This window comes from Kogia breviceps, chromosome 1, assembly GCF_026419965.1.
Source record: "Kogia breviceps isolate mKogBre1 chromosome 1, mKogBre1 haplotype 1, whole genome shotgun sequence".
Classification (NCBI taxonomy): Eukaryota; Metazoa; Chordata; class Mammalia; order Artiodactyla; family Physeteridae; genus Kogia; species Kogia breviceps.
Genome location: NC_081310.1, coordinates 17,837,596 through 17,959,491, shown reverse-complemented (window position 1 = coordinate 17,959,491; position 121,896 = coordinate 17,837,596). Strand labels below are relative to the sequence as shown.

The 121,896-nt window shown below is 39.9% G+C and overlaps 2 protein-coding genes, 1 non-coding gene and 1 pseudogene across 7 annotated transcripts; 3 read left to right on the top strand and 1 right to left on the bottom strand.

Annotated features, from left to right (window-relative positions):
- Positions 1–1,403: 1,403 nt before the first annotated feature.
- Positions 1,404–3,221, bottom strand: LOC131743237 (serpin B4 pseudogene; annotated as a pseudogene).
- Positions 3,222–8,471: 5,250 nt separating this feature from the next.
- On the top strand, positions 8,472–77,590 carry EPRS1 (glutamyl-prolyl-tRNA synthetase 1). 2 transcript variants are annotated; one of them, XM_067027800.1, is made up of 33 exons: positions 8,489–8,832; positions 12,567–12,651; positions 15,457–15,556; positions 16,415–16,571; positions 17,857–17,996; positions 19,281–19,375; positions 22,949–23,075; positions 23,776–23,968; positions 25,776–25,947; positions 27,359–27,592; positions 28,662–28,746; positions 29,373–29,432; positions 29,742–29,762; positions 33,670–33,780; positions 36,920–37,056; positions 38,855–39,062; positions 39,939–40,051; positions 44,007–44,124; positions 49,634–49,993; positions 56,675–56,908; positions 57,949–58,211; positions 60,140–60,191; positions 60,665–60,874; positions 61,240–61,312; positions 62,634–62,713; positions 62,960–63,061; positions 64,298–64,453; positions 64,920–65,117; positions 65,578–65,751; positions 70,040–70,200; positions 72,565–72,643; positions 77,063–77,127; positions 77,234–77,590. In XM_067027800.1, exons 1-33 carry the CDS (start codon positions 8,787–8,789, stop codon positions 77,382–77,384), a joined length of 4,560 nt encoding a protein of 1,519 aa, XP_066883901.1. In that variant the 5' UTR covers positions 8,489–8,786; the 3' UTR covers positions 77,385–77,590. The 2 variants fall into 2 exon arrangements, with proteins under 2 accessions (XP_058895668.1, XP_066883901.1); XM_059039685.2 differs by lacking the exon at positions 29,742–29,762 and having other exon boundaries at positions 8,472–8,832.
- Positions 77,591–89,787: 12,197 nt separating this feature from the next.
- On the top strand, positions 89,788–89,916 carry LOC131747116 (small nucleolar RNA SNORA18). The gene has a single exon (XR_009332762.1). It is a non-coding gene; the product is annotated as a small nucleolar RNA SNORA18 (small nucleolar RNA).
- A 1,627-nt stretch (positions 89,917–91,543) lies between these two features.
- Positions 91,544–117,277, top strand: SLC30A10 (solute carrier family 30 member 10). Of its 4 annotated transcripts, none has more exons than XM_059039836.2 (4): positions 91,544–91,994; positions 101,427–101,504; positions 107,463–107,702; positions 115,311–116,542. In XM_059039836.2, the coding sequence occupies exons 1-4, from the start codon at positions 91,544–91,546 to the stop codon at positions 115,808–115,810; spliced, it is 1,269 nt and encodes a 422-aa protein (XP_058895819.1). In that variant the 3' UTR covers positions 115,811–116,542. The 4 variants fall into 4 exon arrangements, with proteins under 4 accessions (XP_058895819.1, XP_058895814.1, XP_066883884.1 ...); XM_059039831.2 differs by lacking the exon at positions 91,544–91,994 and adding an exon at positions 98,311–100,685 and having other exon boundaries at positions 115,311–117,277; XM_067027786.1 differs by lacking the exon at positions 91,544–91,994 and adding an exon at positions 100,395–100,685 and having other exon boundaries at positions 101,389–101,504.
- Positions 117,278–121,896: the final 4,619 nt, after the last annotated feature.

The following is a 121,896-nucleotide window of genomic DNA, read 5'->3' as shown; positions in this document are numbered from 1 at the left end:
GACTAGCAGGAGTATGTTTGGAGGAGGACAGCTGGGATAGTTTACAACTATCACTTGAAGGAGACATCTATCCTGGAGAGCAACGGAATGGGAGCATCATGACAGCCTTCAGTATATGAGGGATTGTCACGTGGAGGATTCTAAGCCTGTCAGCCTCACAGGAGAGTGGATAGAGGTACAAAAAAGCAGATTTAGGTGCATCTAATAGTAATAGGTGTTTAGAAACAGAGGGAGCCGTCTTGGGCAGTATTAAGTTCCTCATCACTGAAGGTGTTCAAAAAGAGATTATTTGGTTATTCACTGAATAAATGATACCAGGATCCTCTGTATCCCTAGTGCATTATATGGTAGAAGACCATATAATGGTCAGTATGACCAATCCGTATGAAAAGAACCTTGAAAAGAGATCCAAGGAGTTCTCAGCAAATAAACAGAAGTATGTAACAAAAGATGATTTAAGACTACCCTGATTTCAAGTAGGACATTTTGTCTAATTTACTGACTGAAATATAACATCAACAGAGAATATGAGGCTGAACAGGTTATGGGACCAACTTTACAAGGCTTTTTGTGTTTGTATATATGTTTAAAAGACAATCTGTAAAGATGATGTTTGAAAGGTGATAGATAAGAAAATCCAAGATTAGCAAAAAAAAAACAAACAAAAAAAACCTAAAGACATCAAAAGAAGGTGAAGGTATATTCAGATCTCAGATTTGAATAAGAAGTTGGTCATGAAAACCTGGGCGAAAATTATTTCAGGCAAAGGGAATGTGCAAACAGATAAAAGGTGTGAAACAAGGGTACAGTCTGCAGGGAGCTTATAATACAAAAGACAAAATAGGCAATTACAGTGTAAAATGATAAGTCTGAAACAGTGATAAATATAAGATGTTAACAATACAATGATAATAAAAGGTATAAGTTGTGCTAGTATTTTCTGTTGTTTGTTTTGATTTGAGTCAGTCATTGTTTTACTGATAATTTACTTTATAAAATAAAAAATAGGCATTTAAGGTCCCCAGATATAACCTAAATGAAAAGAAATGTAGGTGTCCAAGTTAACAAGTTTGGAGAGCAGGTGTAATTTGGTTTGGTTCATTTAAAACAGGTCACATACAGAACAATATTTCGAATTTAGAAGATAACAGTATTGAAATATCCCCTTACCTTATCTTAAAGTTGAACATTTTGTCCAAAGGGAATTTTAATGGGACAAAAAGAGGGTTTCTCTTGTGTGTGGAGAGAGATTGCCTGACACTCTATTTCAACTATTAAATTCTTAGTGATGACTATGATATGGGAAAGGAAAATGAATCAAAGAGAACCTATTATTTCTAGCAATCAATTTACCGGAACAACTCTGTGATCTTTTCCCAAAAGTAGTGACGGGCTAATAGCATCTAAGGGAAAGAAGCTCTGCCAAAGATGATGCCATTGGTTTTACTGTGCTTGATAAAGAGAAAGGGTAATCACAATAGAAATGTTCATAAATTGGTAATGATGCTAGAACAGTCTCCACACCAGTGGCAGCTGCAGCCTCCATGCTCTCCTCAGTCACCTCCACATAGAACTTGTGCAGGATTTTAGACACCATGATGCCTGAGAAGTCGGTGTCCTACTGACTGAAGGTGTCCACCATCTCCATGGCTCCCAGCATGGCCTTGAGGTCCTAGCTCTCTTCCATTTTGATCTGAGGTAAGTACAAATCCACATCACTCTTGTTCATGTTCCATGAGCTTGCCCAGGCTCTTAATTTCTCAGTGGTGAGTTTATCCTCAAGCTCTGGCAGACCATTTACCTCATTTGGCAGCAGCAAAGTCATGCTGGGATCAGCAAAGTCATGCTTGCTTTGTACTGTATTTCCGGGATCTTGGCTTGCACATCCTTCAGGAAGGTGAAGTGAAGGGTCTGGCTTTGCTTCGTCATCTGCCTGGATTTGCTCACATCCCTGTTCAGCCAGGAGCCTCCTTCTTCAGTGTTTTCTTTATCGAGGTCCTGGTCCCACCACCCTTTGTAATAGACTGTGTCCACCGGAGCCAGGGTGGCAGAGCTGCTGCGAGAGCCCTTGGGAAATGGATCCTTGCTTTTTTGTTGTTCGTTTGGCTTTCCACCCAGGAATTAATCTTTTTGCTTTCTTCTACAGCATTTACAAAACCAGCATATTCCACACTGACTAGGTAAAATTTCTTAACATTATTCAAGTACTCTTAAAGAAACTGACACATCATTTCTCCTTGGAGTCTGGTGATGTTCAGTTCAATATGTACCAGTGGGTTCTTTAACTCAGAAGCTTTCAAAATCGGGGATGCACATTTCCTGACTTTTCAGCATGATCTCTCGTAGCTCTTAATTTTGTGTTCATTACAGTAAAGGACCTTAGTTTTGAATGTGGTGTTTTCTCAGGCTTCTACACAGAGCAGGCCTAAGGCTGATGAGATACTGACGGGAAAAGAAAATATTGTCCTCTTTTGACTTTTTGAACTTATGAAACAGATCAAATGCAAACTGGGTATTTGCTTCACTGAGTCACGTGCTAGTATTTTCAAACTAAAGACCTATTATGCTTTTAATTTTTTGATCTATATTTTCTTCACCTCAAGCTTTTCTTTTCCACAAATTACTGAACTGCAGAATTTTTGCCTATAAATATTTTTAAATAAAATATACCTTTTAAACTTAAAAACAATACATATTCACTAAGTGAATATTCACTGGCTTCACAGTACACGTAAACTTTTTCATAGTGCTTTCTTCAGCAGTTATGAAGAAAAATAAGTTATCCACAAACACCATTTTCTTTTTTAGTGTCTGCTAAATATGGCACATATCATGACAACATTTATAATTACAGTTCACTGCACTACCTTCTATAAGAAAGAGGCACAGCCAAGAGTAGAGAACTGTTATCAATGATACTATGATAAACATGATTTACTGTATTCAGTAAGACGCTGAAGAATTTTAAACTTTGTAGTAGCCTGTCTCCAAAGATTGACCATCTATTAGTTTCCCAGAGCAGCTGTCACAAATGACCACAAACTTGGTGGCTTAAAGCAACAGAAATTTATTCACTCACAGTTCTGAAGGTCAGAAGTCAGAAATCAAGGTGTTGGCAGGGTTGGTTCCATTGAAGGCTCTGAGGGAGACCATTCCATACCTCTCTCCTCCTTTCTGGTAGTTTGCAGTAATCCTTGGCATCCCTTAGCTTGGGGCTGCATCCCTCCAATGTCCGCCTCTGTCTTCACATCTCCTTTCCCCGCTGTTTGTCAAATCTCTTTCTCCTGTCTAGGATGATGTCATCACAAGATTCTTAACTTTATTACATATGCAAAGACTAACTATTTTCAAATGGTTAACATTTAGAGGTACTGGGGGCTAGGACTTGGACCTATCTTTTCCAGGGGACACAATTCACCCCACTACAGTCCCCAATGAAACACACCTCCTGGTATTCATGCCTTCGTATAGTGCCCTCTTTTGTATCTAGGTGGGTCCTGTGACTCATTGGTCACCAATCTAGTGCCAGAGAAGTGACGCTGTGTGACTCCCAAAGATAGATCAGGAGAAGTCTTGCAGTCTTCATCTTGGTCTTTTGGAACCTCCACTTTGGGGCAGCCAGCCACAACTTATAATGTCTTACTACCCTGCTTGTTGTATCATATGGAATGTTCCTGAGAAAATGTGGAGAGTAAGCAGCGTCCAGCTGAGCCTAAGCTTCCAGACTTCCTATCCTGAGCACCAGGTGAGTAAAATTTTTTGCAATTTCAACCACCCTAACCTCCAGTTAAATAGCACCAAAAGACCCCACTTGATGTTACTTGGGGCTTCTATTGGTTACTCAGCCAAGGACTGTCCAAGTTCTTAACCCACAAAAATATATGAGATCTAATAAAATGGTGGTGTTGCTTTAAGCCACTAAATTTTGTGTTGATTTGTTAATAGCAAGAGGTAAACAGAAAAACTTACATTGAATTTCTATTTTTCTATTGAAAATAAATAAATCACATATTAAAATAAGGGGACCAATAATAGTTATATAAATTTAATTGTAAGGAACCAATTTATAATTAAAGCATCAAGAATCCTGTTAGATAAGGAACTAAATTATTCCTCCTCCAGTGCTTACAAATCCATATATGCACTTTACATTTAACTCATGTCTTTAGTTTTTAAGTCTTCACATGTGTTATTAGGTGGGTTACTGAGCAAGCATAGTCTATTATAGATTGCTTTACATGCATTTATCCACTCATTCGTTCAACTCAACATTTATTGAGACCCTTCTATAAGTCAAGCACAGTGAATAATGTTGGAGACCCAAAGATGAATAATACATAGCCCTTGGCATTGGAGGGCCAATGCCCTCCAATGACAATAGTGGGCTGGTTTATATCAGAGATTTGCATCTGAAAGATTCTCCAAAGCAGGATCTACAAATCTTTCTTTAAGAAATAAGTCAGCTTTCCCTCCAGTGATGAAACATCAGATCTTTGAATACTTGGATCCTTCTCATTGGACTGGGCTCAGCGTACATGCCTTCTCAAAGAGGCCTTCTTTGACAACTGTATCCGAAGTTCCCCTTCTCTGATTTCATCCCTTTTAATCCCATCGTATCCCTTTGTTGTTTTTATTACACTTCTTATTTTATGAAATTAGCTGGTTTGTTTATTTTTTGCCTCATCCCACTATAATGTAACCTCCACGAATTTAGAGGCCTTATTTTTGTTCACTACATGTTCCTAGCACAAAGAACACTGCCTGGCACATAGTTAAAATGTTAACTTAAAAAATGTTGTTGAATGAACAATGTATCAAAATCACTGTAGTATGTGTTGAAACCTTTCATGGTGCCCTCTCTATAAGAAACCTTGAGAATGTCTCTGTATTTAATTTAATTCTGGTCTCTGTATTAGCACAGTTGTGCTTTCCTCAACACATAGTAAATCTTTTTCCTCTTGGCTTTGATTCCAATTTTTTAGCTCATCCCAAGAAGGTGAATAGGGTTTCATGCCATCTATTTAGTGTTCTAGCTTCTCTCTTGATGTCACCTTCCTTTTACATTCTTGTTGTCTGCTTTCCACAATTAAAATGATTTGTTTTACCACGTTTCTAAGTGAGGAATTGAAGGATTTACTCCTCAGAACAAGATAAGGCAATATAAGTAAATAAGTATTAAACTTGGTAAGATCCCGGGTGACTGTTTTCCATTTTGCAAGTCTCTCATAGACCTGTTTTCCTGATATCCCTCAAACTAGCTGGTCAAAGAGCAGGCCCACATTTCTGCATTTGCCCAAAAGTGGGATGAATAAAACCAATTCTAGTTTGGTAGTGAGTCACTAATAGGCAAAAACGTAAAGTTTTGTTCTTAAGCCCTTTCTAAGCACTTGTGGGCAGTGCTTTCCACAAGGACAGCTTTTAGGCTCCTGGCCCAAAGCTCTTGCCTCATTCCCTTTGCTCAGCAAAACTCAAACAATAAAAAGAAACATTCAATATCTAACTTATCCTTTGTTCTAAGATAAGAATTAACACATAGTTGCAAGAATACCTAAATTTTGTAAGATAAAAGATGCAAATTTAGGGACTTCCCTGGTGGTCCAGTGGCTAAGACTCCGTGCTCCCAATGCAGGGAGTCCCGGTTTGATCCCTGGTCAGGGAACTAGATCCCACATGCCACAGCTAAGACCCAGTGCAGCCAAATAAATTAAAAGAAAAAAAAAAAGATGCAAATTTATTTTATTTATTTTTAAAAATTTATTTATTTTTATTTTTGGCTGTGTTGGGTCTTCGTTGCTGCACACGGGCTTTCTTGAGCTGCGGCGAGCAGGGTCTACTCTTCATTGTGGTGCACGGGCTTCTCACTGTGGTTGCTTGTCTTGTTGCAGAGCTCGGGCTCTAGGCGTGCGGGCTTCAGTAGTTGTGGCTCGCGTGCTCTAGAGCGCAGGCTCAGTAGTTGTGGTGCACAGGCTTAATTGCTCCGCGGCATGTGGGATCCTCCCGGACCAGGGTTTGATCCTGTGTCCCCTGCATTGGCAGGCGGGTTCTTAACTATTGCGCCACCAGAGAAGTTCCGCAAATTTATTTTCATTGTTTCATAATTCTTAACTATATTTTTCAAAGTCAATTTTGTTTTGTTTTGTTTTTTAATTAATTAATTTATTTATTTTTGGCTGTGTTGGGTCTTCGTTGCTGTGCGTGGGCTTTCTCTAGTTGCGGTGTGCGGGCTTCTCATTGTCGTGGCTTGTCTTGTTACAGAGCTTGGGCTCTAGGCGCGTGGGCTTCAGTAGTTGTGGCACATAGGCTCAGTAGTTGTGGCTCACAGGCTCTAGAGCGTAGGCTCAGTAGTTTTGGTGCACAGGCTTAGTTGCTCCACGGCATGTGGGATCTTCCTGGACCAAGGCTTGAACCCATGTCCCCTGCATTGGCAGGCGGGTTCTTAACTACTGCGCCACCAGGGAAGTCCTGCAAATTATTTTCATTGTTTCATAATTCTTAATTATATTTTTCAAAGTCAATTAAAAAAAATTAATTTATTAATTAATTTAATTTTGGCTGTGTTGGGTCTTCGTTGCTGCACCCAGCCTTTCTCTAGTTGCAGTGAGCGGGGGCTACTCTTCGTTGCAGTGCGTGGGCTTCTCACTGTCATGGCTTCTCTTGTAGCGGAGCGTGGGCTCTAGGTGCGCAGGCTTCAGTAGTTGTGGCACGTGGGCTGAGTAGTTGTGCCTCGCGGGCTCTAGAGCGCAGGCTCAGTAGTTCTGCTGCATGGGCTTAGTTGCTCTGGGGCACGTGGGATCTTCCAGGGCCAGGGCTCTAACCCGTGTCCCTTGCATTGGCAGGCGGATTCTTAACCACTGTGCCACCAGGGAAGTCCTCAAAGTCAGTTTTGTATCACTCCCCATTGCCCCAGCAATCAATGACTTTTTGTCCTTTTCCCTGTACCAATTATGATAGGGTAGGAAGGACCCCTAGTATGTGCCGGGCATTGTGGGGAATCCAAGGATGTCTAAGATAAGGTTTCAGCAAACAAGAATGTGGAGAGCTAGCAGAGTGTGCAGAAGGGAAATCAATTTCAACAAAGAGGTAGAAAGGCATCGTGTGGTATACGTAGGATCACCTGGGGGACTTGATAAAATGAGATTATGGATCCCAGCCTTACAGATTCTAATAGGAAGGTAGGGGTAAGGGGACTGGTCCTGTTCTGATGCAGGTACCTTACCTACTCTGGAGGATGGCCATACATAAGACGGAGCCATCTCTGATAGTGGGTTAGGACTGGCACGGATAACGCCTCTATAGCTGTATTAAGCACTCAAGGCTCATATTTAATTTAAGCAACACTCACTCCCTAGTGATAATAGAGATGTCTTTGGGAACTTGAGATATTTTTGTAATCAGTCCTTGGTCCCTTGAGATCTAATACCAGCCCCTGGAGTATGCTTGCAGAACACTCGCCAGCACACACGTCACAAGGTTTAACAGGAGGGCAGACGACCCTCTAAAAGGCACGCTTGCACAGCCCAGGCAAACAGAGCCAAGAAAAACTGGGGCAATAGCTTTTAGCATTGCCTTTTATAAATAAACCCTTTATTATTCAAGTATGAAAATCACTTTTGAAAATACATTCTTCTTTTGAAAGAACTGAGGAAACATGAGAAAAACCTCCCCCATCCCTAGTGTTACCATGGCTCTTGGTCTACATGCTTCCAGGACTTTTTTTGTGTTTACATACAATGCCCCCCAACAGTATGATCTCGGGTGGCCTCGGCCTGCAGTGGCTTGAAGCAGGGTTTCAGTTCCCGGCCAGAGACTGACGCTGGGTCACAGAGCGCCAAATCCTAGCAATTAGACCTGTGGTCAGTGACAAAACCCTGGCCGTTCGGCTTAGCAGAAAAGAATTCCGACAAAGACAAAAAGTAGTGAAACAAGTAAAGTGCTTATTAGGAGGAAGAGTACAGTACATGTGGATAGACACATGGGAGGACTCTGAGAGAGAGAGTCGTGCCCTTGGCATAGTTTAAATCACTAATAAGGGGCATTTCTTCCGGGTTCCCTTTGGCCAATCATTTTGATTCTCCTGGTTCTGAGTCCATGTTTGGTTTATCTCACGGTCCTCCCATGTGCACACGCATCTCTCAGCCAAGATGGATTCCAGCGAAGAGGCCTATGGGTAGCCTGGCATCACTCCCCTTTTGACCTCCAAGGAGCTCTCTAGTCGGGAAGGTCTCCTCCAGTAATAGGTGGTCTCTTATCTTTTACCTGCGCAGGGCCCAGCCTCCTCTCTTGACTGCCCTGCTATCGGTATTTCGGAGTTTCTGTCCACAGGGAACGAACTACAATTGCTCACCCTGGGGCCGGGGCGCCCATCTACCTCCTGCCTCAAGTATACCACCCGTTTGTAGGTTTTGTTTTGGGCTTCCGGTGAACGCCCATCACACTGCAGAAACCGTATTACCACTTACTTTTCTCGCTTTACGAACTGTCGAAAAATGTCGTACGTTTCAGCGTCTCTCCCCCTTCAGCGGCTTGAAACTCCACGTTGGCCCTCGTGACCCTAGATGCCCGGGGCAGAGTGGAAGGTCCCCGGAGCAGCCGCCAGACGGCTGCGGCGGGCGGTAATGACGCACTGTGCTGTGCGCCAAGACGCTGGCTGCGGCGCGGGGGAGGGGCGAAGGCTTCCGCAGCGTCAGCCGTGTGCACACGTTGCACCTTCTCGCCTTGGGCGAGTCGGGGGTGCTTTCGGGTGGCAGGGCAGGCGCACTGGCAGGTAGACCGGCGGAGCAGTGCAGATGGCGACGCTGTGTCTGACTGTGAATTCGGGAGACCCTCCGCTGGGTAAGGGCCAGGGGCCGCCAACTTGTGTGGGTTGCATCAGCCCGGGAGGGTGCGGGGCGGGGAAAGTCGCCGCGCCCAGGCTTGGCGCAGTGATGGTCACGGTCTGGGAGGTTAGGCCTGCCTCTCACCTCCGAAGTGTACACGGGGTCGGTTCCGCGTCCCTCGCCATCTGTCCCTGGCAGGTGGGTCTGCTCCCGAAGACGTTTTTCTGGGGCGTGGAGGGGGGCCCGGTGTGAGCCGGGGCAGGGCTACCCGAGGCTCAGCTTCGGACCGTCTCTCCCAGAGGGATGGCTCCCAGCTTACTCTCCTCTCCCTTTTAGAAAGAATGTCTCCTGGAGACCGAGCAACCGGACGTAGAAACAACATTTTTAAAACTTGAAATCTCATTACTTCGCTCCCCCTCTTTTAGCATTTTCCCCTAAATCCACTTATCTTTACCTCCCTTCCTTCGTCCTCAGAAAAGATCTTCAGAAACCCCCTTGACTTAACTTTTCTTTGCGTTTCATTGGGTTCAAAGGGAACGAGGAAGATGGTCGTAGAAGCATTTAAAATTTTAACCGAGGTTACATTTATATTAATTAAAGGTGGAAGGGTGATTGCTGGAACACCCAAGTACACTGCGGACTGACGGGGTTGGTTTACTACACATCCGATGGAGGTAGTAAACGTCAGAGAAAAGGTCGGACTTGTCATCTTCCTGATACATCTTAAATTCGATTTGGAATTGCATTTACAACGTGGCCAAGGTTACTGTGGATAGATAGTTAGACTTTCTGTTGTTTTCTTCTATTGCTTTCAGACATTACACAAAATAATCAGTTTATTGAGCTCATATTAGTTAATGCATTTCTTAGCATATGCATGCAAGTACTTTTCTAATGTTTGAGAGGCCTAGACTTTTAGATACGGTTGCCCACATAGGGCTGATGATTACTCAGTACCTTCTTATTACAGGGTGTTTTGAGTCTGTTGGAACAAAAAACACAATTTAATAGCCATTTAAAATACTTTAAAAAATGATAATGTTTTAACATATTGGTTCCAGTAATTATGGGCTAACGTCACACAAATCAATGAGCTCTGAAAGAACTGAGTTTGATTCCGCAGTTGGAAAGCACTAGACAGCGTGACCTCATGGTTAAGGGCAACGACACTTGGTTGGTGGAGACCTGGTCCATCCTGACTGCCACTTACTAGTTGTGGAACCTTGGCAAGTTCCTTGTTTGGCATCTCCCACTGTTTCCTTGTTTGAGAAACATGGAATAATATCTCCCACATACAGTTGCTTGCCAGAATCAAATGAGACTGCAGGTCAAGTTCCTGACACACTGTAGATACTCAATAAATAGCTGTAGTTTTTACTGATGTAATTTAGAAAATCACCCTGAATATGATAGATTTGTTTCCTTAGTGAATTATAATACTGAGAATCACATCTGCCAGTATTCTGGAAGAGGGTCTTAAAGAAATTTGTTGTCATTATGAACTATAGACCAATTATAGAATATATGTTTCTATTTGCTTCTCTTCCTCTTTTTGTTTTTGATTTAATTGTTCCCAATTGTTTAATTCAAATACATTCTATTTTAAAATAATATAATTAGATGAAACATTCAGAAAAACAGATTGCATTGTGAGAATTTCCCTTATTTTATATGCATTCACCATTTTTTTTAATCTTAAAATAAGTTCACACTTAAAAAGGTATAAGAATAGAACACAGAACATTTTTTCTCCAGTGCTTTTGGAGAGCATACTGCAGTTAAAGATGCTTCAGCACCCCCAGAATACTCCAATATACATCTCTCTTAGGTAAGAAAACTCTATATGACCTCACAGGACCACTAAAATCAGGAAATACACATTGATAAAATTCATCCATCTCCGCAGTGCAAGGATCAAAATCTAGGATGATACCTTGCACCTACTCATCACGTCCTCCCAGTTTCTTTCAATCTGGGATGGTTTTTTTTTTTAGTCTTTCATAGGTTTAACCTCTCTGGAGATTACAGGCCACTTACTTAATGTCCCCTGATCAGGTGTTTCATGGTCGCTCATGACTAGATTCAGGCTACAGATCTTTGGCAGAAATAGCACAGAAACAATTCGTTGTTCTTCATTGCAGCCCAATAATTGGTCCGTGAATTCTTCTCATTACTGATGATCTAACCTTGAGTACTTAAGGTGGTGTCTGACAGCTTTGCCCACTGCAGAGTTTTCCGTTATGCAGTTAATGGGCATTTTGTGGGGAGATGCTCTGGGACCATGTAAACATTTCACTCCCCATCAAACCTTTACCCCCTGGTTTCAGCATCCGTTGGTGCTTCCTGCCCAACTTGATTATGATTAAGATGATGCCGGATGGTGACCTTCCATTCTGCTGTTCTTTCCACATGTATCAGTTGGCATTTTTTTGTGAGAAGGTCTTTTTCTCCTTTAAAAAAATTCATAGCAAAATATACTTAATAGGTTATACTCCGAATTATTTTTCATTTTCTGTTTTTAAAGTTAAAATTTTTTTATTTTAAAAATTAGTTTTATTGAGTTGTAACTTGCATGTAATAAAGTTGACCAGTTTTAAGTTGTAAATTGATTGACAGATGTGTACAGTGTGTAACCACCAAAATAATGAAATAAAATATTTCCCTCACTTCAGAAAGTTCCCTCATGCCGCTTTGCAGTCAGTCCCCTTCCCCCACCTCTGGCCCTTGATAGGCACTGGTCTGCTTTCCTGTCACTATTTTTTTGCTTTTCCTAGAACTCCATGTACATTGCATCATATCAAACTATTCTTTTGTACATAGGATAGTTCTTTGGGGTTCATCTGTCTTGTTGCCTGTAATAGGAATTCAGTTTCAAAATTTGCTGTATAGGATTCTTTGGTGTCGGTACTCTAAAACGTAGATTATTTACTTTAGTGGTTAAATTGGCCGTTTGCCAGTGGGAGCCCCTCCAAGCTGACATCTGTGTCCTTTTGGCATATCTCTTATCGTTGAGTACTTCTTGCTTTTCTAGCACGATGAAATTTTTCAGGTTTATCTTGTACCTTCCCTGCTGCAGCCGTGTCTCCAGTGGAGCATGGTATTTAGAAACCAGTGTCTGGTTACTAGTTGTCCATTTTAGATAAACTGAGGACAAAGGATTAATGAATATTTAGTAAACTTTATGATGTGTTGAGAGGCACATATCACTGTTTCAGAATATGAGTTCTGGACTGCCGTAGACCTGCGTTCAAATCCTGACTGGCACATATTAATCAAGGACTTTGGGCTGGTTATTTAACCCCTCCAAGCCTCAGTTTTCTCTTCTATAAAACAGAGATAAAGATGCCCACCTCTTAAGGTTACTACAAAGAGGAAAAATGATAATGAATGTAAGGCATTTAGCACAGTCCCTACCACATAGTAATCACTCTGATACTGTCAACAATAGGTTTGATACAAGGAACTATTCCAGTTTCATCTTTTCTCCTGATAGAGGGAGAGATTAATTTCCGTGTCCCTAACTGGACACAGAGCATATTCAAAGGCAGTTGGGTGATGCCAGGGAATGGTTTCTGGTTCGTTACTTCCCCGAGACCGGAAGGCCATACTTTGCGTCTGCAGACTCTAGGGAAAAATGTTTACTCCTTGCAGGTCTTAATACTGGTTTGTGGACTCATCCTCATGGCTTTATGGTTCAGCTTTTAAATACCACATTGTTTATAAAGAGAGATCTTTTCATCTCATTTTTAGGAGCTTTGTTGGCAGTAGAACATGTGAAAGACAACGTCAGCATTTCTATTGAAGAAAGGAAGGAGAATATTCTTCATGTATCTGAGTAAGTGCTTTTCTGTTTTGGTTTTCAGTACTGAACAGCATTTTAAAAATATTTAGGATTAAATGTTGTATGCTTGTTTTACTTGCTAACTGGTAAAAAGAAATACACTTTCTTCCTCATTCTAAAAGAACTATATCCAGAGACATATCTGTCAGCACACTATCTGATCACATATCTAATCTGTCAGAAGGAAACTAGAGATGTACAGAAAGATTTATATATATGGGTCTATTGTAATATATTCTGGTGGAAAATTGGAAGTTTTTAAAATCAGTAATAGGAAGTAAATTGGGTAAGTCCACAGCATGGAATATTAGGCATCTGTGAAAAAAAGGCTTATGAAGAATTTTTCATGATGGATATGTTCACAATCTAATGTTAGTAAAAAAGCAAGACATAAATGTAAAATTACATATCTACAAAGAAAAAACTGAGAAGTATACAGCACTTTTAATATTATTTCTTTCTGATTTTTGGAATTGTGGGGTTGTTTTTTTCTTTTTGCTTCTCTGTGTTTTCAAAATTTTCTGTAATGAGCATATGCTGTATGTTCTTGGTTAAGATGACATATTTGCATCCCAGGATATATAGGGAAGATTGCGTGCCCTCAGACTTCTCTCTTTCTTTTGGAACCCACTGAAAAGAATTTAAAAGAACTGGGAAGGGAAACATTCTCTTGTTTAACGAAACTAAGGAATAAACACAGCCTGGTTTCAGATCCTTTTAAGAATATTTTGCCCGATCGTGGAACTTGGATCCCGTTGAAAGAGGGTTTCAAGGGTATTCTCAAGCAGGATGCAGATTCTGAAATGGTTTAAACGGTCTATAATAAACTGACAGAAAGACTTGTATTGGGGAAGGGCAACGTACGCAAAACACTGACTCGCACACAGGCACCCTGCACTCCCCGTGTCCTCCTTCCGCCCGTTGCAGTTGCATCCGAATTTTGACTGCGTCACCATGTAGTGTCTGCACTGGGAGGGTCCTGTAAGGTGTATTCACCGTTGAGCCACACACTGCGATATTGCTCTTCATGTACAATTTTTACTTGTCCGTGGAATTACTGTTGTTTGCTTTTTCTCTTCTGAAGCCTTTCTGATTCCTGTCTTTTCTGTGTGACTTCAGGAAGTTTGTGGACATCTTCCCTTAGGATTCAGTACTGAGAAATTTCACAATAATACGCTTCAGTCCGGATCTATTTTTCATCTGTTCTTCTGGGTGCTTGATTGCTCCCTTTAATGTGGAAACTTAGAACTCCTCTTTTGGGGAATTAGAAAATTTTTTCTTTGATGACTTTCCATTTTCTGTTCTTTATGTGGATGCTGCGATTAGTCCTCTCAGTGTCACCTTCACTTCCCTTTTTTTTTCATTTTTCCTCACTTTCTGGAGAGTTCTTCAACTTTTTTATCCCATTTTTCTATTGAGTTTTCGTTTTTGCTGCTACATTTTTGGTATCCGAGCTTTCTGTTACTTATTATCTAGATACAGTATCCTGTTCTTATTTTATGATTGCACTATGTTTTTTCATTGCTCAGAGGAAATTTATTCACTTACTTTTAAAGTTTTCTGTTCCTTGATATTTTCAGTTTACGTCTGTGTGTTTGTTTCGGTTGCTGCCTTTTAAGTTAAAGGCTTTCTTCAGATATTTGGTAACTCCTTATGGTTTTCTTAGATTTTGACTGGGAGAGTAAAGCTATTTACAAGTTCTGAACTCCAAGGTGAGCCTGTCAGTTCTGAGCTTTACTCTGGGGCGATCTGACTGAGCTGCTCATTTGAAGGAACTTCTGGTGTTAGTATCCTTGGTTCTTTTCTTCCTGGGTGGATCAGATTATCTATCCAGAGAAGACTTTCAGTGTCCCGTTTGGAAGGTGAGGGAGAGCTGGTGCCAGAATATTTTGGGAGCTGAGGGTGGGGAGAAAGCTGAGGATCTCAGCATCCAGTATATGTGTATTCTTTTATTCTCTCTGTTACCTCTGTAGCCCAACTTGCACCTGTGCCAGATTTCCCCCCATTTGAGAGACCCTCTGTTTTAGTCTTCAGAGAATAAGGCTCCGGTTTTTGCCAGGATTGGGTAAGAGGAGTAGCCAAGCTCTGCAGCATAGGGTTTGGAGGTATCTGTGTTTCTGACTGATTTTTAAGTAGACTTTCAACCAGGCCTCCTTATTTTAGTCCCAATTCACTCTCACTTCCAAGGATACCTGGTTTCATTGATTCGTAAGTCTTTAGAGGATTCTGAAATTTAAATTGGGTTGGTTCTCAGCTTTGTCCACTGTCCCGTTAAGATTCAGTTTTTTCAGGCCTATCAACTGCATTTGCTTGCTAGCTTCTGAAATTTTACTGCTATTGTCTCTTCTCCTTAGTCTCTTTTTCCTTATAGGAGCAGTTTTGATGAGGTTTGATCCACCATGTTTACCTGCAAGTTGATAAAATCAGCTTCTTTTTGATGGTATATCCTTGGCTTCATTGCCTTGATTTATTTTAAATCACTTTATTCTCGATATCCCAATTTTCATATTTTCACCACTGAATAGACATGTAGAAACCAATAGTTAGAAAGATAAAATATCATATAGGTAGTCTACTCTGAAGTGAATTATTGGATTTAGCTGAACATCTCAAAACAAATTAGAATTTGATAGAACAGAGTAAAGAACAAATTAGATCTATTTTTTTACTATACTAGAAAATACATGGTATATATTTGTATCTTATTATAAGATTTCTATTTTTACATTTTTCATAAGTCTCATGACTTACTGATTTGCTAGAGCCACAGTAATATTTTATCTCATGCTTATATTCTAGAAATGTGGTATTCACGGATATAAATTCCATACTTCGCTACTTGGCTAGAATTGCAACTACATCTGGGCTGTATGGCTCTAACCTGTTGGAACATACTGAGGTAAGGAATGAACGTTTCCTTGGGTGTATTTTATTTTGTTTTGATTTAGGCTTTGGCTCTTTTGCGAACTTCATTTTATTGTTGGCTTATGGACTGTTACTCTATTTAAGGATATTAACAGTGTTAATCAGAGACCAAGTTAAGGAATTCTCATCTGTTTTTATTTTCAGAAAAAAAGTCTTAGCTCCTAAGTTTGCACTTTCAAACCCATACCAGCTGTTGAGTCATTTAGTGCTGTCTTCCTTTTCCTGAATTCCTAGAATTTCATAGCTGGATGTGACTGCAAAGGTCATCTTATGCTCTTATGCATCTTTCTTACCTGGCAGATGAGGCAGCAGTTCTTGAAAAGTTACAGGGGCCCAGGGTCACACACATTTTCCTTCTTAAGTATATACCTTATTAACTATAGCAGTAGTAGATTAACTTTCAATACGGCATTTTAGATGCCTTTTTTTCCCCTGTTTGTATTCAGCTCCAACTTTCCTAAATCTTACAAAATTCAGAATACAAAGAATAGTTTCCAAGTATTTACTTTTAAATTCCCCAAGTAGATGAATCTGTTTGGCTGGGTACTGTCTGTTGCACTCGGTCAGGCTCGTTATTCCTTCCTGCTTCCAGTTCTCATATTTTCCTTTTTCTTCCCTGAATTTCCTCTTCACACCCCTGCCAAAAAAAAAAAAGAAAAGAAAACATAGAAAAATAACCTATGTGTTTAAGTGCCAGTTTAGATCCCAGGCAATCACAGTTAAATCCACATAATGGTAAATTCTGTAATTGAGATGAGACAGGCATGGTTCTAGCTGAGGTTGTTCGTTTGCTTGTTTATATCTAAACCCTGGGGTGCATTTCTTTTCACAGATTGATCACTGGTTGGAGTTTAGTGCTGCAAAATTGTCTTCATGTGATTTGTTTACTTCTGCAGTCAACGAACTCAATCATTGCCTATCTCTGAGAACATACTTAGTTGGAAACTCCTTGAGCTTAGCAGATTTATGTGTTTGGGCCACCCTAAAAGGTATCAGTAATTCTTCTTGAAGAATTTCTATTTTAACTATTTAATATTTTGCTGGATAAGAGTTACATATATTTCTATGTATAGGAGGATCTGTCTACCTAATGGCAGTCACTTAGGACTTTCTCAAGAAGGAGTGACCTCCCTGGCTATTTTATTCCTCTCCAGTTACAGGAATTCCCCATCCTCTGCTGTCCCTGGAGGGTGGCCCCGTCTTACTGCTGCAGCTCCTCTCTTGCCTTTGGGGCTGGCCTTGTTCCTCATCCCATTTATGTCAGCACCTTTCCTGTCTCAGCCATCACTTAACTCCAGTTACTGTTGTTTCTGGTTGCTCAGTATGTGTGTGTGGGGTGGGGTGAGCTGGAGTTGTTTCTCTGGGAGGTCACTTTTTCCATCTTCTATGAGTACTCAGAATATGGGATCAATGAGAGACACAAAGGGGGCTTGAATTTTTGTTAGTTTATTTAACAAACAAACAAACCCTGCAGCAACTATGCCAAAATGTTTTATCATTCTTTAAATCTGGGTTATGTGAGCGTTTTTAAAACTTCGTTAAGATACTCTGTACCTTTTTTTTGGGCCACACCCCACGGCTTGCAGGATCTTAGTTCCCCGACCAGGGATACTGAACCTGCGCCTTTGGCCGTGAAAACATGGAGTCCTAACCACTGGGCCACCAGAGAACTCCCTCTCTGTACTTTTTTTTGTGGCTTAACCTTTCCTCTAAATTAAATTGTTATAATAATAACCAACGTAAAATGAAGGACTTTCCTAGTTAGAACTTTTCATCTGTAGGTTTATGACATTTTGGTCTTTTGATTTTTGAGTTCATGTTCATAAAAGAAAGATAATATCTTATGGAGGTAGCTTTGTGATGCTAAAGAATTACGTAAACTTTCCTTCAGTACCATTTTTGATATTACAACTGAAGAAAAGAGCTACTTCTTGATCTTGATTTTTATTTTGTTCTCTAGTTGATCCACTTAAAGCTTTTCCTCAATTATGAAATGTAGCATTGGCCTTCTAGTGGGTGTGTGGCTGTGGTGAGGGCAGGATTTAGGATTCACTCTAGTGAACTGAAATGAAAAAATATTTTAAATTAATTTTTGTGAATTCTTAAAATATGTTGAAGTATTAGAAATCACTTCTATGTGTACCAGATATTTTAAATTGCGTTATAGAAGCACAGCTTTTAAGCCATCTCATTTACTTAAATTAACTATGACTGGAACTTTGCTTTTGAATTTGCAGATATGTTGAATGGTTTTAAAATTATGTTTGCTAATAGGAAATGCTGCATGGCAGGAACAGTTGGAACAGAACAAAGCTCCAGTTCATGTAAAACGCTGGTTTGGTTTTCTTGAAGCCCAGCAGGCCTTCCGGTCAGTAGGTACCAAGTGGAATGTTTCAACAACCAAAGCTAAAGTGGTAAGCCTTTAAAATTTTTTTTAATGCTCACATCTTGTCTGCCTGAGATCTTAGATCTGAAAAGAAAATTATGTTCATAGTTTGGCTGTGTTTTTTTTTTTTCCCGATCAATTATAAAGGATCTTCTTGGAAGGATTTGTCATTGTTGAGTCTTGGCTTGCCTTTAACTGCTTGCCTACATTAAGCCTTAATCTTCATAATTATATTTCTAGATGATTATGATCAGTGTGTGTCCCTTAGGAAATCCAAAGCCCAAGTAACTAAAATTACATTATTTTATAACTATACCATCTTTTCTTTCTCCCAGATTTTCTTTTCTCTGGCTTTTGAACCATTGTGAGCTTGGAGTCCTGGGGCTCTGTAGAGCCTTTTTGTTGATTTTGTAGGAAGATGTGACATTGAAAACAGTAGAAAAAGGCCTTTCCCCCAATTAGAGTCTGTCTACTTTGATCTGTTTATATATTACAGAGAATATGTTTACATATTTACATATTACAAATTTTACTCCGATGCAGTACAATTTGAAAACTGTTGTCTGCTTGGGTAAAGACAGCACAGTCACCTCAGTTGTTCTGAGAAAGTGTTCACCACTTTCCACCTCTAACTGGTCAACAAGTTCCATTATTACTTCTTGTATCTATAGATTTGTTTTCTGTCTCCACTGCTGTTGATTTTTATTGAGGCCTCATTACCCCCAGCTTGTTTTAAGACCATAATGTCATCACTGAACTTCCTTTTTTTTTTTTTTGGTCTCTTCTTTTTTCTCGTTGAGACTTTGCACTATACTGGGTATAGTTTTAGAAAATACAGATAAGTAATTCCATACCCCTGAGGATTCCCCATTGCCAGAAACATAAAAGTCAACCTTAGAAGTCAGCCTTCATGTTTTGGACTTAATCGACTCTCAGCGTCTTGCCTGCCCACTCAACCTGCATTCCTAACATTGCACTGCTCTCCCCTGACTTTGAGTCTTACCTGTGCTGTTATTCCTTTTCTTAGAATGACTGCCCTTGTATACTCTCCATCTGATACATTTGCATTTATTTTTCAAGGTGCAGCTTGGTTCTTGCCTCCTTTTAAGCATTTTCCTGATGAGCCTAAATGCTGTTGGTTAACTTCAACTGATTTTGAATCTTCAAGTGCAGGGACAATATTCTAGCCAATTTTTTCTCATAACCGTGCTTGGTGCATAGTGGGTACTGAGTAAGTATTTGTTGAGTGAATTTATTCTTAAACATTTAACCATGTAACTATTTTTGTTGTTGTTGTTGTTCTGCTTTTCAGGTACCTGAGAAAAAGCAAGATGTTGGGAAATTTGTTGAGCTTCCAGGTGCTGAGATGGGAAAGGTTACCGTCAGATTTCCTCCAGAGGCTAGTGGGTAAGAAAATATAACTTATAATTGGATACATTTAGTGGAAAGGCTTTAAGACAGTTATCAAATACTTTAAAAATCAATAGGTTAATATATAGAAGGAAATAAGTAAGATTTTAATTGTGGGAGTTAAAATTCTAAACATCTTAATAGTTTTTAAATTATTGATAGTTAATTTATAAAAAGTTTGTAGTTTTCGCTTATTAAAGCAATAGGAAAAATAACATTTTAATTTTATTCCGGGCAGAATTTTAATTGTAAATAGAAAAACATCCATTAATAGAAAAGCTTAAGTTTTATTTACATTTTGAGATTTGGGGGGTGTCTTTTAATAAGGGTTTGTATTTGTATCCTGAGCAGTCCTTTCATTTAGCAGAAGAAGTTACGGTAGACGTATTTTAAGTTATTTTTTTTTCCCCAAGTAAAGTAAGTGGAGTCCTGAAAAGCCCATTCCTATTCATTTGTTTCCACTATTAGTAGGTTTCAAAACCCTTTTCACTCTTGGCAGCCGTAGAAAATAATAATATATGACTAGCTTGTTAGGGAGAAGGGCTGCTCTGGCCGGAGCCACTGGCCTGGGTCTGCCTGGGTCCTTGCCCAGCCTCCCCCAAGGCTGAGGGCAGTCTCCGCCTTTGCACATGTCACTCTCTGTGACTCACGCTGGACGAACTTCGTAAAAGAACCCTTCCAGTGATGCTAATGCAATAAAATGCCTTTTGTTAAAGCAGTTAGCCTCAGGAACTTAGCCATTGGGAAAGTATTGTGCTATATTTTACACATGAGATGGTTTTTTTTCCCCCAAATTTTGTTTAATTTCAGATTTTGTGTTCTGTAGCCAAATTCTTACCCATCTGTGATAAATGGAGTATGTAGACAGTAGGAAGTGGCAGATAAGGAAACAATTTTATTTTAGCTGTTCTTAATGTAGTTCTTCACAAGCTATTTTTATAAGTGCCGTTAACAGCAAGCCAGTTTTAGAATTCCACATCTTCTCTCTGCTTTTCTAAGTTTGCCGATTTAAGTGGTAAAATAAAGGACAGGTAGAAGGAGATGAGAGGGAAATAATGGCTCTGGGAAATACACAGACTGAATCATTAAATGACTGATTGATAGCTGACTAAGTGGAGTCAGTCATAAATAGGACTTACTCGACATAGTTTTATTCCCTCAGATACATCCTGGGCCCCTGTCACCCAGTATTCTGCCCTTGTGTTCTTGGTGTGAGAGGTCATGGTTGTTCCGTTGGGTAGTGACTTTAATGGTTTGAGAAAAGCTAGTTTTTTAGCCTTGGCTGTTTATAGCTATGCCATTTGAACATTTGTCCCTTTTGAATATTTTTCTATTTTCTGTCACTATCACTTCTTGGAGTAGTGATCTCATATTTATTTACTGTATAAAATATGTTTATTTGTTGCGAGTTATGTCAGTTTCAGTCCAACAGTTGAATACAGTTTTGGAATTTGGAATATAAGTCAGTGTTCAGGTTTAAAATCATTCATAATTTTGATCATATCTCCTTATACTGCAAAACAAGTCTTCTTTAAGTAGTTTTTTAATCATTTTTTTTCCTGTGTCTTTCATGAAGTCCAGAAGGCTTGAATTTTGCCTTTAATTCGTACTCATAGCTAACACGTAGATATAGCACCTGTTATGTGCAGGTACTTACCAAGCACTTTACATGTAGTAACTTGTTTAGTCCTGTCAGCCCTGTGAACAAGGCACTGTTGTTATCTCCAGTTTTCCAAATGGTTTCAGAAACTGATTCATACGATGTTTTAGCAACTTGCCAAATCCAAACCTACGCTGTCTGGCTCTAGAATCCATATGACTAAAAATTATATGCCTATGTCTGTTTTGTGTGGGAAAAGCCCAATATAGCATCAGTACTAACTAATGCAGCATGGAACATATTTTTCTTTAGCTCTTCTGATGTAGTTGTCTCTTGAGCCAATTATTTTACTTATCTTATGAATATTTTATAGTCCTGTTAGCTTTTCTGAGGTTTAGAATTGTGAGAATTGCACACATTATTTTAGATTCAGAGATAGTATCTTTAAGTGTAATAGTTTGATTTCATCCCACCTCTTAAGGGGAATTCCTGTAAAGCACATTAACTGTCAATTAGTCGGTAGTCAGTGATAATTAGTCTTCTTTTTTCTCTTCTTAACGTGTTATTGGTTGTAAGTAACACTTTCAGTGAAAACTGCACAAAGTATTTCTGTTTCGTTTTCAGAACTCACAGTCCTTTGTTTTACTTTTAATAAACTTTAAATTTTAGAGTAGTTTTAGATTTATAGGAATATTGCAGGGAAAAAAAAAAACCAAAAAGTTCCCTTGTACCTGTACCCAGTTTTCCTTAATAATCCTAAAGATATTAACTAATGTCTTACATTACTATGGTACCTTTGTCACAATTAATGAACCAATATTGATACATAGTTATTACCTAAACTCCATACTTTTTTGGATTGCATTAGCTCTTCCCTAATGTCCTTTTTCTCTTCCAGGATCTTATCTGGGATGCTATTTATGGTGCTTTATTTTATGCAGAAAGTTTTGAATAACCCTAAATGCATTGCATTGTACTTGTCTGCATTAAGCTATGCATATAAACTCTTTAAAAATGGAATCATTGACCTAGAGTGCTGTGTGACTGTCTCAAGAAACAGACTGATTTTAGAAATGATACAAAGACATATCATTGTACTTTTCCCTCCCCTCTTGATGTCACCTGAAATCAGAGGTGTGCGTGAAGCTGGGTGACTGCAGAGCAGTGCAACTGTGGCTGCTGTTATTGATGAAAAGTGTATTTTCAACAGTAGTGGTTTAGGATATTGCTTTTTACCCACTTCATTGATAGAGGAGGATGTTGATATGTAATTATGTTAACAGTGCCTCTGATTTATTTTACTCTCTGTAATGGTCAGCTGCCCATAGAACCGAATAGTGTTTTCATAGGTTGTGATCTCTGGAATATTGGTACTGGATGAGACCTTCAAGATCATTTAGTTAAAATCTTTTCATTTTGGCTTCTGAGAAAACAGAAGCCTAGAGAAGTAAAGTGCTTTCCTGTGGATTTCTGATTCTCACGTGCTCTTTTATTTAATTATCACAGTCACAGTGGCGTCCTCAGAGGTGCTTCTGTCTTGTTTGCAGTGGATGGGTTCCCAGTTCTCAGTAGCGTCTGGTCTTACTAAAGATCCACTATTGTGTAGCATCGCAGACAGTTTTGGAAGCAGTTTTCCTCTAACTAAATTACCTTTCATTCCTCAGTTAAAAAAAAAAAAAAAAGGAAAATAGAGAGTAGCCTTAAGGTTGTAATGTTTGTAAATAACTTATTCCTTTGTGAGATTTTACATATGAAATTGTTTCTTGTGATTATTTTATAAATGTTGTAGTCCTTTTTTTCTTCCTCAGGGGCAGATTTTCTATTACAGTACTTTTTGTTAGCAAATAAAATAAGACTGGAATACCAACTAGAAGGATTCTTGTTGAGTTCTCATCTCCTCAAAAAGGTTAAGTTTAAGTATTTAGTTAAAACATGTTAATGAGTTTCTTTGTAAAATGTTTTTGTTTTAGTTACTTACACATTGGGCATGCGAAAGCTGCTCTTCTGAACCAGCACTACCAGGTTAACTTTAAAGGGAAACTGATCATGAGATTTGATGACACAAATCCTGAAAAAGAAAAGGAAGATTTTGAGAAGGTAATTAAAGGTGTAGTGATGACCCTTTGTCAGTAAAGTTGATTAACATTAGAGGATGACCTGGTACCTTCATGGTATGAAAATAAAGTAAGTGTGTTCTCATAGCTGCTTCTTTTGCTCATCTGTATATTCTTTGCCTGCGACCTAAGCCAAGAATCGTTGAGCTCCCATACCAAAAAAACTTCAATTTATTTTTTTTCCTCCTCAACTGTTGTAGAATTTACTTAAGTGTTACATTTTCCTGCAAGTATCACTTTCTTAAATGAATTGGTCACTAGAGGCAGGTTTCCTTTTTGTCATATAATTTTATGAATGAAACGAACACCAAGTAGGTATTGGAAAATGTGAAGCCTCTTGTATCATCTGTTGAGAAGCACTGTAATATATTCAAAGAGAGGGCAAATAATTGTCAGCATGACCAATAATAATCAGCTTTTCCAGAATAAATGGAAAGCACCATGAGATCAGCTTTCTCAGCTGAAAATTTAGAGGCTAGTATAATGAATATCTCTCTCTCTCTCTTTTTTTTTTTTTTTTTTTTTCTTTTCTGATCTAATATCATACAACTTCCACAGCCGTTTCCAGGCTCTGTAAGACTGATGGTGTATTATTACATTTGCCCAAATGCAGTGTCAAGGATTGAAAATACACAAGAAAATGCAGAAGATAAACTGATGGTTATTTTGGATTCTTATTGCAGGTTATCCTGGAAGATGTTGCAATGTTGCATATCAAACCAGATCAATTTACTTACACCTCGGATCATTTTGAAACTATAATGAAATATGCAGAGAAGCTCATTCAGGAAGGGAAGGCTTATGTGGATGATACTCCTGCTGAGCAGATGAAAGCAGAACGTGAGCAGAGGATAGAATCCAAACGTAGAAAAAACTGTAAGGCACATTTAGTGTTTTATATTTTAATCGATATTCTTCTTGTATTCTGCTTCTTCAGTAGAAAAGGATCTCTGTGCAAGGTGCTGGTTTGAAACATATTTGGAAATAACGTTTCATATGTGAATTCATCTCTTAGAAATCTTTTCTCTTTCTCTAGCACCTTTACCTTGTTATTCCTTTGTTAGCGTGTGTGTGTGCCCTCAGCCTCTCGTTACCTGTGGTCTTTTGTGCTGCACTCACTCCATGTGATTCCTTCTGCAGCTTTTTTGTAATTCTCTCAATTTAAATACTTAGCTTTTCTAATTAGAATGTTTGATGATAGTGTTAGCCGCACCCAAATCTTCCTGTCAGCGTGTGAGTAAATGTGAATATAATATGTAAGCTTGATGCTACCCTATGTCTGAAATATCACTTAGCAAAAAAGCATACCTTTATTATTACTTGTTCCTGAGCTTCTGAATCTGGCTATTTTTATGCTGTAATTATGTTCCAGAACTTCCACACTACTATACTTAAATGTTTTTTTTTTAAGTTTTAAAAATCTTATTATCCAGTCTTTTTTTAGTATATATATATATTTTTTTTAATTAATTTATTTTTGGCTGTGTTGGGTCTTCGTTGCTGCGCGCGGGCTTTCTCTAGTTGCGGCGAGCGGGGGCTACTCTTCATTGCAGTGCGCAGGTGTCTCACTGCGGTGGCTTCTCTTGTTGCGGAGCACAGGCTCTAGGCGCGCAACTTCAGTAGCTGTGGCTCGTGAGCTCTGGAGTGCAGGCTCTGTAGCTGTGGCGCACAGGCTGAGTTGCTCCGTGGCACGTGGGATCTTCCTGGACCAGGGATGGAACCTGTGTCCCCTGCATTGGCAGGCGGATTCTTAACCACTGTGCCACCAGGGAAGCCCTATACTTAAATCTTGGGTGTCACATTTGGGAAGCGTAGTAAATTCAAAATGTTATGGAATTCTGTCTTTTTTTTTTTTTTTTTTTACCCCCTTTTAAATGTTTCTCTACATTTTCAGAGATAGTTAACAACTGGACTTTTAGATCTAACCTGACTCTTTGAGAACAGGTAAAGTGTCCATCGTATCTTCAGTAGATTCCACAGAGAATCATTGTTTAACAGTTCTTTCTTATTCATATGGGGCAGATACCTACCTGACATAGGTGGGACCTTAGTCAGTGGTGATATAGAGTTTTTTCCCTGGGATAAACTTGTATCACTGTTTCTATCATCTCTCATTTTTGGGGATCCAAGAGTATCCTGCTTCCTGCTGGAATGACTGAAGGTACTTTTGGGGAGCCGAGGGGCTCATGGCTCTCAGCCAGAGATGTGTTCTTTAGATGGGCATGTGCTGCAGCACCAATGCCTGGGCCAGGTCAAACCGGTCTGTCCCTTGGGTGTGAGGTGGCAAAGGAACAGAACACTTCTGCTTCCAACACCCAGTGGTAAATTGGCGGGGGCGACTGACTGGCCATTTGTGCCATGATGGGAACATGGAAAACACTGGCTGAGAGAAGCCTTCAGGCCTTAGACATCATCTCTTACCCTTCATCAGTGCTACCTCAGTGGAATGTATTGACTTCTAAAACATACAGAGTACGTTTCCTAGGTGTTTTGTGGAATTTCTTCATTAAAAAAACAATGCATTTCCTCTTGGTATCAGATATTGGAACTACTATGGTACTTTTAAACTAGTGGAGTGTGCTTACAAAATCAGAATGTGAAAATTTGTGTCAAATTATAAGGCTGTTATTCATCCAGGTTAGTAATACATTAGATAAACTATAGTGTAACTGTCATTTTATAGCTGTTGAGAAGAATCTACAAATGTGGGAAGAAATGAAAAAAGGAAGCCAGTTTGGTCAGTCCTGCTGTTTGCGAGCAAAAATTGACATGAGCAGTAACAATGGGTGCCTGAGGGACCCAACGCTTTATCGCTGCAAAATTCAGCCACACCCAAGAACTGGAAATAAATACAAGTAGGTGTATTTCATTCATTATGCTCCGTAGCGTACTAGGCTTTTGCTTTGATGCCTCTGTAAACATGGAGTAGGGAGTAGCTGCAGAATAGTCAAGAGATCTGGATCTTTGTTCCTTCATGGCCTTCGGTAAATCATGTAGCCTCTGGTTACTTACCTAGCAATTAAGGTTATATTAGGTTGTGTCTAAGATCATTTCCATCTATAAAAGTCCTTGAGTCTGCCTAAAGTTGCATTTTATGTATTGATCAGGTATACTGTGGTCTGTTTCTTTAGATGAAGATACTCCTTTTCCTATAATAAACCTTGATTCTGCTAGACAGAAGTTTATTCGTAAACATGTTAGAAGATTTAAAGAAATATGGACAAGAAAGTATTGTGTTTTTTCTAATTTTGGTTAGTTTTCTGTGTGGTTTTCAGGTTAATAGATTTTTTTTTTTCTTTAAATCTCCCCCACCTGGCCATTAATTTATAAAGTAACCATAGAATATATTTTCTTATACTTTGAAGAAGCCTACTACATACAGATGCTGAATTGTAACTTCTGAAGAGATTGGTGAATGTAAATGATTTCCTGAGTAGCTAATGTAACTTTCTTTAAACTTGTGGGTACAGGTATGTGTATCTGTATCTGGACAAACACTTCATGTGTGTATATATATGTCCTTCATTTTTAACAGGGCAATTGCTCCTTGTTTACTAAACAGATGCTTTGAATACATTTTGGAAAAGTGAATTTGGATACACGTTTTCAGTATCAAATAATTAATTGCAAAGAGTAGTGCAGTAGCATCTTAATGAAGTTGTATCTTAAAATTTAGAAGGCATAGTGCAGTAATATATTTTTAAAAATTCAAATGGAAACTGCGGATGTGTTGTGTACATTATTTTAGACAGAAATTGTTTTTAAGCCTATTCCATCTTAAATGGAATTTTAATCAACCTAATAATTTTCTTTTACTTGTCAGAGAAGGAAACGTTCTAATTTTGAATTCATTTACTTACGAAAGTATTAAACCTAGAGATTTACTTGAGTGTGGGATTATTTAAGATATTGAAAAGCTAAATTCCCTTGAAATTATTATTGCTTCTTACCATGATATACATTGGCCGTTACAGAAATATGATTATAGAATTCACTGCACCAGTATCCAATTGTCTGTTAAATTGCATATTTGCTTTTTTGTTTGAATATTGAGTGGTTAATTGATTCACTGTCCTCAAAGTCTGATTTAAAAAAATGTTTTGATGTACTTTGAGTATTATGAGTCATAACACCTGTTGGTTTTTAAGGCATTCTTACCTTGTAAAGAATTATGTTTTGAATTAGTACTGCTGCTTATAATGCCTAATCTAAGGTGAAATGGGTAAAATCCTTCATTGATTTTCAACATATTCACTTTTTTCCTAGTGTTTATCCGACATACGATTTTGCCTGCCCCATAGTTGACAGCATTGAAGGTGTTACACATGCCCTGAGAACAACAGAATACCATGACAGAGATGAACAGTTTTACTGGATTATTGAAGCTCTAGGCATAAGAAAACCATACATTTGGGAATATAGTCGGCTGAACCTCAACAACACAGTGCTATCCAAAAGAAAGCTCACGTGGTTTGTCAAGGAAGGACTAGTCGATGGATGGTATGTGTGCTGTTATCTGGTATGTGTGCTGTTATCTGGAATTTTGAGAGGAAGTCAGGACATGGTACATCACTAATTTTTAAACTGCTTGGAGGGGTGGGGAGGAGGAATGGGAGGGGTTGAAATGGATAGGGCTGTAGGGTTTCTGGTCCTTGTCTTTATTTTATCCAGGTTCTCAGGTACCGCTCTCTTTTGCTTTAATGCAGCAAACATGGAGTGCCCACGTTTGGGCACAAAGATGGAGTCCATGTTTGGGACTAGAAAACGTTTGAAAGTCTCTGTAGCACATTAATAACCTATATGGGATTTCCATGAGAACGATGAGTATAAAACTTAAAGTCATCTTAGAGGCATGTATCCATGTAAATGAAACCTGTTCAGTTGGGTTTCCACACTTATAAGCCTAAGAATTTTTTTTTTTTACCTGAATTAACAAGAATATGTATATTAGTTTTTATTAGCATCATGTAATAGTGACACATGTTAAGTATATACTGAATCATATGTAATTCTAGACTATTTTACTGTGGAGCTGAACTTGATAAAGGGGAAGTTTACCTTGGGCCACATACAAGGGGTGTTATTGCAAACTTGCTGAAGTTTGCAGATCTCTGCAGAATATTAGTGACCAACATGTATATTTTTTACAACCCAAAAGGCTTTATAAAGTGTATTTGTACATGAATGAGAGGCTAACCATCTCTTTTCTGTGTCTCATGGTCATATGTAGAAGAGGGATCTTGTATGTTTGTTAAATAAAAAGCAAATAAAAATGTGGTAATGCATATGTTTTCTGTATTTGAAAACATCACCTTTGTGTCTTTTTTCAAATGTCCTTTTACTGTTTCCAGTAGTGCATTTATTTTAGTAATTTTTGACTAGTAAGCAGCTTTCTTCTTCCATGGACTTGGACCCAGTGGTATTATGATCTGCCTAATTATTACAACCAGCTCTTAGTCCAGATGTTTAACAAACGGGTTATAATGTTATGCAGTAAGGTATATTGTACTCTCTGCACCTACACGTTAAAAATGTTTCCTTGGTTCTTAAAACTTGCCGTATTTCCCAGGGATGACCCACGATTTCCTACGGTTCGCGGTGTGCTGAGAAGAGGGATGACAGTTGAAGGACTGAAACAGTTTATTGCTGCTCAGGTGACTTATAGTTTCTTTTCCAGCTTCTCTGTTTGCATTTTTTTTTTTTTTTCTTCTGGTACACGGGCCTCTCACTGTCGTGGCCTCTCCCGTTGCGGAGCACAGGCTCCGGACGCGCAGGCTCAGCGGCCACGACTCACGGGCCCAGCCGCTCCGCGGCACGTGGGATCCTCCCGGACCGGGGCACGAACCCGCGTCCCCTGCATCGGCGGGCGGACTCTCAACCACCGCACCACCAGGGAAGCCCTGGATTTTTAAGTATCTAATAATATCCTTTTAGTCTTTATTATTCCTGTTGTTGCTTCTGTTCTTTGCTTGTTGCTTATAACGCAAGGGCAGAATGTTTTTGAAAAAAACACTGTTATAATAATGAAAAATTGAGAATGTCCTAAACTATGCTAGGGTTGGACAAAGGCAGCTGTGGTGTTTTTACCCAGTAAAATATATGACTGTTGACTCTAATTGTTCAGGGTAACGAGATTAGTGTGTACATACTAAGTTTTATATTCCAGTGGAAGTAAACTTGTAAGTGTTGATTGGGTTTATTTTCTGGCATGCTTAACTTAAAGAAAATATTCTGGTTAATACTTCTTGCCCTTTAAGCTGTTCTATTATTGTTTTTCTAGGGTTCTTCACGTTCAGTTGTGAACATGGAATGGGACAAAATTTGGGCGTTTAACAAAAAGGTACATGTTTTGGCTCCTGGTCGTTTTTGTGTGTGTGTGTGTGCGCCTAACTCCTAAGTAATAGATTACATGTAGAGTTCACTAGTGTGCCCATGGCAGGGAAAATTTTGTGAAGAATATTACAGTTTTGCAGATTTTTCAGGAAAATGGAATGTTTTACTTTTTTAAACATATAAAGTGCATTAAGCCTATATAAACTATACCAAACAAGAACAATGATTAAAACAAACTTGGAGTTATGGGGAATGGTAACAGTTTTTTCCTTAAATCTTTTTTGAACACTTTGCATTTCATTTTTCTGCTTTCAAGCTGCGAGCTCTCTGTAAGAAGGTATTACTTAATGCTTTTATTTGCCTTACTTAGCACATAGCTTTTAGCATATTACATGTTATAACCTGAGATGTTATACAGCTTTGAAGCACAATCACATTTATATGAGACTTGCTTATGCAGACCCACTGGAATGCATTATTCCTAGTTTTAAAAAAAGCATGTCCTCTAGTTTTCTTGGTGGCAAAGGGAAGATTTGGCTCAGTCCATTCTGCTGTTCCCTTGTTTACTGAGAGGACATAGAGTTTTACAGTTACAGATTCCATTGAATTGTATCGAAGGTTCGTTAATTATAATCCCTGTGTCTTATTGAATCTAGCTTAAAAAAAAAAAAAGCTGTGTCTTAAATAAAAGTCAAATGAGGAATACTGCATATTGACATTGTTAATTGGAAGCAGATGCTTAGCCACTATAATAAGGCAAATCATTGTTTTAAACCATGGCTTCTGTGATTGTGTTCTGTGAATTCTTTTTCTTTGTGTTGCTGCTTGATCGTGCTGATGCCTTGCCTCAAAAAATAGTTGCTTGTCTCGCATGTGTCTTGAATTTATTTTATTCAGTCTTTTGTGTTTAGTCAGTTTTGGGGTACATAATGGAATTATTAATTGGTTCGCTCTGTTGCTGCAGTTACTAATAAACACGTTCAAAACTTGTAGGCAGAGTTAACTTTGGAATACTTTTCATTAATAATCCATGTACGTTTAGTTCGAATAGAAGAAATGCATTTCACTACAGGCCAGTAATTCTACAGGGTCTGTTAAATGCACAGCATATTCCCCTGTCTTCTTTCCTTCCGTTTTTCTCTCCCTAGATAAATCACTTTCAGCTCTTTTAGATAATTTTTTTGGTATTTATTGCCCATATCTCTAAATGAGACGTGTGTGTGTTGCTTCTTCTTGATTTTTTTGTTTGTTTGTTTGCTTTAGGCATCATCAATTTACTTTTCACAGTGGAAGATGATGAGGGTTTGGGTCTCCTGTTTTTTCTCCTGACTTGTTGGCTTTCTTGTGGCTGATTGTTTTGTTTTGTTTCCCTCATTTGTTTAATTTTCTAATTCCATCTCAGACTCTGTGCAAGTTGTCTAAATCTCCTGCCAGAATGTCCGCATGCCTCAGGTATTTCAGTTTCACGTTAGAGACGTCTCTGCCGGGGCCTCCGTGCTGCTCACGTCTGATCTTGATGAGAGGCCTGTTAACTTCTGAAGCACGGCTGTCTGCCCAGGTCCATCTTCCTCGCCGCCCTGAGAAGTCCTTTGCTTTTCTTCTGTGACGGATCATCTGGCTCTTGGATCTTCCTTCTCCTTTTATTGTCTTTTCGCTTTGCTGCGCTGTGTCCTCTGGTAGCTCCCTGAGAAGGGGAGCACGGGATGAAGATTTTGGGGCCTTTTATGAGAACAGCTTCTTCACTTGGAGATTTCACAATGATGTGCCTTGGGGTGGGTCTGTTTTCATTCACATCCATTGGAGGAACATGTGGCTTCCAGACTGGAAACTCGTTCCGTCAGTTCTGGGGAATTTTCCTGAGTTCCTTCTGTTTCTTTGTTTTTTTTTTTTCTCTACTGTGTTGTCTTTCTCCTCTGTGGAACGTTTCTTGAGCACGTGTTGGGTTTCCTGGACTGTTGCTCTAATTTTGTTTTCTCTCTCGTGTTCCATCTCATCTTTTGGCTTTACTTTCTGGTAGATGTACGCGGCCCTATATGTTCTCAGCTTTTGTTGAGTTTTTCACTTCTGCTGTCATATTTCCAAGATTTCTCGTTTGTGCTTTGAGTTTTCAGAGTAGCTTCCTGTTCCTATTTTATGGTCATAATAGGATAAGTGGTATTTTTTTCTTATGTCTTTCCTCCAGCTTGTTTAGTGTTTTTTTCTTTGATACTGAAGGCATTTCTCAGACATCTGGCGAGCCTTGGTTATCTGCTCACCTTTAACACAGGGGACTGAGGGAGGGATGGGAAGCCCTGAGAAAGAGATTGGGCTTGTCAGCTGTGCCTGCCTCACTGTAAGATGGTCTGGCTAGCCGCTTAGTTGAAAAGCCTCGACGTCAGTAACCTTACATCTCATCTCTTGGACTAGGCAGTTTTTCCAGAGGAGTTTTCTTTCAGTTAAGTTGGCAGAGATTGTGAAGGTCTGACTTCCAGGGCTTTGGAACTGACTGGGGAAAGCTCTGGGGACTTGACGTCTAATATCATACATTTTCTTAATACCCTTGTCTCAGTGCAGAACCCTCAGCTTCAGAAGAAGAGTCTCTGGACCTCTTGGAGTGATTTAAAACCACTGATCCAGAGACTTTGAGAATTGTACAATTTTAGAACTGAAAAAGACTTTAAAATCTTTTAATCCAGGATGTCCCAAACCTGTCTGATCCTAACCATCCTGTGGAATGCTTGTTTAAAGTAGATTTCCAGACTTGACTTCAGACGATTAGAATCGTAGTCGTTCAGGGTTAAGTGCTATGAGAGTGTGTGCCCGCCGGTGCCCTAAGGGATCCTTGTAATCAGTCAGGTGTGAGAAACAGTCTTCTGCTCTCTTTGTCAGTTGAGGAAACTGAGCTGCAGTGAACCGAAGTAAGTTTCTCAGGTTGGATCGTCTTGTTTTAGCTTCTTTAAAAGAAGAAAGTGTATCTTACTGGCTTAAATACTAAACTGAGTAGTCACAGATTAAATCTGTGATCATTCTAACCCAGTAGAAGCTGAAAGAAGGAACCCTTAACCAGTAAGGATCACTTTTAAACCTCAAGGAAGGAGAGAACGAAATAGTGAGTTTAGAGGGAGGCTGGTGCTGATTCAGTACTGGCATGAAAATATAAGCAGGTAAGGAGTGGCGATCAAGGGGAGGTTAGATGGCTTTTCAGACTTTTCTGACTGACCCTCTGAGCATGGTTTCTTCTCTAAGTTCATTCAGAATTTCTGAAAAATACTCTCAAAGCAAACAACAACAACAAAATACCAGCCAAACAGTAGCAACAACAAAAACCCAATATAAACCAAAAGACACAGCCAAGTTTAATTAGCCATACCACTATTTCCTGCATCCTTCTAATGGGAAAAAAAAATGACTTTTGTTACTTTACTTAGCTCTTTGACTCCGCACCTGCTTCTGTCTACATTTTTCTTCCAAATGCTTGCTTGGTTTAGTGTCTAAATACTGCTGTTGTGATTGGCATCGTGGATAATTTTAAATTAAATAGTGAAACGAGAAAGATACGTCGGCTCCAGAAGGGGGTGCTGCTTCCGTTTTGGAGGCAGATTAGCTTAGCGTGCCATCAGTACTACCATTTATCCGGTTAACCTGTGCATCTGTGCTGATTACCTGCGTGTGCCAGGCCCTGGGGGACGCAGTTGTCCCCTGTACACGTGTGTGTATATATGGCATGCAGACCAGTAGAAATACTTGTTTACTTTTCATCTGTAGAGTTGCCTTATTATAGTGACCTAATGCTGTTCTGCTTTTGATGCTGGTGTGTTGCCTAACTGCTCACAGAAAATGATACTAAAACACAGATATATCTCGATTCCTTCAAAACAGTCTTCTCCAGCGATACAAAATGGAGTATCACGTTTACCTGTAGGATTGTTACCTAACCCCACAGGATAATTTTTCTTTCTAGCATCAGAGTTAAAAATTACTTTCAAAATATTTCTCACATGCTTTAACTCTTGGTTTCTTTTCGCTTGTCAGTAGTTACTCTTGGAAGGGAAACTCTGAATCCTTCATGCAGGCTTTGTTTATGATTGTTTCTCTTTTTTCTACTTGACCAGCTAAGTGTTAGAGAAGAGTTAGCTGGTAAACCAAAACATTAGTAAATGCAGTAACAAAGAATGCCAGTTGTTATTCCTGTGCTACTACTTATTTTATTGATGAAGTTCTAGAAACTATCTGAATGTTTTAACACAAGAATGCCTTTGTTGCAGGTCATTGACCCGGTAGCTCCCCGCTACGTCGCGTTGCTGAAGAGGGAGGTGATCCCGGTGAACATCCCTGAGGCCCAGGAGGAGATGAAAGAAGTAGCCAAACACCCCAAGGTCACCCTCCAATTGCACCAGTGTTGTTCTCTCTGTTAAAGGAGCAGGATCATCAAAGGGAAAAATGTGCTTTGGTGGCAATAGCATGATTGGGGACCATTATTTTTTTTTTTGGGGGGGGGGACCATTTTCGATCCAGCATTATTTGTCAGGATTTCATACTAATTAAAAAAAAATTTTTTTTTCAATTTTTTTATACAGTTTTTAAAGGTTACTTTCTGTTTACAGTTATTACAAAATATTGGCCCTATCTCTGTGTTGTGCATCCTTGAGCTCATCTTACACCCATTTGTTGTACCTCCCACTCCCTCACCCCTATATTGTCCTGTCCCCCACCCCTCCCCACCTGGTAACGACTGGTTTGTTCTCTGTATCTGTGAGTCTGCCTCTTTTTGTTATATCCACTAGTTTGTTGTATTTTTTTAGATTCCACATGTAAGTCACATCATATAGTATTTGTCTTTCTCTGTCTGACTTATTTCACTTAGCATAAGCCTCCCAAGTCCATCCATGTTGCTGCAAATGGCAAAATCTCATTCTTTTTTATGGCCGGGTAATATTCCAGTGTGTGTGTGTGTGTGTGTGTGTGTGTGTGTTTGTACACCACGTCTTTGTCCATTTATCTGTTGATGGACACTTCGGTTGCTTCCATATCTTGGCAGTTGTAAGCAGTGCTGCTATGCACATTGGGGTGCATGTATCTTTTCGAATTAGTGTTTTTTGTTTTTCTCGGATATATACCCAGGAGTGGAATTGCTGAGTCTTATGTTTTACGTTTAGTTTTTGGAGAAACCTCCTTAACGTTTTCCACAGTGGCTGCACCAGTTTACATTCCCACCAACAGTGCACAAGGGTTCTCTTCTCTCCACATCCTCTCCAGCATTTGTTATTTGTGTTCTTTTTGATGATAGCCATTCTGACAGATGCAGGGTTACATATCTCATTGTGGTTTTGGTTTGCATTTCCCTGATGATTATGGATGTTAAGCATCTTTTCGTATGCCTGTTGGCGATCTGCATTTCCTTTGGCAAAACGTCTATTCACTTCTTCTGTCCATTTTTAAATTGGCTTGTGGTTTTGTTGTTGTTGTTGTTGTTGTTGTGTTTTTTTTGTGGTACGCGGGCCTCTCACTGTCGTGGCCTCTCCCGTTGCGGAGCACAGGCTCCGGACGCGCAGGCTCAGCGGCCATGGCTCACAGGCCTGGCCGCTCTGCAGCATGTGGGATCTTCCCGGACGGAGGCACGAACCCATGTCCCCTGCATCGGCAGGCAGACTCCCAACCACTGCGCCACCAGGGAAGCCCTGTTCGTTTTTTTGATGTTGAATTGTATGAGCTGTTTAAGAATTTGATACTAATTGAGTAAATGTCTTTGTGGATTTCTTACTGAAGAAATTTATTCTAACGGTATTACTATCCACAGCACATCACACACAACTGTTACACTCAGTTGGTGCCTATTTTTTATTTTGTGGAGATAGCATATTAGTGTATAATAAGAATTTATTTCTTCCTGGAGGTATTATATAATCCGTGCTCTTATCTCTGTGTGAAAGCTGAAGTGCATTCTCTATTAGCTGGGTTATTCACTGTTGCCTTTAAGCCAAAACATTTGACCTAATAATATTGAATCACAGCTTGAGTCCAGAGTGTATCACGCTGCCATTGGCTCTGTTTTAGAAAATATCAATGAAGTGACAATGACAACTGTCTATCTAAATTCAGAGTATAAATCTTAAATACAGGTAGCAGGGAGTTCCTCTTAGTTAAGCCATGTTTGTTGTTTCACATGGTTATAACTGCTAGGTTGATAGTCTTGAAGAAAAAATAGATCCTTTTGTTCCAGTTTTGTGAGTTGTCTGTAAATATCTTTATTATCCGATGAAGCTTACGTCCATAGACTAACTCACTCATACACTCATAGGCTAATATATTCATAACCTTACTCATAACTATGTTATGTTCATAGACTAACTCACATGTAAGGTAACATGTTTCATGAAGAGCTATACATGTTCCAAGTGGTAGCCTATGATTGCCTTTCTCTGTATGACATTAGCTTCTGTTTCATTTGGAAGACTTATTCTGAGGGTACCCCTCCCTGATAAGATTTGGGGAGAGTGTGTGTGTGAGATTGATTTGGCTTTACCGTTGCCTTTATCTTGCACCTGATGGGTTCAACCTGGTGAATGAATGGTGGTTTCTGATGTATCATATCACCCGCTACCGTTAGCTTAAACGTGAAGCTGAATGTTTTAAAATTTGAATGGTGAGAATAAAACTTCTAAGGGTGCTTGTTTGTAATAATAAAGAATAAGTAATAGTTAAATAGTTAATTGATTAGGAAACACTTTAAATGATGACTGGATTGCTGAGTTTGCTCTGTGGAATTTTCATTTTCCTTTCCCTCACAAAGTGTTCTACATTTAGCCTGTCAGCATTCTGTTCGGAGCCCAGCACAGTATAAGTTGTTGCAACATACTGATTTTTTTCAAGTGCATTGGTGCGTTCAGTGAACAATTATTGAACGCATGTTATTTAACATTTATTCAAAGGATCGTCTTACACTTTTTTTTTCTTTTGATTTCGGTCAAACAGAAATCTGAAATTTAACAAATACAGCGTTCTTTGTATTTTCCGGATCTCTTTTTCATCCTCATATAATATATACCGAAAAGGCAGAAAATTCATCTTTCTATACATGTATGCTACTCTCTTTAAAATTTGTCTCCTAAAATGTGAAAGATCTACCATTTCCTGCTAAGATGACGTCTGTTCCTATAGTGATGTTCCACAGCCACTGATGAGGAGTGACTTTATTTTCTCTTTTGCTGCAAAAGCAGTGAGATTTTTGAGGCTAGCAAAGCAGATTCCGGTTGGAGGAACACCGTGAGACAAACACTGTCTTAGCTCTAAAAACAAAGAATGATTGTTTTAGGCTGGAAGTAATCTCAGGGGCAGACCACCTCATCTGACTCCAGTGTGTTATTGGTCAGGTGTCTGACTCAGGATCACAGAGCTGGGAATCAGACTAATACAGATGACTTAAGGAATAAAATGAATGAATGTGTAAATTTCATACCGGGTTCAATAGTTGTTGTTTCAACCAACATTCTCTCTCTCTTTTTTTTAATCCATCAGAATCCTGATGTTGGCCTGAAGCCCGTGTGGTTTAGTCCTAAAGTTTTCATTGAAGGTGCTGACGCAGAGACGTTGTCAGAGGGTGAGACGGTTACCTTTATAAATTGGGGCAACATCAACGTAACTAAAATACACAGGTAAGAACTTTTTGTTTGTCTCTAATAAATATGGAAGGAAAGTCTTTTATGTTTATTCATTTATTAAAAATTACCTAATTCAGACCCATCCATGATGCTGGCTGGTACATCTACCCAGGCATAGACGCTGCAGATTCTGGACACGTTAAGGTTTTTTTCCATATATGTTTCATTACATTAATAGGGTATTAGGATATTGCTTGTGATGTTGAAAACGACTGCATGTAGATATAAAGAATAATTCTAGGGCTTCCCTGGTGGCGCAGTGGTTGAGAGTCCGCCTGCCAATGCAGGGGACATGGGTTCATGCCCCGGTCCGGGAAGATCCCACATGCCGCGGAGCGGCTGGGCCCGTGAGCCAAGGCTGCTGAGCCTGTGCTCCGCAACAGTGAGAGGCCCGCGTAATGCAAAAAAAAAAAAATAATAATAATAATAATAATAATTCTAATGCTTTAGGCCCCCCTTTTATCATCTAATTCTCAGAATGCGATTGCATGGTGGAGAGATCCTTTGGACAGAAATTGTATGTATAACATTCTGTATCCTGAGGTCTACTTTATTTTTTATTTTTAAATTTTTTTATTAATTAATTTTTATTGGAGTATAGTAGCTTTACAATGTTGTGTTAGCTTCTACTGCACAGCAAAATGAATCAGCCGTACATATACATATATCCCCTCCCTTTTGGCTTTCCCTCCCATTTAGGACACCACCGGGCATTAAGTAGAGTTCCCTGTGCTATACAGTCTGCTCCCCTCAGTTGTCTATTTTATACCTAGTGTCAATAGTGTATGTGTGTCAGTCCCAGTCTCCCAATTCCTCCCACCCCACCCCTTTCCCCCTTGGTATCCATACTTTTGTTCTCTACGTCTGTGTCTCTGTTTCTGCTTTGCGAATATGGTCCTCCATACCATTTTTCTAGATTCCACATGTATGGGTTAATATGCGATATTTGTTTTTCTCTTTCTGACTTACTTCACTCTATATGACAGTCGCTAGGTCCATCCACGTCTCTACAAATGACCCACTTTTGTTCCTTTATATGGCTAATATTTCATTGTATATGTGTACCACATCTTTTTTATCCATTATTCTGTTGATGGACGCTATAAAATCTACCTTAAATTTAATCGTTCTGTGGTGACTATGAACTTTCCAGTTATTATATTGTGCTACACTTACCAGTTCTTAAGATTACATAAATGGGACATCGTATGCTAAGATTAATTTAGTAAACTCTGAAATCTCAGTTGTCGTGTCATTACACGTGATGGCAAGTAATTGATAAATGTTTTGAAATACAGCAGTTTAGATTTTTTTTTTTTTTAAAAATTAATTAATTAATTCATTTATTTATTTGTGTCGGGTCTTAGTTGGGCGCGCAGGCTCAATCGCCCTGCGGCATGTGGGATCTTAGTTCTACAACCAGGGATCGAACCCACGTCCCCTGCACTGGAAGGTGGAGTCTTAACCACTGGACCACCAGGGAAGTCCCAGTTTAGATTTTTTAATGCTTTCACTCCAGGTGACTTTACAGTTCATAAACGTGTCCGTGTTCTTCATCAGATGTATGGGGGATCTGTCCACGTATTAGTATCTTGATAGCAGGGACTCTACTTCATTCATCTCTTAACCAGTTAATGTCTGGCACCTACGAGAAACTCAAATAAATGTTTTATTTGAAATTTTTCCAAAGAAAATTCCCTATCCATTTATTACAGGTACAGAACAAAATAATGCATTTGTGGCAGTTAAGGTAGGTTTGTTTTCTGAAAACACTTCCCTCTCTTATTTTTAGAACTGCAGAAGGAAAAATTGTATCTCTTGATGCAAAATTGAATTTGGAGAACAAAGACTATAAGAAAACCACTAAGATCACGTGGCTTGCCGAGACCGAACGCGCTCTTCCTGTCCCAGCCATCTGTGTCACTTACGAGCACTTGATCACAAAGCCCGTACTGGGAAAAGAGGAGGACTTTAAGCAGTATGTCAACAAGAACAGTAAGGTAGCCTCCTGAAGGAAACCCTGTTTCGTCTTCCTCTGTTGTATCAGAGGAATTCTTTAGAATTCCTCTTTTAGAATTTTTTCTTTAGAATTTTTTATTAGTTTTTTTTTTTTTTTAATTACTTTTTTTTTTTTTTGCGGTATGCGGGCCTCTCACTGTTGTGGCCTCTCCCGTTGCGGAGCACAGGCTCCGGATGCGCAGGCCTAGCGGCCATGGCTCACGGGCTTAGTTGCTCCGCGGCATGTGGGATCTTCCCGGACCAGGGCACGAACCCGTGTCTCCTGCATCGGCAGGCGGATTCTGAACCACTGCGCCACCAGGGAAGCCCCTTTTTTATTAGTTTTAAGTATTTGTTTCCTCAGATAAAATGGAAAAGATTTCTAGAATTTTGTTATAAATGATATAAAAGAATAATGTTCCCATTTTATAAGTTCTAGAAACCGAGGCACAGTGAGGTTCAGTAAGTTGCTTGAGGACAGGCCGTAAGGCGTAGAGCTGGGGTTCAGACCCAGGCCTCCTGGCCCTAGAACCCTTGTGCTTTAGTGCCGCCCCAGCGTGCCTTTCACCTAGGTCTGTGTGTGCCTCTTGTATTGTACTTCATATTTATAGTGGGAAGTTTCTTTATATCTGCAGGGACACCAGTCAAATTAGTTAAAAGGTTCATGAATCCCATCAGTATATAAATGTTAACTTTTAGAAATATAATAAATAATTGTTATTTATTTTAATATTTCACTGTTTTACTGCATGTGCTTAAGTAGTAAAGTTTTTAACATATCCTGTTGCAGCTACTGGAAAAGCTGCTTTCATTTTAGCGTTGTTTTTAGTGCTCTGATGTTCAAGAATGTGTATTTTGGTCTTATACCATCTTTACAGCATGAAGAATTAATGCTGGGGGATCCCTGCCTTAAGGATTTGAAAAAAGGAGACATTATACAACTCCAGAGAAGAGGCTTCTTCATATGTGATCAACCTTATGAACCCATTAGGTAAATCTGTGTAACTGAACATTTAAATGAAAATGCTTAAAATTCTTATAGTGAATAATATTTTAAAGATTGAACTTCCACTAAAATACTGTACCTGACAGTTCTCTGTTCAGTTTCATCTGTTCTTTTGTATTTACTATTTCAGACATCATTGTAACAAATTTTAACTTTGAAACAGCATAATATTAACAAATTTTATTTCTAGAACTAAACCATTCATCTTCACCATGGTCCAAGTAAAAAAAAAATTTCAGTGTTATCTTTGGGTAAACATTATAACTATTACCTTTTCTTTTTTTCCTAAATTTATTTTTTATTGAAGTATAGTTGATTTACAGTGTAGTATTAATGACTGTTGTACAGCAGAGTGACTCAGTTGCACATATATATACATTTTCATATTTTTTTCCATTGGTTTATCACAGGCAGCTTTTCTTTATAGTGTACTTTAATTAGATATATTGTAGAATAAAAATAGTACAGCAGGTACAGTTAGAGGATTATAAGAAATGTTTGTGTTTTTTTAAACCATGAAGTAATAGAATTACTAGGAGAACTTTCAGTCTCTGAATTTTTGTTCACGTTTCTTTTTTTTGTCTTTGCTATTTTTTATTGCATCTCTTTAACTTTGTGATCAGACCTCACTCCTGAGCTCCAGACTTGTGAATCTAATTAATGCCTTTTAGACATCTCTGAATAGATAACTTTCCAGTCCCTCGAACGTCAAAATTCAACATCCTAGTTACCATCCCTCCTCAGTTCCTCTCCTTCCTCCCCCGTTCTAATCAGTGAACCTTGTTGTTCGAACTGCTTGCCCAGTTCATCTCTGTGCATCTACTGCTCTGCCTTTGTTTCAGCCCCTTAGCATTTCTTCCTTGATTGCCAAAACAGTTTCTAAAGTAGTCTCTTCCTTCCTTCCAGTTTTGCACTTTTCTGATCCACTTTTCATATGGCCCCCAGTCTAAAAATTTCAGAGTAACAATTTTATCACATTATCCCCCCTGCTTAATAATTCTTGTTAGCTTCAGAGGAAAATCTAGACTTCTTAGTTTGGCTTGCAAGATTTTTCATGTCATGGCCTCTCGACCCACCTGAGCCACCTGTGTTGTAGTTTACTTCTTCCTGATCCCTCTGTTCAAGATACTGGACTGCTTGGGGCTTTCCAAAGTCATCAGCTACCTTTGAACTTCTTGCTTTTTCCTGGAATGGCCGTGCTTATTTTTCTTCATCTGGGTAACCTTTCAAATGTTACTTCTTCCAGAGCTTTCTCGTATTCCTCTAATCTGGAGAGGCACCCAACCTGTGTGTCCCCATTGCAGCGAGCACTTTCCTCTTTAGAATATTTATCACATGCTGTTGTATCTGTCTTTCTGTCTGTCTGTCTGTCTGTCTTGTTTCCACCACTGGAATTCATTAAGGGCAGATACTTTTTTCATGTTCATCTTAGTCTCACGTTGCCGTTAGTCAGCTAAGACCACGTGTGTGAACAGCATGCACAGCGCCCAGTACTTGTGAAGCCCTCGTTAAATATTTGGTGGTGGTGGTGGTGGTGGTGGTGGTGATGGTACCAACTAGAGTCATGCCCAGAAGAGAGTACTGGCTTTCAGTTTATTCTGAAAGATTGTTGAACTTTTCGACAAATGGTGCTGTATCAGCAACCACGTGCAAGAGTGAACAAACCCCTACCTCATACCATGTATAGAAATTAACTCAAATATGGATCAAAGACCTGAATGTAAGAGCTAAACTATAAAACTCGTAAAGGAAAACATAAGTTTAAGTCTCTGTAATCTTAGCAGTGCTTTCTTTTTTTTTTTTTTTTTTTAAATGGTTAATTGTATGCTACATGAATCTCACCCTTTATTTATTTATTTTTGTGTGTGTGTGTGTGTGTGTGTGTGTGTGTGTGTGTGATATGCGGGCCTCTCATTGTTGTGGCCTCTCCCGCCGCGAAGCACAGGCTCCGGACGCGCAGGCCCAGCGGCCATGGCTCACGGGCCCAGCCGCTCCGCGGCACGTGGGATCCTCCCGGACCGGGGCACGAACCCGTGTCCCCTGCATCGGCAGGTGGACCCTCAACCACTGCGCCACCAGGGAAGCCCAACGGTGCTTTCTTAAATGTAACACCTAAAGCATAAGCAACCAAAGAAAATATACATAAGTTGGACTATATCAAAAATTTTTGTGCTTCAGAGGACACCATCAGGAAAGTGAAAAGGCAGTCCACAGAATGGGAGAAAAATATTTGCACATGTATCTGATAAAGGACTTGTATGCAGAGTAAATAAAGAATCCTTACAACTTGATAATAAAAAGACAGCTAAAAAACGGACAAAGACATTCTCCAAAGCAGATATACAAGTGATCAATAAGCACACAAATAGATGCTCAGTGTTATTAGTTATTAGGAAAATGCAAATCAAGACCCCAGTGAGATATCATCCCGTATCCCCTTGGATGGCTGTAATCAAGAAGGCAGGCAGTAACGAGTGTTGAGGATGCGGAGACATTGGAACCCTCATACATTGCTAATAGGATTGTAAAATGATGTAGTTACTTCGGAAAACATTGTGGCAGTTCCTCAAAAAGTTAACTGTAGTGTTGTCATTTGACCTAGCATTTCTACTTTTATGTACATACCCAAGAAAAGTAATAACATACGTTCGCACAAAAGTTTGTACATGAATGCTCATAGCAGCATCATTCATAGTTCATAGTAGACAAAAGGTACAAACAACCCAAATGTCCAACAGCTGATGAATGGATAAACAAAATGTGGTGTATCCATACAAGGGAATATTTTTCAGCCGTAAAAAGTGAAGCGCTGGGCTTCCCTGGTGGCGCAGTGGTTGAGAGTCCGCCTGCCGATGCAGGGGACACGGGTTCGTGCCCCGGTCCGGGAGGGTCCCACGTGCCACGGAGCAGCTGGGCCCGTGAGCCGTGGCCGCTGAGCCTGCACGTCCGGAGCCTGTGCTCCGCAGCGGGAGAGGCCACAACAGTGAGAGGCCCGTGTACCGCAGCAAAAAAAAAAAAAAAAGTGAAGCGCTGATTCATGCTGTAGCATGCATGAACCTTTGTAAGCGTTATGCTAAGTGAAGTCAGCTAGTCACAACAGACCCCGTATTGTATGATTTCATTTATATGAAATGTCCAGAATAGAGAAATTCATACAAACAAAGTTAGATTAGTGGTTGCTAGGGACCAGAGGCATGGGAGACTGGCAAGTGACAGATAAAGGGTACAAAGATTCTTTTTAGGGTGATGAGAATGTTTTAAAATTAGATAGTGGTGAAGGTTGCACAATTTTATCTAACCAGGGAATAGTGTACTTTCAAATAGTACTTTCAATAGTGTACTTTTTTTGGTATGTGAATTATATTTCAATAAGGCCATATTCAGAAATACTGAAGAGATGTAAAGGATTCTATTGCTACTAAATTCTCTCACTTATTTTTACTCTGTGGCCTTTGCCACAAAATTCAAAAAAAATGTTTTGCTTATGAGTAATGTCAAGGGCAGTGGATTTTGCTAATGACTGTACCCTTTAGAATTGAGAAATTCTTACAAAATAAATGTTTTACAGAAATTCTTCTGCTCATAAGCAGATTAGGTGTGGTATGTAGATGGATTTCTTTTAAGTCAAGAGTGAGACCATGAACATCCACTAACGCCATTTCTGGTGGCCAGAGTAGATGTAAATTTGCCCTGGACTTATTAGCATTTTCATATCCATGAAAGTTCATAAATTGAAAGTTTATGGTTTGCACTGTCAATTTTTATGTATTGTTTTTAAACTACTCTGAAGAGACTCTGATTTGAATAAGGGAATGGACTATTTACTTATACCTTGAAAAGTATTAACAGTGCCATTGAATGACTCTAGGAATTCAGTTTTAATTGCTGTTCAGATAATTTTGTTCAAACAAACTTTTTTGTCCCTTTATTTTCTTTTTAGTCCATATAGTTGCATAGAAGCTCCATGCATTCTGATATACATTCCTGATGGGCATACGAAGGAAATGCCAACATCTGGGTCAAAGGAAAAGACCAAAGTAGAAACAACAAAGAATGAGGTAAATAATTTACTTTTATGGATATGTCTCTAATCAATGACCTTTCTGTCCTAGGGTTTAGAATCTGTTTACAAAGATTGTCTTCCTCACTGTTGAGATCGAAGAAGACATTAACTCTAACTTTTGCGATTTTTGTTGCTGTTGTTCTTTCTTGTGAGATTTTAAAACACCCTGAAAAACAAGATTTTCAAAAGTTAATTTTTTTATGTGAAAGAGTAAGAAACACTAGATTAAAAGAATATTTTAGAAAAGGCTTTTTAAAATTCTGATAGAGCTGTTGTAGATCCTTGCCCAAGAAAACAAGTCGTTATGACAGCGACCTGCTTTCCTGGCTCCCTGTCTGTGCTTTATCAAACTCCAGTGCATCTTGGAGAAGAGCCCCCAACGGTCATTGAGGTTTAGAAAAGAGAAAAAGGGCAAATAAGAAACTTTGCCTCTTTCTGGTATTTTTTCATCTTGGGGGTAATGCTTAATCTCTGTCTTTAGGAATGAGTTAGGGGCTTCCCTGGTGGCGCAGTGCTTGAGAATCCGCCTGCCGATGCAGGGGACACGGGTTCGTGCCCCGGTCCAGGAAGATCCCACATGCCGCGGAGCGGCTGGGCCCCGTGAGCCATGGCCGCTGAGCCTGCACGTCCGGAGCCTGTGCTCCGCAGCGGGAGAGGCCACAGCAGTGAGAGGCCTGTGTACCGAAAAAAAAAAAAAAAAAGAGTTAGGAACTTTCCTGGCAGTCCAGGTCTGGAGGACATTCCACATAGAGACACAGTTTCTGTCCTCACTTTACAGGATGTGGATTTGAGAGGCTGTGACATGTCTAGAGAATTAGGGGGTTTATTGTGCAGCCCAGATGTCCTCAAACTTCCTCATTTCATAGCAGCCTTAGTTCCCCAGTAATTTTTTTCATGACACCTCTAGGCTGAATGAAATTCCTAACTGTTCTGTTTATTAAGTAGTTAAGTTCAAGCAACTAGATAAATATTTATATCCCAGTAACTTAGTAGCCATTTGAAAAATATAATATACATAAATTGAAGGAAAAGAAACTTAAATTTCATTTATAAAAGCTTTTGTTCTTAAATGTTAAATATTTAAATTACATTCTTATTTTTATTTCATTCTTAAAATGACGTATTAATTGAAAAAATAATACTTTTGTTCTTAAATGTTAAATATTTAAATTACATTCTCATTTTTATTTCATTCTTAAAATGACGTATTAACTGGAAGAAAAAAATAATACTTTTCTTTCTTTCTTGAACCTTGGACTCAGGTTGGATACTACCATGCTTATTTTGTTTCCACAATGATTTTCCTGTGGTGTTTGATTTTTAACACAACAGCTGTGAAAAATCCAGCTTTGCAGAGATATGGCATCATTGAAAGGAGTGTAGCACACACTACTGTTGAAACCGAGCCCCCTTGAACTTGTAGTGTGCAGCGTTTGACAGATGTTGGATATGTTACTGTTTACCTTAGACGTTTAAAACACCCCGCGGTATCCCTAGGAATTCCCAGTGGCCCCGGAACACCTCGCTGCGTAGTTTGGGGCCCGTAGGTGTTGGCAGTTGGGTAGTCATTGAAGATTTGGTAGCAGTGAGGAAGATAGATTGGAGGATGGATTGGACGTAGGAGTAAAAGGTGTGGTAAGTGGCCTGGAAGCCAGAGCATGAGGGCATGGAGGAAATAAAGTAGGACATGAATTCAGGAAGTAAAATAGGAAGACAGTAACTTCTAGTTTTGTTTTGGTTGACTAGGTAAGTGAGTGGTAAATAACCTGCGCTAGGGAAGACAGAAGCACAGTTTATTAGGAGATACAAGTTTGGAACTATTAAGGGTGGGAGTGTCGTGACTTGAGCTTTTAATTTACACAAACTAAAAGCTGTGTAGTCTTAGCCAAAAGAAAATTAAAGGACGAGAACTAAGAAATTAAGTAGGTCAGTATCCTTGTGCTATTTATATACCAGCAGTTCTCAAACTTTCTGGTTTCACACCTAGAAATGATTGAGGACCTTCGTTTACATGGATTATATTTATCAGTGTTTGCCATAAAAATGAAAATTGAGAAGTTTTAAAAAAATTTATTAATTCATTTAAAAAATAGCAATAATAAACCCAACCATATGTTTATATAAATAACTTTTTTTTATGAAAAATAACTTTTCTAAAAGAAAACTTTTAGTTAGAGTGGTATGGTTTTTCATTTTTGCCAATCTTTTTAATTTGCCTTAGCCTCCAGAACACTGCACTGTGTACTCATGAGAGAGTGAGAGCAAAAACTACAAATTACATCTTATTATTATCATGAAAATAGCTGTGACCTTGTAGACCTCCTTTGAAAAGGTCTCAGAAACCCTCTGGCGTTTGTAGGACATACCTTGAGAACTGCTAGTATATATACCAGAATAGCACGAGATGGGAAATTTGGCTACTGTTCCCTCATTGGTCCCAATTTACACCTGTGCCTCTCATCTTTTACATTTCCTGTAAAGTTATTAGTATTATGCTATGAGTTAATGTATGTGTTCTTTTTTTTTTTTTGGTCTTCATTGCTGCACGCGGGCTTTCTCTAGTTGTGGCGAGCAGGGGCTACTCTTCATTGTGGTGCGCGGGCTTCTCATCGTGGTGGCTTCTCTTGTTGCGGAGCATGGGCTCTAGGCATGCGAGCTTCAGTAGTTGTGGCATGCGGGCTCAGTAGTTGTGGCTCGCAGCCCCTAGAGCGTAGGCTCAGTAGTTGTGGCTCACGGGCTTAGTTGCTCCGCGGCATGTGGGATCTTCCCCCACCAGGGCTCGAACCGGGGTCCCCTGCATTGGCAGACAGATTCTTAACCACTGCGCCACCAGGGAAGCCCCAGTGTATGTGTTCTTGAAAAACTTTATGTTCTACAAAATGACATACTAATCAGGAAAAATAGGATTGGGGCAAACCACTGAAAATTTGCATCGTTTGTGGTTTCATTCAGATAGTGGCTGGGTAGCAGTCATTGAAGGCTCAACGAGGCCGGACATCCCACATGGCTCACCCACATGGGTGGCAGTTGATGCTGGCTGTTGGCTAGGAGCTCAGTGGAGGTGTTGACAGACAGCTGCAGCATGAGTGTCAGGGTAGTGAGGCTTTGTATATGCCAGATCAGGGCTCCAAAAGTGAGCATCCAGTAGACAAGTTCGAACCATCACTGTATGGTTTATGATTTAACCTCGGAAACCTCACAGAGTCCCTTCTGCCATGTTGTATTGGTTGGACAGTCATAACCTTGCCCAGATTCAAGGGAGAGGATGTAGAGGCTTCTTGGTGGGAGGAGTATCGAAAAGTTTTTGGAAAAGCTTTGAAACCTGAGCAGATCAGATCCTAATAGAAGTTAAAGTACAGTTGACGGGCATTTGTACCCAACATTGCAGCCAGCCATCATTGCAGCCTTAAACCTTAGGGGTATTGCTCTCTCTTTTGTTATATAGATCTTTGAGGGTGTTTGCCTCCAGTAGATACTGGTGTTGTCAAAATTAAAGTCTGGGGCTTCCCTGGTGGCGCAGAGGTTAACAATCAACCTGCCAATGCAAGGGACACGGGTTCGAGCCCTGGCCCGGGAAGATCTCACATGCCGTGGAGCAGCTAAGCCCGTGCACCACAAGTACTGAGCCTGAGCTCTAGAGCCTGCAAGCCACAACTACTGAGCCCACGTGCCACAACTACTGCAGCCTGCGTGCCTAGAGCCCATGCTCTGCAACTAGAGAAGCCACGGCAGTGAGGAGCCCGCGCACCGCCACGAAGAATAGCGCCCGCTCGCCGCAACTAGAGAAAGCCGCGCACATTAACAAAGACCCAACACAGCCAAAAATAAATAAGTAAATAAATAAATTAATTTAAAAAAGAATTAAAGTCTGATCCAGGGAGTAAGTACCCTGCTTCAGCACTTTTTTTTTTTGAGCAGAAGAGGATATATAATATCTTTGAAACTTCTTCATCCGTGCTTGTACCTTCATTAGATGGTTTAATGTTATGTAAAACAATTTTTTTAAAGTACCACCTGTCCTAAAGGAATGTACTTATACAGACTTTCTCATTCTTCTGTAAGATTGTCATGTAGTTTTAAAGCTTTCTTTTCAAGTGTAAGTAAGCTTTTTCCTTTATGCTCCCTTGACATAAAACATTAACACACTGGGAGAAATCACGTACAAGGAGATGTGATTTTTTCAGCATTATGTTGACATTGTTCCCCTGTTTACCAACCATGAATGAGTCAGTTCATCTTACCAAAAACAAGTCTAGCAGAACAGACTGTATATAGTTTTGATACAATGGCTTACTTTATTATAGTCTTCCCTTATTATATAATCTTATGCACTTATATATGCATGTTAATGTTTATGATTGTACATATATATACACCTCACCAAAAAAATACTATAAATTATGAGTGATTTAAGGAATTTGGGGGGACTGATTTTTTAGTGTATGTGGTTTTTGACTTACATGGTGATCTTAGAACCTAATCTCCATGTAAAATGCAGCTTTGATACAGCTTGAGGTGCCTCTTAGCTATCCAGGTAAAGATGTCTGGAAGACCATTCAGAATACTGGGTCTGGTATCAGGACAGAGTTCTGGAGTAGAGGCAAAACATTTTGGAGTTTAATACATATGGCTCAAATGAATATGTGTGAGATTATTCTGAAAAATTAAGTAGAAGACCATTGAAGAGAAGGGTCCCAGGGAAGGTGTGGTGTAGCAGGGTTTTAAAGTTGGAAGGATTTCAGGAGGAGGAAAACATTCTATGCGAAAGAAGAGCATGACATCGAGAATAAATATAGTATAGTTATTCACTATCCAGAAGTCAGTTTAGGGAACATATCTCTGGATTTGTTGCACGTGCTCATATACAACCATATGCCTCTAAACGTATAATTTTACACAAATGGAATTGTTTCACAGCATTACTATAAAATTGTTTCACAGTATTTCATGGAGCTCTTGCCTTGTCAACAATCTAGATATATCTCATCTTTTAAAAAATTAGTAATAATACCTAACTTACTGATATTTACTTTTTCTCAGCCTTTGTAACTAAGAGCTTTACGTAGATTTATTACCTTTTATTTCCCATCAACCTGATGGGTTCAATACAATTATTATCGCTCTCTTATGGTTAAAAAGCAGAACTGGCTTAAGTAACTAATTCAGGGTTGCACAGCTAGTGTGTGGTAGAGCCGTGATTTGTTCTCAGATCTGGTGGGTGTGTCATAATTTCTTTAAATAGTCCTCTAATGGTAATGATTTAGGTTTAGTTTTTTGCTGTAATAAAAATGCTCCAGTGAATATCTGTGTACCTCTACCTTTGTTTACTTGTTATTTCTCATTAGGATAAATTTTTAGGAATGAGATTATTCATTTAAACTTTTTAAGGAGTAAAATTTTAAATTTTTGTTTTTAACTTAAAACATTAGAAAACAGTTTGATCTAATTTTTTGGAAAGATTTTTAACATGAATTAATTTTACTTTTGGTTTTCTGTCTCTGTAGGCAGCTACTCCTCTTAAGACAAGGTCAGCTCCTTCTTTGAATAATACTTGTGCTACGTCTGAGGATTCCTTGGTCCTTTACAACAGAGTGGCTGTTCAGGGAGATGTGGTTCGTGAATTAAAAGCCAAGAAAGCAGCAAAGGAAGATATAGATGCAGCTGTAAAACAGCTTTTGGCTTTGAAGGCTGAATATAAGGAGACAACTGGCCAGGAATATAAACTTGGAAATCCTCCTGCTGCGATAGTACAGAATGTTTCTTCTACATCATCATCAGATATTCTGGAAAGTAAATCTCTGTATGATGAAGTTGCTGCACAAGGGGAGGTGGTTCGTAAACTGAAAGCTGAAAAAGCCCCTAAGGTCAGTATCCTGGAACAAGTTCAGACACAGTGTAAGTAAGCTTATGAGGTCAAACGACCTAGGCTGGTCTCATCTTATGAGACATGTTGTTGTCTATAGACTGTCCGATTGAGTATTTTGACCTAACAGTCAACATTTATTGATACGTGCTATCTGCCAAGCTCTGGAAATATTAGTGGGAGGCAGCTGACCATCTAGCGGGGGCGTGGGGCTGAGGGAGAGCCACGCACAGACCGTAATCCCGTGGGGTATGTATAAATGGCTCTCAGAAGTGTCTGCGTCTGTAAGTGGCAGACAGGGGGGAGCAGTATAAAGGATATTTAAAGTAGTCCTGAAGTAGAAGAAGCCCTTTAAGGTGAATGACTTTCAGAGGAGGTACTCTTAAGTGTAGATCTGTGGTTCTCAAGCTTTATTGTGCATCAGAATTACCGGAGAGCTGGCTAAAACACAGGCTGCTGGGCCCTACCTCTTGAGTGTCTCTGCTTCAGTAAGTCCAGAGCATGCAGAGGGTACGCATTTGTAAAAAGTTGTTCAGGCGGTGCTGATGCTGCTAGCCTGGGACTGGGTGTGGAATACGCACCAGCAAAAGGTCAGGGTATATTCAGGGAATAATTAGTTGTCAAGAGGTTTCTGACCAGTGACTATTTCAGATTTTTTGTAGGGGAGCCCTCAAGTGATACCACACTTTGACTGAAGTATAAATTTCATTCTCGTTTTAACGATATCTTTAGGCAAAACATTTAGCCAAGTGGGTGGTAGCACTGAGTATGGAACAGTGTTGCTTGTTCTAAATAAGAGGCAAAAGGAATGGCACCTGGGATAGAGAAGAATCAAGTTTAATAATCAAGACGTAGTTCTACTCAAATAGTAGCATAGTTCTAAAAACGTGATCAAACTAGTAGTGCTGTAACTGGATAAGCTACCAAAAACTGTAGAATCTGGGCTGTGGCATGAACCCAGAGAGATGTGATGAACCACTGGGCTTGACTTCCGTGACTGGAGGAGATCTGTTCTAAAATGTTCCCGGGGATCTGTCGTCTGGTCAACGTCCTGGGCTTTGGTTGGAGAACGATTGAGTAACTTGAGGTTGTAAATTCCTCACCTCATTAACAAGTTTTTCTGCATCTGACCCTGTCCCCTAAGATACGTTTGACCTCTGCTGAGGAGAGCAAACGCTTTGGGGAGATCTTGGGAAGTTATTAGTTTTCTGTCTCTTCATTGTGAAGTGTGAGAAATCTTTTCTCCTTTCTTTTTAATGAGCCTGTTGAAGTCCTGCATAGCTGTGATGCTCTAAAACAGCTTGGCTTCAAGGAACAAAGGCTGGTAGGTGTATGAGTTGGGCATATAAACCCTTGATATTTCCTATCCTGTGGTGAGGTTAGGAGCATTTTGTACTCTCTGTATATGTCATACACTAACTGTGGACCCTTTTCTAGATGTAATTTGAGGGGAAGGGCTTTGCTCTTTAAATCCCTTCATTCTGAGTAGAGTAGGTGATATTCTGTGCTGATTCTTGGTCAGCTACTTACGCGTGGGGTAGTAACAACGGCAACCATTATACTCAGAGCTGCGGCCAGCTCCATTTCCCATCCTGTTGGGTTAATGGATTGTACGTCCGTAAAGTAGCACTGCTGAAGCTATGAAAATCAGCCTGTGGGTAAAAAAACTCTAAATTTCTTTGGAAATTGGGCAGGTACTTTCACTAGGTGCTTTTGGTTAATGATAAATGTGATACTGAAATGAATCTGACTTCAGTGCAGTTTCACCTACATTTATTGAAAGCCTACAATGCACCATATCTGTGTTTCAAAATATTACTTATATATATATATATATATATATATTTTTTTTTTTTTTATTTCTCTAAATGCTAACAGTAGTAAATTGCTCTTTTTTCCTAGAGAACCAACACAGTTACTATGCATGGAAGTGTTACGTAGACTATATCTGGCACTGTTCACTATACATTACTGTTTTTGCATTTAATCCTCACAACACCACATACAATAGTATTCAAATAATACTTCTTTCTTTATTTTTTGGTTTTAGTAGCCAATGGGAAACGACTTTCTGAAGTGAATATGAATGTAAAAGTAACTTCCTGAAGTTTGCAAAGTGTGGATTCCAATTTTGACGCATTCCCAAGTTACTTCCAGTTAGAGACATTCTAAGCCGCAGAGAGTCATGGTTTTACTAGTTCGTTATCATTTATTAAGCAAGCCTGTGCTTGTTTTAACATTAATAATTTGTCCAAACCGCTTTATCATTCCATTTCCTACTTCATGTTACTACCACTAAAGTAAGGAAGGTGGTCGGCTGAGGTTTTATGGTTACAGGTTTCAACGAGACTTTTCTTCCTCTATTCGCCCCCCCCCCTTTTCTTTTTCGGGATCAGATCGGTGATTCCGGGCACGAACTTTTAAGCATGAAGGCAGAATATAAGCATAATGTGGGCAAAGAATAAAAACCTTCAAGTTCACCCTCTGCTCCCCTTTCCTTTTCCTCCTGCCCAGTAGATTGTTGCCTTAAAGTGGGGTATCAAGCAGAGTGTGAGGTGGAAATGCAAGAACACACCTAATATTTAATAACTCTTACTGCTGACTTACTTACTTTAATAGTTAAGGCCACTTTTCAGATCTTAAGTGTTAACTTTGAAAGTTTTAAAGTTACAGTTCCAAAAATTAAAGTTTTGATTTTGAACAGATTCCTCTGATTTGAAACTTGAGTGAAGTGTTTTGAACATGAATTTATAGTATTTCTTGAAATGGGAGTCAGAAAATGGTAAAGCGGAGGTTCTGTGGAATACTGTGACACTTCAGACTCCAGGACAGGGCTTGGCAAGCTGTGGCCTGCACCTGTGCTCTGTAAGTGAAATGTTACTGGAACACAGCCACCCTTACTAGTTTACATACCGTCCATGGCCGTCTTAGCGCTGTAATTCCAGAGCTGAGTAGTTGCAACAGACTTGCGAAGCCTAATACGTTTACTGTCTGGCCCGGGCCCTTTATTATTGAAAAGTCTTTCCCTCAGAGGAAAGACTTTTCAGAACCTTTACAGTTAAGGATTTTAAAAATTGAAGTAATGAATAACAGCAGAATCAGATGATGACTACGTTGAATCAAAATAATAATCCACAGTTGTTTCGTCTTGTCTGACCTCGTCTGTGTCGCGGGCGTGCTGGTCACCTCTTACTTCTGCACTGGCAGCATTTTAATTCACAGCACCTTGTATTTCATGCCCCCAGTAATTCATCTTAAGTGTTTCGCCAACCTTTGCTCTTTTGTATTTTACACCAACGTTTTTGGTTTTAAAACCCAAATCACAGTTTATCAAGAAAGGAAACACATTGTTATATCCCTTTGTCCATTAAACAGGCTGTTCTAGAAAACCACTAGTCCTCACACCCACCCCAAATAGCCTTAAGGATTCTCAGGCCAGAAAGTAAATGTACTAGGCGGAGAAAATGAGAAGAAACGAACCTGTCTTTCCCTTGATGGTTTTGAGCTTCCTGTTTGGAATTGGTGTTAGTGGGTTTCTGCTATATTGGTGTGTGGTACTTAATGCAAACTTACTTTTGCTCTAAGCAAGTATAAATCCAACCATCTTGTGAAACAAGACGTTTCACAAGACTTAACTCCAGCTGAAGGATCTTCTAGGAGAGTCAGAGGAGTTTGTATTGATTTATTTGTGTCAGAAAAGTAGCAGATACATTGTGATGTAGGAACGTGAACCAGGTGAGAAACTGCAAAACCAGGTGTTCTAATCCAGGTTGACTGAGGAGTCTGGGCCCTTTCCTGTGCTGTATTGGTTCCTGGGGTCCAGGTTCAGTAAACGGGCTGTTTCTTACAGGCTGAAGCTAAACATAGATTTCTAATCCATTGATTTAGAGAAAAAAATGCCTTTCTTTGAAAACCTTCAAACTTTAAGTTTGCTAAATCTCCAGGCAGACTTTTTAATACGATACAAGCTTCGCACCCCCCCCCCCCCGCGTTTGAAAGATTCCCTCTTCTGACTACCATTCACCACCAACCCCCGCCTGGACCCCCCACAGCGAAGTGAGAATCTTTGCTCTGGGGAGTCGTCATTAGTGTGTGGAGGTGTCATTCCCTCAGCTGTGTTAGTAAGGAGCAAAGGTGGGTGACTGTGAATAGAGTTGGAAAAAAATAAAGTTTGAAAAAAAGTATTTTTTAAAGCTTTTTTCACTGATCCTTGAGGTGCTGAGGCCATTTTGAAAGGTTCTGTTCTTACTATTTTGAATTGGTTACGTTCTAGGTTTTTCTTTTGATTAAAGTTGCCTCCTTTCCCCATGGGGAAATGTTTCCATCTAGTGGCTGCCGCAGAAACAGTTTTGTGTACTTTTCATGCATTCCAACCAGGTGTGTTCTCGTCCATTTTCTACATTTTCAGTCATGTTTTAAATCATTCTTTCAGCGTCATTTTTACTTCCTCAAATTCTCATCTTAAACCTTTACCGAAGTCTTTTTGTAGGCTGTTTCCATTCTCATTCATCCGTATCAACAGTGATTTATTGAAAACTTTTTTCTTGTCTGTGTTGGCACACGTTAGGTAAATTTAAAACAGTCTTTGTCCATTAAAGACTTAAGATCTGTTAACAAGTGCTTTCTAACATTCTGCTGTTGTGTAATCTTTTACTACTGAGTAGTACTATCCAATTTCTCTTTGTAAATGTCTTTTAATCCAGAAGACTAGAATATTAAAAGAAATTATTTTTTTTCTCATTCTATGAGACGTATTCAAGTAAGAATCAAAGACCTCTTTTGAAAAAGCAGTGTTCGTGGCAGTGTTAGTTAGTAGGATTAAAATGAACGTTGACATTTAGAGCATCGTCTCGTACCTTCTGTAATGCGATGCATACTATTGTGTTCAAGGTGAAAGACTCTGGAATAAACCGTAGATGAAAATTCTCGCTCTGCCACTTTACTGTATAACTTTGGGTAAGGTACTTAATCTTTCTAAGCTTTCCTTCTTCCTTCTATAAAATGGATAAGGGTTGTTTTGAGAATTAAATAAGATGGTCCATGTAAAGCACTTAGCATAGTATCTGGCACAGAGTAAACAGGCCATAAAATGATAGTAGTTAAGTTTTATATTGATAATTCTAATTCTTTCAAGAATCTGCCTAAATCATCAGATAAGACTGCAGAGCAAGTAGTGTGATTTCACTGTTTCGAAAAATAACCTGAATAATTTAGTTAACTAATAATAATTTAGTTGGAGAGGATATAGACATATAGAATTTTACTCCACTTTTAGAATATCTCATTCAGTAATGAAGTGGTTTGTCCATATTAATTTTCTCCTTTACAATATTTCAAATCGTAGTCTTGCCACACGAGGGTTTTTCCTTTGTGAAATGTGTGCCCTCTGACTTCAAACTCTAGTCAGTACCTGCTTATAGTATAAAACGAAACTTCTTTCAGAAAGGCCTCTTTTTGTAGAAATGGTTACAGGAAAGTCCCTTAACTATTGTATGCCATTTTCTTTCTTTTAGCTGATGGGAGTTTCTTGATTCTTGTGTGTCTGATTAACTGTGTTCTTTTTCTTAGGATTTTGTTGTGGAAACATTCAGTTCTAAAGACAGGATGTGAACAAGAGACAGGTCAGGAGTACAAATCAGGCAACCTACTCATTTCTCTTAGCAGTTTCTCCTCTTACCTTTACTTCCTCTGTGATGCCTAGTGTGGCAGACTCTAACAGGCAGCAAAGCTGTATCATAAAGTGCTGGACACGGAAACGTCAGTTGCTGTTTTGTACATGCAAATTCTTTGAAAGTATACCGGTTCTTCCCGTGTTCCTTTGACCCCCTTTTAGTATTCTTTCTGCTTCTGTTAGGTTCCTCTTAGCTGTTTGGGGCGCTGTTAGAACATAGCCAGAAAACTTGGATAAGGTAATTGGGAGGCACTTTTTCTCTGTTTTGATTGACGCCTTGACTTTCCAGTGGCATGGTATATAGTATATAGTGTAGTTTGTGGTTAGATGGTATCACCTTTCAGGTAAGGTGTCCAGCGTGGGCCCTTGCCCTGTCCTTCTCTGCTGAAGTCACAAGTGTCTCAGTTGGGCTGAGTGTTTCATTCTTTTTCATCATAATTCTGTTGAAGTATCAGAGGCTGATATACATAGGTGAACGTCTAATTAAAACCTCAACATACCTTCTCATTTCACTGTAAATTTTTAAGAGTGAGGTAGCTATTCTTTAGTTGAGTCCATACTGTGGGGTTTTTTTTTTTTCCAGTGCTGTATTTAGTGTCTCTTTAATAGGCCGAAGAAAATAAGGATTCATACGGGCAAATTCTGATTTTGTAAATTCTGGCTCCACTGTTTACAGTCCCAGGGCTTGGAAAGTGACATTTTGCTGGGATGTTCTATAATTTGTCTGTTTACATATGTAAAGCGTAAAGTCACAGTATTATATGTGTATGTGCACTTATGTTTACTTTTATGATTTGTATATAGATTTATGATATTTATATTTTGAACTTTTCTTTAGCTTTCATCTGCTATTTTAGGCTGACGATTTAGCTCCTTTGTGCTTGGGTTTCTCCATGATGATTATTTACAGGGATATTTTGGTGGTAGTTAATGATTTTTAATAACCATTGAAATTTTCAGAAATTTCAGAAAGCGTTTAAATACTTATCTTTTTTTTCTCTTTTATCTCAGGCTAAAGTAAATGAAGCTGTAGAATGCTTACTGTCCCTGAAAGCTCAGTATAAAGAAAAAACTGGGAAGGAGTACGTTCCTGGTCAGCCCCCATCATCACAAAGTTCAGATTCAAGTCCATCCAGAAGCTCTGAGCCTTGTGGTCCAGAAACACCAGAGGCCAAATCACTTTTTGACAGAGTAGCTACTCAGGGAGAAGTAGTTCGAAAACTTAAAGCTGAAAAAGCTTCCAAGGTTAGTGTGGTATTATGTTTGTGTGTTTCTGTTTCTTACACTACAGGCCGTTTTCTTTGCCTGGAACCCTTTGTGTCCCGTCAGATCTGGCTGACTTCTACTCGTGATGTCGGTTCTCGGCTCTTTCATCTTGCCTCTTAGAGAAGCATTCGTTGATCCTAACCCCCATGCCCCATCCCAACTAGAGTGGCCTGGTCATTCTCATATGACACTGCCTTTCTCTGACATAACACTTAAATCGTTTTAACAGCTAGTTTAATTGTTAACTTGTCTGTTTCTCTCTTGTCTGTAAGATCCTTGAGAATAGGGACCTAGACCACATCAGTGCCTGGCGTATTGTAGGCCCTCGATGCGTACTGTTTGTTTGACTCATTCTCCTAAAGCTCTGTCAATCTCAAATGGCAAGTTTTATCGTGAGCTCTAGTATAGTGTGCGCTAGTTGTATTATCTTTATAGGAGGAGGATTTGTTGGTACCGATTCAGATGAGTGGAAAACAGTAAGTCGTTACAGGTTTTGAAGTTTAACCAGTAATACAGAAACTTGATTACTGTCATTTTTTATAACTGTGAAATGTTCAACTTATGTAATTTAATGACTCAACTTAAATTACAGTAGAAGACATATTATATCCTAGTGCTTTCTAATAGGACTTTCTGAGATGATGGAAATGTTCTCCAACAGTTCTGTCCAGTACAGTAGTTACTAGCCGCAAGGGCTGTTGAGCCCTTGAAATGCGGCTACGTGACTGAGGAACTGAATTTTAAGTTTTTGTTTACTTTAATTTAAATGTAATCAGCCACATGTGGCCAGTGGCTATTCTTTGAACAGTGCAGTTATAGTACAGTTTTTTAGTCAGTATTTTCCAGTTCTGTTTCTCATGCTTTTATTCATTTTCAGTAGTGTGTATTTAACATTCTCCACCCCTACCCCATACCCTCTGCCTTTGTGTTTTCAAATCGGCTTATAAAGCGTTGGCCATTGGTTCTTAGACAGTGATTTGAATTAAATGCTCTCTTCTCTTTTTCCTCTTTTATTAAAGGATCAAGTAGATACAGCTGTACAAGAACTCCTTCAGCTGAAGGCACAGTACAAGTCTCTGACGGGAGTAGATTATAAGCCTGTCTCTGCCAATGGGGCTGAGGAAAAAGATAAGAAAAAGAAAGAAAAAGAAAATAAATCTGAAAAGCAGAATAAAACTCAGAAACAAAACGATGGCCAAAAGAAAGACTCTTCTAAAAACCAAGGAAGTGGGCTGTCATCAAGTGGACCAGGGGAAGGACAAGGGCCTAAGAAGCAGACCAGGTAATAAAACGTGGAAACTTCATTTGAAGTGAAGCAAAGTTTTGGATGAAGTGAACTTTTAATTATATTTTTAAAAAGACAAACGTTGGTTAGTTTGACTATCACATTAAGTTGGAGAATGCTAAAGGTATAATGTCAGCCGATCATTTTTGTTCATTTTCTATTTATTTAAATAGGTTACACATTTGTTTGCTTGGTTCAAGAATCTTAGAATATAAAAAGTTCAGTGCAGTCTCACTCCTATGCTGCTTTCCCGTCTTCCCAGTTCCTCCTTCCACCATAATGAATTCGTAACCACTGCTACTAGTTTCTTCCCTATCCACTGAGAGATTTTCATTTGCTTACACAAGTAAAAACAAATATATGTGTGTGTGTGTGTGTGTATATATATATATATTTTTTCCTCTTCTTCCTCCCTTGTAACACAATTGTTAGCCTGACTGTACACATTGTTTTGCACTTCAGCAGATTTTTCAAATGAAAATCTTTTGTGGGGACTAAACGAGAACTTTGTTCTCAGGAGGCTTTTAGAATTGGTTAAATATGAAACAAAGCTGGTTTAAAGACCGCACTGTGGAATAGACGGTGTCTCAGTGTCTTCTAATCCATATGAACAGTATGATTCCCCCATTGTCCACATCCCCCAATTAGAGTGAACTTCATGTGAGGTTCCCTGTAAGCTGAACCTAAGTTAGGCTGTTGTTAGCAACTACTATTCAGAGATACTTTGGTGTTAGATTTATCTAGCTGAATTTCAAATTCTGCCTCTCAGCGCTCACGGTGTACACACAGTGTCTCCTCAAACAAGAGAATACAGCAGTTATTTTCTTGCCTATTGACTGGGTGATCAGCATTATAGAATAGTAGAAGTGAGAATAGAACTCCTCATTTTTTAACCTTCTGACTGCTTGTGAAAGGGCCAGAGTTCATGTAGGCATTTTGTTGAGATGTATCAAAGTGAAACAGTGGAGAATTCAAATGTATATACATTAAGATTTTAAGCCAATAAAGCCTTGTTTGTAAACTCTAAAAAGATGTACCTTTTATAAAATATAACTAATGGGTAGATTTTTCTATGTGGATCATAAGACCACAGTTTCCTGAATAATGGTTGGTGTTTCAATAAAAAGATTATTGTCTAGAATAGTTTTTTTTTTTTATTTCTTAGAGTTTATTGCACAATCACCATCATTAATGACTTCAGACATTTTTTTTTAACATCTTTATTGGAGTATAATTGCTTTACAATGGTGTGTTAGTTTCTGCTTTATAACAAAGTGAATCAGTTACACGTATACATATGTTCCCATATCTCTAGGATAGTTTTTTATTGCAGATCTAATTTATTTTGGAAGCATCTGTCTGCAACTTTTATTTACTGTGGTTAAAGGAAAAATTTTTAGAAAAAAAACTTACATGTAAGGATATATATATATACATATATATATATACACACACTTATATATTGAGACATATATACATATAGCCATTGTCTTTACTACTTTTTACATATTACTTTCATTGAGACACTGATCTTACTAACTATATTTTTATCTGGATTGAAACTGGCAAAAGATTCTTTTTATTTTTTAGTGAGAACACTGTGAATAGGCTCTGTCTTTGCTACAAATACATTTCCTTATAAAGAACTTTGTAAAAGGAAAGTCTACATTAAAATCATAGCTTTTGTTACGCTTATTAGCTTTCCTGGCTTTTGGTGGATAGCATCACATGATCTTTTAAGAGATGATGATTGAACTGTTTTCTAGGTTAAAAACATGGGAATGAATATAGAAGAGATATAAATATAGAAATAACTCAGACTGAAGAAAAAACCAAGCTATTTTGAGGTTTAGAGGTTAATTTCCATTCAACCACAAAGCAATTGCTGGATGAAGAGATTTGTATTTTATTTTTTATATCTGCAGGTTGGGTCTTGAGGCAAAAAAAGAAGAAAATCTTGCAGATTGGTATTCTCAAGTGAGTATGGGTTCAGTTGATTTTTATGTTTTAAATTTCTCAAAGGCTACTTTATATTTAGATTCTAAAATCCAGACACAAAGTAGTAATGCATAATGCCTTTAATAATACATAGCATAGTCATGTAACATGGCAGTTTTCAAAGCGATGTCACAGAAAGTATTGAACTGAGAAGTAGCCCTATGAGATAGTCATTATTTGATTTGTTTTGTTTTGTTTTGTTTTTTTGGTGAGGTAAAGGGATTAGTCACAAAATAGTAAAACAGCAGAAGCAAGGTTAGAATTCAAGTCGTCTTAAGAATTTAGAGCCCTGGTGTTTCTCAGTCTAGAATGATCCATTTTACACGCACATTAAGAGGATGCACCAACAGGGGAAGCCTCCAGACTTGAAGCTTGGCTATCATACTCTTGGCACTTATACTATAATTTTGGTTCAATTTAGGCTTCATAGACTGTATTTTTCTTTTAAAAAGGTCATCACAAAGTCAGAATTGATTGAATACTATGATGTAAGTGGCTGCTATATCCTTCGTCCCTGGGCATATTCCATTTGGGAATCCATCAAGGACTTTTTTGATGCTGAGATCAAGAAACTTGGTGTTGAAAACTGCTATTTCCCCATGTTTGTGTCTCAAGGTGCATTAGAGAAAGAGAAGACCCATGTTGCTGACTTTGCCCCTGAGGTAACTTAGCCTGCTTTGTTTATTTTTGCAGTTTTCTGTCGTGAACTCAGAAGTGTATTTTCAGTTCATACTTGAATAGTAATTTAAAAGGCAAGTTACTGCAGCCAACTTAGAGAAATGTTAAGCCATTTAAAAAAAAATTAGATTTCTTTCATCAGGGCAAGTCATGATTCTTTTTGCTTTTACTTTTCAGTAAACATTATAAAGACAGTAAGTACCTACCTTTTCTCACAGCAAACAGAAGCAGTTATTTTAACTTGCCTTAATTGATATAGCAAAACTGGAAATAGAGATTTGACTATATCTGTGCTCTTCCTCTAAAGTGCTGTCTAAAAAATGTATGAAAAATGATTTCATCTTACTAGGTTGCTTGGGTGACAAGATCTGGCAAAACAGTGTTGGCAGAACCAATTGCTGTGCGTCCTACCAGCGAAACAGGTGAGGATGGGCCTTGGAACACAGGAGAAAGGCTCATTGAACATTAGAGACAGCTTACGGAGTGGAGTCTCACCTTTTATTTTGTGATATTTATAATCCCTGTGGATGATGTCAAGTTTAATGAATGTTGATGAAGGTGAATGCAGACTTAAGTGGTGTCGGATTTCTCTGTACAGTATTCATTGTGGAGCTGTTTTTATCATTAGGATAAATATTTTTTTAAAACACTCTAAAAATCATTTTTAATTTCATGCTGTGATTTTTCAGAGCTTTCCAAGAAGTTTTATTCTTGGAATAGTTTTTATTCTTGGAATTGATTATAAAATTGCAAACACTAATGTTTAATGCCTTATTTTCTTCAAATTAGTCACTTTAGTATTACATTTACATTTATATAGGGTTTTTATAGGTTACTGAGTGATTTCATTTACACCTTGTATTATTCTAAAAGCAGTGTAGTTAGGAAAGTAGGGACAGCTGTTGTTATTTCCATTTTGCAGGTTAAAAAAAAAAGATCTCTGAAGGGTTAAGTGATTTTCCTAAAATTGCACATAATAAATGGGAGAACCGCTTGGAAATTTTGAGTCTTTGGGCTTGTCAGTGTCTCCAAAGGGATTATCTCTCTTTAGAGTTAAGGATTGTTTGCTTTTTATTTGATACTTCTAGTGATACTCTTGTATAGTAGTATAGTGGTGTATTATTGAAATTATGACACCAGCTTCTTTCCACATACCAGATTGGCAAAGTTATATTTTGTTTTACTAATTATAGATAATCCTGAATAGGCTATGATAAGACAGGTACCTTCGCTTAAATTAGCAGTTGATGGCAAGAGGTTTCAGACCCTGGGTAGGTGCATCAGATGGACTTAACCTAGGTTCTGCTTCTGATGGATAACTGTGCTGGATTCAGCAGGTGATTTAACTTCTCTCAGCTGAGCTTCCACATTGTCAGTATGGAGATTATGATATTTCTATTTCGTGGCTTGAATGTGAGGATTGAACAGGATAATGAAAGGAAAGAACTTCACATAGAACACAGTATATACTATAAGATCTTCACTTAGTGTTTTTAGAAGTAAAACAGCCGAAAAGCTATAAAATTAAATCTCACTGTGAAGAAAATAAAATACGGTCCGTTTTAGGTGGACTTACTCCCTTGACTAATTCGTTTGATGAAATACAATACCGTTCACTTACCTTCACAAGCGCAGCATTTTAATTCCTATTAATTATGTTTCCTGTTTAACGCTAACCAGCCTTCAAAGGGGAATAAAACCTTTAGTGACCAACTCTGCCTGTATTTTCCTGTGTCTCTTCAGCAATGTATCCTGCATACGCGAAATGGGTGCAGTCCCACAGAGACCTGCCCATCCGGCTCAATCAGTGGTGCAATGTGGTGGTAGGTGCACACCCCTCCTTACATTCTTTCATCATTCTTCTTCTTCGTTTAAACACACACGTACACGCGCACACACACACAATTTTTTTTTTCTTGTTTTTATATTCAAAGGATTGGGAGTGTGGAAGCATTTTTGAAGTATTTTGTATTAACAATTATGATTCCTGATTACTTAACCATGTAAAGTTGTTACCAAAAATTGAAAAGCTCTCTCTGAAGATTAAATTGTGTCCTTGCCTCTTCCAGCGTTGGGAGTTCAAGCATCCTCAGCCTTTCCTGCGGACTCGTGAATTCCTTTGGCAGGAAGGGCACAGTGCATTCGCTACATTTGAAGAGGCGGCGGAAGAGGTATAACAGTTGTCTTCCATATTAATTATGTTCTAATTCTTTGTCCAGGCTGTGCTTTCCCCGCCTCCCAGCTGTAAGTAATGCAGTGCTATCTGCTTACATAGTAATCATTCAGTAACTAACTGTAAGTTGAAATTTGGTCTGATCTCAAAATGACATTAAAAGATAATTTCCCCGGGCTTCCCTGGTGGTGCAGTGGTTGAGAGTCCGCCTGCCGATGCAGGGGATGCGGGTTCGTGCCCCGGTCCGGGAGGATCCCGGAGCGTGCCGTGGAGCGGCTGGGCCTGTGAGCCATGGCCGCTGGGCCTGCACGTCCGGAGCCTGTGCTCCGCGGCGGGGGGTCCACGGCGGTGAGAGGCCCGCGTACCACAAAAAAGAAAAAAAAAAAAAGATAATTTCCTGGTATAAATTATTTTGTTCCTTAAAATTTATGTATCTGTTAAAAGAAAAAAACAAGTTAATTCAAACGTATGTGGACGTAAGAAACTGCTTACTGAAACTTTATTAGAAAATGTGCCGTTTAAAATTTTCAGATGAAAATAGTTTCGGACTTCAGTGTATAGAAGAAGTTATAATCCCATGGGTGAAATTAATTATTCTTCAGGAGATTTTTACCCTGGTTACTGTGTACCTTTCATAAGCATTTATTTTCTCTTATATTTTAAAGCTATTTACATTTTAAAAAATTATTCCACTTATTTGCATACTGCTCTGTTGAATGTTTTAATAAATTCACACCGGCTGCTTTGACCTTTCCATAAAAAAAGATTTTTATTGTTTGAAGTGCTTTTCCCAACACAATTAGTTTTTTTTTTTTCTTTTTTAATACATTCATTTATTTTATTTATTTTATTTTTGGCTGTGTTGGGTCTTCATTGTTGCTGCGCAGGCTTTCTCTAGTTGCGGCGAGCGGGGGCTACTCTTTGTTGCAGTGCGCAGGCTTCTCATTGCAGTGGCTTCTCTTGTTGCAGAGCACAAGCTCTAGGCGTGTGGGCTTCAGTAGTTGCGACGTGTGGGCTCAGTAGTTGTGGCACAAGGGCTTAGTTGCTCCATGACACGTGGGATCTTGCCGGACCAGGGCTCGAACCAGTGTCCCCTGCACTGGCAGGCAGATTCTCAACCACTGCGCCACCAGGGAAGCCCCACGATTCGTTTTAAATAGTACAGTTTTTATAGATCTATCATCAATAAATATACCATAAATCTGAACACTTTTCATTTAAAATGTTGTTACAGGTTTTGCAGATACTTGACTTATATGCTCAGGTATATGAAGAACTCCTGGCAATTCCTGTTGTAAAGGGAAGAAAGACTGAAAAGGAGAAATTTGCAGGAGGAGACTACACAACTACAGTAGAAGCATTTATATCTGCCAGTGGAAGAGCTATCCAGGTATCAAACTGGTACATAGGATTCCTAGGTGACTGTAAGCATAGCCAGTGGGCAGATCTGACAAGTTTCTTCTGTCATCAGAGAAGGACTTAAAAATCAGTGTATCACATGCTTTCTAAGGCCGTATTATAATTTCAGGCCAATCTGTCCCATTCCCTATAAATCTCCAAGGTCAGTTAAATCAAGGCTTATATCCTGAATTACCAGAGCATGGATTTTTAAAAAACCTTTGTAATTAAAGTAACTCCTATAAGAGGGGCTGCTCATAGCTGTATGCTACTATATATTTTCTGACTAATCTTAGTCTCTTTGTTGAATCAGTTATGCTTTAAAAACTTATTTAATATAAAAAATCAGGGAAGATAAAGCAGGTCTAGTGCCATTTTAAGGTGTGTGATCTTAGAGTAATTATTTTCAAAGGTATTAATAGGTTATTAAAATTAAAAGATGTGTTTCTCTGTTTTAGGGAGCAACATCACATCATTTAGGGCAGAACTTTTCCAAAATGTTTGAAATCATTTTTGAAGATCCAAAGACACCAGGAGAGAAGCAATTTGCCTATCAAAACTCCTGGGGCCTGACAACTCGAACTATTGGTGTTATGACCATGGTTCATGGGGACAACATGGGTTTGGTATTACCACCCCGTGTAGCCTGTGTTCAGGTAAGGAAAATATTTCTGTTTATCATTTCTTTTATAAAATACAAGCCATATTTAGCAAAGAAAATTTTTTTTCTTTGATTTCTGAGTGTCATTCAGGTAGATTTCGCTGATACAGAAACAACGTAGAGTACAGTCTAGACTTTGGTATTGTGTAACTGTGTATTATTTGTGTTACTGTTTTTTACTCTTTTAATTTTTTTACCTACTTTATAGAAGTTTTAGAAATTATTTTTTGAATAATGGTTTATAATAGGTTAAATGAAAAACAAATGTATTTAGCATGGACAAACAATATGCAGCTGTTAATTCTGCGTAGATTAGAAACCATACAGGTTGATCTGTGTGAAGGCTTAACAGTCACTAGGAGGTTTTGACTCCTGGATACTATGTGGTGATATGACTTCATTACTTCCATATACAGCTCCTTTGTATAAATTTGTGATACTGTGCTGGATTCTAGGTGGTGGTTATTCCTTGTGGCATTACAAATGCACTTTCTGAAGAAGACAGAGATGCTCTGATTGCAAAATGCAATGATTATCGAAGGCGGTTACTCAGTGTTAATATTCGAGTTAGAGCTGATTTGCGAGATAACTATTCACCAGGTTGGAAGTTCAATCACTGGGAGCTCAAGGTAAATTCTTCAGTTGCATATTTTACTCCCATGCTCCCAATTTGGATTTCTGTTACATTAGAATTAAAGTGATCGTGAAGACCTTGTTTATGGTTAATAAACCTCATATGGTTGTTACTAAAATGTTTATGTCAAGAATTCATAAAATAAATACGTTATTTAAATAGTAAGCCCGTCAGAATAGTGGTGCATGGGCACCAACTCACTGTCATTGTTACAGCTGATCACAGATTAATTTCATACTTGGTTTTTCACACCACATTGTCTCACAGCGGTTTGTTGATTTTTATTTTGTATATTCAAGGCTAGTCTAAATTCTGGTTTAATGTTTTTTATATAACTTTTATTTGTTGCACATTGTCATTAGTAGATGATCTGTATTCTTTATTCCATTTTTCAAACTTCTGGGATTTAACTTTTTTCCTTGTGATGAAACAGAGGATCTTGTTAGGACTAGCAATTAGGAGTCAAGAATTTATAAACTCATATTACAGGCAGTGGATAAGAAGGTGTAGTGACATTGCAGCTTCCGTCTTTCAAATATGGAAGCTCAGTAATACTGGTATTATTCAGTGTACGTGTCGGGTTCCCAAAGTGGCTCATCTGTATCCCCTTATTTGTTTTAAATGGCCCCTAAGATAAATCTCTGTGCTGAAGAATAGTAGTTATATTGATATGGCTTTCGTTTTTATAATATATTTTTTCCTTTAACGAAGGAAAAAAATATATTACTCTCCTACCTTTAATGAAGACTTTAAAGGTGAATATTTCCTCTGTAATTTCCCTTTACTTGCAGTCTTTTTTACTTACTTTGAAATAGTGGTTGTGTGATTGCAGTAATACCTTATCTAAACCCATCTGTACTTGCCCGAGGTGCCGAAAAGAAACCTGTTCCTTTGCTACGAGCCGGACTGAACAGGAAGAACAAAAGCCATCCACACTTCGTACTTCTGTGTCTCTCCTCTTTCCCTTCCTCTTTCGTCTCACTCCTCCTCCTCACACTGACTTGACTTCGTCTCTGTCCCTCTTCTCTGCAGTACCCTGGTGAACCCGTACTGTGTGGGGGAGGCATCTTAGTGAGACTCGACTCCGCTGCAGCTCCCTTGTCTACAATAGTCAGGAAAGAAAACAAAGTCCCTAAGTTCTAAACTTGATGCCGAAAATTAAAGAACACTGAGAGAGAGTTCATTAGCTAGTGAAAAGCACTGCTAGTGCATTTAAGGCCAGGAATTTCCAAGGAAAGAAAAGAGTTTGGGAGGTCTAGATTCATATTTATTCGATAGTGATTCACTTTGTAAAGTGTGTGTGTGTGTGTGTGTGTGTGTGTGTGTGTGTGTGTGTGTGTGTGAGATGTATGTATTGTGAGGCTCACCCAGATTAATAAGTGAGGTGTATGGTTTGGTTGCCAGACTAGGACCCAGCGACTGACTCCCATAACTCTTCGTTAGAAAATAGGAAATAGGGGAAAATAATATGAGTGAATTAACTACTTTTTTTTTTTTTTTTTACTGTATTGGATGATTAAGATAATTTTGTATTGCTGTTGAAAAACAAACAAAAAACAGGAGTCCCTTATAAGTAAATTCATAACTAGTTACTTAGCAAAACTACCAACAAAATACATGCCTCTTGTATGACTTGGCCTCAGATGATCTTTCCACTTTTGTTTTCCGTAATCCCCTTTCATAGATCTTTTCTCTCTTCTCAGTCTGTTTTTCCACCTCCGTGTCTTTGCTTGCGCTGTTTCTTACACTTGGTTTATAAAATTTGTTATCGTGAAACAAACGCAAATTTACAATAAAGGAAGTACAGTACAAAAATGTTTTTTCCTGCCTGAACCGTTTGAAAACAAGATGCTACCTTGATGCCCCATCACTCTACAAACATGGTCTCCTGTATAATCACAGTAAAGCCTATAAACTCAGGATGTTAACATTGAGACCTATTGCCGTCTAATTCTAGGACCCATTCAGGTTTTGTCAGTTGTCCAACTAGTGTCCTTCGTAGCAGAAGGATCTAGTTCAGAATTATGTGTTGCATATAGTTGCCATGTCCCTTTAGTCTCTTTTAGTCTGGAATAGTTCCTCAGTTTTTCTTTATCACGGTCTTGACATTCCTCACTAGCTTTTTACTTAATTAAAATTTTTTATGGACCCATGGTTTCTGAGATTATTCAGTGGGTTATAATCTGTTACTATTATTATTTATTTTGATGCTCAAATTTGTCTTCGATGGGACCAGTAGGATCCCTTAAAGCTAACTTTTGTGTTCTTTAGCACGTCCTCGCTTTTTGGCAGAAGATCTTGTAGGGTTTGTCTTGTTCTCTCTCTCTCCCCCAGCTCTGCAGTTAGCCACACTCTAAGAAGCCCTGGTCCTTTTCAGGAAAGAATGGTATTTAGTGTGGCTGTGCCCGTCACTCTTGAGCTCTCACAATGCTTCCAAGCCTTCTCAGTAGATGGGGCTATGCAATGCGTGTGTACACACACACACACACACACACACACACGTACATACATACTCACATGTATTTACGTCTGTTTTTCTGCATCCATCTATGTAATTCGATAACCGTGAGTTCACACTGATACCTTCAATTCCAGTCAAAACCCCCACGACCCAGTCTAGTTTTCTCCCATTCCGTATTTTCACTCTCTTCTGTGACAGTGAAAAACCTAGCTCCAGTTGTCCTTGGTGTGTTTATTTGATCGGTCCCCCTGTGCTCAGCTCTCGTTGCTGTTGCCACCCACTCCTCTGCACGAATGCCCTCCTCATGCCTCATGGGCTCTGGCACCCCGTGCCGGGCTCTTCTCCTGTGAAGATGCCTTTTCACCCAGCTGCAGCTTCGAAACCTTGCGCTCAGTCGTCCCAGCTCTCCCCTTTGCCAGTACAGGATGTAGTTCTATTGCATTTTATTGCCGGGTCTTTTTGGTTTCCTTTCATCAGAAGTAGTTCCTCAGCCTTTCTTTGTCATTCATGGCATTGACATTTTTGTCAATATAGGTCAGTTATTTTATAGAATGTTCTTCAATTCTGATGAATTTACTCACCTTCTCCAGTAACTTTTCTTCACTCTCTTCCAGCTGAGGATAGTTTCTCACTTTTGATTTTCTCTACTGATTTTTATCATTTGCATGCATGCCTTATTTACCATGCAAAACGTGAAGCTTCTTGAGGACAGGATCTCTTTCTTACTCATCTTTTAAATCGCATTGCACTTAACACTGTTTCTTACAGATGCATGCATTGCATGAATAAAGAAAACAGTAAAATAATGTAACAGTATACGGTATTTTGTTCCCGATAGTTTATAAAATCCGTCTTCTCTAGGGGTGATTTTTTTCTAGAGTAACATTTAGATTTTTTCCTTTGACGTTGATTTGGGGGACCACCGACCAGCTAAACCGTGTATAGAGTTTCCTAATTTAAATTCAGAAACCCCAAATCAGTTTTAGAGGATCATTCAGTCAAAAAAAAAAAAAAAAATTGTTATAAACCTACTTACTGTTTGTCAGGTAAGGTTCCAGGCCCTAAAAGTGAGGTCTCGCTAAGCCTCAATCCACTCACAGAACAGACTCCTTATGTGCCTTAACAAGGGTTGAACATTCCCAAGGCTTAAACTTGCATACGGTCCTTAAGCTCCTCTGTAAAAACCATAGACTGCCGGGGAACGGTTCTCAAAGTGCAGTCCCGGGACCAGCGGTCTGAGCATCACCTGAGAACTTGTTAGAAATGTAAATTCTCTGGCCCCCCCCGCTGGACCTACTGTGCTCAGAAACCGGGGCGGTGGAGCCCAGCAGTCTGTGCTTGGACAAGCCCTTCAGTGACACTGATGTCCAGGGTCGAGCAGCCAGAGCTAGGGCTCCCCAGCCAAAGCACACCACGTGCCGTGGACGAGTCAGGGATGGTCCAAGGTGGCTTGGGGTGGCTTCAGCCTCGAGAAGCCTTCTGTATTCACCCCCATGTGCCACACAGGTGTCATTTTCTATGGGTGCCTTACGGGAGAGGCGTTAGGAACACTGAGCTAGACAACTGCAACCACCGTCCTCCCGTTCCCCCGCTGAACCCTCAGCTCGGAACCACTCGGGCAGTACCTCCTTTCCTTAGGTTTATGCCTCCTCATTGGAAGAGGTTTCTGTAGTGTCTCAAGAATGTTACCTACTTTTTAAGCTGGTTGGTTTCTGTCTGTGTTTTTTGGATTTTTATGATTTATAGTAGATAAAGCCATGGACTAAGTCTATATATTCAGTTGGAGGCACGCGTGTCTTATGTTTAACTGCCTTTTTCCTAGGGAGTTCCGATTAGACTTGAAGTTGGGCCACGTGATATGAAGAGCTGTCAGTTTGTTGCCGTCAGACGAGACACTGGAGAAAAGCTGACAGTGGCTGAAAATGAGGCTGAGACGAAGCTTCACGCTCTTTTGGAGGACATCCATGTTAACCTCTTTACCCGGTCAGTCCCTTAGAGTTGCTTGTGTCTCTCACCTTCGCATTGCGCCCAGCCTTTGAGATATATATACCAGGGCGCATCCTTGATCACCCCTATGGGGAGTACTCTTTCCCTCTGAACTTTTTCTGTACGCTTTCTGCTCCCTGCTGAGTTTGCAGTGATGGACTGTCTGCCCTGTGGAGTAATTTGGGTTACTTTTACATCCAGGCTTTCATGATATATAAAATTTGAGGGACACAGGCATTGATTCTCACCTGTTGGATACACATTAGCAGCACCTGGGAAGCTTTTCAAAATACTTGTGCCTGGGACTCTCCCCAAGGGGTGTGAATTTAACTGGCCTAGAGTGGGCCTGGCGCCTAGAGTATTAAAGGCTCTCTAGGTGACTATGATGTGTCACCAAGGCTAAGGACCCCCTGATTGGGATTGGGGGTGAAAGGTGAGGGGAGGCCTCGGGGCTGCCCTGACCTCTGGAGGGGGGACTTTTAGAATCACAGATCTCAAGGCAGAGGCACTAGAAGATTGGTGGCGTATGTGTGGCACCCTGTTTTCTTTCCTACCCGCGTGAAGCAGAGAGGAAGGCCCATGGCCACTGGGGATAGAGGCTCAGTTTCTAGGGGAGAGTAGTGCCTGTATCTTACTCGTTTATCTTCTGATACCTTGTGCCTGATTCATATTCATGTTCAATAAGTCTTGCATTTAAGGAGTGAACCAATTGAAGCCTTGGCTTTGGTGCTTATTTATGTGATTTTAGGCAAGTGATTTTACTTCTCTTGGCTGGCTTGCCCTAAAATGAGAATGATAATATATCTTTTGAAGGGTTACTTCACGGATTTATCTGACCTACAAATTCATAATTCATGTGAAGTTCATCTGAACGCAGAACAGGTGATAGATACTGTCAGAGACGAAAGATTAGAAAGCTGCCTGTCCTTGTGGCTGCCATTCGAATACTGCTCTCAGTGCAGAAGTTCTTTTCCAGAGATTCTCCTCAGGACCACCTGGGAGCTTTGGGAGCAGAAACTTACCTGAGCCTCGTGCCTGGAGATTCTGATTCATTCGTTTTAAGATACCTTCAGGCCGGGCTTCCCTGGTGGCACAGTGGTTAAGAATCCACCGGCCGATGCAGGGCACACAGGTTCGAGCCCTGGTCCGGGAAGATCCCACATGCCGTGGAGAAACTAAGCCCGTGCGCCACAACTACTGAGCCTGTGCTCTAGAGCCCGTGAGCCACAACTACTGAAGCCCACGCACCTAGAGCCTGTGCTCCGCAGCAAGAGAAGCCAGTGCAATGAGAAGTCTGTACTGGAACAAAAAGTAGCCCCGGCTCGCTGCAACTAGGGAAAGCCCGCGCGCAGCAACGAAGACTCAATGCAGCCAAAAATAAATACATAAATAAATTTATTTTTTAAAAAAGATACCTTCAGGTTATCTGTAATGTTAAAGTGCTCTCCCTGTGATACACATGTACACCCTTGGTTGGAAAACCACTGCTTTAGTTACTAAAACAGCAGGGGTTTTTGTTGACATTTTTATTCAGTAAATTTATTAATGTAAGTTGCTTAAAGGTGCATTTTTTTCCCTCCTTAAGGCTTCAGCCTGGGAAGTGGCGAGTTCCTTCCTCTGCATCTCATTGGCTATGACTTAGTCACTTGGGCCCACCTCACTGCAAAAAAGTTAGAAAAAAAGTTGGAATAAAAGGAAACAGATTTGGTGGACAGCTAGCAGTTGCTGCCAGGGTCCACACAAGTCTAGCCCTTGTTCAGAAAAGAAAAATATGCCTTCTCTTCCTTGGTCACCACCTCATGCAATATGTGACTTTGAGTGTGGAAGAGAATAATATTTATTCCCATTTCTGAAACCTGAGGTTCTTACAGAAGACTTACATAGTATGTGAAAATAGCTCGAATAATGTATATTTATGTGTTTTTCTTTCTTAAACATGTTCATGCCTTTGTATTTGACTCTAACAACAATTTGATATGGTAGTTAGATTTGAATCTTTTTCCAATTTTGTAGAAGGGAAAACTAAGACCAGAGAGGTTTAAATAATAACCCAGACTCTTGTAGGTAATAAGTGGTAATGCCAGGAATTAGAATGTTGATCAGTAGAGATTTAATGGCGATTACAAAAGTAATTGTTACCTGTGCGGGCTTGGCAAATTCTCCATTCGTTTAGTGTTCACGATTATGCAGTGATGAGCTAACTGAGATTTACTGAATGTCACTGCTAGAGACAGAGTTGAGGTTCATATTGAATTCTTCTCTCTTCCAGGTTATTATTCTTTCAGTAAATTATGCTATTAAAAAAAAAACTTTGTCATATTAGTAAGAAAAAATATGTGTTCTTTTCTAATTGTTTGATAGGGCTTCTGAAGACCTTAAGACTCATATGGTTGTGGCTAATACAATGGAGGAGCTTCAGAAGGAACTTGATTCTGGGAAGGTAAGAGACTTCTGCAAAGTTTTGAATATAAACATATTTCAGTAAATGGTGTTTTAAGACTCACTGAATTTATGCGTGATGTTAATCCCTTTTTCAAAGACTGTCACACAAAAGGATTATATATTACTCAGCATTACATACTCTTGTTTTCCACTGTCTTTCCTGCAGCATTACAACATTATATCATTTTTGGATAACACTGTAAACTGATTATGTAAGAGTGTTTTTCTCATGCTCATTATGCTGGCTGAACAAAATTCATTCTGTATGACCTCTAATATTTTTATTATTGAAAAATTTTGTTTTCTCAGTTTGATGTAAGTTCCTAAAGTAAGCATTGTTCTAGTTTTAGAAATGTAATGTGCAGATTCCTAAAATAAGGAAGGCTGGCTTCTATTCTCTGAGCATATGTACTTACTCAGATCTTAATTGATTGAACTTTCTGAATCATAAGTGAAACATATTACTTATTTCTAAGTCTGTTTTTGAGAATGAGTGTGTACTTCTGGATTCCTTAAAACTACACAGGTTTCCCTAATGGCTCTTTAAGATTTTATCAGCTTTAGGTGTTGTGTGTATGCAGATGTTGCCAGCCAAAACTTAATTTTCATAAAGAGGAGGTCTTGATTTGCAAAGTTATTAATTCCTCGAATGAATCACTTATGAACTTTAGTATTTTGGTGCACATGTTTGATTATACAGCCAGTCCTGTGTCCCCAGGTTATAAATGAGAAAACCATGGACCAGAGTCTAAATAAACTACCCCAAGCCGTACAGAAGCAGACCTGGTATTATTAGAATTTAGATTTCTCTTCTGATTCAGCTTAACACATTATCGACTGGGGGATTTTTGCAGAAACTAATGCCTGTGGCCGTAATACGTCTCTGGTCAAAAATGTGTTAATGTACTTTCCTCTGTATCTTTTTTTTTTTTTTTTTTTTTTTAATTCATGCTGAGGGTGTAAGACAAAATTTTGCTTGGCTATGTTCATTCCCTCCTAATATGTCTCTTATTGCATGAGCTGAGAAAATGTTAATCTCTCTGGCTCTCAGTTTACTAATCTGTGAAGTGAGTGCAAAATAGATGGTATCAAAATCCCCTTCAGATCATAACTCTTCAGTATTCAGCCTTCTATTATTTTTGGTTTATTGCCCTTGTAATCTTCCACCTTTCTGGTGTCCATAATTTGCCATGTGACTTCAAACTATATACTTCTAATCTCTATTTCTTCTAGCCCTCTGCCTGGAGAATGGATAGCCATCTGATTCTGTGTATATTTTTTCTTTCACTCTCCTTTATTTTTTATAACTTTTTGTTCCATTAATTATTGACTTTAAAAATTTCCTTTATTGTAGAAACATGGTCGTCACTTTTGCAAGTACAGTGCTGAAGACATTGCATAAGAGTTAATATAGAGTATCAGTTAATCCATTGCTGTCAAAGAAATGAATCTCAGCAGATATTAGTGGAATCATATCTTTTATTCTAATATTAGATAAGCTACAGGAGAGATTTCACCATCTCTCCTGAACCAGAATATAGTATTTTAGTTGTGTGTCCAAAGATCATGTAGAGACCAAAGCAGATTTTGTTTCTTGTGTTCAGTAGTCAGTTTCATCCCTCATCTCACCTCACGTTGGTCAGCTTAGGTATGTTGATTGACCATCAAGCAAGCTTTGAGGCTTTTGTATGTAGAGTTGGCTTTACTGGGAGGGGAGAAGGAGGAAGGGATCTTGAGAACTTGAATGTAGGTGAGAGTTTGATTTTCTACTCTTCCCTGTTGGTATAAATGAAAAAAACCATTTTTTTATGTCTGATTTATAGGACTTGATTTTAGCAAATTTTTCCAAGGGGATATGATCTTAATTGAATGAAAAATAAATGTCATTTATATGTAACACACTTATTACTGTTGACATTCATTATTAATCTATTGATCAGTGATTTTTGAGTATTAATATTTCTCATCATTACCATTTTCTGCTGCAGAGTTCAAGATATTATATATTGTAAAAGATTGTGTCTTTTTAAAACATAGATGGAGAAATAATAAAAGACAAAAAGGTAAAAAGCTTTCCATGGCTGAATAAATAGCCTAAAAATGCATGTTCTCCTTTCATATTAATGAATTATGTGTGTAGTAAAAAGAAATTTCAGGACATATCATCTAAACTTCACTTTGAAGCTAGAAAGAATTAAAACTTTTTTTAATAAAATTATCATTTATGAGTCCAAATACATTTAATAACAACTTTTGTTGAATTTGTTCACATGCTGCACCATTTTAATTTTAAAAATTATTACTTTAGAAATACTTTCTCAGGGCTTAGTGATTTTTTTTTTTTTTTTTTTTTCTTGGAGAAAAGAAAATAAGACTACTTACTGTAAACTTTGTGAAAGTTATAAAAAAAATAGCTTTAAGTGTTGTGAGTTAGCAGAAGTAAAATTTCTGAGAAACCAAATTTATTATTCAGAAACATTCTTTGTAATTGTCTTAATATTTTTATCATTACATAATTAGAGACTGATTAAAGTTTTCCCCCTATTCTGTCTTTTGGAATGAATTGTAATTCTTTTACGAATGTACAGTTTTTTCATGCTTTTTGTTTGTATAAGTGCTAATGATTTACCAGGTTTCCATACAGGTAAGTAACTTTGTGTTATTTCAGCTCTTATGTCTCTAGGTTTGTTTTTGCTTCAGTTTTCATTGAACAATTTCTATATTTAAATTTTATATTTATATATCCAATAATTATTAACTTTATATTATTTGTATATTTAAAGTATTTATATACTTAAAATAATTATATACTTGTTAATATATAACTTAAGTATATATTTTAAAACCTATACCAAAATTTTCAAAATACTTGTTATTACCATCCTTTCCACCTCCCCTTCACCCGTTCGTCCTACCCACCGTGCCTAGGAATTGACCACCTCTTTATTGTCTTAATGCATATCATCAAAATAACAGTTTATCAACTTTGGGAGTTAGGCTAACATATTTTGCTTAATCAACACAAGAGATGTAGAAAACTAACCCTTCCTTTCCCTGCAATAACGTTCTCCTGATGAATTACTCGTTTTTTTGTAATGTCCTCATCTCTGTTTACTTTTACTTTACTTCTTAGAGAAGGCTTTTGAAAAATGTTCAGCTAAATCCCAAGTGCAAGGAAGGGTTTCCAGAAGGGACTCGATTTGAGCATGGAAGGTGTGGCTTTGGATGGGAAGTTGGCAAAGAAGCTGGATGACCTTCTAGTTGCTTTGAAACTAGCATTTCTAACGTTTGGGAATTATCCATGTATTTGATCTCTCTGCTACTAACAGGAATTTTTTATAGGACTAATGCATAATTATTACTGCAGACAAGCCTCATTTTGAACTGGACATGTGATGAAAAATTTAAGATTCACAGCTGTGAGAAATCTTAATTCTTGTCTAGTCCAGTATCCACATTTTACAAAAGAAAACTCAGGGCTAGAGATTTTCATATAGGCAGTGAATTTCAAAAGTAGGATAAAATCTCAGGTCTCTTGATTCTGCCTATTATTCTTTTTTTTTTTTTTAACATTTATTTATTTATTTGGTTGTGCTGGGTGTTCGTTGTGGCAGCTGGGCTCGTTAATTGCAGTTCTCCAGAGCCTTAGTTGTGGCACACAGGCCCCTTAGTTGTGGCATGTGAACTCTTAGTTGTAGCATGCACGTGGGATCTAGTTCCCTGACCAGGGATTGAACCTGGCCGGGCCCCCTGCACTGGGAGCGCGGAGTCTTAACCGCTGTGCCACCAGGGAAGTCCTGCTGCCCATTATTCTATATGGTCTATGAAAGAAAATTTGAGAGGTTTTTGTTTCTGATACAAAATGATTTTTGACTTTCTTTTTTGACTTTTAAAATACCCTTGGACTTGAAAAATGATTCACTTACTTATAACATGTTAAAAACAGCACTTTTTAAAAAATAAGGTTGTGTAAAGTGAGGTTTACTTGATTGTTAATTGTTATTTTAACAACAACTTAAAAATCAGTTTACTATTTGTCCTTTCCCCTCTATCCTCCTCGTAACCACGTGGCCAGGTGGAGCAGGCAGCAGTGCAAATTTGAAATGAAAAAGATTCGAAATTCACCCTTTGTTCCTTCTCTTCAGCACTATGTTGCAGCCAGTTTATTTGGACATTTAAGTGTATTGCAAAGCTTCTTTGTTACATCCGGATGTTATATGGTGTGTGGGTTCGGGATAGTGAAAGACATTCTTTGTTACCTCGAGTACCTCTGAGCAGAGTCGCTAGCAGGTTTGCAAGAGCACCATTGCCTGAAAGAGACGGGGAGAGCTATCCTTTTTGCTTACAGGGTTAATAGAGAACTCAGATGTTCCTTTTACAGAATGTAAACCCTGAGCGTTTTTCCTTTACTTACTAGATTGCTCAGATTCCATTCTGTGGGGAAACTGACTGTGAAGATTGGATCAAAAAGACCACTGCCAGGTAAGATAATTACATGTAGCAGATAAAACCCGTGAGGTATTGCAGTGAAAAAGAATAGAAATGTATGGCATAAAAGAATGGAATTCTTATTTGTCTTTAATTTCAGGGATCAAGATCTTGAACCTGGTGCCCCGTCGATGGGAGCTAAAAGCCTTTGCATCCCCTTCAGCCCACTCTGTGAGCTGCAGCCTGGAGCCCAGTGTGTCTGCGGCAAGAACGCTGCCAAGTACTACACCTTGTTTGGTCGCAGTTACTAAGGGATAAGACAAAACCCCATCTCCAACCCTCCTCACTTTTTAAAAAATTGATACTGTTATCTTCCCAGATATAGACAGTTTTATGATTTTTTTTTAAATAAAGGATCTAAAAGGAGGTCACATGAGAAAAATACCTATTCTTATGCCGAAATAGTGGAAAAGAGACTTTTCTGTAAACAACCCCAGTAATAAATATCATGAACTAATACTGTTCCATGTATTCATTTGTTTCCGAAGTACCTGAATTCTATGCTACAGGGAAATCCCTATGAAGAGGTGAAGATAACTGCTCTGATCTAAGTATCCCTCGTGTTTCAAGACCTTGAACCACCAGTTTCCCGTTTCTTCTCTGTTGGAGTCCTTCCTTTCCGTAACTCCTACTGAATTTAAAATTGCCCTAAATCTCTCTGATTGAAAAGCAAAACACAACCACGCATGTACCAAAAAAAGATACCTGTTGAGCTCTTCTCTCCCTCCTGTGTCTCGTAGTTCCTGTGGGGTCTTCAGAAAAGCAGTCCTGCTTTCTGAGAGAGTGGTCAGCCCTCCTCACCTCTCGGCTTCCTAGTTTGCGTCCTTCCTCACTGCTTCTGCCGCCGCCGCCCCCGCCGCCGCCCCCGCCGCCCGCAGCTGACCGCTTCGTTCCTTGTCTTAACCGTAGCGCTCTGCTGCGGTGCTGCTGCTGCTGCTATGACACGCTTCTCCCGTGTACTAACATGACTCCCATGACTTGCCCTCCTCCCTTTCTGCCTCTTTTTCTCAGTCATGTGTCTTCCACTGGTTTCCCTTCCTTGGCCTGCTTCTTAGACATCAGTGTGCTGAGTGTCCATACTTGGTCCTCTTCTTTTTTTTTTTTTGTCCTGTACGCGGGCCTCTCACCGCTGTGGCCTCTCCCGTTGCGGGGCACAGGCCCCGGATGCGCAGGCTCAGTGGCCACGGCTCACGGGCCCAGCCGCTGCGCAGCACGTGGGATCTTCCCGGACCGGGGCACGAACCCGCGTCCCCTGCATCGGCAGGCGGACTCTCAACCACTGCGCCACCAGGGAAGCCCCCTTTGGTCCTCTTCTTACGCTCCCTAATCAGCCTCATCTCACCCCATGGTTTCAAATTGCGTTAATAGGATGATGACTCCGACATTTTTATCCCCCCAGTCTGACCTCTAGGCCTCTGTTCAGCTGCATACGGGATTTTTTCTTGAGTGTCACCAACATTTCAGGGCAGCCTGTCTCAAAAACGTCTTTCACTCTCGACTCCCAGATCTGTTCCTCCCGCAGTGCTTCCTGCCTGAAAGATCAGTGTTACCAAAATGGACCCAGGAACCTAAACCAGAACCCCAAGAGCCCTCCTAGTCAGCCCCTCCAGCACCCCAGCAGCCCTACTCAGTTGGCTGTAAAACATACGGCTATTACCTCTGATGTCTCCTGGGTCCACCCTTTCACAGATCTGGATTGCCTTCTTGCCTCTTTCCTCTTATGCTGATTACTATACTGGCCTCCAGTTTTATCTCCAGGCCAGATTCCACATTTCCACAGGCTTTTTTTTTTTTTTTTAGTGTACAGTTTATTAAGATGTTTTTCTTCCCCTTAAAATCCCCAATCACTAACGGGATAAAATGTAAACCCTTTAGCCTCTTCTGGTTCAGCGTACCTGTCCAGTCTCCTTTTCAACCAATCCAGCAGAGTCCTTTGCAACCTAACCATTTGGGGTTTCCTAAAAACAACATGCTATTTCTCACCTCTGGCCCTTTGCCTGAAATGCCTTTTATCCCTCATTTCTAGTCTACTTGGTATAGCTCCTTATTTCAGGTCCCTGCTCCAATATACTTTCCCACTTGGTAGTGATAAATATACCAATAAAGGTCAGAGCTTCAAAAAGAGGACTTGAAATTCGAGCTGTGTTTTGGAGGGTGAGTAGAATTTTAATAAATAGAAGAACATTCCAGGCAGAAGGAACAACATATGCAAAGCCTTTCAAAGTATGAGAACACAGCAAAACTGTCCTTAAGTTGATGAGAAATTGTCAAATGAAAGATTAAATACAGCATGATTTCAAGATCGATGTTTTGAGCATGTATATTCATATGCCTAGCTTAATGAGATAAATATCGGGGCCACACTTCTGTACTCGGAATGAGTATTTCTTATTGATCTATGGCAGTTCAGGATGCTTTATCTTGTTTTTCTGCCCTTAGTAGCTGTGTAAGCTCCCTATTCCTTCAGTTGTAAAATGGAGACGAAGTCTAATATCTATTTCATAGTTACTCTACCTTATAAAGTACTCAGAACAATACCTAGCACATAATAATAGCTAATGTTAGTTATGGCAGTGATTCAGGGTCACCTGGAAGTTGCTCCTGTGTACAGCTCTAGTTAACAGGTATTACCTTAGTGCCTAGGGGTTTTTTTTTGGTTTTTGTTTTTCTGAAAACTAACAAATGCTTTAAAGGACAAGGGTTTTTTTAGGCAGTCCCTGACAAAAGCCTGAAAAGTAGATCAAAGACTCATAACCACATTTTGTTCTGTAGCCCCTGGCCATTTTCAAGGTGGCCATCTCTGATGCAAAGATAAACCCCCAGGCTAATTTTTGAAGCTTCAGATAAGTAGCGCTGATCACAGAAAAGCTTGACCTTTGCTCCTTTAAGGGGATCCACTATTTAAAGGAACTCTACAGTAAGTAGTTATGCTAAGGAAGGAGTCCCTTCACCCCAATTCTACATGTGATAAAATTGTCTATTAAATTGAGGTTCAGCTAAAATATCAGAACTCTTTGAGACAGCTTAAGCGTGGTGGTGCTTTTCAAGAGGGTGTATAAACCTGACTCCACAAACAATATCCTTTAAGAAATAATCACCTTTTTTACTTGCAGACAGCCACTAACTAGATACCCGACTGACAGCCACAAAAGTAATTGTGTGCCTAGCATTCGTGGTTTGCAAAAAGAAAACAGACAAGTCAAGGTGTATTTACTACTGGCTCTGCTCACTGGGATTTCCGGTATAGATCACATGTTAGCAATCTCTAGTTTATCCATGACAGTGTGTTTAAAATAGTTCCTGGACTGCCCTGGTGGCGCAGTGGTTAAGACTCCGACTGCCAATGCAGGGGACACGGGTTTGATCCCTGGTCCGGGAAGATTCCACATGCTGCGGAGGTACGGAGCCCACACGCTGCAACTACTGAAGCCCTCTAGCTCTAGGGCCCATGTGCCACAACTACTGAGCCCGTGAGCCACAACTACTGAGCCCACGTGCTGCAACTACTGAAACCCGTGCACCTAGAGCCTGTGCTCCAGAAGAAGAGAAGCCACCGCAATGAGAAGCCTGTGCACCGCAACGAAGAGTAGCCCCCGCTCGCCACAACAAGAGAAAGCCCGCACGCAGCAACGAAGACCCAACACAGACCAAAAAAAAAAAAGTTCCTAATTATGTCAGTAAGTCACATGAAGCCTTTATGAGAATTGGACATTAACAGCAACTCATTTGGCTGCTACTGGAGAGGCTTTGAGTCTTAAGATCAGCAGCAGTGAAACACGCCATAAGACAAGCAGAGACAAGGCATTATGGCGAGAGAGTGTGGATATATCACCCTACTTATATTTGATTTTAGTTACAAATATTGATATTAGTCATTTATCATATAACTGTGGTGTTCAGCGGCTGTCAGGAGCATCAAAGTTTGGGGCGGGCTTCCCTGGTGGCGCAGTGGTTGGGAGTCCGCCTGCCGATGCAGGGGACACGGGTTCGTGCCCCGGTCCGGGAAGATCCCACATGCCGCGGAGCGGCTGGGCCCGTGAGCCGTGGCCGCTGAGCCTGCGCGTCCGGAGCCTGTGCTCCGCAACGGGAGAGGCCACAACGGTGAGAGGCCCGCGTACCGCAAAAAAAAAAAAAAAAAAAAAAAAAGTTTGGTGAGGCAGCTACCCCTACCCTGTTATTTTCAAACATATCTTTGGCCCTTTGTCATTTTTACTACGTCTAGGAAATGCTAACCATTTATTTCTTTAATAAATTGAGTGCTCTCTCTGTACAAAGTGCCAGAGCAGACAGTAGTGAGTTAAACCAAACATGCTTTTTCCCTTTCTTGGCTTTATCTCCTCAAAGTGGTTCTCTTTTAGATGGAAAATCAGGCCGTCAAGTGGACAGGGAGATGGACCACTGGTGGGAGGCCATTGCCTAGTGACAATGACGCTGACACGTCTTGAGGTGATCCTTGCCGATAGTAGCACACTGAGAACTACACTGGAGATGTTAACAGCTGGAAAATTAAACCACCCTATTTTGCCACACCATGAGGTTTAATGTAACAAATACAAACACATTTCTGCGGCTCAGTAGGTGATGTTAAACCAGTGGCTTTGTTCAACTTTACTGGAAGATTTAAGAGCCTGGAGCATCCATGGTACTGAAATGATATAAACAGATTCCATTAAATAAGTCTCATGTAATAGGGGTATTTCAAATATATTTTAAGTATGTCACCAAAACCGAATTTTGTGATTGAGAAATACCTGCTGAATGAGTGAGGAGCTTGGGGTTTAAGAGGCTGGTGAGAGTGTTCACATCAGGGTTACTTTATATGTGCTAAATAGGCAATCGGATCATATTTCCCTCATTCATTCATTTTCTCCACTCTCCTGGACATTTATTTCATAACTTCTTTCTCCTGGGATTTTCCATACTTCCCCCTTCCGACTTTTGGTTGATCCTCTTGATTTCTATTTCACTAAGAGAGAGAAAATGTGAACAGAACCCCCAGAACCCTCCACCACATCTACCCCACTCATATGTCTGTATATCCTCCTTCTCTGCTGTTTCAAACGAACCATCTTCTTTTTTTTAAATTTATTTTATTGAAGTATAGTATGTGACTTACAATGTTGTGTTAATTTCTGCTGTACAGCAAAGTGACTCAGTTATACTCTTTTTCATATTCTTTTCCATAATGGTTTATCCCAGGATATTGAATATAGTTCCCTGTGCTGTGCAGTAGGACGTTGTTGTTTATCCATCCTGTATATAATAGTTTGCATCTGCTAATCCCAAACTCCCAATACTTCCCTTCCCCCTCCCCCTTGGCAACCACAAGTCTGTTCTCTATGTCTGTGAGTCTGTTTCATAGATACGTTCATTTGTGTCTTATTTTAGATTCCACATATAAGTGATATCATATGGTATTTATCTTTCTCTTTCTGACTTAGTATGGTAATCTCTAGGTCCATCCATGTAGCTGCAAATGGCATTGTTTCATTCTTTTTTAAGGTTGAGTAATACTCCATTGTATATATGTACCACATCTTCTTTATCCATTCATCTGTCGATGGACATGTAGGTTGTTTCCATGTCTTGGCTATTGTGAATAGTGCTGCTAAGAACATACGGGTGCATGTATCTTTTGGGATTAGAGTTTTGTCTGGATATACGCCCAGGAGTGGGATTGCTGGATCATACGGTAGTTCTATTTTTGGTTTTTTAAGGAACCTCCATACTGTTCTCCATAGTGGCTGCACCAATTTACACTCCTGTGGCGAGCATTGCCCTCTGAGGAAGGCGCCATTAAGACCCTCATAAGCCTCAGGGCCCGATTGTACTCTCCTTGGTGTGCATCCTGGACTTTATGGTATGAACGTAAAAAAGGAGATGGCCTTTGGCCAGATCGCTCCAGGGACCTGCTCAGTTACTGGGAGTCCCTGGTTGTTCCCTAAAGCTAGGAAAAGCAACCCTGGAGGGGAAATTGGTGCCTTTGAGGGAGAAGCCGAGAAGCCAATCAACCAGCTGATGCCGATAAGGCGTGACTAAGCCGAGAAGCCAATCAACCAGCTGATGCCGATAAGGCGTGACTAAGCCGAGAGGCCAATCAACCAGCTGATGCCGATAAGGCGTGACTAAGCAAATTCCCTGCTTTAGGGGGATATATACGGCTACGCTTTGTTGTTAAACTTGCCTTGCAACCATCAGTTGTCTGTGCCCTTCTGAGCCCATACCTTGGTGCGTTCAGTTCCCTACCCCCTCTCGTCGATTGTTGCTGCACTTCGAGGACCCGCCGCGGCTGGTGGCAAGTGGCGCCCGAGCAGGGACCGGACGAGAGGAACATCTGAATCTCGGTAGGTGAATCCCCGGAGTTACGAGTGAAAGTGTGGCCACATAGTAAAGTTGACAGTAACTCGGGGCAATAGTCAGAAGTAAAAAAATATAGGACAAAAAGTATCCAAGGAGCGACCTGAGATTACTGATCAAGAGAAGGAGTTGTCCACCAGTGCTTTCCAGGCTTTTACAGCTGGAAATTATGATGTCTGTCTGCAGCATCTTGCCTGCCTACAAGATATAAACAAAGACGATTATAAAATAATTTTGAATACGGCAGTAGCTGAGTTTTTCAAAAGTAACCAGACAACAACATATAGTTTAAGACAGACACTTAACCAGTTGAAGAATCAGGTGCACTCGGCTGTTGAAGAAATGGATGGATTAGATGATGTTGAAAACAGTATGTTGTATTACAATCAAGCAGTCATCCTGTATCATGTCCGACAGTATACAGAAGCCATATCCGTTGGTGAAAAACTTTATCAGTTCATAGAACCTTTTGAAGAAAAATTTGCCCAAGCAGTGTATTTTTTGCTTTAGACCTGTATATATTAACCTACCAAGCTGAGAAAGCTTTATATCTTCTTGCTGTTCTAGAAAAAATGATTTCACAGGGCAACAATAACAAAAATGGAAAGAATGAGACTGGTAATTACAGCAACAAAGATGGGTCTAATCATAAAGCTGAAAGTGGAGCTCTAATAGAAGCTGCAAAGTCAAAGATACTATTTTTGTGTTGAAGTATATGTAGGAGGACAAGGGACTTTACTGGCCGGCCATAGTTTAAAGGTAGTTAAAGCTGTTACAAGTTTGAAGTTTCCCTCCTTTTTTCCTTCTGATTTTCCCCAATCTGATTTTGAATTCTCAAATCTGGTGCACCTTAAATTATAATAATGGTACCATTTAAATTTCTTCAGTTTCTGTTACTAATAATAGTTTGGTTTTTTATAAGCATTGGGATTTTGGGAAGTTTGCATTGTCTTATTCTTATCAACCGGTTATTACTTGTGTTACACCCTCATATGCCTTGCTAATAGGAGATTTACAGATTGAGTTTACTTCTGGTTCCTTAGGATATAATATAACTTGTCAGAATTGTATTTTTAGTACTTGCATTCTGCCTATGAAAGGAACTTTTTCTGTTATGATGTTAAAACAACCTTCCTATGTAATGCTGCCTGTAAATATTTCTGAACCATGGTATCATAGTACTAGCATGCAAGCCTGGCTAGAATTATCTGAAGCTTTAAAAAGACTTAAACGATTCATTGGAATATTAATATGTAGCATATTAGCCTTAGCCGCTTTAACAGCCACAGCCGCTACCACCGGTTTAGCATTAAGTAAAACTGTACAACAAGCACATTATGTTAATCAATTGTCTAAAAATACTAGTATTGCATTAGCATTACAAAGTCATATTGATACTTAACTAAAAACTGGGGTTGATGAGTTAAAAAATGCTCTCATAGGTTTAGGAGACCAAATTATGGCTTTAAAATTGAAAATGCGTTTGATTTGCCATGCTAAATATACTTGGATTTGTGTGACTCAACACGCTTATAAAGAAACTGACTGGGATTGGAACAAAGTAAAAATGCACTTTAAGTGTATGGACTGATGGACACATTAGTTTGGACATACAAAAACTTAATGCGGAAATACAAGCAATTCAAGAAGCTCATCTACAAGAAGATGGGCCCCAACAATTAATTCAAGGACTCTTGGATCAACTTCAGTGGTTAAACCCAATGCATTTGGTTTCAAAATGGACTCACAGGATTGATTACCGTGGTGTCATGTGTATTGTTGATGTTAATTGCCTTACCTTGTTTATTACGCTTTATTGTTGGCCGTCTCGCTGCTCTTGGTCAGGAGGTGTATGGGTTGAAATTGCATTATCAAGCTTTAAAAAAATAAAAGAGGGGGAAATGTGGCGAGCATTGCCCTCTGAGGAAGGCGCCATTAAGACCCTCATAAGCCTCAGGGCCCGACTGTACTCTCCTTGGTATGCATCCTGGACTTTATGGTATGAACGTAAAAAAGGAGATGGCCTTTGGCCACATCGCTCCAGGGACCTGCTCAGTTACTGGGAGTCCCTGGTTGTTCCCTAAAGCTAGGAAAAGCAACCCTGGAGGGGAAATTGGTGCCTTTGAGGGAGAAGCCGAGAAGCCAATCAACCAGCTGATGCCGATAAGGCGTGACTAAGCAAATTCCCTGCTTTAGGGGTATATATACGGCTACGCTTTGTTGTTAAACTTGCCTTGCAACCATCAGTTGTCTGTGCCCTTCTGATCCCATACCTTGGTGCATTCAGTTCCCTACCCCCCTCTCGTCGATCGTTGCTACACTTTGAGGACCCGCCGCGGCTGGCGGCACACTCCCACCAACAGTGTAGGAGGGTTCCCTTTTCTCCACACCCTCTCCAGCATTCGTTATTTGTCGATTTTTTTTTTTTTTTTTTTTTTTTTTTTTTTTTTTTTTTTTTTTTTTTTTGTGGTATGCGGGCCTCTCACTGTTGTGGCCTCTCCCGTTGCGGAGCACAGGCTCCGGACGCGCAGGCTCAGTGGCCATGGCTCACGGGCCCAGCCGCTCCGCAGCACGTGGGATCTTCCCAGACCGGGGCACGAACCTGTGTCCCCTGCATCGGCAGGCGGACTCTCAACCACTGCGCCACCAGGGAAGCCCGATTTGTCGATTTTTTTTGATGAAGGCCATTCTGACTGGTGTGAGGTGATATCACATTGTAGTTTTGATTTTCATTTCTCTAGTAATTAGCGATGTTGAGAATTTTTCATGTGCTTGCTGGTCGTGTCTATGTCTTCTTTGGAGAAATGTCTATTTAGGCCGATGAACTTCTCACAGCAAAGGGCAGCCTCTCCTCTTGTGCACTTGTCCTCTCGTCCCCTCTGGCCTTCTCAACGGTGGCACTTCAGCAACCCTCCCCATGTGTCATCACATCTTCTTTCACTACTGGATCTTTCCATCAGCTTACAAATGTGCTGCTGTCTTCCCCAACCTAAAAATACCCTTTCTTGGCTCCATATTCCTTTTGCTTTACTGTAAAACTCCTTGAAAGAATTGTCTGTACTTGGCCATCTCTGATTTCTCTTCAACCCACTTCATGTTTGCCCTCTTGCTAAGGTCGCCAGTGGCCTCCATGGGGTTAAATCCAGTCATCGTTCCCAGGCCTCATGTTTCTTGCCCTCTCAACATTTGACTCAGCTGGTTCTCTCCTTTTTTTTTTTTTTTTAACATCTTTATTGGAGTATAACTGTTTTACAATGGTGTGTTAGTTTCTGCTTTACAACAAAGTGAATCAGCTATACATATACATATGTCCCCATATCTCTTCCCTCTTGCGTCTCCCTCCCTCCCAGCCTCCCTATCCCACCCCTCTAGGTGGTCACAAAGCACCGAGCTGATCTCTCTGTGCTATGCGGCTGCTTCCCACTAGCTATCTATTTTACGTTTGGTAGTGTATATATGTCCCTGCCACTCTTTCACTTCCTCACAGCTTACCCTTCCCCCACCCCATATCCGCAAGTCCATGCTCTAGTAGGTCTGTGTTTTATGCCCGTCCTACCCCTAGGCTCTTTGTGACATATTTGTAGATTTTTTGATGATGGCCATTCTGACCGGTGTGAGGTGATATCTCATTGTAGTTTTGATGTGCATTTCTCTAATGATTAATGATGTTGAGCATTCTTTCACGTGTTTGTTGGCAATCTGTATATCTTCTTCGGAGAAATGTCTGTTTAGGTCTTTTGCCCATTTTTGGATTGGGTTATTTGGTTTTTTGATATTGAGCTGCATGAGCTGCTAGTAAATTTTGGAGATGAATCCTTTCTCCTCCTCTTTGAAACACATTCTTTCTTGGCCTTCAGAATACTGCACTCTCCTATTTTCCCTTTCATCCCTCTGGTCCTTCCCTCTTATCTATTTGTATCTTCTTTTTCTATTTTCCCTCATTTCCTTGGTTATCTCAGGCAGTCTTACGGCTTTTAAATCTGTATATTGTCAACTCTCAAGATCATGTATTCCCAGCCTGTCCATCTCCTCTGAACTCCAGACCCCCTTGTTTAACTCCCTACTTAGCGCTTCAACTTGGATGTCTAATAGATACACCAAACGACGTCATTTCCACCTCTTGCTCCCACTCTGTTCCTACAACTGTCACCTTTGTTTTACCTTCATCTCAGTTGCAATGGCATTCTTCTAGGCCAAAACCCTTAGTGTCACCTTGACTGTTCTCTTTCTCTCATACCTCACATCCAATTGCTCAGCCAATGCTGTTGACTCTTAACTTCAAATATATCCTGGATATACTCAGGGCCCTGGGATTGCTTTAATGCTCTGCTGTTGCTGTGTTGAAACTTTGAATAAGGAAAAAAATTTAATTGTGATAAAATAACAAAGTTTATCATTTTAATCATTTTTGAGTGTACACCTCAGTGTTGAGTATTGGGCAACCAATCACCAGATCTTTTTCATCTTGTAAAACTGAAGCTCAAAACCCTTTAAGCAACAACTCCCTCATGCCCTCCTCCACTCAGCCCCTGGCTACCAACATTCGACTTCCTGCTTCCATGAATTTGACTATGTTAGATAGCCCATATAATTGGTATCACACAACATGACTTTTTGTGTCTGGCTTATTTCACAGGGCATAATAATGTCCTCAAGGTTCTTCTATGTTGTAACGTGTGTCAAAGTTTCCTTCCTTTTTAAGATGGAATAATATTCCATTGTATGTGTAGATCACATTTTGTTTATCCTTTCTTCTGTCAATGGACACTTGGGTTTCTTCCGTCTCTTGGGTATTGAGAATAGTGCTGCTGTGAACATGGGGGTACAAATATCCCTTTGAGACTCTGCTTTCAATTCTTTTGAATATATACCCAGAAGTGGGATTCCTGGATCATATGGCACTTCTATTTTCAATTTTTCGAGGAACTGCCATACCATCCATAGTGGCTACACCATTGAAAAACTCAGTAGTTTTTGAACAAGGGATCCTGCACTGCCATTGTACTGGAACCATGAGTTATATAGCTGGTTCTGCCTGGATGTTCCCACTTCCTACCTGGTCTAAGTCACCCCTATTTTCTTTAGATTATTGCCAACAGCCCCCTAACTGGTACCTCTGCCCCATGTAATCTCAACATGGGATCCAATTATTCTTTTAAAACATAAATTAGATCTTGTCATTCTTCTCCATAATCTCCCGTCTCAGGAACCTACATGATCTGCCCCTCCCTCCATCGCCTCCCTGACTTCATATTCTATTTCTCTCCCTCAGTCACTCCTCCTCAACCGTGCTGAACTCTTTGGGTGGTCCTTGAACTTCCTATGCCCATTGCTTCCTCTGCCTAGAAAGATCTTCTTCAGATGTCTTCACAGCCCAGTTTCTTACTTCCTTTACTCAAAGAACTCAGTAAATTATTCCCTGACCACTTTATTTAAAATTACAACCTCACCCCTTTGCCAACACTCTATCCCTCTTCTGTGCTTCATTTGTGTCCATCATTCTTTATTACCAGCAGACATTCAATATGTTTTATGATCTATTTTGTTCATTATCTGTGTCTTCCCCCATTAGAATGTAAGCTTCATAACGTCAGGGATTTTTCTCTGTTTTGGTCACTGTTGTCTCCCCAGAGACTAGAACTGTGTCTGACATGTAGAAACTCAGTATTTGTTGCATGAATGGATGAACGAGATAGTCTTAGTGCAATAATTTTTACAACCTGATTGTATTAGAAGTCTCACTGTTAGAATATCAACTGAATTGGAGATTATGAAATGCTAAGGAAATTATTAAGGCTGCATCTAAAGTACCAGGTTTTAGTCAAAGTCAGTGTGTTAGTCTAAGTTCTCCAGATAAATAGAACCAATTGGATGTGTATATAAATATAGACTTATTAAAAGGAATTGGCTCACATGATTATGAAGGCTGAGAAGGTCGCAAGATCTACATGGTGAGCAGGAGACTCAGGAGAACCAATGGTGTAGTTCTAGTCTACAGACTCGAGACATAGGAAGAGCTGATCTTTTGGTTTGAGCCTGAAGGTAAGAAAAAGCCAATGTCTCAGCTTGAAGGCAGTCAGTAGGAGGAATCCTCCCTTACTTGCAGGAGGGTCAGCTAGTTTGTTCTGTTCAAGCCTTCAACTGATTGGACAAGGCCCACCGACATTAAGGATGACAATCTGTTTTACTCAGTCTACTGACTCAAATGTTAATCTCATCCAAAAACACCCTCACAGACACACTCACAATAATGTTTGACCGAATGTCTGGGCGCCTGGAAGCTCATTGAATTTGACATATAAAATTAACCATCAGGGATTTTTCTGTAAACCTACATTGTTGGAAACGCCTCATAGATTAGCTGTGTGGTTTCCTTTACTCATAGAACTACCTGTTAGATCTGTGGGAAAGAACTACAAGACAGAGGTGCCAAGTAAATTATGAAAAACCTAACAGTCAAACTTTTAATCTTAGATATTGGCATATCCCAATGATCTGTACTGTTCTAGAGTGTGATGGCTTAGGAGTGAATATGATTTGAACCTAATACATTTTTAGAGGGTATCAAATTCAGAACCAGGCAGATCCATCTTCTGACCCTAAACGTGGTCCTAAAGTAAATCGCTTGAGGAAATTGGACCCCAAAGATTACAGGTGGGGAATTTTGAAGTGTGTCCATATTTCATTGGAGATCAAAGAAGCCTAACTAAAAGAATTGTGGTTAGGCTTAGGTTAGACATGATAACTTCTTTTTGAAAGGGCTATTTCATCTTGAAGATTATGAGTTTGGAGGAACTAAGGTGATTGGTAGTGGAAGGAATCAGAACATGTGAAATTCCTTAAACATTTATTGAATTAAATAATTTTGTCTGTGTTACACATAATTTTAAAAAAACCTTAAAAATTAACCATCATAGGGGCTTCCCTGGTGGTGCAGTGGTTGAGAATCCGCCTGCCGATGCAGGGGACACGGGTTCGTGCCCCGGTCCGGGAAGATCCCACGTGCCGCGGAGCGGCTGGGCCCGTGAGCCGTGGCCGCTGAGCCTGCGCGTCCGGAGCCTGTGCTCCGCAACGGGAGAGGACACAGCAGTGAGAGACCCGCGTATCGCAAAAAAAAAGAAAAATTAACCATCATAATCAGACTTCAAATTCGGAAAATATTGGTATAGTAATTTCACTATATTTCTTTAAAGGATTGACTGTAGGAAGGCTACTCAAAACAATAGAGGCTGCTGCTGTTTTAGATATTCGGGAACTGGTAAAGCTTTAACGGTTATAAGTGACAGATGATAAGATTAAAAAAAAAATTCCTTGCATCAGTTAAATGAAGTAATTAGAATTTGGCCTTCTTCCTGAAACTAACTGTGGTTCTGTCTTTAGCTCCTCCAGTTTAAAGGTATTATAACTTTCCTGAACATGAGCAATGTTTTTCTTGTCTTATTTATGGGGAACGTTTGGAAGTAGGGCGCTTGTTTATTCCAGATCAGTGGGCAAGGCAGTAGAAAAAAAATCACCCTAGCTGCTTCTTTGTCTTTCACTTACTGTAGCTCTAATGTCTGGATTAGTGACCCTAGAATATTCCCTGTTCCATGCAGTAAACAGAATTCAGTACTATTTACACAGCGGGTCAACAAGATACGATGGTTTATGTCAAATACCAGAGCAGTTATTGCAGACATGGAGCGAGGAATCTGAGAAGGCCACAGCTATGTGTGGGTTGAGTTTCTGCGTGATTCAGACACAGAGGGTCTTAACGTCTGTAACGATACACAAAAACAAATAAACAAAGGAAAGTCCTCAAGTTCATATCTGGAAGTCAGTGTCCTCGATTTCTGTAAGTCCCCACTCATGTGATATCTCTTGCTTAATTTCCCTTTAAACTGTTTTATAGCTTTATAGCAGCCCGTAAAAGGTGATTTCCAAATATGACAGGTGCTGAAAGGCTGAAGGGGGGGAGAGTTATCCAGGAACTGTAAGCACTACATCTGTAGCTGCTCCCCTGAGAGCTCAGCCTTCCCAGGAAAGGGAGAGGGACAGAGGAGAGCAGAGCGCCATGGGGCGATACTCGGGGAGAAGCTTCCGTTTAATCTTCACGTGTGTCGTGAGCACCCTCCTTTTCGTGATGGAGCTGGTGACCTCCCACATAGCCAACTCCCTCTCGTTGGCCTCCGATGCTTTTGCCGTCCTTTCCCACTTGGTCTCCGTGATCATTGGTCTTTTTGGCGTAAGGGCCAGCAGCATAAAACAGCACCGGAAGAGCACGTTTGGCTCTCTCCGGGCAGATGTCGTGGGAGCATTTGGCAACTCCATTTTTGCCGTGGCCCTGGTGTTCAGCATCCTGGTTGAAGCTGTCAAAAGGTGCACTGGTCCCCCGAGGACAGAGGCTCCGTTACCGGTCCTCAGTGCTGGAGCCGTAGGGCTGCTCTTCAGTCTTCTTAACTATGTCATCTTCTTGGACTGCTGTTACTGCGCGGCTCCAGGGCCCCAGGGGGACGCTGAAACAGGTAAACGGCTCCTCAGATGTTGTAGTTTGGTCAGAGTCCTGGCAGGTGCTATCTTAGGGGGCCCCTGGGGGTGCTATGGGGAGAGGCCCCATTCATTTGATCGCCCTCTCGTCCCCCGGACTTTACTAAAGGTCTTTCTCCAAAGGGTCGCTTTCCGTCCAAAGTTCCTTATGAGCTGGGTGGCAGCTGGCCACATGGGGGTCTTTTTTAGTCACAGGGAATGAGAAAATATGCAGACAGGCAGACAGGGGGAAAGGCACTAAAGTGTGGCCAGAGAGGGAGCGCTTTGAAAGTGGAGGTGCCCATTGAATGCAGTCTGCTTTAATTAGTGACTCATTTTTTGTTTACCCAGACGTGACACGACTATGTTTGAATTTAAAAATAATATTTTAATGTCCCCTAAAACTATGTTCAAAAAATACTGGGGTACATAACCAGCTCACATGGAGCAAAGGAGCAAACAATTGGTTAGGCAGATCAACTCTTAGGAATATATTCAAGGAATGTGATGTAAAAGGGAGAGAAAAGATAAAGAAGATGATCTAGTAAACTTAGCTCTTTTTTCTGAATGGAAATATTTGTATTTATTTATTGTAGACATCTGTCCTGTTTGAGAAAAAGGAAAGCTTATTTACATGTGAATCTTTAGGAGGGACTTAGGAGTGGGTACAAAACTCATTGGGTCATCCTTCAAAAGATTGAGTTAAATCTTGGAAGAGAACAATAAATCGAAAAAATATATTCCAAAAGATAAATTATTAGATGGAACCAGGCTTCTTCAGTGCCACAAAAGGAATTTTAAAAATATATGTTAAAAGCTTCTTGCAGAAGAGCAATTCCCAGTGCTTTTTAAGGAGTTGTACAGCATGAACAGACCAGGTCCAAATCATGGTTCTCCTACAGGGCAGCTGTCAAATTACTTCACCTGGCTCTTTACCCACCTGTAATATGGAGTCAATAAGGACTTAATGGGAATCTAAGTGTTTAGCACTTAATAGGCACTTGGTATAGACTAATTATTGTTTTTTAAAGAAACCACAATGCAAGGCTTTGAATTATGTGATCACCCGGTATCACTGAATTCTAATTGCTCATCTGGATTTTAAGAAATTTAACGATTTTTCTTATTTGATGCTGAAAAGTTTTCTCTTACTAGTCAGGGCATCATATAACTCAGCCCAGGGACCTCAGAGTAAGAGTTTGCATCTTTTATTGTATTCCTCCTGTCTTTCCTGCCATTGTAAACTTTCTCAGCTGGGAGCAGTCCTTTATTCTATCTTGGTCTAAGTTTTCCTACTGGTAGAATGTATAGTATGAGAATCCCTACAGTATGTGTTAAGTATAAAAGGGAACAGACAAGAAACTAGAGTCTGTATCTTTATTTGATTTAATGAATCAATTAGGACCTCATCTTTTGTAAAAGACAATAATTAGTTAACTTGAGGTTTTATGCCTGTTTACATTAGTCATCATGCAAAAATTACTCCTTGGGGTTCCAGATCATAAAATTCACATATTTGATACAAGAAAAAAATATTTGCTGCTAAATATAAGTTTAAGGCAAGGAAGCTGATCAAACCCATGGTTAGTATTGATAATGGTAGTGTCACCGTTACTAAACTTGTGTTTTTAGTTCTAATTTTGTCTTTACTCTAGACATATGATATTTACCTGCATATAGCAAAAGCAATTTAGGCAAAGAGTTTGACTCTTTGACCAATGCAAAATTTGGTAGACAGCCATAGTTCTTTTATTTTATAAATTGAATTATTATTAGGTAGATCTTAGTTCAGGCTTTGTTTGGGAAGCAGTGCTTTCCAATGTTTATGTCCATGCTCAGATAACAAGAGTCTTAAAGGCAAATATTTCACCCTGACCATATGGGTTTCTACTGTCTTAATTCCAGATTATCTATCTTCTCTTGAAGTGTTTGATGCTGTATAGTATTCTACTTTAAATAATTATAATGATAGGTACTATATACACATATAGATAATGCTTTAAGATTTATGTTCTATGTTTAAATTATTATTTTAGGTACTATACACACATATAGCTAATGCTTTAAGGTCCATGTTCTTATGTTAAAATTATTATTTTGGTAGCTTTTGTCTTGCTGAATTCTTCTATTAGAAATGTTAGACTATTTAAGCCTTCCAAGTGATTTTAGGATAGCTGCTTAGCTTCTTAGCATTTATGTCTCGAGTTATGTATTTATCGCTTTCACTAAAATAAACATTTTTATATCCTACCCATCACCTAAATAAGCTTAAAGGGTAAATATTTGGCTTAGATACATCTGAGTTATTGACATTAACCCAGCTGTCTCCTAGTGTAAGAAAAAATGTGATTAATCCATACATATTGATTTAAACCAGGAGGTGTAAAATATGAAGAAAAAATGATTCTTGATTTCAAAAGATTCAACCCAAATTTAGGATAAAGATTTTCTATATATCTAAATTTTAGCTCGAAGCATTTTGAAGTACCTAAAAACTAAAGAACTGTGGTACCTCCTGATTTAGTGAGCAGAATCAAATAATCCATCACCTTTTTTGGTGGGATCTGTGTGGCCAAAGAGAATTTTTTACCTAGCAAGCCTTTAGTCTCTCCCAGTTCTATGGGTCTTTTACATGTTTTGCTTTGTCTGGTGTAGGAATTGACACGAGTTATATTTTATGTCTGAGATCACAGAAGAGTAAGAAATAAGACCACCGATTTATTTTAAATATTAGCAAAACAGACTGTATACACTGTAAAGACTTTAAACCTCTCTGGGACTTATGGAGTGAGATACGTTGAAGAATCAGACAGAGGGAGGCAGAAATTTAAAAAATCACCTGGGAGAAAAGAATGTCTGGAAGATTTAGTTGAGACAGGGAGTCTGGAAGCCATAGATCAGCAGCTAGCCAGTGGGTGTCCATCTCTGACAGGAAAAGGCGATGGTGGAGCAGATTTGGCTAAAGTAAAAAGCAAAATGAAAAAAGTAAAAATGGCAAGCACGAAAGAAAAAAGCAAACAAAATAGGTTTAAAGTCCAAAATTTGGGTGGCTATATGTGTGAGTGTATTCGGGGGAAGAGAGTTATAAATGTGTTTGGGGAAGAGGAAGAGGGGTGAAAACAACATGTCGATTCAGATCCTAGGAAATACGGGGCACCCGCTACCTTCTTTCTCTAGATTTAGGGATGAAACTTGCTTTGTTTGCTTTTTTACTACTCCTTGTTTACTTTATTAGATTTACCTTGACTTTCACATTATCTTTTATGTTTGCATTTTCTTTTTGATTATTTTTCAGGCTTGAGTTTTCTTTAAAATTTAATGGACAGAACTCTCTTTGCCCTTGACTTGCATTTGAACAAATACTGTGCGGTACATTGGCTTTTATTTTAAACCAAAGGTAATTTCGTGCAGCTCTGTCCTGGATAGGCTTGCCCTGTACAACAATTTAGATCTAAAATATCTGTTTGTATTTTAAAAGTTTTTTTTTTTTAACAAAATACCTTTCCTGTGTATTTATTTACATTAATTTGGTTTGGTTTCCAAACTGTCTTCTTTCCCTCTCTCTCCCTGTCTTTCTCTTTGTCTCTCTCTCACCACCGTTCTGGCATTACATTTCCCCAGCCAACCTGCTAGAGGGAGTTCCAGCCCAGTAATCAGCAAAGTCCGCTACTGGGGAGGCTTTTAACAGGCTTCTGATTAGCTGCTCTCACAAGCTTCTCGTTGACTCAGGGCTATAGCCTAATGGGAACATTTTACACGGACAGTCCTGCAGACACTGAAAGTAACTCGCAGTGCTATAGCCTAATGGGAACATTTTACACGGACAGTCCTGTAGACACTGAAAGTAACTCGCTTTCCTTTTAGAGCAAATTTTATCCAGAGACAAGCAAAGTAGGCAGGGCTCCGAGGGTTTAGGAGAGGCAAGAAGGTGTGTGTGTGTGTGTGGTGGGGGGGCGGGGGGAGGAGGAATTGGAAATTCCTCACATTTTGGAAATTCTCACAATATTTCAAATTTTTTCATTATTATATTTGTTTTTGTGATCTGTGATCAGTGATCTTCATGTTACTACTATGACTCGCTGAAGGCTCAGGTGATGGTTATCATTTTTGGCAAGAAAGTATTTTTAATCAAGTTACGTACATTGCATTTTTAGACATAATGCTATTATTGTACACTTAACAGACCACAGTATAGTGTAAACATAGCTTTTAAATACACTGGGAAGCCAAAAATTCTGTGTCACTCACTTTATTGTGATATTCGCTTCATCGGCCTTCATTGGGGTCATCTGGGACCAAACCCACAATATCTCTGAAGTCTTATTTTATGGGGCTGTTGTGAGAATGAAATGAGATAATAACTATAAAGTACTCAGCACAGGGGCTAGGCAGAGAGTCAGAGCTCAATAACCAAAAGCTCCCACTCCTGGGCAGATATCTGGAGAAAACCATAATTCAAAAAGATACATGTACCCCAGTGTGCGTTGCAGCACTATTTACAATAGCCAAGACATGGAAGCAACCTAAATGTCCATCCACAGAGGAATGGATAGAGAAGATGTGGTACATATATACAATGGAATATTACTCAGCCATAAAGAAGAACGAAATAATGCCATTTGCAGCAACATGGATGGACCTAGAGATTGGCATACTGAGTGAAGTAAGTCAGACAGAGAAAGACAAACATCATATGATATTGCTTATATGTGGAATTAAAAAAATGGTACAAATGAACTTTACAAAATGGAAATAGAGTTACAGATGTAGAAAACAAACTTACAGTTATCAGGGGGTTGGGGGGGAGGGATAAACTGGGAGATTGGGATTGACATATACACACTACTATATATAAAATAGATAACTAATAAGGACCTACTGTATAGCACAGGGAACTCCACTTAATACTCTTTAATGGCCTATATGGGAAAAGAATCTAAAAAGAAAAAGAGTGGATATATGTATAACTGATTCACTTGCTATATGCTTGAAACTAACACAACATTGTAAATCAACTACACTCCAATAAAAATTTAAATAAAAAGAAGCTACCGAAACCTCATAATTCACAGTAACTATAAGATGCAGTCTAAATTTTGGGCAATTAATTTAGATTATATATGTATAACCTGTACACATATAGATGTGTATGTATACATACACACAAACTATATATATGTATATTTACACACAACTATATATATATGTACACAGAGCAATATGTATGTATATACATATACACACAGCTATATATATCAGAACATCTTCCTTAAGTGCTTTTGGTTGACACCCTTAGTCTTTAGACTTTCTTGAAGTCAGGACTAGGTCCTGGGCAGGGCACTACGCTTCCTCAGCTGCTGGCTTTCTAGTTCCACTGACTGCCCTCCCGGGGCAAAGACATAATTCGTCTTATACGCCTTTGGTTAGGAGAATGACTGGGCAACAGACACAAGTGATATATTTCTGCTGCTCTCAGGTTTTTCTTGCAGTTGTGAATGACAGAGAAATGCAGCCAGCGGGGACTGTGTTGGCGCTGTCAAGTGATCTCCAAAAGGCCTTTCTCTCTTATTTTGACTGCTTGGCTTTCTGTCATAGGTTACATGTCTCAGGGGTTTCATAGTCTGCAGTACTTAGGCATAGCTTCTTCTTGTATTAGAGTGTGTCATCTGTGGCTCAATAGTAATTTTGTTACACATGCTGTATTACTAATATTAATACTAATACTAATACTATCATGTGGCCCTCTGGACCACTTTGTTCTTCCCTTCTCTTACCCACTCTTCTTCAAACCACACCTTCTTTTTCTTCCTACTTTTTTTTTTTTTAAATAAGCAGTTAACATTTATTGAGTGCTTACTATTATAATCTGTTACAATAGTACTGTTATAATCACCTTACACCTATTAACCCCTTCAATCCTCACAACCTTATGAGAGGGCCCTCTTATTATCCTCATTTTACAGTCATGAAAACAGGCCCAGACAGTTAAGGAACTTGTGCAAGACCATTCAGCCTCAAAACTTTCATCAGCCTATATCTCTTTACTGATTTTTAGTTTTTGATCATTGTAATACTAATTTTTGAAGAAGACATTATTTATTGATTTATTTTTGAAATAACAGTGGTGGTTCTTTTTAATTTTATTTTTTAATTTTATTTTTGGCCGTGCCATGGGGCATGCGGGATCTTAGATCCCTGACCAGTGATCGAACCCGTGTCCCCTGCATTGGTAGCATGGAGTCTTAACCACTGGACCTCCTGGGACGTCCCTAGAGAAGACTTTATTTTTATTTATTTATTTATTTATTTAAAATAAATGTATTTATTTTTGGCTGCATTGGGTCCTCATTGCTGTGCGTGGGCTTTCTCCAGTTGTGGCGAGCAGGGGGCTACTCTTTGTTGCGGTGTGTGGGCTTCTCATTGCAGTGGCTTTTCTTGTTGCGGAGCACGGGCTCTTGGCACGCGGGCTTCAGTAGCTGTGGCTCGCGGGCTCTAGAGCGCTGGCTCAGTAGTTGTGGCTCACGGGCTTAGTTGCTCCGCGGCATGTGGGATCTTCCCGGACCAGGGCTCAAACCTGTGTCCCCTGCATTGGCAGGCGGATTCTCAACCACTGCACCACCACGGAAGCCCGAGAAGACTTTAAATGATCAATTTCCTCAAGTTCTCAGTGTAGGGATATTTTCCTGGAGGTGGGAAGGGGATGCATTACAGGTTCCCAGAATTTTGAGGCTCATCTAATATAAAGTGGAACCCTCAGATACAAGAAGTTTTTGCATGCTTGTTAAGGAACCTCGGAGACCATTAAAAGACAAGATCATGCTTTACAAGGCTAAGGCAATGAATGCGACTAGAATTAGAATGTTCCCTGAATGGATTCTGTGGCTCTTTTGGAGTGAAGCATTTTTATTCATCTCCAAGCCAAAAGCAGATGTGTTTTTTTAGGAATGGTTAAAGTTCAGGGGTTGGGAATGGGGGAGGCAGAAGAGAGATCATCAGACTTCACCCTCAGATCTTTTTCGGAATGAGACAAGAGTATAAAACCAAAACAAACCAATAAAGAAACCTGCAAGGTTCCCCCACCCCGCTCCCTGAACTGACCAAGAGCAAACACCCATCTTCAAGGACCCCGATCCTTGGATTTTCCCCGAGTCCTGGAGACAGTCCTTTTCTGGGTAACGTTTACTTGGAACACAGCCTGTTGTCAACAGAAAGGCTCTATTTGGAATAAGCCTTCACGTAGGTCAGTCACTGAACTCTATCAGGTCATGCTGGGAGGGACCCATGGGGGTGAGGAGAATATTCTCTCCAATGGAGAACGGAGACAAGTACACAGAGGAGGCCAGCCTTGTCTTCTTTGGTGGCCAAGGGACCTGCACCTATGACAGAGAAACTGCATTTCTGAGAGCTGGGAGGGAGTGCCAGGCTCCAAGTGAGCAATCAGCTCAAACTTCGCAAAATGCAAGGCAGGAAGCACCCGGAAGGGCAGGGTGGGACGGGTCGGTGCTTCCCGGCTTATTAGGGAATCTGTAGTGGATCGGTGTCAGGGCACGTACGCGAAGGTGTTCACGTCCACCACTGCGAACACACCCCGCAGCAGTCAAGGTCCTTATCACTAAAAGCCAACAGTCACGGCACGGGTGACCGGAGGAACTGGAGAAAAGGGGTCTTCGGGTGAACACCACGTGTGTTTAGGGGGTGTCTGTGACGAGTGCCATCCAGGCACGCCCCCTCTTTTCGGCAGCTCCCCTCTCTGCCCACTTACGTCCTTAGAAGGACAGACACTGGCCCGTGGCCACGTGCCAAGGGAGGCCGAGCAGCAAGGGAGGGGCAGGGATCGGGGAGGCGGCGAAAGGTCCCCTTAGATACGGCCGCCCGGCCCTTCCTTTAGACTCTGGACGTGCGGGGACAGGGGCCGCTCTGCCTCCGCCTCCGCCTTATAAGAAGGCCGGGCGCCGGCGGGCAGGGCGGCCCGGGAGGCGGGGACCAGGCCTCGGCAGAGTCAAGGGCGCCGCGCCCCACCTGTGGCGGCGGGACGACCGGCGGCGCGGGGATGGGCCGCTACTCGGGCAAGACGTGCCGGCTGCTTTTCATGCTGGTGCTCACCGTCGCCTTCTTCGTGGCCGAGCTGGTGTCGGGCTACCTGGGCAACTCCATCGCGCTGCTGTCCGACTCCTTCAACATGCTGTCGGACCTGATCTCGCTGTGCGTGGGGCTGAGCGCCGGCTACATCGCCCGGCGCCCGCGCGGGAGCCTGAGCGCCACCTACGGCTACGCCCGCGCCGAGGTGGTGGGCGCGCTCGGCAACGCCGTCTTCCTTACCGCGCTCTGCTTCACCATCTTCGTGGAGGCCGTGCTGCGCCTGGCCCGGCCCGAGCGCATCGATGACCCCGAGCTGGTGCTCATCGTGGGCGCCCTGGGGCTGGCCGTCAACGTGGTAGGGCTGCTCATCTTCCGGGACTGCGCCGCCTGGTTCGCCTGCTGCGGCGGCCGCCGCCGCCAACAGCAGCGGCATCAGCAGCCGGCGGCCGGGGGCGGCCCTCGCGGCGTCTTCCCGGCTCCCCAAGGCGCCGAGGGCCGCTGGCACGCCGCCGCCCTGCCAGCCCCCGGCCGCGACTCGGCCGTGACCCTCCGTGTGGCCTCGGTGGACAGGAAGGACGAGAAGGGGGCGACCGTGTTCGCCAACGTAGCAGGTGCCTTTCGGTTGCATCTTCCGGACCGCGTTGCCCTTCCCTCCCCCGCGCGCCCGGTCCCTTCCTCCTCTCCCCACGCCCTCTTTTTACCTGTCTGCTTTAAAAACAAAAAAACCCCAAACAACAAAACAACAACAACAAAAACCCCACAACTATTTCCTCTGCCGGCCGGCTTTAAGTCTGTGACGCTAACTGAACGTATTCCCTCGATTTCTTTTCTTTTTCCTCCTGGGTCCTCGGGCCCCCTTTGCTTCTTTTCCCCTCCCCCTATTCTCTTTGTATAGGAGTATTGATTCTCTCGGAAATCAGTTATTACGATTGGGCAACAGATAGCGCTCCCCACCCCTCCCTCCTCCATTGGATACTATCTGCACTGTTTTTCTCCCTCCCATCCTTCCATCCCCCTGGGAGTTATGGGTTTGGAGTTGGGGGTGGATTCCCACTACCTCTTTTTTTGTTTGTTTGTTTGAACTTGGATGAAAGTGTGAAGGAAGTCCAAAGGTGAATCACAAGGCTGATTTAAAGGCCAAAATGTGCCAGTCTGGGCTGTGTGTTTGGAGAGGTCGGGGGGCTGATGAGGTAGTGGGCTTTGAAATGTGCCACTCTGGGCTGTGTGTTTGGAGAGGTGGGGGGGCTGATGAGGTAGTGGGCTTTGAAAATAACGAAACGTTTTTTTGAGTCCATTGGTTCTTTTTGTTTGTAGAACTTATACACAACACAAGGTTTCTTCTTTGAATGCAGGTGATTCCCTGACTACGCAGAATGAACCAGAAGAGACTATGAAAAAGGAGAAGAAGTCCGAAGCCCTGAATATCAGAGGTAGGATTGACTTGGGGTCAAGCTGAAATCCTTTTCAGTGTTACGCACGGACTGGGCTGGACTCTTCATTTCTGTTTGCCTTTTCATAGGTGTGTTAGAAAGTAGGCTGGTTACATGCAGACTATTACCTAGGTCTCTTGCCTAATCACGGCATCGATTCTGGGGGCGACAGCGTTGCTAATGATTTATCCTTGCTCCACTTAGACCCATGCGCCTGCTGCCTGCTCCAGAGTCTCACAGATCCCTGGCATGCTACCGCTTGATTTTGCCTGCCCGTGGATATTGCTAACATAAAATGCAGCCTGTTTGAATTGGATATCATTTTGATAAAGGTTGGAAAAGAGTAGGTGGGATCTATCCAAGGTTATGCCCCAAGTGACCTTGCAGACTGACCCTCATTGCCTCACTTATTTTGGTCAGAAAACTACTCCTGAGATGATCTGTTGGTTCAGTTGAGTCTCCACCTCAAGGTCCAAAGAGGGGGGTTCTGGGGAGACAGAGGAAGGCACATCACTTGCATCCCTCCTACCATGCGCTCAAGGTCATGAACCCAGGGCAAAGTTTAGCCCTGGGAGTTCAAAAGCGGGTTTCTCACCAGACACGAACATGGTACACTACATCTCCCCTTTCCAACTTCTTGGGCACAGATTTTGCTTCAGAGTGATTCAAGAGAGCCCAATTCCTAATCTGATGGAGAATTTCAACAAAAGTTATGCAGCCCTTTACCTGCAGGTGGTTTGAGGAAGCCTGAAGTGGGGCTTAGAGGTCAATAATACAAAGAAAAACAAATAATGCAGGAAACGCCTTCATTTCTGAGAGTCTCCCATCTGTTTTACAAAGTGATACCCAGAATGAATCTGGAGGGAAAATCAGAAAAGAACAGCAGTAGCACATGAGCTCCTAAACATTTCTAAATGAATTAGTTGAAAACATTTAACTGCAACAGGGGAATTCCTAAAAAACATGGTGGTGAATCTTTTTGGAAAGAGGATCTGTGATAAAAACTCATAATTCTTTAGTTTATCCTTTTTTTGTAGTTTCAGTTTAAATATAAATAATATATATATTATTAATATATATTACATATATAATATATATTAATGACATATATATCCTATATATATATTTAATGGGTTTTTAAGATGGAGTTCACCATCATAGCACTTTGCCTTTTCAAAGCACATTCTGTTTTTTATTCTTTCTTTAATTGAGGTATTATTGGCATATAACACTAGTTTCAGGTGTACAACATAATGATTCGATCTTTGTATGTATTGTGAAATGATGACCACAGTATAATTATAAATACATGAATAGCAGTGTGTGGTTAACATCCATCATTATGCACAGTCACAATTTCTTTTTCTCATAATGAGAACTTTTAAGATCTACTCTCTTGGCAACTTTCAAATATATGGTACAGTATTATTATTTTTTTCTTATTTCATTTATTATTATTTTTAAATACACATTTATTGGAGTATAATTGCTTCACAACACTGTGTTAGTTTCTGTTGTACGACACAGTGGATCAGCCATATGCATACACATGTTCCCATATCTCCTTCCTCCTGCGTCTCCCTCCCACCCTCCCTACCCCACCCCTGTAGGTGGTCACAAAGCACCAGCTGATCTCGCTGTGCTACGAGGCTGCTTCCCACTATCTGTTTTACGTTTGGTAGTGTGTATATGTCCATGCCACTCTCTCACTTGGTCCCAGCTTCCCCCTCCACACCCGGTGTCCTCAAGTCGACGCTCTATGTCTATGTTTTTATTCCTTTCCTGCCACTAGGTTCATCAGTATAGTTACCCTGAGGTCCATGGCATCTCCATGACTTATTTATCTTATAACTGGAAGTTTGTACCTTTTGACTCCATTCACCCATTTTGCCCGCCCCTCCGCCACCTCTCATCAACCACAAATCTGTTCTCTGTATCTGTGAGCTTGTTGGTTTTTTTTTTTTAAGATGCCAGATACAAGTGAGCTTCTTGATTTTGTTGCTCAAGGAGATGCTTGTCCAGGTGCAAGCACTGCAGCAAAGGGTCCCAGGTCCCAGGTCCCAGCCTGTCTCACCACCACTTAAGACACACGTATCGTGGGGTGAGGAGGGCTTAGGCAGGCGGATCCGGTTTGAGTTCTGTCTCTGCCTTCCACTAGCTATGTGACCTTGTTCCCTCTTGGACCTTCAGTTTCCTTATCTACATAAGGGAGATAATGGCAGTGCTGACATCACTGTGTTGTTGTGAGAGATACATGGCTGATGGGAACAGCACAGAGGATTCGCTTAATGAATTGCCTTCCCATCAGTTCTGTGCACTTGCTTCTCAGTGGGTTTTCAGACGTGGTTTCACGTCCTCTTTTTTCTTTTTAATTTCTACATTTTATTTTTACTATAAGTTATATATGCGTAAGTGACTCAAATTTCAGCTAGATGTAGAAATAACAAAATAAAACATCTTTTGACTAGCATGATAATGAGACATTATCCCTGAAAGTCTTTGAGATGGCCGCCTGCAACACAAATGTATTCAAGATAGCTGAGTCACTAACAAGTTGAGCTACAGATTAGGTCATATTAATTTCCAAGCGTTCTACTGACTCTGTTATTCTACGGTCCTGACAGTCAATAGCAAAAAGCAAATCATGGCAGTATTTCAACAGTTTATCCTGACACACACACACACACACACACACAGGCTATGTTTTCGTTAGATTTTTATACACATTTTTTTCTAGTATCACGTCCTCTTCAGAACTAGCCTCTTTGAGAAGTGAGGCAGACGTTATTCTTATTCCCATTTCACCAGTGAGAATCTTGCTGCTCAGAGAGGTTGACTTTCACAAGATCCATGACTCACAGAGACCATCGGGTCTGTGACTCTACATGTAGCGCACGTGTCTCCCACGTTGCCTGACAAGCACATCCTCTTCTGCAGCCTCCTTTGAGTTCTCTGCTTGGAACGCCTTTTCTCTGAGTCTCTCTGCCCGGGACTATTGCCCTTTGAAGGCTGTCTCCTCTTCAGAGTCTTGCTCATCTCTCGAGAAGCTTTCCTTGAGATTTCTCATCACAGGGAATAACGCTCCCTCTGGAAGTTACTGACGCACTGATCCAGAATCCTGCCAGTGGACTGAGGTCCCCAGAAGATCATGACCATCTTTGCACGGGAGGCCAGAAAACACACAGAAATATCTCAGGAACGTAGGGAAATGAAGCTGTAAGCAGTTTTTCAGACGGAAGGTCACGATAGTTTGGGTTGTAAAATCAATTTAGGAGAGTATGATCAACATTTTGAAAACTAACTAGAATTGAATGAAATAGAATAGAAAATAGTAATAAATCCCATGTAAGGATGGGTTTTGTTTTTTCAAGAAACATTTGTTTCAGTGTGTATTTGTGCCTGGGCTAGGATGCAAAATAAGATTCTTACTGTGGATTATGTGAAAAATAAGTTTGAACACTCTTTTATATAACTCTTATAAGGAGCTCTAAGGTTCCATCTACAAGCCAGAAATCTGTTATCTGCGTAATTTTTAGATATTTTTAAGTGAAATATTTCTCTTATTACAGAAAGTGTTTAACACATTATCTTGGCTATTTGATATGCAAAAAAAATAAAGAATGATTCACATGAAAAAAAAATATATATATATATAACTCTTAGGGTCCATTAGTGAGATTTCTCAGAAGGAGAACCTGAAACTGGAATTTAGGACTTAGATGGGACAGGATGCACAACGATTCTCTAGTCATACTATGGAGATTTCTATTCCCACACAAACACTTTCTAGCTGTGTGCTCTTGGTTAAGTTACTAAGCTACTCTGTGCCTCAGTTTCCTCATTTGTAGAGTGGAGAGAGTAACCACTTTAGAGAGTCCTTAAGAGGACTTAATGTGTAAATACATGCAACGTACTTACAACAATGTCTGGTGCATATATGTTAGCTAGCATTACAGTTACCATAATTAAGTAAAAGGCAGAAGGTACTCTATGTCGTGGGAGTTATGACTGACCAACCAGAAAACTTTTTTATTGAGTGCCTAGATTGTATGCCTCCAGTGCTAAAATACAAACAAAGGAAATGCAGGGTACCACCCTCACCTTCATGTTACTTATAGTCTAATGGAGGAAACGAGGCTCACATCTATGAAAAAGAGAATAACATGGTCTCAGGCCGTGAAAATGATGTCGAGTGCATATAGGAAATGTTTGGTCTTCATGTTTTTGTGGTAGTATTTTGTACTATCCTGGAGAAGGTTAAAGCTTTGATCTTCAGTTCCTCCTGGAGAAACAAGCTGTAGAGACCAACTCTTGGGAACATTCTGAGTTTCTCTTTTTGGCTGAGGACAGGGACTGGGGAGTAAGAAGCTCCCATAGGGGTGGGGTGGGAAGAAGCGGGCCCAGAATTTAAAAATGGGACTACTTCATGTATTTATTGAATCGGGACCCTATTACCATAAGTAAACACTCAGCCAGAAGGAGATGTGGGGATTCTTTTTATTCTTGTATTTTTTTGGTGGCGGGGGGAGGTTGCCACAAACTACATTTAGTGTGTTTACAAAATGCCATTCGACCTATGATGCTACTCAGGGTCTTAGAAGTGCTGCCAGCAGGAAGGAGCCTCTTCTAAGTGGAACTATTCGGTTGCAGCCATGAGTGAGTTGGTAGTATTTTGGATTATTAATTCTACTGGGTGGATCTGGGATACATGGAGGGTCAATCCATATACTTTCTTCTAGAGCAGCACCTTGAAAACTTTTATGCCCATTTCAGTCACCTGGGGGATCTTATTAAAATGCAGAATCGATTCAATAGATCGGAGGTGGGGCCTGAGATTCTGCCTTTCTCAGAAGCTTCTAGGTGATGTTGGTGCTTCTGGTCTGCAAACCATACTTTGGAAAGAAAGATCCTGATGTTGCTTTCTGTAAAGAAAAACAACTTTGTGTTTATAATCCTAACAACTCTCCACTCCATTCACTAGATCCCAGTTCAGTCTATGTCCAGCACACAATTGGACACTTAGATCTTCTTTAGAATTACACGCTTTCTGTATCATAACTGAAAACTTTCGAAGCGGTTCCCTTAAGTAAAGGCATCCACAATTTTTGTTATTATCTGTAGAGTTTAAATGTTATTTTATTGTTTCAAAGGGCTCTTTATTTAGTGGGAAGGTTGCTGGACACTGTGGAGGACCTCTTAAACCAAAGGCAGTTTAAGTGCCCACAGGCTAAGTGAGAAGTAGGTAAATGCATTTAGGGAAGGGGGAAATGGATCAAGGTAGAGGAAAGACAAATAATAAATAAATAAATGTAAATATTATATTTATCTGTAACAAACCATAATGGAAAAGAATATGACAAAGAATATGTGTACCTGAATCACTGTGCTGTACACCAGAAACTAACACAACGTTGTGAATCAACTAGACTTCCATTAGGAAAAAAAAGTTTGGGAATTCCCTGGTGGTCCAGTGGATAAGACTCTGTGGTTTTACTGCCGTGGTCCTGAGTTCAATCCCTGGTTGGGGAACTAAGATCCCACAAACCATGTCGCATGGCACCCCCCTCCAAAAAAAAAGAAATGTTTGAAACAATTTAAATCACAGACACCTGTCTGAAAGGAAAAGACACCATTTGCATAGCGTCTGTTTCCGGCTTGGTGCCCTCTGTTGGGTGGTAGGTAGCAGCAATGTGGCACCTTGAACTGTCACAGTCCATCTTCCCACAGGTGTCTGCAGCTCAGACAGAATCTTCCTAGGCTGTTCCAGGTTCTCTGGGTCCTGGGATGGTGGCCTGAGGTTTTGTTTTCTGTGCAGCAGTGGCCATTGATTTTTGCTTTCAAATCCAGCCTGCTGTTCCAACTGAACAGAGGACAAATAGCAACAGGTATTCATAGACTTGGGAAGCCAAGTCAGTGAGTGTCACGTGGGCTTTATTGGTCTTTCTTTCTTCCCCGCAGGGGTACTTTTACATGTGATGGGAGATGCCCTGGGGTCGGTGGTTGTGGTGATTACGGCCATCATATTCTATGTGTTTCCCCTGAAACATGGGGACCCATGTAACTGGCAGTGCTACATTGACCCCAGCCTGACTGTCATCATGGTCATCATTATTTTGTCATCTGCCTTCCCACTCATCAAGGAGACTGCTGCCATTCTGCTGCAGATGGTCCCCAAAGGCGTCAACATGGAAGAGCTGAGTAAGTTATGCAATTCTTATCTCGAACCACTGCCCAGTGAATGTTGTTCAGGCCAAAGGGCCAGCATTATTTCAGAGCAGTGTTTGATTTCTGTATCCTGAAATACTTTAAATCACAAAGCAATGGAGACATACTCGCACGTTTTGTAGATGACTGCTGCTACTAAGATGACTCACAGCTCCAAGAACCAAAGGTCCTTTTTAGCCCATCATTCTCTGACTCTACTGCAGATTTTTAAGAATGTGTTGCTTGGGCAATACCTATTCCTGGGCTGTTTATTTACTTTCATGTCAGAGATTTATTCTAACTCAGATAAGCTCACTCTGCCCAGGACTTGATTTTTATTCCTGCTATTCTGAAAACATGAGTCATTCCTTCCTATTCTAGATCCTGCTTCTTAGTTAACTGATTTTTGTGGGCACACAAGTCACCGTGTGTCCTATAACACAGTAAAATGGACCATATTTAAATTCACTCATTCAGTAGTGGAATCTGTTTCTTTGCTTTGCTCAAATAGAAGGTCAAACTCTCACTTGAGTTTATGTGCATCTGAGGATATAACATTTTTATAGACTTTATAGAATGTCTGAATGGGAACTCTCCAGATGTTGGTGAGAAACTGAATGTGCAACTTTAGTTCTAGTGTTTCTAAATGGAGATGAAGTTTTTATAGGAAAAATTTTTTTTTCATGAATATTTGCTATTATTCTATCTATCATTACTTCATCAGTAGCCAGTAAACATGAACTATAGCCCAGGCCCACTATGCAGCTGAAAGTTGGAAGACCTTATTTCATGACAAATAGCTGAAATTAGATTTGATGGGTCTTAATATACGGAACAGCCATGGCTAGCCTTTCCCCCTATAGGCATGATTTACAGTGTGACTGTCCTGCATGCTACTCTTTGCCCAGTGCTGCAGGCAGAGGATGACGGAGGTAAAAGAGGCTCCGAGGAGCAGATATACAGCATCATTTTCCTTCCAGGGGCTTGTTTGCCAATGGAAAAAAACAAAATAAGCATATACAAAGCAACTTGTGATATATATTGGCTTATATTGCCTTTTAACAAAATTATATATATATATATTGAAAAGCGGATATTTAAAAAATTAGATTGTAATAACGATAGCAACACTTTTATGATACTTATTACATGCTAGGTAATATTGTCCAAGTGCTTTACTTATATTAACTCATTTTAATCCTTAAAATAAACTTATGAGATACTGTCATTATCATTCCTAATTTACAGAGAAGGAAACCGAGGCACAGAGGGACTGGGTAAATTTTATAATGTCATGCAGGTAGTAAATGATTAACTGGGATTCAAACTCTAGCTGGCTACAGGTTGTTCATAATCACTGTTCAATGCCATGTTTCTATATACATACTAATTTTAGAAAATATGGAAAATATAGAAGAGCCTAAATAAGAAAATAGAAATCTCTCATAATCATACCACCCAGAAATTACCACTCTTAATATTTTTGTGTCAGTCATTCAAGAAAACAAGACTTAATCTATCTAAAAAAATCATTTTTTTGTGTATATATATAATATACACTGATGTTTCATTTTTTAAAAAAAGGAAAGATAAGCAAAATAAGAACACAGAGAAATATGCAGCAGATGAAGGAGCAAAGTGAAAACCCACCAGACCAAACAAATGAAGAGGAAATAGGCAGTCTACCTGAAAAAGAATTCAGAGTAAAGATAGTAAAGATATCCAAAATCTTGGAAATAGAATGAAAAAATACAAGAAACATTTAACAAGGACCTAGAATAAATAAAGAGCAAATAAACAATGATGAACAACACAATAAATGAAATTAAAAATTCTCCAGAAGGAATCAATAGCAGAATAACTGAGGCATAAGAATGGATAAGTGATATGCAAGATAAAATAGTGGAAATAACTAGCATAGAGCAGAATAAAGAAAAAAGAATGAAAAGAATTGAGGACAGTCTCAGAGACCTCTGGGACAACATTAAATGCACCAACATTTGAACTATAGGGGTCCCAGAAGAAGAAGAGAAAAACAAAGGGACTGAGAAAATATTTGAAGAGATTATAGTTGAAAAATTCCCTAATATGGGAAAGGAAATATTCAGTCAAATCCAGTAAGTGCAGAGAGTTCCATACAGGATAAATCCAAGGAGAAACACACCAAGACACATATCAATCAAACTATCAAAAATTAAATACAAAGAAAAAATATTAAAAGCAGCAAGGGAGAAGCAACAAATAACATAAAAGGGAATCCCCATAAGGTTAACAGCTGATTTTTCAGCAGAAACTCTGCAAGCCAGAAGGGAGTGGCAGGACATATTTAAAGTGATGAAAGGGAAAAACTTGCAACTAAGATTACTCTACCCAGCAAGGATCTCATTCAGATTCAACAGAGCAATTAAAAGCTTTATAGACAAGCAAAAGCTAAGAGAATTCAACACCACCAAACCAGCTTTACAACAAATGCTAAAGGAACTTCTCTAGGCAGGAAACCCCGGAGAATGAAAACACCTACAATAACAAAGCCAAAACAATTAAATAAATGGTAATAGGAACACACATATCGATAACTACCTTAAATGTAAATGGATTAAATGCTCCAACCAAAAGACATACACTGGCTGATGGATACAAAAACAAGACCCATATATATACTGTCTACAAGAGACCCACTTCAGACCAAGGGACACATACAGACTGAAAGTGTGGGGATGGAAAAAGATATTCCATGCAAATGGAAATCAAAAGAAAGCTGGAGTAACAGTTCTCATATCAGACAAAATAGACTTTAAAATAAAGACTATTACAAGAGACAAAGAAGGATACTACATAATGATCAAGGGCTCAATCCAAGAAGAAGATATAACAATTGTGAATATTTATGCACCCAACATAGGAGTACTTCAATACATAAGGCAAATGCTAACAGCCATAAAAGGGGAAATTGACAGTAACACAATCAGAGTAGAGGACTTTAACACTCTACTTTCACAAATGGACAGATCATCCAAAATGAAAATAAATAAGGAAACACAAGCTTTAAATGACACATTAAACAAGATGGACTTAATTGATATTTATAGGACATTCCATCCATAAACAACAGAATACACTTTCTTCTAAAGTGCTCATTGAACATTCTCCAGGATAGATCATATCTTGGGTTACAAATCAAACCTTGGTAAACTTAAAAAAAAGGAAATCGTATCAAGTATCTTTTCTGACCACAACGCTATGAGACTAGATATCAATAACAGGAAAAAAAACTGTAAAAAAATACAAACACATGGAGGCTAAATAATACACTACTAAATAACCAAGAGATCACTGAAGAAATCAAAGAGAAAATCAACAAATACCTAGAAACAAATGAGAATGAAAACACGATGACCCAAAACCTATGGGATGCAGCAAAAGCAGTTCTAAGAGGGAAGTTTGTAGCAATACAATCCTAACTCAAGAAACAAGAAAAATCTCAAACAAACAACCTAACCTTACACCTAAAGCAATTAGAGAAAGAAGAAAAAAATAACTCCAAAGTTAGCAGAAGGAAAGAAATCATAAATATCCAATCAGAAATAAATGAAAAAGAAATGAAGAAAACAATAGCAAAGATCAATAAAACTAAATAATAAACCTTTTTCAGGTTCTTTGAGAAGATAAACAAAACTGATAAACCATTAGCCAGACTCATCAAGAAAAAAAGGGAGAAGACTCAAATCAACAATTAGAAATGAAAAAGGAGAAGTAACAACTGACACTGCAGGAATACAAAGGATCATGAGAGATTACTACAAGCAACTCTATGCCAATAGAATGGACAACCTGGAAGAAATGGACACGTTCTTAGAAAAGCACAACCTTCCGAGACTGAACCAGGAAGAAATAGAAAATATGAACAGACCAATCACAAGCACTGAAATTGAAACTGTGATTAAAAATCTTCCAACAAACAAAAGCCCAGGACCAGATGGCTTCACAGGGTAATTCTATCAAACATTTAGAGAAGAGCTAACACCTATCCTTCTCAAACTCTTCCAAAAGATAGCACAGGGAGGAACACTCCCAAACTCATTTTATAAGGCCTTCATCACCCTGATGCCAAAACCAGACAAAGATGTCACAAAGAAAGAAAACTACAGGCCAATATCACTGATGAACATAGATGCAAAAATCCTCAACAAAATATTAGCAAACAGAATCCAACAGCACATTAAAAGGATCATATACCATGATCAAGTGGGGTTTATCCCAGGAATGCAAGGATTCTTCCATATATGCAAATCAATCAATGTGATACACCATATTAACATACTGAAGGAGAAAAACCATGTGATCATCTCAGTAGGTGCAGCAAAAGCTTTCGACAAAATTCAACACCCATTTATGTTAAAAACCCTGCAGAAAGTAGACATAGAGGGAACTTACCTCAACCTAATAAAGACCATATATGACAAACCCACAGCCAGCATCGTTCTCAATGGTGAAAAACTCAAACCATTTCCACTAAGATCAAGAACAAGACAAGGTTACCCACTCTCACCACTCTTATTCAACATAGTTTTGGAAGTCTAGCCACAGCAATCAGAGAAGAAAAAGAAATAAAAGGAATCCAAATCGGAAAAGAAGAAGTAAAGCTGTCACTCTTTGCAGATGACATGATACTATACATAGCGAATCCTAAGGATGCTACCAAAAAACTACTAGAGCTAATCAATGAATTTGGTACAGTATCAGGATACAAAATTAATGCACAGAAATCTCTGGCATTCTTATACACTAATGATGAAAAATCTGAGAGTGAAATTAAGAAAACACTCCCATTTACCACTGCAACAAAAAGAATAAAATACCTAGGAATAAACCCACCTAAGGAGACAAAAGACCTGTATGCAGAAAACTATAAGACACTGATGAAAGAAATTAAAGATGATACAAATAGATGGAGAAATATACCATGTTCTTGGATTGGAAGAATCAACATTGTGAAAATGACTCTACTACCCGAAGCAATCTACAGATTCAATGCAATCCCTACCAAACTACCACTGGCATTTTTTACAGAACTACAACAAAAAAATTCACAATTTGTATGGAAACACAAAAGACCCCAAATAGCCAAAGCAATATTGAGAACGAAAAATGGAGCTGGAGGAATCAGGCTCCCTGACTTCAGACTATACTACAAGGCCACAGTAATCAAGACAGTATGATACTGGCACAAAAACAGAAATATAGATCAATAGAACAGGATAGAAAGCCCAGAGATAAACCCACACACATATGGTCACCTTATCTTTGATAAAGGAGGGAAGGATATACAGTGGAGAAAAGACAGCCTCTTCAATAAGTGGTGCTGGAAAAACTGGACAGCTACATGTTAAAGAATGAAATTAGAATACTCCCTAACACCATACACAAAAATACATTCAAAATGGATTAAAGACCTAAATGTAAGACCAGACTCTATAAAACTCTTAGAGGAAAACATAGGCATAACACTCTGTGGCATAAATCACAGCAAGATCCTTTTTGACCCACTTCCTAGAGAAATGGAAATAAAAACAAAAATAAACAAATGGGACCTAATGAAACTTAAAAACTTTTGCACAGCAAAGGAAACCATAAACGAGATGTAAAGACAACCCTCAGATGGGAGAAAATCTTTGCAAATGAAGCAACTGACAAAGGATTAATCTCCAAAATATATAAGCAACTTCAGCAGCTCAATATCCAAAAAACAAACAACCCAATCCAACAACAGGCCAAAGACCTAAATAGACATTTCTCCAAAGAAGATATACACATTGCCAACAAACACATGAAAGCATGCTCAACATCACTAATCATTAGAGAAATGCAAATCAAAACTACAACGAGGTATCACCTCACACCGGTCAGAATGGTCATCATCAAAAAAACTACAAACAATAAACGCTGGAGAGGTGTGGAGAGAAGGGGACCCTCTTGCACTGTCGGTGGGAATGTAAACTGATACAGGTGCTATGGAGAACAGTATGGAGGTTCCTTAAAAAACTACAAATAGAACTACCATACGACCCTGCAATCCCACTAGTGGTCATATACGCTGAGAGAACCATAATTCAAAAAGAGTCATGTACCATAATATTCATTGCAGCACTATTTACAATAGCCAGGACATGGAAGCAATCTAAGTGTCCATGAACAGATGAATAGATAAAGAAGATGTGGCACATATATACAATGGAATATTACTCACCCATAAAAGGAAACAAAATTGAGTTATTTGTAGTGAGGTGGATGGACCTAGAGATTGTCATACAAAGTGAAGTAAGTCAGAAAGAGTAAAACAAATACCATATGCTAACACATATATATGGAATCTAAAAAAAAAAGGTTTCTCAAGAACCTAGGGGCAGGACAGGAATAAAGATGTAGACGTAGAGAATGGACTTGAGGACATGGGCAGGGGGAAGGGTAAGCTGGAATGAAGTGAGAGAGTGGCATGGACTTATTATATACACTACCAAATATAAAATAGGGAGCTAGTGGGAAGCAGCCACGTAGCACGGGAAGATCAGCTCGGTGCTTTGTGACCACCTAGAGGGGTGGGATAGGGAGGGTGTGAGGGAGGCTCAAGAGGGAGGGGATATGGGGATATATATATATGTATAGCTGATTTCCTTTGTTATACAGCAGAAACTAACACAACAATGTAAAGCAATTATACTCCAGTAAAGATGTTAAAAAAAAATAGGAAACAATATCATACCACATATACATTCTAGTTATTTGCTTTTTCACTTAAAAATACATTATATTCACTTTCTCATATCCTTAATATGTAACTCACTTTTTCACAGCTGTATCATATTCTATCACATAATTGATTTAAGGATTTCCATTTTTTTTCATTAACACAAAAAGCATTGTCCAAACCATTCTTGTACATAAATATTTGGTTATTTCTTTCAGTTAAATTCCTAGTATTAGAATTGCTGGTTAAGGTTTTTATTTTTTTATTTTTTTGTGGTACGCAGGCCTCTCACTGTTGTGGCCTCTCCCGTTGCGGAGTGCAGGCTCCGGACGCGCAGGCTCAGCGGCCATGGCTCACGGGCCCAGCCACTCCGCGGCATGTGGGATCTTCCCGGACCAGGCCATGAACCCGCGTCCCCTGCATCGGCAGGCGGACTCTCAACCACTGCGCCACCAGGGAAGCCCTGGTTAAGGTTTTTGATCCACATTGCCAAATCCCCTTTAAAAAAGGCATCCTACTTTATATTCCCACGCCAGTCCATCAGAGCGTCGAAGGCCTTGTAAACTCAACCCCCCTGGGCATTTTGAGGGGGGGGGATTGTTATGAAACTTATTTTCTTGAATTGCGTTTTATGGGCTAACAGTGTATGGTAGAGGAATTCAGAGAGGAAGAAGAAGATTATGGGAAACTGTATGGGAAGATGTAGCCCTATACGGTACAGCTCTTTTGCTTCCTGTTATTCTTAGTAACTACATCATTCTGGTGAGAATGCTTAAGGGAACCTTATCCTCCCGTGGTGGTTCCATGTTTCAAATGGAGCCCTCACCTTGGCTATCGTTTTCTCTCCCCTATTTTAGTGAGTAAGCTCTCTGCCGTGCCCGGAATTAGCAGTGTCCATGAAGTTCACATCTGGGAACTTATAAGTGGGAAGATCATTGCCACTTTGCACATCAAGTATCAGCAAGACGGGGGAGATCAGGATGCCAGTATAAAAATTCGAGAAATCTTCCACAACATGGGAATCCACAATGTGACCATCCAGTTTGAGAAGGTGGACCTGAAGGGGCCCCTGGAGGAGAAGGACTTGCAGTTGCTCTGCAGCTCACCCTGCATCTCCAAGGGCTGCGCCAAGCAGCTGTGCTGTCCCCCCGGGGCGCTGCCTCTGGCCCACGTCAATGGCTGTGCCGAGCGCAATGGCTGTCCCCCACTGGACTTGTCCCAGAATGATGGCCTTGGGAGGCGACAAACAGCAGAAGTGGCGCTTGAAGTATCTTTGGAAGGTTGTCTGAGTGACCACGGACAAGCTCTTAGCAAATCTCAGGAGGACTCACGTTATGTCAACAGCACACATTTTTAGTTTGGTGTCCACATCAGTAAGCTGTATAGGCGAGGCACTTTGGAACCACTAGCTGGGCTTGTGGGAAGAGATCTGTGGGTCATAGACTCTGATCGCACTTACAGTGTGCGCACGCTCTGGGTTCACTGGGGGGTTGGCCGTTTGGGATGTTAGTTGAACTTGTCTGTTAATTTTTATGTGACCGAGAACCCTTTTCCATTATCCTGGGTGTTTCATGCTGCTCTTCAACAGTTTTGTTTGAACATTTATTTTCCGAAGCAAATGCACTAGTATACATATCAGGGGCATTGAAGGCTGGGACTCAATAATTGTGGACACAGGATTCAAAGTAGTTTTTGTTTGAAATTGCTTAGAACTGCTAGCTGACTCTCAGGTGAGCTCATAGCCAAGCACATCAAAAAAACCCCTTAAGAACCATAATAGCTCTATTCTTTTCTATTCCACTGGGAGATCATAAAACAGGAAAGTTAGGTAGTCCTATAACTGCCGAAATTTTTTTCTTTGACTAATTTTTGAATAAACGTAAAACAAATACCTAGTAAGGTAGAAAATATTCTCAGAACATTAGAGGACGTCAAGTTTATTGGGGGTGGGGAAAGGCAGGAAGAAAATGCATTTTGATGATTTCTTCATTTTGAGAGGTGGAGAGAAAAAGACTTTCTGCTGTGAACTGAACTACAGCTATAGGATGTTTCAAATGTCCAAATACATAAGATGCTTTTTTTTTCCCACTTGGAAGTGTGGGAATATTTCTACTTCTTTAAGTATGACACAGTACTTATATACTGTCTTTTAGAGTCAGTCTATTTAGGACTGTTTTCTTTTATTGCTTATTAATGATTTACTTATTTGCCCACGTTTCCCTTCAGTCTTCTTTTATATGATCACATTGATCTATGTAGCATTTACCAGGAGAAAATGAGTATTCTCGGGATAGGAGAATATACGGCATTGAGTGTGCATTCTTGCCCAGAAAATAAGCTAGATTGACTTTCCTTTAATTAGACATATTTTAAAGTATTTACTATAGTTGCCAACTAGTAGTTTGATGGAAAAGTGTATGTCCAAGGGAGAAATGAGAATTAATTAAATTGCTGCCTTTAATGTGGTTCAAGGAGCTTACATTTTTCTTTTATGTCTCTTGACCCATATTATCAAGTTCAAATACATCTATTAGAATCTGATTTTCATTCCATGTACTGGAGAAACACCTGGCATGAATTTAACAAACTGTTTAGGCAGAAATATTTTCACCAGAACAGTCTCAAAATAAATATAAGAAAACGAGAGGTGCCTCGCTAAAGAACTAGAATCATTTTTGATGGGTTGCAAAATTGACTGAAAAAGATCATCCCTCGGGCTCTAAGCATTGAGTCTGCACAGTTTAGAATCTTCACAGTTCTCATCAGAAATGCTGGATTGGGAACAGAAGAAGCACCCACATTTTCCAGCACAAACACCATTTAAAAAACTGTCTTAGGGCTTCCCTGGTGGCGCAGTGGTTGAGAATCCGCCTGCCGATGCAGGGGATACGGGTTCGTGCCCCGGTCCGGGAAGATCCCACATGCCGCGGAGCGGCTGGGCCCGTGAGCCATGGCCACTGAGCCTGTGCGTCCGGAGCCTGCGCTCCGCAACGGGAGAGGCCACAACAGTGAGAGGCCTGCGTGCCACAAAAAAAAAAAAAAAAAAAAAAAAAAAACCTGTCTTAGTTTTAAATTCTAAGGCTGAAATAAAGAAGCAACTGTGATCAGTAGAATAGGAAAATTTTTATTCCTTGAAAATTTCTTATCCGAGTTTAAATTGGCCATGAATTAGGTAAATAGAAAAATGCCTAAATAGGTTTTTATCCCTAGGAGTTTATTATGCATATATACTTAATAGTATGATATAGTATGTACAATAGTGTATATATACTTAATAGCTAAAACGGGGGTAGATATAAGGCAACGTTTTTACTTTTAATATCAAAAGCATGGAATGTACTCACACAAAACAGTGGATTCTCTGTGAAACTCACCACAGTAAAATGTGGACCAAATTCTCTTGTATAAATGTTGGTTGAGATGCACTGACTGGAGCCAAAGAAGAAATGTCTCTCACTTCCAGAGTTGATTTCATATCATTCGGCTTTTATTAAAAGGGAAAAATTATAATTTTATAGTTTTTGTGCAGCTGGGTAAAGGAATGCATATTAGTTTACATCCAAATAATGTTCTTTAATTAATCTCTAAAGTATTTTTCTGGAAAGCAATAGGCTCTTAATTCCAACATAATTAAATCTAACCTTAGAAAATTATCTCGATGGACATTTATGAACATACCAAATTATGGAGTGCGGTCAGTGTGAAATAGGACCTTTTGAAGACAGTTGGGCTCGCTGTGTTTAATAATGCCCAAACAAGCTAATTAAGTGCAATATTTTTCTGTCGGGTTAGGTGCTTGCATTAGCCACTCAGGCACCGTGATGCCTGCTGTATGGTGTTTTTACTTGGGTTTTACTCTCCCTTTAGTTGTCCTGAATTTTAATTCTCCCAAGGAAACACAAAATTGTTCTTTTTTCCTTTGAATGAGCCCTGCAAAGTGGCAGTGGTGCCTAAACAACACTGTTTTTTTTTTTTTTTCTGAGATTATAAAAATACTGCTACTCAGTTTCACATTCCTGTGTGCTTAGGTTAGTTCCAGAAAATTCTCTCTTATTTTTTTAGGAACTGAAAATAATTTTTTAAGAGTCTAGGGAATCCTCTGGGTGTCAGATCAGGACCAGCCATCAGGTGTTCTAACCGGGGGACGAGGGATAGCCTCCTATTTCTATGGAAAGAGTCCTTTCTGCATTATTTCAGCACCAGCTATAGGAAAAACTAAGTCTGCTTTTATTTTCCAACTTTCAACTCTGTTTGTGAAAATAGAGGTTACGTTATTTTTCATGATATTTGTCTGGTATGAATGCCTGTGGGGCTACCAGGTTCCACTTATTGACAGAAAAAAATATTATCCCTTTAATTTTTTGATCAATAAAATAGGGAGACATTGAGAAAGAATTTAGAATACTCTCCATGTTTGGTTACCTTTTTTCCTTCTTTTTCTTTTTTTTCTTTTTTTTTTTTTTGCCACCAGCTGGCCAAACTCTAATGGAGGTAAATCAGGAACTTCAAAGTTCAGTAGGAATGGGTGCTTTGAATGTAAAAGAAATCACTGGGGTAGGTTTTGGATTATAATAAACTGCCTTTTGAGGTAGTAAGAGCTTTTGCTATGCTTCTTCAACCTCCTTGTCCTTGACATTTGAACTGGATAACTCCTTGTTGTGTGGGGCTGTCTTGGCCTTGTAGGATTTTTAGCAGCATCTCTTGGCTTCTACCCCCTAGATGCCAGTAGCATCCCCCCAAGTTGTGACAACGAACAATGTCCCCAGACATTGCCACAGGCCCCCTGGGGAGCAGAATAGCCACTAGTTCTGAGCCACTGACTTAACCTAAGGGTCCTTGAGGGATATTGTTGATGAAAGCCCTTCCAGGGCCCAATAATCCTTTTAATATAATCACTCTGCAGAATTTGCTCTTTAAAAAAATATTTTTAAAAGCTAGATAAAACTATTTATAAAAATACAGTCATCTTTACATAGTACAATGTAATTTGGAAAATAAAGCCCTTATAAATCTGACTCTACAGATCAGTCACTATAACTGAATGAAGTGCTCTCACTGTCCTGTGATGATCTCTTCAACTCATGAATATCCTCAGTTTGATGAACTCACTGCTAAATGAGAAGGGGTTACATCAGCACAATTGATTCTTGGAGTTAAGGTGTTTGATTTCCCACCAATTTTAAACTTGATGATATTTTTTTGTTACTGGTTTCTGACAAACAGCGCATCTTAGTGCTATGACAAGTTCGGATGTTAAAAACATTTTTTTATTGTTCATGACTCACTTAATCCTTTGCCAAGTCATATCCATTTTTTTCCAAGAGGACAAAATACATTTCCTGTTTTTAAATTACCCTGCATGTAATGTATCTTCACACTCTTACAATTAAAGATCACAAAAAAGACTGGTTTAAAAAAAACGACAAACGCAACCTAATTTGGGTTTCTAATTTAGGCTTAGTAAGCATGCCTATTGTATAGCCCTTGTCGTTCACTTGATAAATTGTCACCTATTTGTGCTTCTGCGTGTATTTGCACGTGATTAGCCACAGGAATAAAACAGGGATGAAGCTGCTGATTCAGAGAACTAGCTGCTCAAATGGAACTTGCATCAGACCCGAATCCTCACCTGTAATCTCAATGTTCTTATGAATTTGGAGTTTAGCTAATGAAAATGTGCATTTTTTTCTGGAACTTTTCAGGTGTTTCATTCTGGACTTTTTTGTTTATGCGGAACTTTCTTGCTTATTGCTAGATGGATCAGTGGCCTCCTCTTGGTACAAAGCCAGGCCAGAGACACTGAACCTCCTCTGAATTCTGATGGGAATAATCTGGAAAGGATGATGATTTTCAAGGGAGAGTAACCCCTTCCTGGAGGTCTGAAATTATGTTACAGTATTGTGGAGTTTTGTTGCTTAAAGTCTTCCTGCTGTCCTCACAGGTGATTTTGCCAAAGTATAATTGTCACATTTGGGGGAATTATTAAAACTCTAAGACACAAAGTTTCAATAACTCATCGCTAATTGCATGTGAAGTCCCCCAGTGATGTATGCACAGATGCATACCTTTAAAAGTGAAGATGTTCGGGCTTCCCTGGTGGCGCAGTGGTTGAGAATCCGCCTGCCGATGCAGGGGACACGGGTTCGTGCCCCGGTCCGGGAAGATCCCACATGCCGCGGAGCGGCTGGGCCCGTGAGCCATGGCCGCTGAGCCTGCGCGTCCGGAGCCTGTGCTCCGCAACGGGAGAGGCCACAACAGTGAGAGGCCCGCGTACTACAAAAAAAAAAAAAAAAAAAAAATGAAGATGTTCAATGGTGCTATCAATAAAAAGTTTTTAAAATAAATATATGGCTGAGAGATATGTTTGTGAAAATTAAACAAATAACGCAAAGTAGCTGAACGCATTTTGTCTTTGTCACTTACTCTAGTCAATTTCCACTCAGTAACTCTGTGGATTGATTTTAATAATTCAGGACTAATTCTGTCTCCATTTCATACCCATCTGCCACTCTCCACTCTTGGCAGAAATGTCACCAATTGACCCAGCTACCTTACTTACTGTAACCTGGACTGATCTGGTTTGCTAGTGGGGCCTGTTTGGCCCTGGCTACCCAATGGGTTTGTGTAGGAGGGGAGCTCCTGGGATTTAGAGAATGGTGAGAGGTTAGGCTTTTGGGGGGGAGAGACCCTATAGATTTGAAAATCTCTCCAGTGAATTGACTGGCATCTTTATGACTATTGAATAAGGGGAACAGTCTTCCACTTCTTGCAATTGCTTTCATGCTACCCATCAGTCAACTGATTAATTGGCTTATACTTATTGTAAACCATGTGCAAGTGCTTCTGGCCTCTAAGGAGTTTATATGTGAAAAAGGCAGCCCACCTCTGTGGGAGTTTAAAGAGAGCTACCTGTAGCCTGGATGGCTGGGGAGTGGGGGGATCTTGTGCTAGAGGGTTTCTGGTGCTCAAATGTACACATTCTAAGCCCTGGGCAGCATCTGCAAAAGGAGAGGGTTACATAATATTTCATGACCATTAGCTTCCTTCAGCAGTAAGAGTCTGTGGAGTCTGGAGCAGAGGTGAAAGTACTCAGTACTCTAGGGTTTAGGCTCCAGAATCTCTGACTACTCCATTTAAAAGAGAACCCAGCCTCTCTCTGTGTCTCTTACCTTTCTTAATGTTTCTTCGTAGCACTGTCTCTCGGTAACATTATATTACGCATTTGTTTATTTCCTGTCTCTCCAAGTAGAATAAGGCTTTGTATAACCCCCCACTGTGTTCTTCAGCCTCTATCCCAGTGCTCGAAACAGTGCCGCAGTACCTGGCATATGAGTGAGTGAATGAATGAACGCATGAATGAATGAATAGGTTCAACACTTGGTGTTCCTGGTTGGAGGCTCTGGACAAATCATTTAACTTCACTGGGCTTCAGTTTTCTTATCT

Coding starts and splice junctions, on each gene's coding strand:
- EPRS1 (XM_067027800.1), top strand. CDS start 8,787: ATGGCGACGCTGTGTCTGACTGTGAATTCGGGAGACCCTCCGCTGG. Junction 17,997..19,280: donor CAACAACCAAAGCTAAAGTG/GTAAGCCTTTAA, acceptor TCTGCTTTTCAG/GTACCTGAGAAAAAGCAAGA. Junction 70,201..72,564: donor CATGTTAACCTCTTTACCCG/GTCAGTCCCTTA, acceptor ATTGTTTGATAG/GGCTTCTGAAGACCTTAAGA.
- SLC30A10 (XM_059039831.2), top strand. CDS start 100,046: ATGGGCCGCTACTCGGGCAAGACGTGCCGGCTGCTTTTCATGCTGGTG. Junction 100,686..101,426: donor CGTGTTCGCCAACGTAGCAG/GTGCCTTTCGGT, acceptor CTTTGAATGCAG/GTGATTCCCTGACTACGCAG. Junction 101,505..107,462: donor CGAAGCCCTGAATATCAGAG/GTAGGATTGACT, acceptor TCTTCCCCGCAG/GGGTACTTTTACATGTGATG.